Raw genomic sequence first — 132,157 nt, 5'->3', positions numbered from 1 at the left:
CCGAGGCAGAAAGGTCCATAAAAGTCCACAAAAAACGTGTCAATATTCCTCCATACTGCTCGTCCAATGTATTCCAAGTGTCCTGAGTGGGTAGCATCCAGAATTTACTCGAAACGAAGTCATTTAGAATGTTTTTAGAGCATAAACAGTAGTGTATAGGATTTCCTAAAAGCGCGCGCCTGCGAGTTCACGACTCTACGGAAACCGCGGCAGACCAAACCAGATGAAAGATGAAAGATGAAACCCTTTGGAGGAGCTAACTCTCTCATTGCTGCATTAAAGAAAACAAGCTTTGAGTGGTCATTATACTTTCAACATACAACACCAACATTGGAATTTTAACACAATTTATTTTTCTATGTAATAAAAAAAAAAAGTAAAAAAAAAACAATCCACTGGATTTTGCCTCCAAGTTTGAAGATGTTTCGCTTCCCATCCAGGAAGCTTTTTCAATTAAATATGGCAGAGTTAGAGGCTTTTTAGAGTGGACCAACAAAGCCTTGTTTTGGCTTAGAAAATATGCAAATTGGATCGGTTCAATTAATTTTTGACATTTTGAATTGAAAAAGCTTCCTGGATTGGAAACGAAACGTCTTCAAACTTGAAAATAAAGTCCATGGGATTGTTCATTTTTAACTTTTTTGGAATGACTCTATCCTGGATGACTGAGAATCTTTACCATCATTTTTCTGTATAATGTTACTAAGCAGTTATTATTGTATTAGTCCTTACATCTAAATTTTTATTATTATTTATTTTCTTCTATTTTTGCATTTTTAAATGCAAATTTGCTGTATTGCTGTATTTTGCTGTATATAAGCTTTTAGAAAAAGTCCCAAACAGGAAATTCGACCTGATTTTGTTCAACTTGACAGAGGGGGATTCTGCAATACCGCAGTGAGACAGCAGGGGCGCTGCTGCAGGAAGCTGCATGATCAGATAGTGACAAATAAGGGTAAACAGCCTGGATGATATCATTACACCATTAACACGGCCACTCATGACCACACGTGTTAAGCCCCAAAATATTCCTATAGGTTCGCCTAAAATGATTCATCCATAAACTCAGATTTAAATAAATAAGAAGGTGATTCTTAAATTGTTTTTACCTGGGCAGCTCTATCCCACTTCGATGGAAATACGAGAATCAGTCCCTCAAAAATAAAAGATTATAATAATCTGAGAGATTGATAGAATTTAAGACGATCTGCTCCAGTTTTAAATGTGTGCAAATTACATAAAGGCTATTTATTTACATTTTTAGTATTATTCGATCAATGTTCTTTTCCAAATCTACTGCATATTTAAAAGTGACTTATGCACAGTTGTATTATACATACATGTGAAAATAATTTCAAATAACGAAAGCTTGGATAACAAAAACAAGCCCTGATAAATAAAGGCTGCCATAAGGGGCTGTATTATACTGCCATCTGTTGGTCAAAGTGGGTACTGAGCATCCAGACCTGCATGCAGGATGCATGAGTATAAAGCACATCCACAGTGAGGGCTGTTCATGAGGATAAGAAAAACAAGAAAAGGAGGAAATAATAAAAACGTCATCATCAGATTCTCTCCCTTGAGAATGTCTTTTTCTTTACAATTGATTAATTATATTCATAGCTGTTAAGAACCTTAAGATCTAAACTGTTTTGTTAAATTATATAATAATGACAAAGCAAAAAAGAATTTAAAAAATCTAAAAATCTTATTTCAGTTTTCCAAAAAGTTTTGGGCAAATAAGTGATAATAGCAATATTCATGCTAATGGGGGGAGCAGCAGCAATTCCTGAGGTTCTAAGTTTGAACCCCACTCCCACAGCCTGCCACTCTGGCTCTCTGAGCAAGTCCCTTAACCCCACACTGCTCCTCGGGCTCCGCACAATGGCAGCCCACTGCTTCCCAAGAGGAGGGGTCAAATGCAGAGAGAGAATTTCGTTTCTCTGTACTTGTGACAGTGGAATGACAATAAAAGCTGTGGAAAAAATAACACATTCATATACATAAATTGGAAGATATATCAGTTATAGTTATATAAAAAAGCTGCCATTTCTGTTTGAATAGCAAAATACCTCTTTAGATTATTGCACTTCTTACTGGAGGGGAATTACTATTAAGCAATACTATTATTGCCTAATGGTTAATACAACTATTCCTTATTTGTGCACATTAATTATGTTTTTGATAAACATCCTTTGGCTAAAATGCATCAGAACGCTGATAATATAAAGTGTGTCTCAGCCCCCCCCCTTCAGTGTCCACCATATTGGATCAGTCCATTTGCTGCACATGTTCAGAAAGGTCCAAACAGACAGCAGCAAACCATTTGAAAACAAACCATGCAAAGAGCAGTGTTGCCAACTTAGCGCTTTAGTCGCTATATTTAGCCACTTTTCAGACCCCTCTAGCACTTTGATTTCTAAAAAGCTCCTAGCGCCAAATCTAGAGACTTTTTTCTGCTACTGGAGACTTTGGAGACAACATCTTAAAGCAGCGAACTCTGCTCTCCAGAGCGAGTAGATTGGTAACCCCGCCTCCTGCTCTCCTCTATCTTGTCTGCTGTCATGATTCATGCAGCTATTATTTCATCCAAATGAAAAATGGAGAACAGATAAGCAGATCATGGCTTGTCTACAGTGAAAAGAAGGACTGGGTTATTTACTTTGGCCTTTTTGGAAACACAGGAAGGAGCAATCAGCTAAGTGAGCTTAGTGCTTGGCAACAATCTTTCATTCCTTTAGAGACAGCATGAAAAGTCAGCTGAGTACAAAACATAGAGAGGAAAACAAGAAGAAAAGGGACAAGAAGAGAGGGACACAACCTAGAACAGATAATGGATGTCTATTCTATTAACATTTCTCTATCTGGATAATGGGGCTGTTGTATGTCTTCTCAATTCAGAGGGGCCCCTGCCTGTTTTTTCCTAGGGCCCCGAATTTCCTAAATCTGAGATTTTGTTTTGATGAAACAGACATGGCTATGGCTTGATGCTAACATGTTTGTTATCTGTCAGAATTCTCAGATTAAAGTCAGAATTCTGACTTTTTTCCCATATTAAACTGAAATAAAAATTAAAAATCTGTTACCTTTTTTTTTCCCACTGGCCCTAATCCGTAATAAGTAAATTATTGATGAAACACTACCAAAAAAAATATTTTAAAAAGTGCTATAAGTATAAATATTCTTGGTGTCATAGATTTTATTGCTGTTTCCTTTTACTAAAAGCGGTTAAATGCATAATTTACCATCTTGAAAAAGATCTATGTTGAATAATGATCATGTTTTTTGCCAGACTCTTTTATTCTGCTTATTATCTTTCACCAGATTTACCTCTTTTTTATTTGTCCTCCATCCGTCCTCCTCCGGACTCAGAGCTGTTTTTGATCAGCTGCTCATCTCTTTGTCAAATCATAAAACTAATATTTATTCTTTTGGTAAAGACACTTTTTTTACCAATTCTAAAAATATTTTCACTCAACTAAAATCACTGAAATTTTCAAACGATTAGACAATAAGCTTTTGATTGTAGCCCATGGCTACAAGCCTTATGTACTTGGACATCGGCCACCTGTTTGGTTGCAATGTTTAATTGTACTGTCCCTGTCAAATAAACAAATAAATAAATTAAACCATTTTCTCTTTATAAAATGTACTGCATGATCTGCAATTAGCCTAACAGCTATCTTTGAAAATGGACCAGTAGGTTCTATTTAATCGCACTCTATGCAGATGATCTTTATTTGTTAAAGACTTAAAATACTAGAACATAAGGGAGAATTAAAAATACATTTATTGCTACATATTCATATCATCTCACGCCTGGACCTCAAATTGTACACATACTTTACATTTTATGGTGAGAATGTTTGAGATTATTTTGGCGTTTCTTTATAATCACGTTTCAAATAAAGACCAAGCATCGCCTCTTTAGTAACACTGTATTGCTCAGATCATTAAATGTAAGTACATCTATAAACTGCACAAAACAGTCTTCATGATTAAAATAACAATTAAAAGCACATTATTAAGTTCACAAATTGTATAAAAGATAACTTATAACTTAAAAAAAAAAGATAATTTTCAATTAAAAACTTAAACATGCACAGAGTTTGCTTGACGACATCCGAGGAGCGATAATTACAAGAAGATGGTGGATTATCTCCACCGTCGACGCAGGAAATAAGATTTTTGTTGCAGTGCATTGAAGAAACATTGATCACCTTTACAGACACGGTTTGATCCCCATGTTTGATTAAAAAGAACATTCCTTGAGATCTGTTCATTCACAGAATGTTCAAACCCCTGCAGTATTTACACACTCACTCCCACACACATAGAGCCCACAATAAAAAAAAACACAGAAATATGAGAAAGTCCGTCCACTGAGCTTTGTGATATATATTGAAACGCTGAAAATATAACCAGCAAACCTTTTTTTTTTCCCATTTTAAACAGCACATGAAGCTCTACGTTATCAGATCCGTCCGTTCTGATGTATTGCAACAGAAATATTACCAATCAATCTAAAAAAATATGTACAAAACATCTGCAGCTTACAATGCATTTGTCTGATACAAATCATATTTAGGCACAAAGTTATAAAAAATCCATTTGGGAAGAGAAGGAATGATTGTCCAATAGCATCACGCTTTCCGGTCTGGGAGCCTGAGCTGCTCCGGATGAATTTACTGGAAACACTGGACACCTGACAGGAGCTGCATCCTCCTGGATCTAGACATCAGAGACACAGAAGGGTTAAAAAAATAATTTAACAACATTTGAAAAAGTTGATTCACTACAGGCATTGGATCAAATATCGTTCAGACACAGTGTCTTGTAAAAACGTTCATTCTCTTTTAGCTCTTTCCACACAGCAGCCAACCTGATTGCATGTTACCAACATTTTGTTTGAATGAGCAACAGAAAGTAGTACATTTTTTAGGATGGATTTATAGCCTCTTAACACCCTCCTTGACTATTTTCCATACCCAAATGGAAAAGCAAATAGATGAGGAACTGTAAGCCCAAATTGCATGCGTGATTCATCATTTGAATGCTAACACCTTCTAGGTTCTGGAAATATAAATATAAAATTGGGTGAGTTAAACACAGCTAAGCTGCATAAGCTAAAAGTCGTTTTTTATTCTCGAAACTAATAGGTCTTGCTTCAACAGCAGTAATAAAGACAAGCTTGAGAATAGGTGTGTCTAATTGTATAAAATTTGTTCTACATCATGTCAGCCACAAATGCAGAAAATTTCATTTACAGCTCCAACAGTTCCAGAGCTGTGGGGCTTTGAACTTTTGGTGTCACCAGCGTCTCCAAATCTCTCCAGATGAGCCAGCTTGTTAACCTGACTCTGCCAGATGGATTTGCTCCGCATATCCATCTGGAAACCTTCCGTTGAAGTAATTTTGGGAAGGGGCGAAAATACTGTTTAGCTGATTGGCCTATGTTGGTGATAGACGGCAGAGATGGGAAGTAACGGAGTACAAATACTTCGTTACTGTACTCAAGTAGATTTTTCTGATATTTTTACTTTACTTTACTACTTATTTTTATGGCGACTTTTTACTTCTACTCCTTACATTTTTACACAAATATCTGTACTTTCTACTCCTTACATTTTAAAAAATTGTCTCGTTACTTTTGTTTTGAATCATTTCAATGGAGTTACCGTTATTATTTTTCACGTCATCAATACCAAATTCAATCTAATTGGATGGGAATCTACGTTGCATTTGACGCACCGCTACAAGATGAATCGACAGATTCGGCGGTATTCATTGGCGGCAAATCATTGCAGCTTGGTGGCGGTGGCGTTAGCATAGTAGCATGGACGACGAGATGATTGAAAATGAACACAACGGAGATCTAGTCCTATTGGCAGACATCCATTTAAAATGTAGGCAACGGCATGAAAAAAGTGGTTTCTACTTTTACTTTTATACTTTAAGTAAATTTACAAGCCTGTACTTTGTTACTTTTACTTGAGTAAAGAAGTTTAATCAGTACTTCCACTTTTACCAGAGTATTTTTCAACACAAGTATCTGTACTTTTACTCAAGTACCGAAAGTGAGTACTTTTGCCATCTCTGATAGACGGGCCAAATAAACCAATCAGATCAACGAAGCATATGACGTACTAACAGAGCGACGACGAAGAGGAGCCAATTGATAGATCAAACTCTTGCTGAAACCAGTCGGGAGAAGAGCGCTTCTCGTTGCGTCACACCTCAACCCGCCTCAAAGCCAACGCTGATTGGACGTTCGTTTGGTGAACGGCTCCAAATTTTCTTTAACGGAGAGTCTCCAGACTGATCTGCGAGTGAAACCTTGAAAGCTCGCGAGATCATGATGGTCTCACGAGGCTACTTCTGCATCTCAGTGAGCTGGAAGTTCTCACTGAAGGTAAGAGATACAGGTGGTTTAGTCGATGTTAGACATCATGAGCTCTATTGTGTGAGAAATGTGAGTTATACTCCTGTTGCTTGGCTCTGCTATTTAAAGTTGGAAAGTACAGGCAGCTGTTTTGGCAGAAAGTCTGTATTGGTCAGTTGGTTTAAGTTGATTCCATAAAAGTTAACAATCCACTGGACTTTGTTTCCAAGTTTGAAGACGTTTCTCTTCCCACACAGGAAGCTTTTTCATTTCAAAATGTCAGAAATAGCGTTGAGTTCCAGGCTTTATAGTATAGTAGTATATAGTAGCCCAACAAAGCCTTGTTTGGCTTAGAAAACATGCAAATTGTACCAAACGAACACGTCCAGTAATGGGGAGTCGTTGAGGTCTTTGTTAGCCAGCAATACCCAATACTGGCTTGTTTTTGTTTAGAAAACATGCAAATTGAAACGGACCCCCTTTGGAATGGGGATCATTTGGCTTCTTTGTTAGCCTGCAATGCCCCATACCTGTCTATGTCTCTGAAATAAAAAAAAGGGGGTGAGGGCTGGCGTTAAAGGGAATAGTTGGCCTGGCTGACCAGGCGAGGTCCTCTGTTCCCCTGTTTGTGAACAGAAGATCTCGCTTCTTCAGCGGCTGACTGATAATCTTCACCAGCATAGTTTAAGTTTAGTTTATCACCCAGTGTGAGTCTGAGATGTTTAAAGGCGTCCACCATTTTCACTTGTTTATAATAATATGCTGTGGAGTTAAGGAAAGTTAACAATTATATCCTTTGTTTTGCAGGCCATAAGATGAAGATGGTTGTTCTTGCGCCGCAGTAGGGGCTCTTTGAATGGGATGTGATCATACTGGTAAGCAGTGCAATAGCTGTGTCATTAGAGTAGTAGTAGAGGGAGACTCACTTGTGAACAGTAGGTACGTAAAGGGGGTTAGCATACAGCTTTGATTATGAGTACATATGTCAGTTTAGTGGGCAGAATTAAACAAGAAGTGATGTTTGCAGCTAAATATTTTTTGGCCAATATTCTTTTTTCTATGTCTGCTTCTGTCTCCTTGAAGACGAGCCTGGATCTGCTGGAGGTTTCTTCCTGTTCAAAGGGAGTTTTTCCTCTCTACTGTCGCTACAAGCATGCTTAGTGTGAGGGATTGCTGAAGAGTCAATGAGTCGATGCAATCAGCTGGTTTTCCTTAGATAGAAAACTTTGAATCAATCTGACTGGATGATCTGGTGAACTGGAAAGTGACCTGAGATGACATGTGGTGTGAATTGGTGCTACAGAAATAAACTGAATAGAACTGAATTGAATTGAGCTACATCTTTTTGAAAGACAGTTAAAAAATACTGGGGGAAAAAATACAATTTTTCTAGATGAATATATCATCCTGCTGACCAAGTATTTCAAGATACCCTTTTTTTTTAGAGTAATTTATGTCAATATACCCTTTGCATTTGAACTCTTTCGAACAGTCATTTGTTTTCTCATTTCCTTTTTGACCTCCAGTCGGCGGCTATTCTGGACTGATTTGTTTTACTGTCAATCTTCTGTCACTTCTGATTTGTTGTGGAAGAGCTCATAAACAGAGTTTCTTTGCCCTTGCTCATTCTTTCAAATGTCAAGATTCACACAACACCCAGCCAAACAGCCACTTTTCCTTCAACATATCACACCATGGTCACAGTTTGCACCATCAACTATCACACCTGTCTGGACATATTTTACAAAACTCATCAAACATTCATCAACTTAGGTTTTTTTATTTTTTAAACACATGGCAATAGATGCAATAATAAATAAGAATTTGTACCTAAATAGATAGATTCATAATACATGGAAAAGATTGGACTTAGACTTAGACTGTCATGATCTGGCCTGTTTGCTCTCCCTTAATTAGTCATTCCTTTCACCTGTCGTTTTTCCCTCCCTGCCTCATTATAATTTATTCCTCTCACCTGTTTCCTCCCTTTTTATATTCAGTTCAGCCTGAGCATTCAGTGCCAGATCATTAACTGTCTTTCTGTTAGTCTGTCTGTTCAGTTTATTTTCATGGTTCATGTCCTGGATCCTAGCAGCCAGTGGAAAGCGGGTTTTTGTGTCTGTCTCGTCTCCTGATCATCCACTGTTCCTCCTCCTGCTGAGTCCTCTGGGTTTTTGGCTCTATATGTGGGGAGGTTCAGTTTTTATCCAGTAAGCCTGGCTCCAGGGAGGAGACCAGTTTAAAGGTCCTGCATCAAGTTCTGGTTCCACGTCCTGTCTCGGCTACCATCTTCCACTGAGCCTGCTCTTCTGCACCTGATCCTGTCTGCTCCTGTGTGTGACCACCTGGTCACGCTTTTCCAGTCAGACTCTGAACCCTCCTGGGAGCCTGTGGATGCCTGGAAGTCTGGATCCTGCCACCTGTTTCTGTTCCTGTCTGTTCTGGATCCCTGACCAGGATCGGCTTCCAGCATGTCCTCTGGGACTGCAGCACTGGGGACATTCTTGGACTGGACTGTTAAACCAGGTAAGTGGCCAACTCAGATAATCATCTTCTGTCAGATGATCGTGGTCACTTACCTGTGTTTCTCCTGCAGAGTGTCTGTGATTGGGCGGTGCCCCGCTCCCCATCCTGCAGTGCCCGTGAGCAACAGCTCCACCTTAGTTTTTGTTAATTTAATAAACCTTTTTGAACTTTCCTACTTACTGTCTCTCCTTGAATACTGGGTCCATCTGTCCTCGGTTCATGACATAGACAGTGCCGTGCACAGATATTTTGGGGGACAGATGCACAAGCAAAAAAGAAAAAAAAAAGGGCACTTTGTGTGCTGCATAGCGCTCACTGTCCTAGCAGTGTTTATTATGGGCACAGCTTAAATATCCCATATGTAGCCTATTTCAAATTGATAGGTATATTGTGTGTGATAAATATCTATAAAGGGGTCATAGAATGCAAAACCTAGTTTTCATTGTCACAGATGAATAACGACAGTTCAGTGGGTGAAAGGGACGTACAGAGAAGTTCAAACTCCATCAACTCCTCCTTTCTCTGCAAACATCACAATTCTGAACTTCAAACGAAGCCCAGAGTTGACGTCAACTCAGGGATGTTGCCTTATTTGGTTCTGGCCTTTACTTTTGTCACGCCCCGGTGGGGGGGTTATGAAGTGTGGACTGCTGGGCCGCTGACTTGACCGGACCTCAGCCAGAGGAGGGGGGCCGCTGGCTCCCTGCCTCAGTCCACAGGGTTCCCCGACCCTGGTGGACTGCTGGTTCTGCTGCGCAGTAGTCGATCAAAATCCCGGATGATTTTGAAATTCCCCCCGGACATTTTATTAGGTATGAAAAGTAGAACATGTCCAGGAAAAAGAGGACGTCTGGTCCCCCTACCATATCAACAATCTGATGTTTCAGTGAGTGGGTGCTTGTTGCTATGATGCGTCTTTGCTCAGCAGCTTGGCTCGTTGTAAACCAACCAATCAGAGCACAGCTCATCTAAATATTCATGATCAAACCATAAAAGGAAGAAAAACCTGTGGTTTCATTCTAGGGCTTTTAACCAGGCTGCATTAGGGCTCATAGAACAGCTAATAGGCCATTTTCAGCGCAACCAATGTTACACACCCTATTAGAGACCTGAAGGACCAGATACCCTATAGAATCATTCTATCACCCTATTAGAGACCTGAAGGACCAGATACCCTATAGAATCATTCTATCACCCTATTAGAGACCTGAAGGACCAGATACCCTATAGAATCATTCTATCACCCTATTAGAGACCTGAAGGACCAGATACCCTATAGAATCATTCTATCACCCTATTAGAGACCTGAAGGACCAGATACCCTATAGAATCATTCTATCACCCTATTAGAGACCTGAAGGACCAGATACCCTATAGAATCATTCTATCGCCCTATTAGAGACCTGAAGGACCAGATACCCTATAGAATCATTCTATCACCCTATTGGAGACCTGAAGGACCAGATACCCTATAGAATCATTCTATCACCCTATTAGAGACCTGAAGGACCAGATACCCTATAGAATCATTCTATCACCCTATTAGAGACCTGAAGGACCAGATACCCTATAGAATCATTCTATCACCCTATTAGAGACCTGAAGGACCAGATACCCTATAGAATCATTCTATCACCCTATTAGAGACCTGAAGGACCAGATACCCTATAGAATCATTCTATCACCCTATTGGAGACCTGAAGGACCAGATACCCTATAGAATCATTCTATCACCCTATTAGAGACCTGAAGGACCAGATACCCTATAGAATCATTCTATCACCCTATTAGAGACCTGAAGGACCAGATACCCTATAGAATCATTCTATCACCCTATTAGAGACCTGAAGGACCAGATACCCTATAGAATCAATCTATCACCCTATTAGAGACCTGAAGGACCAGATACCCTATAGAATCATTCTATCACCCTATTAGAGACCTGAAGGACCAGATACCCTATAGAATCATTCTATCACCCTATTAGAGACCTGAAGGACCAGATACCCTATAGAATCATTCTATCACCCTATTAGAGACCTGAAGGACCAGATACCCTATAGAATCATTCTATCACCCTATTAGAGACCTGAAGGACCAGATACCCTATAGAATCATTCTATCACCCTATTAGAGACCTGAAGGACCAGATACCCTATAGAATCATTCTATCACCCCTTTAACAACGCTGGGCATTCTACAGCTTGGTTTCACCAAACTATTGGTAAAAACTGAACATAATATAATGAAACATTAGTGTCTATAAAATAATGAACCCTTTCACACCATTCAAAGTTTTGGTGGCAGGTGAAGAGAGACGGGGGTGTTGTCCTGCAAGCAGTTTTGGTAAAAGTCTTTAAATCCAGAAACGGGCCACACACTAAAGCTGCACAGTTAAAAAAGAAAGAAACCATCATTACGGTGTTTTGGTTCGGAGTGGAAAGGTCATGTGCTCCAGCACCACCTAGTGTCTATCTGTGCACGTCCCTGGACTTAGACAACTTTTATTGTCCTTTTGTTTAGTGTATAGGAAACAAAAGTTCATTTTATGCATTTTATCAGAACATTTCCATTTCTTAAAGTGCAGCAGTGATCAAATGTAAACAGCGTGGGAGAAAAAAACATGGTGCAAAAAAAGATTATATGGAAGTTCAGAGCATTAAATATATATGGTGCAATTATGCATGATTTAAAGATGTAAGAAGGAGAAATAAACAGAAAAAAAACATGTAACTAGAAAACAAATTACATATACAAAGGATAAAGAGATGCAAATGGGTTCATTTAACAGTGTGAAAATATATAATGATGCATTCATTGAAAAAAATCCTTATTAAACAGAGAAAAGAAATATTCATCTAATAGTGTGGGAAAAGTAGGTAAATATAACAATATAGCCTACAAACTTATTGTGTAAAGGAACAAAAATCTTTATGGTGAAGTTTCATGGTGACGTCTTTTAAGTTAAGATATTCAAAAATGTTGCTTCAGGGTAAAAAACCGCTTTGTCAGAAATAGCTTCTAACTTTATTTATTTATTTATTTTACCATAAATAGAACATTTCTACGGAAGAGGATTAGGAAAATTAGCTGAAAGTTAACTGATTTTTTAATTTTATTTCAGTTTAGTATAGGAAAAAAGTCAGAATTCTGACTTTAATCTCAGAATTCTGACTGAATTCTGACAATAAAAAAAGTCAGAATTCTGAGATTAAAGTCAGAATTCCAAATACATAATTGAAATAAAATTTTATAATCAGTAAAAAAAAATTTTTAGTGGCCCTAATCCTCATCCGTACATTTCTAGCCATATTTCTGCATTTTTTTTTCTACAGATGCAACTCCTCAGAAAAAGAGCAATAAAAGTCTATAGTTTTAAAAATATATTGGGCAAGATCTACTTGCTGGGTCTACATGTGTTTGTTGTGCAGAATGTTTTGAAAGTGACCAACATGAGCGACGTCTACTTCCTTTGACCAGACGCATCTTTAATAGGATCTTAGGCGTGACCTGAAGTCATAAGTTTTATCTGGAGTTGGTTAATGTGGGACGGCTGGGTCACTGTAGTGAATAAGTCGCTAATTCGGGCTCTCACGTGCGCCCATAGCCGCTCCAATCCTCTTACAACCCCCCCACTCCCCAAGCACTCGGGCAAGACTATGAGATCGGCTCCATGAGTCCAGGTCTTATCCTGAAGATACCTAGATCCTCTGCACAGAGTCACGCCAGCATGCATCAAACACCACAGTCAACCTATTTACCTCAGCAAACACTTAACATCAGTGCTGACTTAAACATGCATCCTTGTTATTGATTTTTTTTTTAAGTTTGAACATCTTTAAATAGAAAGACAACAAAGGGTCAGTGCACTAAATAAAAGGCTTACGACCTGATTTGTATGATTTAACTGAATTTTGCAGAGAATATTATCTTAGTAAAATACTCAAATGTTTATAAAAAGATTGCAGAAGATAAAGACAAAAGATAAAAACATAAATATGCTGCTACTAACAACTTACTAAGAAATTCATAAGTCAACATGAAACTACGCAGGATTTTTGGACTCATTCATTTTCTGTATTAGAACCTTTTATAGAACAAGTTGAGATTAGATTAGATTAGATGAGCTTTATTGATCTCACAGCGGAGAAATTCACATATTGGCATAGAAGTCAAAGAAGGTGCAAACAAGGAGGAAAAGGTGCATTACAGTTTTTCTCGATTGTTTACACACAAATATTGGTACTTGAAACACAATGACCACAAAATGTAACTCATGCACCAACCCCCTGAACCAATTCTGCTAAACTACAAGCACAATTCCTGCTTTACACTCAAATTGCAGTTCTAAAACACACTTTTTCCAAAACTCTACACACAATTGTCATGAAGAAAATCTTTTGTTTTCACAAGGAACACACTGTTATTCAAAACTCTAAAGTTAATTTCCCTACTATGCACACTGACTCCTCACATGGGCAAACACCTAACACACATGTTTCCACTCAGCAATCAGAGCTTTAGCATAGAAGGGCAACAGGTGAGCTCTTCTGTTTTGGAGCAATGGAGGCCAATGTTGTAAACAGAGGCAGAGCCAGAGGAGTGAGAGTAAGAGGAGGACGATGGGGAGGACGAGGACGAGGAAGGCCAAGGACAATCATTTCTGATGAGATCCGAGCAACTTTGGTTGACCATGTGGTCAACCATGGCCTAACAATGAGGGAGGCTGGGCAAAGAGTACAGCCAAATTTGAGCAGGTACACTGTAGCATCCATCATCCGGACTTTCCGCAATGAGAATAGGTAAGAAATCTACTCTCACTACAAAACTGCAGTACTGCATATCAATACAGTACTCAATGAGTACAGTAGTACAGTATTACCTGTGGACTGTTCTGTAGGACATTGTGTTTCGAGTATTTGGGAAATGTATTCCTACACAGTATTTACAGTATTGCACTCTTTGTATTGCAGAACTGAAAGATTACCAACAAGAGGTGGACGGGGCCGTCTTCTGTCTCCTGAACAGGAAACAGAGATCATGAACATGGTTCTTGAAAATAATGCCATTACCTTACGGCAAATACAAAGAAAAATAATAGAAAACAATGAGATATTTCAAAATATTGATAGGGTAAGTTTATCAACGCTGGACCGTGTCTTGCACAGAAATAAACTGAGGATGAAGCAGGTCTACAGGGTGCCATTTGAGCGCAATTCAGAAAGGCTCAAAGAATTGCGATATAACTATGTGCAAGTACGTCCTATACAGTACATTCCCACCTTTGATGCATACTGTCAACATTGTATAAATCATACATATTTCTTTCTATTATATTGTAATCATAATGATTGTGCTTCACAATAGAGACCGCTCCATGTCTACTTCTGATATTGTCATGTGTGTTTCAGAGAGTCCTTGAGCTGGAGGTGGATGCAGTGGAGCACCAGTTCTTCTTCATTGATGAGGTTGGATTCAACCTCACAAAAAGACGAAGGAGGGGAAGGAATATAATCGGCCAGCGTGCCATTGTTGAAGTCCCTGGCCAGCGCGGAGGGAACATCACAATGTGTGCAGCGATGACCGACCATGGCATCATCCATCACCATGCTACCCTTGGCCCCTACAACACTGCCCATCTGATCACATTCCTGGACACCCTACACAACACACTCATTCCACCAGATCAGATAGACGGCCCAGAGCAGCTCAGGTACGTTGTCATTTGGGACAACGTAAGCTTCCACCGGGCTGCTCTGGTTCATAACTGGTTCACTGACCACCCACGCTTTTCAGTTGTTTATCTCCCTCCATATTCTCCATTCCTCAATCCTATTGAGGAATTTTTTTCTGCCTGGAGATGGAAAGTGTACGACCTAAATTCAGAAACGCGTATACCCCTTTTCCAAGCTATGGAAGACGCATGTGGAGATATAGCAGTTGATGCTTTTCATGGCTGGATTCGCCATGCTAGGCGATATTTCCCCCGCTGCTTGGCCAGGGAAAACATTGCTTGTGATGTAGATGAGGTGCTGTGGCCAGACCGAAACAGAAGAGAGGATGCAGCATAGTTTATTTTGTTTTGTTTTTTTATTATTACAGTAACTGTATACAGTAAAATCTTCTGCACTGTATGTGCAACTTTGTGTCAGTTGGGATGTACACTGTGTACATTGTTTTGTGGGAGAAATAAAACATGTTTGTTACAGTATATTTGTGTGTTCTGAGTATAAAAACAATATTCTAAAATATTTTACAACGCACTTATGTATTTAATGTCTGTAGTAAGTGTAACACTGAACAAAAAGTCATTATGATGAATGGAGAATGGTGTTTTACACTGAGCACATCAGTGTTTAAATGCTTTTTTTAATTGTCTGTTCATATGATAGTTTGTGTGTGTCATCTGAACACAAAATGGCCTTTTGTGAAGAGATAAAACTGTTTTGAATGTAAAGTTTCATTTTGCAGGAGAATTGAAGGGTTTTGCCCATTGTGTGTGTGTTTGTTATTTGAGAATACGAGGCATGTTTTCAGAAAAGTGTGTAAACAATCCAGAAAAACTGTAAGAATAAACAATAAACAATATATATATATACAGTATATCCAGGTAAATAAGTTAATGTTTTGATCAATTGCATTCCCCTTACAAATGGAGTCCCCCCCCCTCAGTGAGGTCTAGAAGCACTAGATCTATATCCATCCATTCAGCAAAGATCCTGCTACATGACTGCACATCTTATTTTGGCATTAGATCAATTAGATGAGCCCTTGAATGATACATTACCTACTGGAAATTAAATTGAATAAAATCAAAGTTAAATCAAGAAAAAAGGTAAAAAGCTAACAGAAAAGTTAAAAATTAAAGGTAAAAAGTTTATAAGCCTAGTTAACAATTACATTTAGGTTTATAAGCTAAAAAATCTAAGTTTCAGTCACAGCATTAATGCCTCTAAGGTTATGTTGGACCAAAAAAATGTATTTCTTTCCCTCTCAGAGAGTTTTTCATGAATTTCTTATAGAAGCACTTTTGTTATTTTTCCTAATATATTCGGGCAAGTTGGCGTTTATTGTTAGTACATTGACATTCATTTTTACCATCAAAATAGCCATATTTTTTAATGTTACAAAGGTAATAAGGCCTTGTCCTGGATTCCAATAGCACTCTTGACTGAGTGATTTTATTTGTTATTCATCTTTTGTGCAGCTATCTAAAATACAACATTTACTCTTTGCTTATAAACTTATTTACAAAGCCTGATTTATTTTATTTTATTTTTTGGTTAGATTTTTTATCATCTTAGGATGCATTCACAGACCTTTCTGCTTCTATTGAGATTTTAAGTAACAGGCCAACAAAAAGTAGCTCCCTATATTGAAGAGATGGAAGGAAATACATACATGGATTTTCAATTCAATGCAGTTCTATTCAGTTTATTTCTATAGCTCCAATTCACATCATGTCATCTTAAGGCACTTTCCAGTTCACCAGATCATCCAGTCAGATTGATTTAAAGTTTTCTATCTAAGGAAAACCAGCTGATTGCATCGACTCTTTGACTCTTCAGCAATCCCTCACTCTAAGCATGCTTGTAGCGACAGTGGAGAGGAAAAACTCCCTTTGAACAGGAAGAAACCTCCAGCAGAACCAGGCTCGGTGTGAGCGGCCATCTGCTGAGGCCCACTGGGGTTCAAGGAGACAGAAGCAGACATAGAAAAAGAAGCATAGATACAAAAGGCAACTGTAAAAGGCGGCCCCGTCCAGGAAACACACAGGCATACAACCTGCAAGTCAGCTCCCATGTCAGAGGATGAAGAGAGCACATCCAGTTAGTCACAGTCAGAGAAACAGGACTACACTGAAAAACAGGCCAAGCTCCAACATCTAGAAACAAAGGTGTTGATGGCAGCAGCACAGCTGATATTTCTCTCCAGGATGGAGTCACAGCCAAACAGGAACAGACCAGATGAAGCTACTATGAGAAAAAGCAGAGAGAGCAGAACGTTAGAGATTGAACTAATAGATTCTGCAGAGTGGGAGAATAGAGATAGAATGAAGCAGAATGATGAAAAAGGGGTCCCTATGTCCTCCAGCAGTCTAAGCCTATAGCAGCAGAACTATAGAGATAGTTCAGGATAACCTGAGCCACTCCAACTAGAAGCTTTATCAAAAAGGGAATCATGACCAATTTTATAATAATGTGCAAGACTGTATATTGCAAAAAAAGTACCTGTAAATGTACAAAGGCTGTGGAGATTAACTGTGGATCACTTGTAATGATGTATTAAGTAGAGGAGCTGATTTTATTTATTTGAAATTCATGAAAAGCATGTTTTTGTAGGACTTTGTGTGTAGAAGTTCCAGTAAAACATGCTAAAGTTGTTTGCATCGACGCCGAATGTGGAAAAGATCATGTGGCATAAATACTTTAGCATATTTGGTAAGGATATGTGATATGGGAGTCCCTGGCTTTGACGTCACTCATCCAGCCTCTCCCAGACCAAGCTGTCGTTGCAGATATTATTCTATGCTTCTTTCCCCCTCCCCTCCCTTTTCTCTGCATCCCATGGCAGAGCGGATGGGAAACTGTGATGTCATCAACCTTGGCGCAGCGGGGCGGAGGAGCATGCAGACCCTCAGGGTGCCATGATTGGTGCCCATGTGTTAGTGCCCCGTAGATGGTGAAATAGATGGTGTGGTGCTGCCCGCCTGTGCTGCACCTGCGTCCCAGCATGCTGATTGATCAGTTTGGTCATGTGGAATGTCACCATCTGCTTCCCTGTCCCACTCACCCCTTCTTGTGTGAATGCCAATCACTGGCAGGAAGATAGTTATTTAAGCCATGTCAAATCAGGCGCATGACGATCAGCAGTGTGCCAGCAGCACTTGAAGTGGCAGCAGCGGATCAGGCGATAAAAATACCCAATTTTAAAAACAAAGATACTTTACTCTCCTAAAATTGTCTCAATTGAAAGACCTTATTTTAAAGATGTTTTTCCTATGTGTTCTATGTTTTGGTTTCTCTCCAGCGTCCTCCTCTCGGCCGCCCTTTTCCGACCTCCTCATAGCCAACGATGTATCAAGGGGCCATCGGGAGTGACATTCTTCATCGCACGATGTCAGAACCAATGACATTTCAACCACAGGAAAATAAAGATATGCAAAAAGGATCTCATTAACATTTGCATTACCTGTTTGAATAATCACATTTCTGACAAGACTGCAATTAGCTAAGATTGATGCAAAGTTCAGGGTCAGGGGACTGTATAAATTGGCTCCAGGATCAGATACGTTTGGTGTTATGAATGCTTAATGTGCCAGATAAGAAGACTGATCTCTGTCAGAGGAGAAGGTCACTCAGTAGCCACCAGTTGCCAGGGATTCATAGTGAAACAGCTCGTATATTTACTCACATCAGCCTTATAACCGTACGTTAAGTATAAAGAGAAGGGAAGAAAAAAGAAAACCTTCACAGGAAGACCTTAGAAGTGAACCAAAGGCTGCGGTGATGAAGAAGAGTAAGTGACCTCCTAACCCAGATAGAGCTGTTATGGATCGTCAGGATTAGACTGTGACTTTAAGGAAGCTGAGCAGACAGCAGCTCACCTGCAGACAGATTGAACCATGTGGATTTTGTCGCAGTCTAAACTTTCTAAATATATCCTTCTCTTTTTAAAAAGATTTAGGTTATTCTATTTTTTGACACAATTTGCCCTCATTCCTTTTGCACAATGCGTGTCCTCTGCAGTTTAAGTTCAGTTCATTTCATTCTAATTCTAAATCAACAACGAGTGAGAAACCAAAATGAAGTAGAACGAAATTTATTGGATTATTTTAAACTTTAAGAAATAAAAAAGTGAAGAGTGGGGCGAAGAAAATAAAATGGCCCCTTTACTTTTAATGCAGCAAACTCTCTCCAGAAGTTCAATGAGGTTCTCTGAATGATCCAATGTTGACCTAAATAACTGATCAGTAGAATTGGGAGGGATTTAACATTAGGCAATACTATACAGTTGCCTAGGGCCCCAAGTTCCTGGGGGCCCCATAAAACCCTGTTTACATGTATGGTTAATACAACTATTCCTTATTTGTGCACATTAATTATGATTTTGCTAAAAATAATTTCGCTAAAATGCCATCAGAACGCTGATAATATTAAGTGTGTCTCAGCCCCCCCCTTCAGTGTCCGCCATATTGGATCAGTCCATTTGCTGCACATGTTCAGAAAGGTCCAAACAGACAGCAGCAAACCATTTGAAAACAAACCATGCAAAGAGCAGTGTTGCCAACTTAGCGCTTTAGTCGCTATATTTAGCCACTTTTCAGACCCCTCTAGCACTTTGATTTCTAAAAAGCTCCTAGCGCCAAATCTAGAGACTTTTTTTCTGCTACTGGAGACTTTGGAGACAACATCTAAAAGCAGCGAACTCTGCTCTCCAGAGCGAGTAGATTGGTAACCCCGCCTCCTGCTCTCCTCTATCTTGTCTGCTGTCATGATTCATGCAGCTATTATTTCATCCAAATGAAAAATGGAGAACAGATAAGCAGATCATGGCTTGTCTACAGTGAAAAGAAGGACTGGGTTATTTACTTTGGCCTTTTTGGAAACACAGGAAGGAGCAATCAGCTAAGTGAGCTTAGTGCTTGGAAAAAATCTTTCATTCCTTTAGAGACAGCATGAAAAGTCAGCTGAGTACAAAACATAGAGAGGAAAACAAGAAGAAAAGGGACAAGAAGAGAGGGACACAACATAGAACAGATAATGGATGTCTATTCTATTAACATTTCTCTATCTGGATAATGGGGCTGTTTTATGTCTTCTCAATTCAGAGGGGCCCCTGCCTGTTTTTTCCTAGGGCCCCGAATTTCCTAAATCTGAGATTTTGTTTTGATCCATTGAAGTTAAATTTAGGATTGTAATTTGCTCCTCATATCCATCTGGAAACCTTCCATTGAAGTAATTTTGGGAAGGGGTGAAAATACTGGTTAGCTGATTGGCCTATGTTGGTGATAGACGGGCCAAATAAACCAATCAGATCAACGAAGCATATGACGTACTAACAGAGCGACGACGAAAACACAACCAAAAGCCAGGCTACTCTTGCTGAAACCAGTCGGGAGAAGAGCAAAAACATCTTTTCCTCTGAGAAAAGCCTCCAGAGCAGTGTTTTGCTCTTCTTTCAGTGAAGAAATACTCTGTAATTCCGATAAAACTTGCTCGATAGCCACGCTAACGCTAGTTTCATTGGCTGAAGCCGCCATGTTCTTTAGACTAAACTGTCGCGCTTCTCGTTGCGTCACACCTCAACCCGCCTCAAAGCCAACGCTGATTGGACGTTCGTTTGGTGATATAGTTAATACAACTATTCCTTATTTGTGCACATTAATTATGATTTTGCTAAAAATCTTTTGGCTAAAATGTCTAAAAGTCATTTTGGCTAAAAGTCTTTTGGCTAAAAGTCTGTTTAAAGCACACTATGAAGAACAAGGAAGACACCAAGCAGGTCCCAGACACTGTTGAGGAGAAGTTTAAAGCTGGATTTGGAGACAAAAAGATTTCTCAAGCTTTAAACATACCAAGGAGCTCCGAGTAAGCGATAATATTGAAATGGACAACTGCAAATCTATGGAGCTGATATTCTAAGCTTTCAGCTCTAACGAAGGAGAAGATGGATCAGAGATGCAGCCAAGAAGCCCATAATCCCTCTGGATGAGCTGCAGAGATCCATGGCTGAAGATGGAAACTCTGTCCATGGGACAACAATCAGTCGTATGCTGCACACATCTGGCCTTCATCGAAGGAAGACATTCCTGAAAGACATCCATAAAAAGTCTGGTTTAAAGTTTGCTACCAGTTTCCTGGGAGACACAGCACAGCAAACATGCGGAAGAAGCTGCTCTGGTCAGACGGAACCAAAATCCAACTTTTGGCCAAATATGCACAACGCTATGTTTGGTGTAACAACATCACAGCTTATTGTCAGACATGGTGGTGGCAGCATCATGGTTTGGGCCTGATTTTCTTTAGCAGGGACAGGGAAGACGGTTGAAATTGATGGGAAGATGAAAGAAGCCAAATACAGGAGCATTCTGGAAGAAAACCTTTTGGAGTCTGCAGAAGACCTGAGACTGGGACAGAGATTTATCTTCCAGTGAGACAATGATCCAAACCAGAAAGCAGCGTCTACAGAGGAACGGTTCACAGAGAAACACATCCAGGGTATAGAGTGGCCTAGTCAAAGTCCACACCTGAATCTAAATGAGAATCTGTGGAAAGAACTTAAAACTGCTGTTCATACGCTCTCCATCCAACCTCAGTTTCAGTCTCTGTGTGCAAAACCGATAGATACGGCCCGAGAGACCTCGCAGAAAAATGTGGCGCTACAAAGATGAAGGCCTAATAATTTCACTCATCCAATCTTTCAGTTTTTATTTTATTATAAAAAAGTTTAAAATATTCAATCATTTTACTTCCTCCATCATTGTGTTCCTTTTGTTAATTCTTCATAAAAAATTACAGTTTTGTATCTTTACTTTTGAAGCCTGAAATGTGGTGAAAGGTCGAAAATTTCCATCCATCCATCATCCATCCATCCATCCATCCATCCATCATCCATCCATCCATCCATCCATCCATCCATCCATCTATCATCCATCCATCCATCCATCCATCCATCCATCCATCTATCATCCATCCATCCATCCATCCATCCATCATCCATCCATCATCCATCCATCCATCCATCCATCCATCCATCTATCATCCATCCATCCATCCATCCATCCATCCATCCATCTATCATCCCTCCATCCATCCATCCATCCATCATCCATCTATCATCCATCCATCCATCTATCATCCATCCATCCATCCATCCATCCATCTATCATCCATCCATCCATCCATCCATCCATCCATCTATCATCCCTCCATCCATCCATCCATCATCCATCCATCCATCCATCCATCCATCCATCCATCCATCTATCATCCCTCCATCCATCCATCCATCCATCCATCCATCCATCTATCATCCATCCATCCATCCATCCATCTATCATCCCTCCATCCATCCATCCATCCATCCATCTATCATCCATCCATCCATCCATCCATCCATCCATCCATCCATCCATCCATCTATCATCCATCCATCCATCCATCATCCATCCATCCATCCATCTATCATCCATCCATCATCCATCCATCCATCCATCTATCATCCATCCATCCATCCATCATCCATCCATCCATCCATCCATCCATCTATCATCCCTCCATCCATCCATCCATCCATCTATCATCCATCCATCCATCCATCCATCCATCCATCATCCATCCATCCATCCATCCATCCATCTATCATCCATCCATCCATCCATCCATCCATCCATCCATCCATCTATCATCCATCCATCCATCCATCCATCATCCATCCATCCATCCATCCATCCATCATCCATCCATCCATCCATCCATCCATCCATCCATCCATCTATCATCCATCCATCCATCCATCCATCCATCCATCATCCATCCATCTAGCCATCCATCCATCCATCTATCATCCATCCATCCATCCATCCATCATCCATCCATCTAGCCATCCATCCATCCATCCATCCATCCATCTATCATCCATCCATCCATCCATCCATCATCCATCCATCTAGCCATCCATCCATCCATCCATCATCCATCCATCTAGCCATCCATCCATCCATCCATCCATCCATCTATCATCCATCCATCTAGCCATCCATCCATCCATCCATCCATCCATCCATCCATCTATCATCCATCCATCCATCCATCCATCCATCCATCCATCCATCCATCTATCATCCATCCATCCATCCATCCATCTATCATCCATCCATCCATCCATCCATCCATCCATCCATCCATCTATCATTCATCCATCCATCCATCCATCCATCCATCCATCTATCATCCATCCATCCATCCATCCATCCATCATCCATCCATCCATCCATCCATCCATCCATCCATCTATCATCCATCCATCCATCCATCCATCCATCCATCTATCATCCATCTATCATCCATCCATCCATCCATCCATCATCCATCCATCCATCCATCCATCCATCTATCATCCATCCATCCATCCATCCATCTATCATCCATCCATCCATCATCCATCCATCCATCCATCCATCTATCATCCATCCATCCATCCATCTATCATCCATCCATCCATCCATCTATCATCCATCCATCCATCCATCCATCCATCTATCATCCATCCATCCATCCATCTATCATCCATCCATCCATCCATCCATCCATCCATCATCCATCCATCCATCCATCCATCCATCCATCCATCCATCATCCATCCATCTATCCATCCATCCATCATCCATCCATCCATCCATCCATCTATCATCCATCCATCCATCCATCCATCTATCATCCATCCATCCATCCATCATCCATCCATCCATCCATCTATCATCCATCCATCCATCCATCCATCATCAATCCATCTATCCATCCATCCATCCATCATCCATCCATCCATCCATCCATCCATCTATCATCCATCCATCATCCATCCATCCATCTATCATCCATCCATCCATCCATCCATCATCCATCCATCCATCCATCCATCCATCCATCATCCATCATCCATCCATCCATCCATCCATCCATCCATCCATCTATCATCCATCCATCCATCCATCATCCATCCATCCATCCATCCATCCATCTATCATCCATCCATCCATCCATCATCCATCCGTCCATCCATCCATCCATCATCCATCCATCTATCCATCCATCCATCCATCCATCCATCTATCATCCATCCATCCATCCTCCACTATCATCCACCTCCATCCATCCCTCCATCCATCCTCCATCCATCCATCTATCACCATCCCTCCATCCATCCACCTTTCCCTCCTCCATCTATCATCCAAAACCCTCCCTCCATCCACCATCCATCCATCCATCCCCCATCACTATCCATCCACCATCCATCTATCATCCAAAACCCTCCCAAACCACATCCATCCATCCATCCATTTCCATCCATCCCTCATCCCCCTTTCCCTCTACATCCATCCTCCTCCTCCATCTATCCATCCATCCATCCACCCCCATTATCATCCATCCATCCATCCATCCATCCATCATCCCTCCATCCATCCCATCCCTCCATCTATCATCCATCCATCCACCATCCATCCATCTAACCCCTCCTCCACCATCCATCATCCATCCATCCATCCATCCATCTCCATCCCATCCATTCCATCCATTTTAAACCATTTATCCAAACCATCCAAACCATCCATCATCCCCTCCACCATCCTCCATCCTCCATCTTTACATCCCTCCCATCCATCCCCCCCCCCCCCCCCTATCATCCCTCCATCCCTCCTCCATTCCATCCATCTCCTCCATCCATCCATCCATCATCCTTCCTCCATCCATCCATCTCCATCCAACAATCATCCATCCATCCCATCCATCATCCCCCATCCATCCCTCCATCCCTTCCATCCATCCCTCCAACCATCCATCCTCCATCCATCCCCCCATCCATCCATCCCTCTTCCCTCCATCCTCCATCCCATCCATCTATCCCTCCCCATCCCCCCTCCCCCCAACATCCCCCCATCCATCCATCCATCCATCCATCCCCTTTACATCCCAACCATCCATCCCATCCATCATTCCCTCCATCCATCCCTAAATCCCTCCATCCCCCTTCCCCTTCCCTCCACTATCATCCAACCACCCAAAACCTCCATCCATCCATCCATCCATCCATCTACCTCCATCCATCCATCCATCATCATTCCCCATCCCCCCATCCCAAAACCTCCATCCATCCATCCACACCCCCAAACCCTCCATCTATCAACCCCAACCCCCATCCCCACCATCCAACAAAATCCCTCCATCCATCTCCTCCAACCTCCATCCATCCATCCATCCCATCCATCCATCCATCATTCCCATCCATCTTCCATCCCATCCACATCCATCATCCCTCCATCCATCCCCCCCCCCCTCCACCCCCCCTCCATCCATCCATCCATCCATCCATCCCTCCATCCATCCACCATCCCATCCATCCAACCATCCATCATCCCTCCATCCATCCATTCCCCTCATCCATCCATCCCTCCATCCATCATCCTCCACATCAACCCCCCATCCCATCCATCTATTCCCCTCCCCCTCCATACCCATCCCCACCATCCCTCCATCCAACTATCCCTCCCCTCCATCTATCCCCCATCCTCCCCTCCATCCCATCCATCCATCCCCCCATCCATCCATCTATCACCATCCAAACCATCCTTCCATCTATCCCCTCCATCCCCCCATTCAAAACACCACCCATCCATTTTCCCTCCATCCACTATCATCCATTTCCCTCCATCCTCCATCCATTCATCCATCCATCCAATCCATCATCCACCATCCCCCTCCATCCATTCATCCCCTATCCATCCATCATCCATCCATCCATCCCTCCATCCACCATCCTCCACCATTCCATCTTTATCCATCCCCCATCCTAAAACCATCCCTCCATCCCATCCATCCACCCCATCCACTATCCCTCATCCTCCATCCATTTTTATCCTCTATCATCCCATCCCTCCATCCCCCCTCCATTCCATCCATCCCCTCCATCCAAACCACCATCAACCCTTTCCATCCATCCATCCTATATCCTCCATCCACCCTCCTCCATCCATCCCCTATCCATCCCTCCATCCAACCATCCCTCCATTCCATCCATCTATCCCCAACCATCCTCCATCCCATCATCCATCCATTTTATCACCATCCCCCATCCATCCCCATCCACCCTCCATCCACCATCCCATCCATCCATCCATCCACTATCACCATCCATCCACCTCCCCCACCCATCCACCATCCATCCATCCCAATCATCCCTCCATCCATCCCTCCACCATTCCCCTCCTTCCTCCCCATCCATCCATCCATCCATCCACCATCCCCCCCTCCATCCATCCATCCATCATCCATCCATCCTCCATCATCCATCCTCCATCCATCCATCCCTCCACCATCCCCCATCCATCCCCCACCATCTATCATCCTCCCCTCCACCATCCATCATCCATCCATTTCCATCCATCCCCCATCCATCATCCTCCCCCTCCCTCCATCTATCATCCATCCCTCCATCCATCATTTCCCCTCCTCATCCATCCAATCCATCCATCATCCCTCCATCTATCACCCCCACCATCCCAACCATCCATCCAAACCCCATTCCTATCATCCATTTTAAATTTCCAAATCCATCCCTCATATCATCCATCCATTTCCCCATCCCCACCACCATCCATTTCCTCCTTCCATCCTATCCACCATTATTTATATATTTTTGGTTTAACCCATCCATCCTCCATATTTCCCTCCAACCCTCCCCATCCACCATCCTAAACCCCTCCATCCTTCCCATATCCCTCCATCCCAACCCTCCCCATCCCCATCCCATCATCCCCCTCCTCATCCCTCCCCCTTCCCCCTCCATCCATCATCCCATCCATCCATCCATCATCCCTCCACCATCCATCCTACACCCAACCCTCACCCCCATCCATCCCTCCATCTTAACCCTCCCCTCCCCTCCCCATCATCCATCCATCCATCCAATTCCCTTCCATCCCCCATTCCATCCATCCAACCATCATCCATCCTATCCATCCCATCCCCCATCATCCACCATACCATCCCCATTCCATCCCTACCATCCACCATCCATCATCCCCCTCATCCATCCATCCCACCATTTCCCCATCATCCATCCATCCCTCCCCTTATCCCTCCATCCTCCATTTCCTCCACCAACATCCCTCCATCCCTCCATCCACCTCCCCTCCCCTCCACCATCCACCACTATCATCCACCCATCCATCCATCCCCCATCATCATCCATTCCCCCTCCATCCATCCATCTATCCCCATCCCCCCCATTCCATCTATCATCCATCCATCCCTCCATCCATCCCTCCCTCCATCATTTCCCTCTCCCTCCACCCTCCCATCCATCCATCCCCTATCATCCATCCATCCATCCATCCCCCATCCCTCCATCCATCCCTCCAACCACCATCATCCACCATCCACATCCATCTCCCTCCATCCCATCCCTCCACCATCCATCCTCCATTCCCTCCTCACCCTCCATTTCCCTCCAACCACATCCATCCATCATCATCCACCTCATCCCTCCATCAATCCCATCATATCCATCCACCAAAACCCTCCATCCACCAACACCCCCATCCATCCATCCATCCATCATCATCCCCACCACCATCATCATCCCCATCCATCCCTTTCCCTCCATCCCTCCAAACCCCTCCATCCCTCCATCCACCATCCATCCATCATCCATATCCCTCCCATCCATCCATCCCACATCCCCACCCTCCATCTCCATCCATCCATCCACATCCCATCATCCATCCATCCATCCATTTACAACCCCAAAACCCTCCTCCATCATCCATCCATCATCCATCCATCCCTCCCTTCCATCCCTCCATCCATCATCCATCCAAACCATCTTTTCCCTCCATCCATCCATCCCCTCTATCATCCCCTCCATTCCATCCATCCATCATCCATTCCATCCATCCATTCCATCCCTCCATCCATCCAACCATCCATCCATCCATCCATCCATCCATCCATCCATCCTCCATCCAATCCACCATCATCCATCCCCTCCCCATCACTCAACCAAAGCCATTTCCTCCCCATCCCTCCACCATCCATATCTTATCCATATCCTTTTCCCAAACCCACCATCATCTCCATCCACCATCCAAAAATCCATCCCCTCCAACCCTTTCATATCCCATCCATTTTTTAAAAAATCCATTATCTATCATCTCCCAAACCCATCCCTTCCAATTTTTATCCCATATCCTCCACCACATCTCCATTCCTCCCTCCTCCAAAAAACCATCACCATCCAAACCTTATATAAAAATTCCCCCCAAACCATCCCCCAAAACCATCATTATCCACCCCTATATCCCCCATATCCATCCATTTTCCCCTCTTCTCCATATCCATATCCTTCCACCTCCACCTCCATCCACCATCCAACCCAACACCCCCCCCCCCCCCCTCTATTTCCACCATCCTTTATAATCATCCCCAAATCCTCCATTTTTACCACCCTCCATATTAAAACTTACCATCCATCCCATCCATCCCCCTTACAAAACCAATAAAATTCCCTTATATCCACCATATCATAAAAAAACCCTATATAAACCCCCCCAAAAATATATAATCCATCCATCCATCTATCATCCATCCATCCATCCATCCATCTATCATCCATCCATCATCCATCCATCCATCCATCCATCCATCCATCCATCCATCCATCCTCTCTGCACTATCAGTATCAGTATAAGTGGTTAATTGTGTATAATTTTAAGTCAGAATATATCCTATTTCATTGCTGCCATCTTATTATACAGAGAACAGTTAAGAAACATGTTCGGCTATTTGATATTTACCCAATAAAAATCCCTTTACACACAAAGCTGATTCTTGTCTTTACTGGCTGCATCTCTCACTTAAAAATGCTTCTAAAATGTTTGCAAAACAACATGACGCATAATTCATTAAAATATAAAATTTTACATTCTTTACATCAACTACACAGAAATGAACATTATTTTTGTTTGTCCCAGCACTAATATATTGCGCTCTGTATTTCCTGAAGGGTCAGTAGTGTGTTTGGAAAAAGACTCTGTTGCTGTCTCAGCAGGAATCCTTTGATTGGATTCTTGCGAGGTTATGTAAAACACAAAGCCGTGCCAGGACCGGGTGCCATACTGTAGCTCTGTGCATTGAGCCAACTCCCCCCCCCCCCCCCCCCCCCTTTACTCAGATAGGGGTCAACCATGAAGCATGTTTTAATAAAACTCACTCGCTCTCATTTTGTGAATGTCTCTTTTTCAGCTGTTTTTGGTCCCCCTTGTGCTTCAGTTGAATAATGGATGCTGGGTAGCAGGCAACTGATTTAACCTCATACAAAATACACTGCAAAAACGATCTAGAAATAAGTAAAAATGTCTTAAATTAAGTGTATTCACCCTTAATTTCAGTAGGTAAATGAGATATTTTGCCAATGGAATGATTAATTTTACTATTAAAATAAGATATTTAGATAATATGCACTTGAAATAAGACAATGCAATGGTGTTTTCTTATTTTAAGTGTAAATGTTCTTGTTCCATTGGCAAGATGTCTCTTTAAACTCCTCAATTCAAGAACAAATGCACTTATTTTAAGAAAAAATGACTTATCTAGATTTAGATTTTTTGCTGTGTAAACACACTGCAAAAAAATCTAATCTCAATAAGGGATTTTTATCTTAAAATAAGTGCATTTTTTTCTTCTTGAATTAATGGAACAAGAACATTTACATTTAAAACAGGAAAAAAAATCAATGATATTACCTTATTACAAGTGCATATTATCTAATTATCTTATTTTAAGAGTAAAAATACTAATTCTATTTGCAAATCATCTTAATTATCTGCTCAAATTAAGGGTAAATACACTTAATTTAAGACATTTTTACTCATTTTTAGATTGTTTTTGCAGTGAAACTCCTCATACATGATGTTGCAGACGATCAGCCAGACAGACCAAATGACCTCAGAACCAGGCACTGGTGGAGCTCGCCATGCCACACGTGCCTGCAAATTAAGACCTGGATCTATTTGTAAATGTAGGTCAGACAAGGCTGTAGTATCCAGTGTTTACTGGAAACCTCTACCTGTATAACAGGAGATTATCTCAGCGGCGTCATCACTGCTTGTTGGTCCAGAGGAGGGATTTCTAGCCCTAACAACTTTACATTTACACCAGATCGAATGAAAACAGGATGAAATACTGAGAAATAAATCTGCAATCATCATAATTGTTTTCTGCTTTTTGAGGGGTTATTCACTTAAACACAGATTTGAGAATTCCTTTATTGTTTTTAGTTTTATATGAATGTATGATTGCTTTTTTGCTTACAAAATCCTCCATCACCACATTGTGAAATGATACCCAATGTTCTCTTTATATAATCATTTTCTACATATAGAAAGAAAATGATGTGAAAGAGTCATCTTCTGGCCACCCCCTCAGCTGCCTGAAATGGTCCAGCCCTGATTTGCATAAGTTGTCTGCTGGTTGCTGCATGACCAGCAGGGGTGGGATAGAGGAAGGAGAGCATGTGAACTATACACCCCACACATGAGGAGAGAGTTGGACAGAGGAGCTGTGTGTGTGGAGAGCAGTGAGAAGTGTCCTTCTGATCCAAACAGAGTTATGTACTGTGCTCATCCTGCCACTGGGACAGGCAACAACTCATTGATGTACTGCTACAACATGAAGCCAGTGAGTATGTTTTCCTACAGATTAGGTTTTCTGCACGGTAATAAGGCAGAATAAACCTGGAAATGTCTTCTTAGCTTTTCTGTTTGTTTGTTTCTTGTGTTTTGCTACAACTTGTTTAAACAGTTCTGATTTGATCCTTTTGCCAGTTGAAATTTTCAGGAGAAATGTCAAAGATTTTGTGCTTTGAACAGGATATTTAATGCTGACTGGGGTTTGATTTGAGGTCAGATAGAGAAAGCTCTGTCTTTAAAATGAGTCATTGCTGTAATAAGATGGGAGCTCGGTTTGAAGCTGTTGCAGATGTTTCTTAATGCATGGAAGAAAAGAGTGAAATCATGACCATTGTTGAAATTTTTTTTTCTTTTAAACAGATCTTTAATCTAGTTTATATAAAAGATTTAATTTTCCTTTGATCTCTTAGCACCAGGCTTTGATTTATCCCCTAGAAATGCATTTTTTCAGGCTTTTCTGGGTGATTTTCTGACCTGCTAAATCCAGTTTTAATTTATATATATTTGTTTTGTGTTTTGTGTCACAACTTACTCAAATAGAAATAGTAGTTTTGACTCAGTTACCTAGGTTTACGCATTCAAACATGTTTCTCTAACCTTTTTTTATTTTTATCGATGTCTAAAAGATGTGTAGCATATTGTGTAAACTTCTGGTTTTGTTTTTTATATCTGCATTTTTATACATTTTGCTAGAAAAGAGGAAAGAAAATTCCCAGATCAGAGTAAATTCAAAGGAAAAACAGATTAAAATCCATTCTTCAAAATTCATTCTTACTACTTTTCTATTGTAGAAACAAACAAGCTTTGTTTGTTAAAATGCTTCAGTTAGACTTCCTGTTTGCTCTATGCTATCCAGCCAAGCCTGGCAGCAGAAAAACATCTTGACATGAAGCAGATTGCCTCTATTTCTATTTGATTTAACCCCACTACGTTGGAGCAGTCCCTGCACCGCTGCAGCCATTATCAAAGGCAGCTTTGATCTTGGAGAGACTAACCACATCCAGACATCGTGGATCACAGAGGCAGAAAATTGGTTGCATGTGGCCGGAGTTGGCCACGGTGGAGCGGGGCATGGGCCTTGAATAGCAAGTTGATCTTTCACTTATCTTACATCTTGACGCTCTGTGTGTGCGTGTTTACAACAGGAGCTGTTCTTTCTGAAGCATTATATACACACCCCTGACTTTTAATACTTTTAGCCTATAAGTTTGTTTAACATAGCATAGTTCTTCCAGAAAATATTGATTTGGAGTTTGCATCTAACTTGCAGCTTGAACTGCACAAAGAAAAAGTCTATTATCATTTGGGATTCAATGATGGATGGCTTCTAAATCAATGCTATGGTAAAACAGGGTGTCACAGCGTTGGCCCCTTTGCAGTGGGGGCCAGAGAGGGCGTGCTGGGGCGGGGGTGTGACCATTATTAACGGGTCGCCTGCTATGCTGATGGTAAGGAGGACAATTGGCTTTATCCTCTGCCATATGCTGCCCGTGGCGGCTCAGACGGGCCCAGTGTCGACAGGGGCTCTTCTGTTTGACCAAGCCCACAATCACCATGGGACTCTTGCCAGCCAGGGTCACGGCTCAGTGTGTGTGTGTGTGTGTGCATGGATTACTTAAATGTGCGAGCCTTGCACAAGCGTACTCAAGAGATTCGCTATTATCGGCCTGCTCTGCAGAACTTGTCGTCCGGGTAACTGACACCCCATTGATGCAAGGCAGGGAGGTTTATTTTCATTTCCTGGGGCACATCAAAGCAGTGGAGAGGAGTGCAGGTGCAGCCATAGCCTCTTGGTGGGTTTTGGCCAGGCGAGCATCTATCTGAGGGTTTTGCTGTATGTGTGTGGGAGCATATGAGCCGCTTGTTGTAATGTCTGATTTAATTAGAAATGGTATCTAACACTGGTTTGCCTTTGAAAATATCTCCATCCAATGAAAGGAAGGATGTTTGGTAAAGGAACCAGTTTGGTTGTTTTGTGTCTTTGTCACGAATCAATACAAGTGTTGTAATTGAACAGTTTTTTGGGAAACTGACTCCCAGCTGAAGCTGATTGTGATAAGCGCAGGGATTTCTGGTGGTGAATGGTTCCCAAATCCGGATGAGGAGGTGCATGGATCTGTATCTTTGGGATTATCACTACGGCTCTGAAGGAGCCTCTGCACTCTCTGTTGTTTTTGTACATGTTTCTTCAGATTTCTGCCACATAAAATGTTTGTGACCAGCTAATGCAGAGCAAGAAAAAAAAACAAAACAGACATTTGTTTGGCTTGGGGACAATGAGGAACCACAGTGAAGGAGAAAACATGGAACTATGGTGACGCTTCTCAGGAATGTCTGGTCCACCGAAATTTATCCAAAAGTTCAGCGAAGATTCCTCCAGGAGGGCAGAGATAATATAAAATATAAAACGACCCAGGCCTCCTGTGCCTTCCTTTTTTTTTGTGTGGAACATTTGTCATGAATTGGCAAAAAAAAAAAACTTAATTCTATTCAGTTTATTTCTATAGCTCCAATTCACATCATATCATCTCAGGTCACTTTCCAGTTCACCAGATCATCCAGTCAGATTGATTCAAAGTTTTCTATCTAAGGAAAACCAGCTGATTGCATCGACTCATTGACTCTTCAGCAATCCCTCACACTAAGCATGCTTGTAGCGACAGTGGGGAGGAAAAACTCCCTTTGAACAGGAAGAAACCTCCAGCAGAACCAGGCTCAGTGTGAGCGGCCATCTGCTGAGGCCCACTGGGGTTCAAGGAGACAGAAGCAGACATAGAAAAAGAAGCATAGATACAAAAGGCAACTGTCAACCAGCTCCACAGGCGGCCCCGTCCAGGAAACACACAGCCAGGTAGACGAGCTCCGAGCCAGCTCCCATGTCAGAGGATGAAGAGAGCACATCCAGTTAGTCACAGTCAGAGAAACAGGACTACACTGGAAAACAGGCCAAGCTCCAACATCTAGAAACAAAGGTGTTGATGGCAGCAGCACAGCTGATATTTCTCTCCAGGATGGAGTCACAGCCAAACAGGAACAGACCAGATGAAGCTACTATGAGAAAAAGCAGAGAGAGCAGAACGTTAGAGATTGAACTAACAGATTCTGCAGAGTGGGAGAATAGAGATAGAATGAAGCAGAATGATGAAAAAGGGGTCCCTATGTCCTCCAGCAGTCTAAGCCTATAGCAGCAGAACTATAGAGATAGCTCAGGTAGCTTAACTGTACTGAAACTTTCAAGTTTCAACAGTAAGAATTAGGCAGTGCAGAGATATTGTTTTTAGGTCTAAAACACAGCTGACCAAAAATAACATTTCAGGTAATCTGTTTGTGAGACTAAGCTGAAGTAAACATAGATTATGCAGCACAGATTAATGTTTTAAATCCTGCTCATTCAACTGATATTTAGGTTTAATTTAACCTTTGCTGCAAACGTCTAAATTAACAAACAACCAAACTGCTTTTTACACGCTAACTGGATTTAGCTTTAAAGCACAGCTAACTGCAAATGGAAATGTGGCCGTTTATGACTGGTTCTTATTTATATTCTTAGGTTTATGGGCAACCTCCCAGCTCTGACGGCCTCAACCACAACTCAACTTCCCACTCATCAGGCAAAGTCGCCAGCAATGTGTTTGCAAGCTCCTTTTTTGGTGAGTTTAAGGCCAGTAAAACAAATGGGTTAAGCTGTTTATCTTTTTGCTTTCTTTGTTTTTAATGTAAATCATTTCATGCATTTAAATTAACTTACCTTTAAAAAGCAAATAAAAAAAAGCTTTATTCTGAGTTGAAGCAATAACTGGTCAATGATACCCAGTTAACTGCTGTTCTAGATTACATTTTTCTAATCTCTCTAATGATCATTTATGAACATCTTTAGTTTATTTTATTTGTAGGTTTCAAGCATTATCTTAAATTAAAGGATTATAAATATATATTTCCTCTGATATGTGACTCGCTATACTACGGAAGAGGATTAGGGCCACTGGAAAAAAAAAAAAAAGTTAACAGATTTTTTTTATTTTGTTTCAGTATAGTATGGGAAAAAAGTCAGAATTCTGACTTTAATCTCAGAATCCTGACTTTTTTCTCAGAATTCTGAGATTAAAGTCAGAATTCTGAGCGCACCCTTTCCGAGGCTGTCGTTCTATGGGCTGGAAAGGTTGCTAGGCGACGATCCGATCCAATCTGAGAGAGAGCAAAAAAAAGGCCTACGGGTTTGCGAGCGTATCTGAGACTCGAGCAGAGCGCGGTTTGTGCGCGAAGAGAAGGAGGCAAGCGAGAGGAGAAAATATCTGTGCAAGAAGCATTAAATCTGAGAGAAGAAACAAAGATTTGAGAGAGAAGAGAAAATATTTGAGAGAGAGCGCATGTTTTGAGTGTGAGCATTATAAGTTTTGAGTGCAAGAAGATGAAATTCTTTTCTCAAATTGAAATTATGTGCTCTTGCATTATGGCAGGATAATTCTCCCATAAGTTATTGCTTGGATTTGAATCCAAGCATCCAATAAAAAGAAGGATCTTAAAGAAACTGATAATATTCTGATGATTAGCGTTATTTCCACAGTTGTGGCGCCCGAGACCGAGACCAAATGCCGTCAAGTCCAAGACCAGACCGAGACCATCAAAAAATGGTCTCGAGACCAAGACCGATCTCGAGTACTACAACACTGATTACATTAAATTACATACTATACAGAACTGGAAGACTATAAATCATAATTGATTAATAAAGTTATCTAAAGACCTGCTTGATAGGTGACGGATATAGTAATAGAGACTAAAATATATGTGACCAAATGTAATTTAATGGCAAATGCAACAACTGACGAAAACATGAAGTTTGTTGTATTATTCTTTATTAATGAATAAATTATTACAAATATATTTAAGTTTACTTTTATAAAGACCATAAATACAGATGTGGAAAGAGAAAAAAATGGTCAAACTTGATTTTTTTTAAGCTTTTCGATTGAGATGATAGAACCAGGCCTTTAGCATGACTTTTTTTTTTGCTCTGTGATTTTTATCTGGATGTTTCAGGTACTGCAGCTTTTCAGATGATAAAATCTGCGTCTTTATTTTAGAAGGGATGAGTAATTCTCCTGACATCTGGAGCGCTGTAAACGGGCTGAACCAGCATGGCTATGAAGGGGCCCTGGGGCCTTCTGTGGGCCACCAAACACAGCTGGGGAGCTACAGCTGCCTGCAGCCCACACGTGCAAACCTGGTGAGTTTGCTTTCACCAGCCCTGATATAAAAAGATAAAATAACTGCTGCTTTATTCATGTCCGTTTGCTGTCTGCTCAGGACTTCTCTCCTCAGTCGATGATATCGGCTGAAATGAACAGGGGTCTACCGCCGATGTCCACCTTTCACCGTAACAACGCAGTATCTCGCTCTCCCTCTGAGAACCCCTCAGAGAATACAGCAGGTGAGGATTCTGAAGCCATATCTTTTATACTGAAGTAAATTCTGCTTGTAAAGTTCCAATAAAGTTTTTTTCAGTCTCAGGAAGCCACCTAACTGTGTCAGGAGCGTCACAGACAGGGGATACCTTGGGAAAAGCTCTGGCCTCTGTAAGTATCCATCACCTTAGTCCCATTAGAGCCACTTCTTAGGTCAGGTCAGAGCATAAAACCAAAGCTAAGGGTCCCACTCTTATAATGCATAACTTCCTCTGGGGCAACAGAACAGCTCTACACATAAAATAGGGTTAGAGTTGTGTATCAGGGCGTTTTATTGGCTGCACTGCAGTAAAATCGCAGGAAGAGATGAGTTTAGTTCAGGTTACAGAGAAGCTCCAGGGGTTTTGGCAGCAGCTGTTAAAGCTTGCACAAAAATGACAAGTTGTGCTTTAAAAATAATGCACGCCCGGGTCCCTCTCTTGCTTTTAGATCTATTCCCCCGATCACACCAGCAGCAGCTTCCCCTCCAGCTCCTCCACACCAGTGAGGTCTCCGTCCCCGCTGCCAAACACAGCTGAATCTACAGGTAGAAAAGCAAGCGGATTATTTCGTTAAACTTTTCCCCTCAGGATGTCATCATAGCTCACCTCTGTGGTTTGCTTTCTTTTAGGAAACAATCTGTGGAGCCGCAGTTCAGTCCAGCCGCCGGTGTCTCCGCACTTTGAGTCCTCACTCATATCGATGGTAAACAACTGATCCACTGGATCCATTTTATTCCATTTAAAGACTCGTCTCTGTTAAATCGAGACAGAATGTGAACTAATATGAATACCATGCATTTAAATGAAGAGAAATGTGCAGAAACATGACAAAAAGTAACATAAAAAACATAAATTTTCAGACGGGATTATGTAGCAATTAAACCAGAGCAGGGAGCAATCTGGATTAGGGCTGAAACAATTACTCAGATTAATCGATTACTGAAATAATCGTCAACTAAATTAGTAATTAAATTAATCATTAACTGGAGTATAGAGACTAAAAAACATACCTTTAGCTGACAGAGTGACCCACATAGATCAGTAATTATACCAAAATTTTAAAATAATATGTAAACATTTTGCGTTTAAGATAAAAAAAAAATTATTATAATTTTTCTTTATGCTCTATTCAGAACTCGAGTGGAAAAGTTTTAGTTTCACTTTGTTTAATTTTGCTAAAAATAATCTTTAAGGAATCTTTTGCTATCCAATTATCTATTGATTAATTGAAAAAATGATTGACAGATTAATCCATTTGCAAAGTAACCGTTCGTCGCAGCCCTAACCTATGGAGGATAAAAAGGGCCATAATTAAATAAATAAATACAGCATTAAATAAATAATTAAATGTGTCAATAATTATTATTCATTAATTAAAACCACGTCACTAATATAAAGTGCCACAATTAAATAAATAAATACAGCGAAAAACAATTATTTAAATGTGTAATTCGTTAAATAAATAAGGAATTAAATATATAAATGTGTCATTAATTTAATAAAATACGTCTTCATTTTCTTAAAAAAAAAATATATATAATTATTTCAGTGTGCATTTAATTATTTCATGGTCCTGTGTCGCAGTGCATCGAAACCATTAAAAGAATCTGTCAAACTCACCCATCAAGGTTAGGGGGCGGTTATCTAACACCTGATTGGTCACCCTGCACATTAAGGCGAAGCAAATCGATTACAGAGACTCGATTCGCGTTAACCCCGCCCCCTAACTTTGATGGGTGAGTTTGACAGATTCTTTTAATGGTTTCGATGCACTGCGACACAGGACCATGAAATAATTAAATGCACACTGAAAATATTATATATATTTTTTTTTTAATAAAATTAAGACGTATTTTATTAAATTAATGACACATTTATATATTTAATTTCTTATTTATTTAATGAATTACACATTTAATTAATTGTTTATCGCTGTATTTATTTATTTAATTGTGGCACTTTATATTAGTGACGTGGTTTTAATTAATGAATAATAATTATTGACACATTTAATTATTTATTTAATGCTGTATTTATTTATTTAATTTTGGCACTTTTTATCCTCCATACTAATCTGGATGACTCTGTATTAATATACATAGAAATTATTATGAATCTGTTCAGTTTTTCTGGTCACTTTGTAAACAAAGTCAGGATTTATGCTTCAGGTTTGTTGTTCTTTCTCTTGTAGCTTCTGAATGATCCGGTTTTCTGAACATGATGTTTCATATCTTCACTTTAGCTCGATGCGAAATGTGATTTTCTTTAGCTCACTTTCAACACTGGGTTTCTCGTCGCCATTTTTAAACATTTGCCAGATTTGTGGAGTTAAAAACAAACAGTTGTCCTTTGAGTCTGTTCTTCCACTGGAGCTGTGGACATCTGCAGCTCCTCCAGAGTTACCATGGAACTTCTTGCTGCTTCTCTGATTCTTTCTCTCCTTGTCCAGCCTTACATTTTATGGCAGCTTGGTTGGTTTGTAGCTGTACTGTTTGACTTTAAAGTTGTTTATGAGGCATTTAAGAACAGATTGTTACCCAAACTATCTTTGACCTACAGCTTTCTGTCGCCTTCATTATGCTGTTTACTGACAAATTATCTTTAACCAACATCACTTCAAATTCTCCTTCATTTAAATAGAAAAAAAAAATAATTTTCTTCCTCTTAACATTCATGCAATACATTGTGATGTATTATTATGTGAATCCCATCAAGATGCAATAATGTTTGTTTGATTTTCAAATATACTAATTAAATATGAGCCTTATCTGCTGAACTAATTTCAATATTTCAATTGAAAGCACAGCAGGACACAGTCAGATTATATTTGAATTCAATCAGCATTTTTCTGTTGACCAGAAGTAATAGGAAGGTTTAGGATTTACTAAACCAGAGTCCAGACTAGCTGCATTGAAACATTTTTTAAATCTTCTAAAAAGAGGATGAAGAGAGCGAATCCAGTCGGTGAAGAGAAACAGGACTACACTGGAAAACAGGCCAAGCTCCAACATCTAGAAACCAAGGTGTTGATGGCAGCAGCACAGCTGATATTTCTCTCCAGGATGGAGTCACAGCCAAACAGGAACAGACCAGATGAAGCTACTATGAGAAAAAGCAGAGAGAGCAGAACGTGTGGGAGTGGGAGAATAGAGATAGAATGAAGCAGAATGATGGAAAAGGGGTCCCTATGTCCTCCAGCAGTCTAAGCCTATAGCAGCAGAACTATAGAGATAGCTCAGATATTGAAGTAAAGATATTCAAACAACAAATCTTACAAGCCTGTAAATAAATAGTTCTCAAAAGAAACAGAAAGTAAATAGTTTCCCAAAAATATTAAACAATTAATTTAATGTTTAAGCTGGAAATGTGTTAAACCAAAGATCTGGATGAAAGATTATGAATAAAGTGTCTGATAATTGTCTCCTGATGTTTTAGTCTCAGGTGGAGGACCGCCTGGACAGACTGGACGACGTTATCCACGTTCTGAGGAACCACGCCGTGGGCCCCACCTCCTGTCTGCCCGGTGACATCCATGGCTTGCTCAGCCAGTCCCACCAGAACCAGCCGGGCCCCATCGGCACGCTACCTCTGACCTGCCACACTCCGACTATGGTTAATAAACATTACTTTAAAGGATTAAGAAGTGTTAAAAGTTTTTTTTTTAGACTGTACACTGGAAAAACGATCTAGAAATAAGTAAAATTTTCTTAAATTAGGTGTATTCACTTTTAATTTCAGTAGGTAAATGAGATGATTTGCCAATGGAATGAGTATTTTTGCTCTTAGAATAAAATATTTAGATAAAATGCGCTTGAAATAAGACAATACAATTGTGTTTTCTTATTTTAAATGTAAATTGTCTTGTTCCATTTTTAAAATGTCCCATTTACCTTCTCAATTCAAGAACAAATGCACTTATTTTGAGAAAAAAAATTACTTATCTAGATTTAGATTTTTTCCAGTGTAATTCTGCATTGCCCCCTCCTTTTTAAACATGTCTGTTTTAGCAGACAGTGGGATTTTAGCCCAGCTAGAGTGGAAGCCCACCATGTACAGGGGAAGGGGGGTATTTAGCGTAATCCGTAGGGTGTATTAAATTCTCTCACTATCCTGGGGCATTTAAAGGGCATACAGTGGTTTAGTAAAGGGATTAAACTTGTCTGGAATTTAAATATTTGTGGAGCAGGAGATCTGCTCCTGGTTTCCTGGACTAAAACAGATCATTTAGGACTCGCAGTGTCTCACTCTTGAATTTATTACACATAAATGGAATTTTCACCAACCTTTTACCACAATTAAAACTGCAAAATGGCTGCAGTAAAATCTCCCCACAGTATGATGCTGCTACCACCATGTTTTACTGTGGAGGTTCTCATTTCAGACTAATGTTCAGGAATCAACTGCATACAGAGTTATTCATAGAGGCATAAAAGTTCATTTTTTGACTCTGATGACCTGAAGCTTGCAGCTTTAATGGCAGTGAATGTTATTTTACCAGATTTTAGGGGAATAGGCATGTAGTGGATATTCATTTGTAAAAGAAATCAAATTCATAAGCATGCACTACTTTGGCACCTCATGTAAAACTGCAACAGAATGCTCCATGTCTGCTCTTGTAATGTGACAAAATGTGAAAAAAGGTTAAAAGTTGTAAATATCCATGCAAAGCATTGAGTGTATCTTCAGATGTGCATTATTGTTTAGTAATAAGTTTAGCTTAATTCTTAACAGTTTAAAACACAAACGATAACCGGATCCACTGAACTGATCTTTGTCTCTGTGATTCTTTAAGGTGGAAGCCGTCTCCATGAACAACAATCATTCAGCCTTCCAGAGCAGAGCACAAAATGGCCATCCCTACCCTCCCAGGCAGAGGGCCGTGTTTATGCAAGGGACAGGAGGAGGTAGAGGAAATCCTCCCAGAAAATCAACCAAACGATTGACCTTTTAGCCCTTTTTTCAGATGATTCTATTTCATTATGCTTTGATATTGCACAGGTGGAGTCCAGAGTAACCTGGAGTTAAAGATGGAGAGCAGGGAAGGGGAGGAGATGATGCACAATGACCACGACCATGGCTCAAACAGCCCAAGATCAGATGATGAGAGCGAAAGCAAAACACATGGAGAAAACAGCACTCAAAACAGGTAACAGTGGATCATTAGAGCAGGAAAAAATACATTTAAAATACACACTTCAACAAAATCATTATCAAACATTCTTAAAAACACAGTGCTCTTATTTTATTATATCAGTATTACAACTGAATAGTTTTAAAGGATGTTTAAACCTTATGCTGTGGGAATCCAGCATTTCTAAACAACTTTTTCTCTGCAGATATTTACCTCAGTAGGAAACGTTTCCAACCTTTTGTAAAAATCTGTAAAAGTAGATCAGAATAATTAATCTTCTATTGATTTGGCTTATTAGTTTCACAGATCTAATCTTAGTTTAAGTAATATTAAGCAAGGAAACTCCCAAAAAGTAAAGCAATATCTAGTTTCCAGTTGCACCCTGCAGGTTTACCATTAGGCAGTACTAGGGAGGTGCCTAGGGCCCCAAATTCTTGGGGGGCCCATAAAACTGTTTACATGTATAGTTAAAGGAATAGTACACCCAAAACATGATTAGCCTTCATTTTCTACTCACCCCCATGCTGAACAACACTCTGGAGTACTTTTTTGATATCTCAAATGCATCTGGAGATCTGGGAGGCTTCTTGCTGTCTGCTGACATTCAAATAATGGAGGTCTATGGCGCCCGAGGCAGAAAGGTCCATAAAAGTCCACAAAAAACGTGTCAATATTCCTCCATACTGCTCGTCCAATGTATTCCAAGTGTCCTGAGTGGGTAGCGTCCAGGACACTTGTGGGTAGCGTCCAGAGTGGGTAGCGTCCAGAAAAAAAAAAAATCATAATAATTTACTCGAAACGAAGTCATTTAGAATGTTTTTAGAGCATAAACAGTAGTTTATAGGATTTCCTGAAAGCGCGTTCACGAGTCTACGGAAACCGCGGCAGACCAAACCAGATGAAAGTGCGCATTCAGCGTCTGCTCTGCCGATAATGCAAGCGTAGAAGAAGAAATGTGCTGTTTACCTGTGCAAAGAAAGAAACAACGAAAGAAAAATGTCTGAGGACTTCAGTGTTGAGGAAGAGCATGAGTTCTTTGCCGAGCTGAATGCGCACTTTCATCTGGTTTGGTCTGCCGCGGTTTCCGTAGACTCGTGAACGCGCTTTCAGGAAATCCTATAAACTACTGTTTATGCTCTAAAAACATTCTAAATGACTTCGTTTCGAGTAAATTATTATGATTTTTTTTTTTTTATCTTAGCTTTTTTCACCAGCATCTCAATAAATCAAGTGACCAGAAGAGGGCAGAGAAAACCTCAACATAACCTCTCCTCTCCTCTCCTCTCCTCTCCTCTCCTCTCCTCTCCTCTCCTCTCCTCTCCTCTCCTCTCCTCTCCTCTCCTCTCCTCTCCTCTCCTCTCCTCTCCTCTCCTCTCATTGGAAGCTTATTCAAAGTTTTTCTACATAAATCAGAAGCTCTTTCCGTAAAAATTAAAACAATATCCACTGGACTTGGTTTCCAAGATTTGAAGACATTTCGCCACCTCTCCAGGAAGCTTTCTCAATTCATTTGAATAGAGAAAGCTTCCTGGAGAGGTGGCGAAAATCAATTCTTGGAAGCCAAGTCCAGTGGATATTTTTTGAATTTTTACGGAATGACTATGATCTGGATGACTGAGAACCTTCATCAGCAAATCAGAAGCTCAAAACATTTTCTTTCTCCCACTGTTTCCTGCTGCAGCATCCATGAGGACGAAGACCTGAGCCCCGAGCAGAAGGCCGAACGCGAGCGAGAGAGGAGGATGGCCAACAACGCCAGAGAACGCCTGCGTGTGCGGGATATCAACGAGGCCTTCAAGGAGCTGGGCCACATGTGTCAGCTGCACCTGAAGAGTGAGAAGCCGCAGACCAAACTGCTGGTGCTGCACCAGGCGGTGGCAGTGATCCTGAGTCTGGAGCAGCAGGTCAGAGGTCAGTGCAGCAGAGCAACAGGAAGGTCCTGAAAGGGACGGATCTCATCGGAATTTTAATTAAAAAAAATTAGCCCAGAATTATTATGTATTATATGTTTAAAATGTAAAACTTCATTTGTTTATGTTTTTGAATGCAGGGGTTAAAACAATGATTTATTGTCTTTGGGGTAAAACATCATAATTTATGACACTTATACATCTTGATTATGCAGTTAGACATTAAAAGTGAAAAATTACTAATGTATACAAACAATTTAGGATTTATTAGGCTTTTTATTTTTGTATCTTTTTAAATTTGGTTTTAGTTTTTCAAGGCAACATTTCTATTCAAACTCTGAGTTTCTCCGTTCAGTGTTATGGTAACGGCTCAAATGTTGCATCTTGCAGAAAGAAACCTGAACCCCAAGGCTGCATGTCTACGGAGAAGAGAGGAAGAGAAGGCGTCCGGCATCATGTCGGATCCACAGTCTGTACATCTCGCTTTTCATCCAAGTCTGACAGACCCTTCAAACCCCATGGGTCACCTCTGAGCATCTCTTACAGACAACCTAAAGCCCACATAAAGTATTTCACTCATTTACATTAATGATCAGTTTCAGTCACTATACAAACTATAACAGTGGCTTGCATTAGTGTTTATATTCCTTGAACTTTTCCACAGTATTTTCAAGCCACTTTCACAGTTGGCGACGTATTTGATCTAAATTAACAATGCAAATAAAAATCAGAAATTGGCTTGCAGTTGCATTCAGCCTCCATTAGTCAACAGAATCCAACTTTTGCTGCAAAACTTCAGGCCTTTTGGGGAATTTCTCCATCCTACTGTAAAATAGTTCAGACTCAGATTACATGTGGGCATAGAAGAGTATCAGCGTAAAGGGAGATGAATATCCTCTGAAAACCCCCCCGATGGATGGCGACCATTTTTATAGCGTTCACAACTATTAAAAACTCGGAATGCATAAAAATTACAACAGCAACATTTTTTACCAATATAAACATGTTAGACATCGTTGGAAAGCTTAGATTCTCCACAATTCAACCACCAAGTACATTTTATGGACACAGCGAGCACCAAAGCACAATTAACACAGATTTAGCAGCATGTCAAAATGTAAACATGACAAAGCAGCCACAGCTACATACCTTCACTGGAAAAACGACCTAGAAATAAGTACAAACATTCTTAAATTAAGTGTATTTACCCTTAATTTGAATATTTGAATGAGGTGATTTGCCAATGGAATGAGTGTTTTTACTCTTAAAATAAGATATTTAGATAAGATGCACTTGAAAAAGGACAATGCAATTTTGTTTTCTTATTATAAAGGTAAATTGTCTTGTTCCATTGGCATAATGTCTGTTTTACCTCCTCAATCCAAGAACAAATGCACTTATTTTGAGGAAAAATGACTTATCTAGATTTAGATTTTTTCCAGTGTTTGAAGGCAACCAGAAGCTGTATTATCAGTTTTTACCAAAGTTTAATAAAGTTTTTACTCCCTTCATCCATAAAGTGTCACGATTTGGCTATGGTTAGTTGACCCAAAGACCCAGAGGCAGGGAGGCAGAGGTGAATCTCTTGTGGATTTAATAATGACTTAACAGAAACCAGAGGCAGGTTATCCAAAAAGAAAACAAAGTCCAAACAAACATGAAACCAGGAGTCCAAAAACCCAAAAATCAAAAACATGAAAACTAGTCTAAACGTACCAGAAACCATGGAGACATCAGGGGAATCACAATCATAAGGAGGAAGGCACAGAGAGAAGGAGTTGGAGCATGTTTAACGGTGTTTGACGAGGACCCAGCAAAGTGGAACGGAAGAAAGAAAATCCCCACATAAAGTCCAGTTTTTGAAATCGGAAAAGTTAGCTGGTCATTTTTTTAGCTTTCACTATTTATTATGTATTTTAGGTTTATAAATGTTTTCTTTTTTTGTTATATACACTGATTCTGAAACAAAAAGTTGAAAAAAAAATTGCTTTATAAATGTTTTGTGGTCATCAAAATGCTTCAGTGTGATTCTATGGGTCAAATAAAAGCATTTGGCACAATTTGGCACAAGCTGGTAGCCTGGTGAGACCATCCTGATCTCGCGAGCTTTCAAGGTTTCACTCGCAGATCAGTCTGGAGACTCTCCGTTAAAGAAAATTTGGAGCCGTTCACCAAACGAACGTCCAATCAGCGTTGGCTTTGAGGCGGGTTGAGGTGTGACGCAACGAGAAGCGCGACAGTTCAGTCTAAAGAACATGGCGGCTTCAGCCGATGAAACTAGCGTTAGCGTGGCTATCGAGCAAGTTTTATCGGAATTACAGAGTATTTCTTCACTGAAAGCAGAGCAAAACACTGCTCTGGAGGCTTTTCTCAGAGGAAAAGATGTTTTTGCTCTTCTCCCGACTGGTTTCAGCAAGAGTTTGATCTATCAATTGGCTCCTCTTCGTCGTCGCTCTGTTAGTACGTCATATGCTTCGTTGATCTGATTGGTTTATTTGGCCCGTCTATCAGAGATGGCAAAAGTACTCACTTTCGGTACTTGAGTAAAAGTACAGATACTTGTGTTGAAAAATACTCTGGTAAAAGTGGAAGTACTGATTAAACTTCTTTACTCAAGTAAAAGTAACAAAGTACAGGCTTGTAAATTTACTTAAAGTATAAAAGTAAAAGTAGAAACCACTTTTTTCATGCCGTTGCCTACATTTTAAATGGATGTCTGCCAATAGGACTAGATCTCCGTTGTGTTCATTTTCAATCATCTCGTCGTCCATGCTACTATGCTAACGCCACCGCCACCAAGCTGCAATGATTTGCCGCCAATGAATACCGCCGAATCTGTCGATTCATCTTGTAGCGGTGCGTCAAATGCAACGTAGATTCCCATCCAATTAGATTGAATTTGGTATTGATGACGTGAAAAATAATAACGGTAACTCCATTGAAATGATTCAAAACAAAAGTAACGAGACAATTTTTTAAAATGTAAGGAGTAGAAAGTACAGATATTTATGTAAAAATGTAAGGAGTAGAAGTAAAAAGTCTCCATAAAAATAAGTAGTAAAGTAAAGTAAAAATATCAGAAAAATCTACTTGAGTACAGTAACGAAGTATTTGTACTCCGTTACTTCCCATCTCTGCCGTCTATCACCAACATAGGCCAATCAGCTAAACAGTATTTTCGCCCCTTCCCAAAATTACTTCAACGGAAGGTTTCCAGATGGATATGCGGAGCAAATCCATCTGGCAGAGTCAGGTTAACAAGCTGGCTCATCTGGAGAGATTTGGAGACGCTGGTGACACCAAAAGTTCAAAGCCCCACAGCTCTGGAACTGTTGGAGCTGTAAATGAAATTTTCTGCATTTGTGGCTGACATGATGTAGAACAAATTTTATACAATTAGACACACCTATTCTCAAGCTTGTCTTTATTACTGCTGTTGAAGCAAGACCTATTAGTTTCGAGAATAAAAACGACTTTTAGCTTATGCAGCTTAGCTGTGTTTAACTCACCCAATTTTATATTTATATTTCCAGAACCTAGAAGGTGTTAGCATTCAAATGATGAATCACGCATGCAATTTGGGCTTACAGTTCCTCATCTATTTGCTTTTCCATTTGGGTATGGAAAATAGTCAAGGAGGGTGTTAAGAGGCTATAAATCCATCCTAAAAAATGTACTACTTTCTGTTGCTCATTCAAACAAAATGTTGGTAACATGCAATCAGGTTGGCTGCTGTGTGGAAAGAGCTAAAAGAGAATGAACGTTTTTACAAGACACTGTGTCTGAACGATATTTGATCCAATGCCTGTAGTGAATCAACTTTTTCAAATGTTGTTAAATTATTTTTTTAACCCTTCTGTGTCTCTGATGTCTAGATCCAGGAGGATGCAGCTCCTGTCAGGTGTCCAGTGTTTCCAGTAAATTCATCCGGAGCAGCTCAGGCTCCCAGACCGGAAAGCGTGATGCTATTGGACAATCATTCCTTCTCTTCCCAAATGGATTTTTTATAACTTTGTGCCTAAATATGATTTGTATCAGACAAATGCATTGTAAGCTGCAGATGTTTTGTACATATTTTTTTAGATTGATTGGTAATATTTCTGTTGCAATACATCAGAACGGACGGATCTGATAACGTAGAGCTTCATGTGCTGTTTAAAATGGGAAAAAAAAAAGGTTTGCTGGTTATATTTTCAGCGTTTCAATATATATCACAAAGCTCAGTGGACGGACTTTCTCATATTTCTGTGTTTTTTTTTATTGTGGGCTCTATGTGTGTGGGAGTGAGTGTGTAAATACTGCAGGGGTTTGAACATTCTGTGAATGAACAGATCTCAAGGAATGTTCTTTTTAATCAAACATGGGGATCAAACCGTGTCTGTAAAGGTGATCAATGTTTCTTCAATGCACTGCAACAAAAATCTTATTTCCTGCGTCGACGGTGGAGATAATCCACCATCTTCTTGTAATTATCGCTCCTCGGATGTCGTCAAGCAAACTCTGTGCATGTTTAAGTTTTTAATTGAAAATTATCTTTTTTTTTTAAGTTATAAGTTATCTTTTATACAATTTGTGAACTTAATAATGTGCTTTTAATTGTTATTTTAATCATGAAGACTGTTTTGTGCAGTTTATAGATGTACTTACATTTAATGATCTGAGCAATACAGTGTTACTAAAGAGGCGATGCTTGGTCTTTATTTGAAACGTGATTATAAAGAAACGCCAAAATAATCTCAAACATTCTCACCATAAAATGTAAAGTATGTGTACAATTTGAGGTCCAGGCGTGAGATGATATGAATATGTAGCAATAAATGTATTTTTAATTCTCCCTTATGTTCTAGTATTTTAAGTCTTTAACAAATAAAGATCATCTGCATAGAGTGCGATTAAATAGAACCTACTGGTCCATTTTCAAAGATAGCTGTTAGGCTAATTGCAGATCATGCAGTACATTTTATAAAGAGAAAATGGTTTAATTTATTTATTTGTTTATTTGACAGGGACAGTACAATTAAACATTGCAACCAAACAGGTGGCCGATGTCCAAGTACATAAGGCTTGTAGCCATGGGCTACAATCAAAAGCTTATTGTCTAATCGTTTGAAAATTTCAGTGATTTTAGTTGAGTGAAAATATTTTTAGAATTGGTAAAAAAAGTGTCTTTACCAAAAGAATAAATATTAGTTTTATGATTTGACAAAGAGATGAGCAGCTGATCAAAAACAGCTCTGAGTCCGGAGGAGGACGGATGGAGGACAAATAAAAAAGAGGTAAATCTGGTGAAAGATAATAAGCAGAATAAAAGAGTCTGGCAAAAAACATGATCATTATTCAACATAGATCTTTTTCAAGATGGTAAATTATGCATTTAACCGCTTTTAGTAAAAGGAAACAGCAATAAAATCTATGACACCAAGAATATTTATACTTATAGCACTTTTTAAAATATTTTTTTTGGTAGTGTTTCATCAATAATTTACTTATTACGGATTAGGGCCAGTGGGAAAAAAAAAGGTAACAGATTTTTAATTTTTATTTCAGTTTAATATGGGAAAAAAGTCAGAATTCTGACTTTAATCTGAGAATTCTGACAGATAACAAACATGTTAGCATCAAGCCATAGCCATGTCTGTTTTAGAGACTAGCTCTCTTGTTTTAATGACCTTCTGCTCCTCCATTAATGAGGGGACCCCTCGGGCACGTAAAAAGTTGCCTAATTCCGTCATTTTCCACCAATGTGTCACTGGCCACCTCAAACAGCTCACATCTTTGTCAGTGAAGCTGAGTGCTCCACATCTCTGCCTTCATGGTGCCCATCTACATTAAGATCCAAAATTCTGAGATTAAAGTCAGAATTCTGAGAAAAAAGTCAGAATTCTGAGAAAAAAAAGTCAAAAGTCTGAGATTAATGTCAGAATTCTGACTTTTCCCCATACTAAACTGAAATAAAATTTAAAAATCAGTTAACCTTTTTTTTCAGTGGCCCTAATCCTCTTCAGTAATAATTGTAGCTTTCTTGTATAGAATAACATTTGTAGCAAAGAGGTCCCTGAGACCAACTATTGGTTGGTTTTCCTGATATCCGCCACTTGGGTTATGTTTCACTGGTACATCCCGTGTGGGGCCTTATGGTCTTATGAAGGAACCTTCAGCACCTCATCTTCTGTTCCTCATTGTCTGAGACCATTACTTAGCAGATCGTCTGATGGAGCGTTGTCCTTGATGTACTGATGGATCTTGTATTTTTATATCCTGGATAGGGGCTCTCACTCTCACTAGTCCTCGGCCTCCTTCCTTTTGGCTAGTGTACAGCGTCAGGGTGCTTGATTTGGTGTGGTACCCTCCGTGCATGTATATATTCAATTCAATTCAGTTTATTTATATAGCGCCAAATTCACAACACATGTCATCTCAAGGCACTTTCCAGTTCACCAGATCATCCAGTCAGATTGATTCAAAGTTTTCTATCTAAGGAAAACCAGCTGACTGCATCGACTCATTGACTCTTCAGCAATCCCCCACACTAAGCATGCTTGTAGCGACAGTGGAGAGGAAAAACTCCCTTTGAACAGGAAGAAACCTCCAGCAGAACCAGGCTCAGTGTGAGCGGCCATCTGCTGAGGCCCACTGGGGTTCAAGGAGACAGAAGCAGAGACACAAAAAGCAGCTGTAAAAGGCGGCCTCGTCCAGGAAACACACAGCCAGGCAGATGAGCTCCAAGGCAGCTCCTATGTCAGAGGATGAAGAGAGCACATCCAGTTAGTCACGGTCAGAGAAACAGGACTACACTGGAAAACAGGCCAAGCTCCAACATCTATAAACAAGGGTGTTGATGGCAGCAGCACAGCTGATATTTCTCTCCAGGATGGAGTCACAGCCAAACAGGAACAGACCAGATGAAGCTACTATGAGAAAAAGCAGAGAGAGCAGAACGTTAGAGATATATAAAAAAAAAATATATGTATATATATATATGTCACTTAATGTATAGAGACATAAATAATTGCACATGCAGAATTTCAGCTAGATCAAACAACTGGAAGTGGACGGAGCATTACTTATTGAAAGATTTGTAACCGGAAAAATAGTGCTTCTTCACAAGGGGGGATTTACCATTTGGCAATAGTAGGTAGGGCCCCAAGTTCCTGGGGGCCCCATAAAACTCTGTTTACATGTAGGCTATAGTTAATACAACTATTCCTTATTTGTGCACATTAATTATGTTTTTGATAAAAATCCTTTGGCTAAAATGCATCAGAACGCTGATAATATTAAGTGTCTCAGCCCCCCCCTTCAGTGTCCACCATACTGGATCAGTCCATTTGCTGCACATGTTCAGAAAGGTCCAAACAGACAGCAGCAAACCATTTGAAATCAAACCATGCAAAGAGCAGTGTTGCCAACTTAGCGCTTTAGTCGCTATATTTAGCCACTTTTCAGACCCCTCTAGCACTTTGATTTCTAAAAAGCTCCTAGCGCCAAATCTAGAGACTTTTTTCTGCTACTGGAGACTTTGGAGACAACATCTAAAAGCAGCGAACTCTGCTCTCCAGAGCGAGTAGATTGGTAACCCCGCCTCCTGCTCTCCTCTATCTTGTCTGCTGTCATGATTCATGCAGCTATTATTTCATCCAAATGAAAAATGGAGAACAGATAAGCAGATCATGGCTTGTCTACAGTGAAAAGAAGGACTGGGTTATTTACTTTGGCCTTTTTGGAAACACAGGAAGGAGCAATCAGCTAAGTGAGCTTAGTGCTTGGAAAAAATCTTTCATTCCTTTAGAGACAGCATGAAAAGTCAGCTGAGTACAAAACATAGAGAGGAAAACAAGAAGAAAAGGGACAAGAAGAGAGGGACACAACCTAGAACAGATAATGGATGTCTATTCTATTAACATTTCTCTATCTGGATAATGGATCTGTTTGATGTGTTGTCTGAATTGAGTAACCTGACTCCTCCAGATGGATTTGCTCCGCATATCCATCTGGAAACCTTCCGTTGAAGTAATTTTGGGAAGGGGCGAAAATACTGGTTAGCTGATTGGCCAAGTTGGTGATAGACGGGCCAAATAAACCAATCAGATCAACGAAGCATATGACGTACTAAGAGAGCGACGACGAAGAGGAGCCAATTGATAGATCAAACTCTTGCTGAAACCAGTCGGGAGAAGAGCAAACACATCTTTTCCTCTGATAAAGCCTCCAGAGCAGTGTTTTGCTCTTCTTTCAGTGAAGAAATACTCTGTAATTCCCATAAAACTTGCTCGATAGCCACGCTAACGCTAGTTTCATCGGCTGCGTCACACCTCGCCTCAAAGCCAACGCTGATTGGACGTTCGTTTGGCGAACGGCTCCAAATTTTCTTCTTTTTTTTTTTTTTTACAGTGTCCTGTCTGGCGATGTGGCAATAAGAATAATTGTCTTGATGCCAAACAGAGCCCAACAGATTTTACTTTCACAAGTGTAGCAGTACAGCAATTACCATACCGCTCCACTTGTTTCATGCATATAAATTGCTTTATTATAATTATGCAGGGAGTTTTACAGTTTATATGGACACTGCAATGTAAATAGAGCAGAAAAACAGAAGAAGAAAAAGGAAAAAAGAAAAAAAAGAAAGAAGAGATAGAAAGGAGACTCCAAATTTTCTTCAACGGAGAGTCTCCAGACTGATTAGCTCGTGAAACCTTGAAAGGTCGCGAGATCAGGATGGTCTCAAGAGGCTACCTGTTTTTGCCTGGGGCCCCAAACTTCCTAAATCCGCCCCTGCTTCTTGAAAATAACATTAGCATAAAAAATGCAGTGGTTGTTTTTCATGGTTGTGCAGCAGAGAGTGAGAAATGCTGCGTGTTTCTGCGTGTTTTTCATCTTCATCTGCGCAGACAGGCTGCGGTCATAAGATGAGGAACAGGGCCGAGGGAGGGAGGGGGGAGCCTCTCTGAGCGGGACATCCAGTCCGGGCGGAGACTCAGCAGAGGAGAGCCGCTCCTCATACCGGACACAGACTCACACACGGTAAGTTTGACTGAACTGTCCGATCTTTAACCTTCCAGCCTTTATTACATTAAACTATAATCTGCTTCATGTTTTCCTCAGCGGTAAATAAAACAGATCGCACCGTTTTTACGCTCTTTGCATGTCAACATCTAACCCACTATGGAAGATATGTAAAATAAAATTCTTCCCAAAACTTATTTTTATAAGATATTTGCCTCTAAAATCTATTTTTTAAATCAAAATGTGTCATAAAGCTTTTTTAAAGATGTCTGCATTGATGCGGTTATTATAGATTACATGAATTTTCAGTTTATGGTGACAGTCTGGCTGTTTTCCAACTTACTGAGCTGTTGTTATGAGTAACATCATGTCATTAATTAATTAATTAATTATCTCTACTGGCTGTTTTTTTTCCTACATCTGCTCTGATCAGTCTGATACGGAAGAGGATTAGTGCCACTGAAAAAAAGATTCTGAGAAAAAAGGCAGAATTCTGTCTTTTTTTCTCAGAATTCTGACTTTAATCTCAGAAATCTGAGAAAAAAGTCAGAATTCTGTCTTTTTTCTCAGAATTCTGACTTTAATCTCAGAATTCTGACCTTTTCTCAGAATTCTAAGATTAAAGTCGGAATTCTGACTTTTTTCTCATGTTAAACTGAAATAAAATTTAAAAATCAGTTAACTTTTATTTTTTTCAGTGGCCCTAATCCTCTTCCGTAGTCTGAGCTGCTTAGATCCTAATAACTCTGACCCCTTCCCCCCCATTCCCATTATTTTCTGTCCTCTGATGCCTTTTTCTGAGTTAATAGCTTTATTTTGCATGATTTATTGTGTGTTTTAAATGTTATAGTAATTCTGCAAGAAAAAAAGCCCAAATTTTTTTTTAGATTAAATTGGAATCCCCTGAAAAGTTGGAGAAGATTCTCAGTCATTTAGCTCATAGTCATTCCATAGAAATTAAAAAAACAACCCACTGGACTTTATTTTAAAGTTTGAAGACGTTTCTCTTCCCATCCAGGAAGCTTTTTTAATAAAAAATGTCAGAAATAGTGTTGAGTTTTACTGTAAACTGTTTTTGTTTTCAAAATAAAAACCAGGCTTTGTTGGGCTGCTGTAGAAAACCTGGAAGTAAACAATATTCCTGAAATGTTGGATTAAAAATCTTCCTGGATGGAAAAGAAACGTCTTCAAACTTGGAAACCAAATCCAGTGGATTGTTTTTTATTTTCTTTTTTTGGAATCCCCTGATAAAACGTAAAAGAGACCCAGAAATTGGTATACATTTTTTCAGTGCATGTCTTTTCCTACAGTATAATAATCTGACCTAAATCCACCTGCTAATGGATCAAAATGTCTTCAGCCCCATGAATCTTTGACACAGAAAAGCATCTAGATTCCTGAAAGGCTTTTTAATTGAACTGTCGATTTGACAGTTCAATTAAAATCAACTCATAAAAGCAAAAGAAACCAGACAGTTCACATAATTTAGGCCTTTTATTTGTATTTTTTGGTGTAAAATAAGTTATTTGTGGAAAACTAATGAAGTACAGGGAAAAAAAAAAGTTACTAATCCTGACAACAGAAGATAAAGTTTGGCATTTAAAGTGATTTGTGAAGCTGAGCAGACAGTTTGCAGTCAAACATCGCCGATTGTTGACGGTGATCTAAGCTTTTCAGATGATTATTGTTATTCTCATCTCACCTTAGCAATCTCCTGATGTGAAATCAAGCCAAAAGAAAACGATGATGACATGTGACTCTGGTACAGACTGCACTGCTTTAAGAAGCAGGTTTGGATTACAGGCCAAGGTAGCAATCACCCGTTTAACTTTGAGACCAGGGATAAAGAGCTGCTCATACGGGAGGCAATGCACTCAAAGGTTTTACATCCAAATGGGATTTCTGCTTAAACTGCTGTAACATTTCTGCCAAATCCTGTTATGCGACATAATTGTAAAAAGTTTGAGTGCTTTGCCTTTATTGGGTTCTTTTTCATTTTGGTTTGATTTTTCTTGAATGTTACATCAGCTCCTCTGGGCTCTTTTCTGCTATCTTCAAGCTTTATTTCTCAGCTGATTTTCATTCAGGCTCGTTTTTCCTGTTTTATCATCCCCAGTAACCCTTATTGTGCCTTCAGATGAACATTTCACCACCTTTACACTCAACCCTGCTCTCCTTCCTCTTAGTTTAAGTCCCTGACAGCTAGGGATGTACGATATTGGGATTTTGGCCGATATCCGATATGCCGATATTTTAAAACTCATGTCGCCGATAACCGATATCGATACCGATGTTAAAGCTGGACAAAAATAAGTAGTCATTGAAAATAGCAGTTTTGTTATCCATTTCTGACACTTTGAAAAATAATATACTCAAATATATTTTCATATGCTGATATCAAATAGATTTTTAAAAACGCGGTATCGATCTATTTTACTTTCAAAATCTCGTGAAATTTCATCGTTCTGTTATAAACTCTCGTGATACTTTGCAAATTCTTGTGAGATTTTGTTAGTAAAATAGATCGATACCGCGTCAATATATCAACATATAAAAATATGGCAACATTTGGTGAATTTTCGGGGGATTTCGTAGCATAACGATGACATATAGCAATATTTCATTAGTAAAAGAGATTGATATGGTGTTTTTAAATGGCAATATATCAGCATATGAAGATATTGGGATATTTTAATGGATCAATATTTTTTCCCTCGTCTTTAGAAGTTTTTAAGTCTGTAAAAAAGAAGTTTTTGAGGAAGAAGAAGAAGTAGTATTTTATTTTTTTTTTAGACTTTAGAAACTCAGAAGCTGATCAAATATCGGGTTAAATATCGGTGGGGTGGCCGATGTCCGATATTCAGTTTTAAGGCTGATACCGATAGGGGGCCGATTATATCGTGCATCCCTACTGTCAGCATTAGCAATTTTTTTTTTTACTCAAGATATTTTTTATTGAGTTTTACATAAACAAAAAGCAGAGCACAGTTATAAGATGTTGCAAGGTAGGCTTATAGAAGTCAATTGAACAAGTTGCTCATACAAGTTTGTTAAAGTAAAGGAAATATAAGCTTCACAAATAGAGAAAGTAGCATGAACACTACGATAGAACAAGTCAAGTAGTGAAGCACAAAAATATAATACAATAAAACAAACAAAATAACCCCTTCCCCATCACCCAAACCGTTACTGCCAAAACTATATGATCACTCCACAACATTCAGGACCCGCCTAAGATGGAATCAGTGCAGTTTAGCATGTCTGAGCAATTAAAGAGCTGGAAATGCTTTCAAGAAATGGCCCCACAAATTTTCAAATGTATCAAGAGACTGTTTAAGTGAGTACCTGATCTTTTCGAGTTTTAGACAAGACATAATATCTTGCAGCCACTGTGAATGAGATGGTGGGGAGGCATCTTTCCATCTGAGTAAGATTGCACGACGTGCCAAAAGTAAAGCAAAGGCTATAGAATATTTTCTAGTAGCACATGAAATAGCTCCACCCTCAAGGACCCCAAATAGGGCAGCATTAGCATTTTAATGTATTTTAATAAACAGGTGTCTAGCTGAAAACAAAGTGGGGCTTAACTATGAATTACAAGGACAAGCATAAAGAATCTGATATTTTTACAAATAGAAATCTGAAAAATGTAGTTAGTGCTTCTTTTATCTGATTCTATCAGGTACATTTAAATAAAATCTGAAGCATCTAGCTTCTAAGGTTGTCTAATTTGTAAATATTGATCGTATATCAGGCCTCAGATGAGAAGAAGGCAGGTAAAAGAAAACAAAGCAGACAGGTTAGGGATAGGGATGCAGGATATAATCGGCCCCCTATCGGTATCGGCCTTAAAACTGAATATCGGACATCGGCCACCCCACCGATATTTAACCCGATATTTGATCAGCTTCTGAGTTTCTAAAGTCTAAAAAAATAAAATAATAATAATACTTCTTCTTCTTCCTCAAAAACGTCTTTTTTACAGACTTAAAAACTTCTAAAGACGAGGGAAAAAATATTGATCCATTGAAATATCCCAATATCTTCATATGCTGATATATTGCCATTTAAAAACACCATATCAATCTCTTTTACTAATGAAATATTGCTATATGTCATCGTTATGCTACGAAATCCCCCGAAAATTCACCAAATGTTGCCATATTTTTATATGTTGATATATTGACGCGGTATCGATCTATTTTACTAACAAAATCTCACAAGAATTTGCAAAATTTTGAAAGTAAAATAGATCGATACCGCGTTTTTAAAAATCTATTTGATATCAGCATATGAAAATACATTTGAGTATATTATTTTTCAAACTGTCAGAAATGGATAACAAAACTGCTATTTTCAATGACTACTTATTTTTGTCCAGCTTTAACATCGGTATCGATATCGGTTATCGGCTACATGAGTTTTAAAATATCGGCATATCGGATATCGGCCAAAATCCCAATATCGCGCATCACTAGTTAGGGAGGAACAAAATGAAGAAGTTTAAAGCAGTTGGGAAAGAAAACATGCTGAGCTTTAAATGTCAGCTGCAAACCTATAGAACCACCCGTGTGACTAAAGATCAGTAATCAGAGAAGGAGCCTGTAACTCTTGTAACTAACAACCTAAACACAGTAGAGGTTGCATCATGCTGAGGGATTATTTTTCAGGATAGAGGAGCTCTATAGAACTGATGAAATGATTGTTGGGGATTACAGGTGGAGCGTGAAAGAAAAGTTGTTGGATGCTGCATACGTCTGAAGATTTGGGTCGAGATTTTCCTTCTAACTGGAAAACAATCCTACACCTTATTTTTTCTGCAGGCTTTATGCATTTCAGCTTTATTTTATGTTTTTTTCTTTCTGCCTTTTGCTTTAAAGTACTGGATATATTTCCTGATCATTTTCCCTCCTGCCTGCTTCATGCTGCTTTTAGGTTTTTCCTTTTCAACGTTGTGCAGGACGAGGCTCTTTAAATGACACTATATTGTTCACAGCACAACGCCTCCTCTGTTGGAGTGTTTCTGCCTCATAGTGGTGCATTTGTGGGCAAACATTTTCCCAAAGCGTTATCCCATGAAGTGGATGACGACACCTCGGTGTCCCCGGCCAGTCGTAGTCGTCATACGGCCGGTTCATCTGGAGCTCTACAATAGTGTCCTTGGTTCGCACACAGAGGGTGGCTGTTTTCATTGCACAGCAATATCAGGGCTTCAGTCTTTCTGTTGGCCGGGTGCAGCTGGAGCAGATCTCCCAGCATGTCTGCTTCGGCGCACCGCGGGCCTCTGACACTACTCCACTGTTGTGTAAACAGCTTGCTTAGCTGTACCAGCCTGATGCATCAGTTTTCAAACCACTCTCCCATGCAATGCCAGCCTCTGCCTCACATGCACGCTTGTATTATCCCAACAGGTTATCTGTGAGTCCATCTGAGACAGCAGCAGGATGGAGTCCTACAGACTCAGCGGCTCTCCAGACGTCCAGATGCAGAGAGGCTATGTGCTACAGCACAGTCCTAGAGCCAGCAGCCAAGAGAACCTGTTTGGGGTGAGAGTTCAGGTGCAGGGCATCAAAGGTCAGCCTTATGTGGTTCTAAACACTGCTGGTCAGGAGAGCCACAAGGATGTATCTGTCATAACTCACCAGGCGGGTTACAAACCAGGCACAGTTAGGAGGTCTGTGGAGGAGCCACAGAGGAGGCCAAACTCCTCTGGGTGTCATTATCAGAGACACTCTGAGATCTTCAGGCCATATGAGCCGGAATACGATAACCATAACCCCCCCAGATCTGGCCACACCTCCCTGTCCACTGAGACGGCACAGACTGCCAAACCCAGGATCCCTCTGCCTGCCGAGGGCCCCACCGAAGACCCAGCTGAGTTCAACCACATGCCAGAAGGACACAGCGCCCCACTGTCCCCAAAGTCAGTGGACACCGACTCCATCATGTCTGTGGGCAGGCTAATCAGCCAGTTCAACAGCAGCCTGCAGAGGGGGAGAGGGCCGAGGAACAGAGTGGACCCAGAGGCCTGTCGACGGTCCCGCAGCGTGGAAAGCAGTCGAACCTTGAGTGCTTCCTCATCGCCTTTATCCAGCAGAGCTTCTTCCCTAAAGGGATCCAGAGGGGAAACCCCAGCTGGTATTTACCCCCCCGGATCCGCCAGGGCTCGGCTCCTTGGTGGAGAATCTGCTCGGGCAAACAGAGAGGAGAGCAAGATCAGCAAAGGACAACAAGGGACAGAGACCGTAACGCTGTCCAACAGGACAGAGAAACCAACTGTCTCCAGGCCAACGACAGAGCAAACATCTGATGAAAGAGACACACAGGTAAGGAGTTTGTCCAGGAACAGAATAGTTCTTTAAAAGTTAGTATTTATTGGCTGTATGTTCTCTAACCAGGTTACTCCTGATCTTCTGAAAGGACAGCAAGAGCTCTCAGCAGATCCACCAGAAGAAGCAACAAAGCAAATACTCTTCACTTGTCTGAAGAACGGGTGAGTGCAGCCAGGTTTCCATGAGTAGAACTGATCAGACGACATTTCATCTCGTTTTTTAGGTTCTTCAGTCGCTTTGACTACAGAGAAAGACGAGGTCGGATCAATGCTGTCTCATTTTATTACAACATGGAGGTTTTAGATGACAATAAAGTTTGTCTGAGTCTAAGAGAAACAAAGTAGAAACAGGGAAACTTACAGAACTCTGACGATGTAGCTATTGAAATATTTTACATTTTGTTACGTTACAATCTGCACAGCGCTTTAAAGGGACAAAGCCAACATGTTTTCAATCTAATTTCAACTCAGTTTATTTCTATAGCGCCAATTCACAACACATTAGTACGGAAGAGGATTAGGGCCACAAAAAAAAAAAAAAAAAGTTACTGATTTTTGAATTTTATTTCAGTTTAACAAAGGAAAAAAGTCAGAATTCTGAGAAAAAAGTCAGAATTCAGAGAAAAAAGTCAGAATTCTGAGATTAAAGTCAGAATTCTGACTTTTTTCTCAGAATTCAGACTTTTTTTATTGTCAGAATTCAGAGAAAAAAGTCAGAATTCTGAGATTAAAGTCAGAATTCTGACTTTTTTCTCAGAATTCTGACTTTTTTTATTGTCAGAATTCAGAGAAAAAAGTCAGAATTCTGAGAAAAAAGTCGGAATTCTGAGATTAAAGTCAGAATTATGAGAAAAAAGTCAGAATTCTGACTTTTTTCTCAGAATTCTGACTGAATTCTGAGAATAAAAAAAGTCAGAATTCTGAGAAAAAAGTCAGAATTCTGAAATTAAAGTCAGAATTCTGAGATTAAAGTCAGAATTCTGAGATTAAAGTCAGAATTCTGACTTTTTTTATTGTCAGAATTCAGTCAGAATTCTGAGAAAAAAATCAGAATTCCGAGAAAAAAGTCAGAATTCTGAAATTAAAGTCAGAATTCTGACTTTTTTCTCAGAATTCTGACTTTTTTTATTGTCAGAATTCAGTCAGAATTCTGAGAATTTTCCCATACTAAACTGAAATAAAATGTAAACATCAGTTAACTTTTTTTTTTTTTCCCACTGGCACTAATCCTCTTCCGTACTTTCCTGCCAGCTAGTTCACATGGAATATAAAGGTAGAGTATTTAAGGTGAAACAAGGCATAGCTTGCTAGTCCTGAGCGTCAGCTTTGTATTTGCTGTGGGAAATAAAGGAAGCTTGTATAGCTGGCCTGTCATTGTTTCTGGTAGGTTGTTGGTGGTGGTTTATCTTCAATCTGGAACAGAAATGAATAAAATGTCATGATAGATAAAAAGCATAACAGGAATTCTAAGTGTATAAGTAGCATATAGGTCTTTTTTTTTCCCTATTTTTTGCCTATTTCCTGTTTGGTTCCTTACCGGGTTGTTTGTCTGACCGCCATTGTGGAAAGCGACTAGGGTTGGGAATTGAAAAGATTTTCACGATTCCGATTCCCTTTTCGATTCTATGAAACGATTCGATTCTTTATCGATTCTTTTTTCGATTCCAATTTGGGGGAAAAAGGAGAACAAACAGTTTGATTATCAGAATCAACTTTGTTTACTTAACTATTGCACAATCTTACAAACTCAACAAGATCAAGATGTCCACAGGAAATGTGAAACTGGAGTAACATCTGTGTTTAAATGAAAAATAAATATACAAGAACAAACTTAATAACCAACCATGTCTAATAACAAATGATGGGATAATAACCTATTTTAAATAACAAAAAATACTAATTATAAAACAGTAGTAGGGAAAATTAACAGTTATTTTGCAGAAAGATGAGCATATCTGCTTTTTCTGGAAGGATGCAGGATCTTTCAGGGCTTATGGTGTCTCCAGCCGTGGAGAACACCCTCTCAGATGGGGTGGAGGAAGCCTGCACACAGAGGTAGTTTTCAGCCAGTCAGATAGCAAGGGCAGCACATCTTGCTTGTTCCACCACCACAGTGTGGCGCTATCCCCGCAGGGGATGGAGGGCAAGCTTTTATAGAGCTGGATTTCCTGATCTACCCTCTGGGCTAAGGAAAGACGGGGCTTTGATTCACAAAGTGACCGCAGCTCGTTGTCTTCTTCCTCGAATAGTTCTTCCAACTTGCGTAACTTGCGTAACTTACGTAACTTACGTAAAAAACGTGACGTAAGTCGTGCTCCCCAGAGCCGGCGCTCTAGGCTCTGGTGCTGCGGGAATCGAAAAAAGAATCGTTCAGTGAGCTGCCAAACGATGCCATGGAATCGGAAAATACGGAACCGGTTCTTAACAGGAACCGGTTTTCGATTCCCATCCCTAAAAGCGACTCGTGAAGTTGGACCAGCTAGAAGAGCGAGGTGCGCGAAAACGCTTGGACCCTTTTTCCACCTGGATCCCCGCTCTTTTTGGCCCTCACGTCCCTCCGTATCTAGACCCACAGCTAGTTCCTGATTGTCCCTCTTGCTATGTGGAGTGGAATAACAGCGCAGACCACGCTTCAATATTGGGCATAAATCAAAAATATCTGCGACAAGCTCACTGCGACACACTGCTGCAGGCCTTTAGCATGCTTTTAGTAACAGTGGAGAGGAAAAACTCCCTTTTAACAGGGTTCAAGGAGACAGAAGCAGAGATAGAAAAGGCAACTGTTAAAGGCGGCCCTGTCCAGGAAACGCACGGCCAGGCAGACGAGCTCCGAACCAGCTCCCATGTTTTCCACTATTATGCACTGTGTTGGTCTGTCACATAAAAACACATAAAAAAAGGACATTTTTCTAGTCTGTTAAAATAGCTTTGCAAGGAACTGTAGACGTGTTTGTTCAAATGCACTAAAATACACACAACACCACCTCTAAAGTACACTAGATGACAAGGTTAACCTTTTTGTTTTACGGGTAAAAAAAAAAAAAACTGGTGTGTGGGAGGATTTCACGGGAATTTAAGTCAAACTGGTTTTAGAGACGCCTGACTTTGTTTGGCCAACAGCACTAAGAAATTAGACTCTGGATGTTTTATGAAAATATTATCGTCAAGAAGAAATGACAGTCCCACAGTCTGGTGGAAGAAACCTTTATGTGATAGAAGGCAGAGGAAGAGGTGTCATGGTAGGGGCCTGCTTCTGGGCTGAAATCATTTCCTGCTGCTGGTGGAACAACAAGTTCATGAGAGTTCAGGTAATATTTATACAACAACCAAACCGGAAAACCAGAAAATGGCCCTGCGGGTCCATTTTCGTGGTTCAGTCAAATTCAGGTGCTGAACTATGTGGTCGATATTGCTCTGTTCTTCCTGGAGATATTCCAGAAGAAGAAGATTCTGTTGTAAGCCCGACAGCAGGGTGAGTAGCATGAGCAGCAACCATTCAACACAGGACGGCGCCATTGTTGTTGTGATACTGTGTCGCGCATGCGTGTTTAGATGCCATGCTATGACGCATGCGTGTAAGAAAAAAAAATGCGGTTAGAGCTTAAAGATGGAAACGCGAAAACGGCGTTTCAGAATCTTCCCACTCTGAAGGTGAACTATTTGAAAACAGACAAAGCCAGTGCTTGGTCCAGGGACATTTCTTTAGCCTAATGCCGAACTTCCTTCTGACTTCATTTTTAAACGCCTCCTAGAAACTAACAGCTAGTTTCTCCTTATTTTTTCAGTTTGCCAGCATGTAGAGCCGGTTTTGACCAAATAAATCATCCAGATATGATCAAGTTGAATTATCCAACATCAAAGGATTAATTAAATGTCATAAAAATCTCTCTAAGCCGAATGGATCCGCTCTCATCCAGTGTTCAGAGATAATAATTACTGCATGGATGCGTCACATTACAGGCTGACTCAGAGATTCACCACTTTCCTACAAAATAAATGTTATTTTTGGAAGCTTTCCAAACTCTGTTTTGCTAGTTTTTCTTTTTTCAAACTGACCTTTCAACTCGTATTCTAACAGGTATTTTATAGGAGTTTTGGAAAGTTTTTTTATGGCAGCGTTTAGTGATGAGTTAGAGTTTTTAGAGCTACGTTTCTGCAGGAATCTGACTGCTGTTCCAGCTGTGTGAACTCAGACTTCCAGTAGTCAGGAATTCAAAGCATGAACATGTTTTCACTGATAAAATAACTGCTTCGCCTGGAAGGTTCAGAAACATCCACCGATACTTTCCTCCTTTCCAATGTGGAAAATATGTTCAAGCAGAACTCCTTGCTTCTCTGAATCAGGCAGATGATCTTTTAAACAACTCTAAAATAAAAAGGTCTCTAATCCTGCTGGGTTTCAGAACCACAGGTGGAAAGAGTAATTGAGTAAAAGTATCATTACTTTGCCTAAATCCTACTCAGAGTAAAAAGTAAAATTACCAATCTCAAAATTTACTCAAGTAAAAGTACAAAATTACTTCATTTAAAATGTAATTTGAGTAAAAGTTACTTAGTTACTTTGAGTTATTTAATGCAAAAAAAGGATGAGTCATGAATGGAATTGAGCACAAGGTGTTTTAATCGATTTCAAGGTGTATTTCAGTGGAAATCCACACTGCAGAAGATCAGCTGGGCTCGTATACGTGAGTAAAAGTAAAAATTACATATTTCAAAAACTACTCAGAAAATTAAGAAAAGTACTCAATTACAGTAACTTGAGTAAATGTAATTTGTTACTTTCCACTAGGGATGCACGATATAATCGGCCCCCTATCGGTATCGGCCTTAAAACTGAATATCGGACATCGGCCACCCCACCGATATTTAATCCGATATTTGATCAGCTTCTGAGTTTCTAAAGTCTAAAATAAAAAATAAAAATACTACTTCTTCTTCTTCCTCAAAAACTTCTTTTTTACAGACTTAAAAACTTCTAAAGACGAGGGAAAAAATATTGATACATTAAAATATCACAATATCTTCATATGCTGATATATTGCCATTTAAAAACACCATATCAATCTCTTTTACTAATGAAATATTGCTATATGTCATCGTTATGCTACGAAATCCCCCGAAAATTCACGAAATTTTGCCATATTTTTATATGTTGGTATATTGACGCGGCATCGATCTATTTTACTAACAAAATCTCACAAGAATTTGCAAAATATCACGAGAGTTTGTAACAGAACGATGAAATTTCACGAGATTCTGAAAGTAAAATAGATCGATACCGCGTTTTTAAAAATCTATTTGATATCAGCATATGAAAATATATTTGAGTATATTGTTTTTCAAAGTGTCAGAAATGGATAACAAAACTGCTATTTTCAATGACTACTTATTTTTGTCCAGCTTTAACATCGGTATCGATATCGGTTATAGGCTACATGAGTTTTAAAATATCTGATATCGGCCAAAATCCCAATATCCTGCATCCCTACTTTCCACCCCTGTTCAGAACTATGCAACCTGTTGTTTCAGGACCACAGACGATGACCCCACAACCCAAAGGAAAGTCAAACTGCTGCTCGACAACATCAGAAAGCTCAAATGGAAAACTGTGGAGGGTGTGGAGGAGGAGGAGAAAGTGAGTTGTTTACTGATCTGCAGGATTTATGTCACTTTTCACGCTGTTTATTACATTTTTCTCTTTTTCGTTATTCTGTAGGCGTCTGCAGCGGGAATAAAGGTACTGCAGGAGAAACGGGCGACTCTGGAGAAACAAGTGTCTCATCTGAAGCAAAAACTAGACATTGAGATCAAGGTACAGCATCATTCGCCTTGGTAATGCGTTACTTTGGTTATATTTTCTTAAATGGGATCCTTATTAATGTGTTTGCAGAATGAAATGACTTTAGCCAAGGCATTTGAAAAAGCAAGGACTGAGAAGAAGAAACTTCAGGAGGAGTTGAACAAAAGTCAGACGGAGCTCCAGAAACTGAGAGGAAAACTGGGTGAAATTGAGAGAGACCTTCAGTCCACCAAACAGGAGTAAGGAGCTGAACTTCGACACTCACCAGTGGCGGTTCTAGACCAATAGGGGGCCAGGAGGGGGCCATCCTGTTTTTATGGGAGCACAAAAAAATAAAAAACAGGGAAAGGGATTCAAATAAGTGAAGTGACATTTCTATTCAATTAGGTTTAATTAAAATGTCCTATTAGGTCAATATCATATATATGTAAATATAAAATTACTGTTTTCTATAAAATCTGAATTAGAACTCAAGAAAAACTGATAAATTCAGCTGTAAAAAATTGAGCAATTTGTTTAAAAAAAAAAACATTTAGCAGATGAAAACTTGGATCCTATCTCAATACCACTGAAACCATCACCTTAATGTTTTTAAATAATCAGTAAAACTGAATTTGCAAAGAAAAAAAAAATGAATGTTTATGGTTTATATAATTAAACCAAATTGAAATGAACTGCTTTCAGAGTTAGATGCTAGAGTGAGCAGAGAGAGAGAGAGCGTTTATGTGGGGTTAGATGTAAAAGCAAAGTTTATCTTAAAGCTGCACAAAATATCTAAAATTTATCATTTAATGTATGGCTGAAAACAATTAATCAGAATAATCAATTATTGAAATAATCGTCAAGTAATTAAATAATCGATTCATAGTTAACTGGAGTATAGAGACTCTAAAATGAGTCTGCAGCTGACAGAGTGACCCACATTGAGCACACTGCAAAAAATATAAATCTAGATAAGTAATTTTTTCTTAAAACAAGTGCATTTGTTCTTGAATTGAGGAGGTAAAAGAGACATTTTGCCAATGGAACAAGACAATTTACATTTAAAATAAGAAAACACAATTGCATTGTCTTATTTCAAGTGCAAATTATCTAAATATCTTATTTAAAGAGTAAAATTACTCATTCAATTGGCAAACTATCTCATTTACCTGCTCAAATTAAGGGTGAATACACTTAATTTAAGAAATTTTTACTTATTTCTAGATTGTTTTTGGAGTGCAGCAATTATACCAAAACTGTAAAAAAATAAATAAATAAATATGTAAACATTTAGCATTTAAGATCAAAAAAATCTTTTTCGTCTGTCAATCTGTTCTATTCAGATACGGAAGAGAAAAAAAAAAAAGTTAACTGATTTTTAAATTTAATTTCAGTTTAACATGAGAAAAAGTCAGAATTCAGACATTTTTTCTCAAAATTCTGATTTTTTTCTCATATTATACTGAAATAAAATTAAAAAAAATTCAGTTAACATTCTTTTTAAGTGGCCCCAATCCTCTTCCGTAATTCAGAAGTCCTCAAGTGGAACAATTTTACTTTCACTGGGTTTAATTTAGCAAAAAGTCTGCTTTAAGGAAACTGATCTGATTATAAATCGAAAAAATATTCAACAGATTAATCGATTTGCAAAATAATTGTTAGTTGCAGCCCTAATAAATTGTATGGAAAAATATCGAATTATAAGCTGCCTAACTTTAAATTAACGTTAGATAATTCTGCTTGTAGGCGTTTTGTGCCTCTAATATAAAAGAGGCCTATTTAGGTTTTGTGCAGCTTAACAATGTTTTCTAACCATAAAGTGATGTTAGGTGGGCAAGACAAGAGACGACATGTTTAAAAGCCAAAACAGCAGTTTCACTATCTGACACCATGTTTTGAGAAGAAAGACATAAAAACAAAACATCATTTAGTTTTGCAATATTCACCAATATTGCTGCATATTAAATATTTCTTAATATTGTGTAGAGCTGATTTATTTAAGGATATTAAGATTTAGTAAGAAATGTGATTCATTCTCACCTTGTTACAGAAAATATAAGATCATGGTTCTTGATTTGAATAAAAAATAATAAGCATTATTATGGCATTTAGTATGTTCACAACAAATCATCTCAGGTCACTTTCCAGTTCAACAAGATCATCCAGTCAGATTGATTCAAAGTTTTCTATCTAAGGACTCTTCAGCAATCCCTCACACTAAGCATGCTTGTAGCGACAGTGGGGAGGAAAAACTCCCTTTGAACAGGAAGAAACCTCCAGCAGTTCAACGCTGGAAAAAAAAGGTTCTGCTGGAGGAAAAAATAATATCTGTCAGAAAAACTATAGTCTCTTTTATTTTTTTATTTAATTTTTTATATATATATTTAAAAAAAAATAAATACAAAAATTAATAAAATAAAATAAAAAAAATATATAAAAAGAAAAAAACAACTATGGTCTCAAGAAAAAAAAAACAACCTTTCCTTATGTTTTAAAGTTTTAAATGTTTGTTCTGCCTTTTTTAATAGGGTTGCTTTTACATTTTCATTGTTCCAAAACTGTGATTTGTGATTTATTCTCCTTTCATTCAGCCTCCCTCCCAAAGGGCTAACTCCCAGCCTGCGGTTATGAGCTGAACAGGCTGTGCTCGCAGGGCGTGGCTGTAGCTGGATCTGTGACCGTTTAAAGAAAATATCTCAGAGGAACATTCTTTGGGACGGTTTCATTTAACTTTTGACATGAGATGAAAATGAAATAGTTAAACGCAGTGTGGTCTTCCACCTGCTTTAGCTCCTGCTAATACTGTTTGGCCATTCAGAGTTACTGTGTGAGTCGGGAATACAGAGGACGTTTCCTTAAATGTGAATCCTTTTATTGATTTTAAGGTTTGCATTTTTTTTTCTGAGATGCTAAATACTGATCGTTGCTGTAGAAATCAGTCATTTCTCACAAAATTCAACATATTTTATTCACATTTTAGACTAATGATATTTAAATATTGTGACAGATATTCACATTTAAATCCCCTTAAACTTGAACTGTCTTCAGCAGTCTGTTCAGCCCATCATCTAAAATATATAAAGCATGTGGTGCTAAACAGGGCTGGATTTAGGAAATGTGGGGCCCTAGGCAAAGACAGGCAGGGGACCCTCTTAATTTAGAAGACAACCTATCAAACAGCCCCATTCTCCAGATAGAGAAATGTTAATAGAATAGACATCCATTATCTGTTCTAGGTTGTGTCCCTCTCTTCTTGTCCCTTTTCTTCTTGTTTTCCTCTCTATGTTTTGTACTCAGCTGACTTTTCATGCTGTCTCTAAAGGAATGAAAGATTTTTTCCAAGCACTAAGCTCACTTAGCTGATTGCTCCTTCCTGTGTTTCCAAAAAGGCCAAAGTAAATAACCCAGTCCTTCTTTTCACTGTAGACAAGCCATGATCTGCTTATCTGTTCTCCATTTTTCATTTGGATGAAATAATAGCTGCATGAATCATGACAGCAGACAAGATAGAGGAGAGCAGGAGGCGGGGTTACCAATCTACTCGCTCTGGAGAGCAGAGTTCGCTGCTTTTAGATGTTGTCTCCAAAGTCTCCAGTAGCAGAAAAAAGTCTCTAGATTTGGCGCTAGGAGCTTTTTAGAAATCAAAGTGCTAGAGGGGTCTGAAAAGTGGCTAAATATAGCGACTAAAGCGCTAAGTTGGCAACACTGCTCTTTGCATGGTTTGTTTTCAAATGGTTTGCTGCTGTCTGTTTGGACCTTTCTGAACATGTGCAGCAAATGGACTGATCCAATATCGTGGACACTGAAGGGGGGGGCTGAGACACACTTAATCAGAGATGGGAAGTAACGAAGTTTATGTCGAAGTTTATGTCGAAGTTTTTACTTAACTTTACTACTTATTTTTATGGCGACTTTTTACTTCTACTCCTTACATTTTTACACAAACATCTGTACTTTCTACTCCTTACATTTTAAAAAATTGGCTCGTTACTTTAGTTTTGAATCATTTCAATGGAGTTACCGTTATTATTTTTCACGTCATCAATACCAAATTCAATCTAATTGGATGGGAATCTACGTTGCATTTGACGCACCACTACAAGAAGAATCGACAGATTCGGCGGTATTCATTGGCGGCAAATCATTGCAGCTTGGTGGCGGTGGCGTTAGCATAGTAGCATGGACGACGAGATGATTGAAAATGAACACAACGGAGATCTAGTCCTATTGGCAGACATCCATTTAAAATGTAGGCAACGGCATGAAAAAAGTGGTTTCTACTTTTACTTTTATACTTTAAGTAGATTTACAAGCCTGTACTTTGTTACTTTTACTTGAGTAAAGAAGTTTAATCACTACTTCCACTTTTACCAGAGTATTTTTTAACACAAGTATCTGTACTTTTACTCAAGTACGGAAAGTGAGTACTTTTGCCATCTCTGCACTTAATATTATCAGCGTTCTGATGGCATTTTAGCCAAAGGGTTTTTATCATAAACTTAATTAATGTGCACAAATAAGGAATAGTTGTATTAACTATACATGGAAACAGAGTTTTATGGGGCCCCCAGGAACTTGGGGCCCTAGGCAACTGACTAGAATTGCCTTATGGTAAATCCCCCCTCGGTGCTAAATCGAAACTTGGACAATCGACATAAACTGGAAGATCTTATCAGAAGTGTCATTCATGGATAGTGACTCTGGGGGAGCGTCTCAAAGATGTGAAACAGATCACCGTTAAAATAAGACAGAAAGCAAACAGGAGAAAGAAAGTGCTGAGCTCAGAGGAAACCAAAGTTTAATGTTTTGGTGACCATAACTTTGAAGGCTCCCCCCTCCCACTATGAAACACAGCATTAGTAATTTCCCTCGCTGACCTTTAGATGCAGACGACCCTAAAGCTGCACAATAATCCAGGTGACATAAAGTTAACGATTTAGCCACCTGTCCCACAATATTTGTAGGGACATAAGAAAGACATTTCCAACACTCCATCTTCCTCACTAAGGTATCAATGTATTCTGCCCAGAACAACTTGTTCTCTCTCTATTTGCTGGGATCCACACTAAGAAAGCCTGGAATTTTTCAACATTGCTAATTTATGTCCCTCTTAAAAAGAAAGATACTCACTCTATCACAGCCTCAATCAGTTCAATTCAGACCAGTTTATTTCTATAGCACCATTCACAAAAAATGTCATCTCAAGGCACTTTACAGTTCAACCAGATCATACAGTCAGATTGATTCAAAGTTTTCTTCTTTTTTTTTTTAAGTTTCAAGTTTTTCTATTTAATTCCTAAACAGTTTTTTCTGACGTCATCCTTGTTGTTCAAATCTTCCTCCACGAGCTTCATGGGAGGTGACTTCTTCTTGCGCCTAGTGATGACACAAAAGACGAGCTCCGAGCCAGCTCCCATGTCAGAGGATGAAGAGAGCACATCCAGTTAGTCACAGTCAGAGAAACAGGACTACACTGGAAAACAGGCCAAGCTCCAACATCTAGAAACAAAGGTGTTGATGGCAGCAGCACAGCATTAGAGATTGAACTAACAGATTGTGCAGAGAGCGAGAATAGAGATAGAATGATGAAAAAGGGGTCCCTATGTCCTCCAGCAGTCTAAGCCTATAGCAGCAGAACTATAGAGATAGCTCAGGATAACCTGAGCCACTCTAACTAGAAGCTTTATCAAAAAGGAAAGTTTTAAGCCTAGCCTTAAAGTAGACAGGGTGTCTGCCTCACGGACTAAAACTGGTAGTTGGTTCCACAGGAGAGGAGCCTGATAACTAAAAGATCTGCCTCCCGTTCTACTTTTAGAAATTCTAGGAACCACTAGTAAACCTGCAGATTGAGAGCAAAGTGCTCTGTTAGGAACATAAGGAACAATCAGATCTCTGATATCAGATGGAGCTTGGCCATTTAAGGCTTTATATGTGAGAAGGAGGATTTTAAATTCTATTCTGGATTTAACAGGAAGCCAATGAAGAGAAGCCAGGATAGGAGAGATATGATCTCTCTTTTTCATTTTCATCAGAACTCTGGCTGCAGCATTTTGGATCAGCTGAAGGCTTCTAACTACAGTTTGTGGACTTCCTGATAGTAAAGAATTACAATAGTCCAGCCTTGAAGTAACAAATGCATGGATTAGTCTCTCAGCATCACCCCTGGACAGGAGATTTCTCATTTTTGTAATGTTCCTCAGATGAAAGAAGGAAATTCTAGAAACCTCTTTGATCTGGGATTTAAATGACAGGTCCTGATCAAAAATAACACCAAGATTTTTTACTTTATTCTAGGAACCACTAGTAAACCTGCAGATTGAGAGCGAAGTGCTTCGTTAGGTACATAAGGAACAATCAAGCGTCTTGATGACATCAAGTCCTTGATGGCTCTGAATTTTTTTTAAATAAGAAAAGACTGAAAAGATGTTTTATGGTGGAACATATCTGGGCTCTTTGGTTCAGTGCAACAAACCAGTCATCACTAACCGAAGGGGAAAAGGGACACCCAGATCAGGACAGTTGTTAAATCAAGTTTTTATCTGAGACAGCAGGCCAAAATAAAGTCAGTACTTTCAAGGCAACAGTTCAAAGGGAAATCCATGCCTTGGTTATCTGGATTATTGAATTGGCCTCTATGTGGGGGTTAGTGCCTCCTCCATCTCCATCTCCCGTCTCCAGATGGTTCAAAATGCTGCAGCACGCCTTTTAACCGACACATGCAACTATGAGCTCATCTCCCATATTTTAGCCTCACTCCACTGGCTGCCCATACATTTACAATTCATTTTAAAATTATTTTATTTGCTTTTAAATCCCTGAATAGTTTTGCCCCACTGTGCCTCTCTGAGCTTCTACGTCTTTATAGACCTACTGGCTCTCTCAGATCATCAGACAGGCCTCTTCTCTCAATGTATTTAAATCTCAACCTTTTATCTTTGGCTTTTAACATCTAGCAAGATAGTGAGCTTTATTTTATTTTATCCTTTTATTTCTTTCATCTTTTATCCAATTTTAATTCTTTGATTGTGTGAATGTAAATTTTACATGTTTGTGCTGTCTTTTTTTAAATCTGCAATGTTTTATCTGTTTTTCTGTCCAGCTCTTTGGTCAGCTGTGGTTGTTTTATAAATGCTTAAATAATAGAATTTGATTTGATTGGATTCTCCTGCAACGGCAGCATTATAGGCCGAGTAAAGTGACAAAAACGTTCAGAAAGTTTAAGCAGCTGTAGTATTTTTCAGGGATGCACAATATAATCGGCCCCCTATCGGTATCGGCCTTAAAACTGAATATCGGACATCGGCCACCCCACCGACATTTAACCCGATATTTGATCAGCTTCTGAGTTTCTAAAGTCTAAAAAAAAAAATCTCACAAGAATTTGCAAAATATCACGAGAGTTTGTAACAGAACGATGAAATTTCACGAGATTCTGAAAGTAAAATAGATCGATACCGCGTTTTTAAAAATCAATTTGATATCAGCATATGAAAATATATTTGAGTATATTATTTTTCAAAGTGTCAGAAATGGATAACAAAACTGCTATTTTCAATGACTACTTATTTTTCTCCAGCTTTAACATCGGTATCGATATCGGTTATCGGCTACATGAGTTTTAAAATATCGGATATCGGCCAAAATCCCAATATCGTGCATCCCTAACTCACACGGTGCATCATGTAAATGTTGGCTTGTAAGTCTTCTTGAAGCTTTGCTTTATTCAGTCGGAGAAATGCTGGTGTAACTTGTTTTCAGTGATTTGTTTAACGTTGCGGTTGAAACGGTCCAACTTGATGTGTTTGTGAAACTGTTGCACGGGGTAATATTTGCACCAATCTTCTGTGTGTGAATAAAATGGACTTTTATTATTCCACAGTTAAAATGAAATTTCATAAGCTACGTTATGCATATTTAAAACAAACTAAAAATCACTCACTGGTTATTTACTTTTGCTAATTAAGAATTCATGTAATCTATGGGGTTAAATAACCTGCATAAATCCGCTTCCTTTAAAATGCTTTAATACGTTTTTGATGCATTTTTTATGAAAATTAAAAACTAAATGGTCTTAATTTAAAGTTAAAAACTAGGGATGCACGATATTGGGATTTTGGCCGATATCCGATATGCCGATATTTTAAAGCTCATGTAGCCGATAACCGATATCGATACCGATGTTAAAGCTGGACAAAAATAAGTAGTCATTGACAATAGCAGTTTTGTTATCCATTTCTGACACTTTGAAAAATAATATACTCAAATATATTTTCATACGCTGATATCAAATTGATTTTTAAAAACGCGGTATCGATCTATTTTACTTTCAAAATTTCGTGAAATTTCATCGTTCTGTTACAAACTCTCATGATATTTTCCAAATTCTTGTGAGATTTTGTTAGTAAAATAGATCGATACCGCGTCAATATATCAACATATAAAAATATGGCAACATTTGGTGAATTTTCGGCGGATTTCGTAGCATAACGATGACATATAGCAATATTTCATTAGTAAAAGAGATTGATATGGTGTTTTTAAATGGCAATATATCAGCATATGAAGATATTGGGATATTTTAATGGATCAATATTTTTTCCCTCGTCTTTAGAAGTTTTTAAGTCTGTAAAAAAAAAGTTTTTGAGGAAAAAGAAGAAGTAGTATTTTTTTTTTTTTTTAGACTTTAAAAACTCAGAAGCTGATCAAATATCGGGTTGAATATCGGTGGGGTGGCCGATGTCCGATATTCAGTTTTAAGGCCGATACCGATAGGGGGCCCATTATATCGTGCATCCTTATTAAAAACAATCTATTTTCATAAATATATTTAATGATGCATTTCTCAAAACTATTACAATGTGCAATATTGTAAATGCTTTGTTTGGTTTCATTTCTTTTAAAGGTTTTTCACCTGTTTAATTCAATGATTATCTGTAAACAACACAAGAAGAAAAATAAAAAACAGTTTGGTCATTGAGTGGAATCCATTTTAATGTTCAGCTTAATACAACCCTTCAAGTGTGGGAATAGAACAGCAAAGTTGGAATCACTTGACAGTTTGTCATAAAACTCTGTTCTGTTTTTAGACTGAATCAGATGAAGATGGAAAGAGAAAGATCAAAGGCAGAGATGAAAGACCTGCAGCTACAGCTCTCTGAGATGCACGACGAGTTGGACCAAGCCAAGAAGTCAGAGGTGATAAATACAGAGAAAGAATTGCTCCTTCAGGTCAGAAAAAACACAACAAAAGGAGCCAGTCTTTGGGAAGGTTTCTCCCCTGACATTATGTATGATGGATGTGTATCAGGATGTGGCACAGCTGCGTGCAGATTTTCAGGAGATGCTACAAGCCAAGGAGGAGCAGGAGGAGGTGCTGCACCACAGGGAAAGGGAGCTCAGTGCCCTGAAGGGGGCTCTGAAAGAGGAGGTGGAGACTCATGATAAATACATCTCTGCTTTGAAAGAAGAATACGAGCTGGAGCTGGAAAAGCTGCTTGGTGACTTGCAGCAGGCAAAGGAGGTAAAGTTACATATTTTTCCACTTTTTTTATACATCTGTAATAAGATTTATTCTGACTCTGCTTTTCATTCCTAAGAGCAATGCTTACCTGGGTCAGGAGAAGGCTCAGGTGGAGGAGGAGAGAGGGGCAGCTAAGGTGCAGATGAAGGAACTGATCCAGGAAAGAGATCATCTGAAGGGAAAGGTCCGAGAACTCAGCAACAAGGTGGATCAACTGAATCAGGCCATCCAGGAGTTTAAAACCGCCGAGAAAATGATGGAGCAGAGAACAAAGCAGCTGGAGGTGAGAGGGTGGAACAACCTGAAACATAGATGAGCATCATTTGCTTTTTAATCACGTTTTCTGTTTCCTCCCTCAGAGGGAAAAGAACCAGGTGGAGGAAATGTTTGAGGATGTGAGGAGGAGCGAGGAGGAGCTGTGTCAGTCCAACCAGTCTCTGCTTTCCCGCTTGGAGGATGTGCAGGTAATAAGATAAAAAAAGCAGTCAGGACACAGATCCTGTAAAAGTATTCACACCCCCTTTTGCCTTTTTTGAGAAGAAAATTAAACTAAAACCCATTTATTTTCTTAAGACTGCAAAAATAAACATAAAATGGAAAATAAACCAAAGATCAACAAAACAGAGTTACTGATAACTGAAAACTAAAAACCCCCAAAAACGGGGAGAACCACAACATACGTATCTTCTCTGATGTCCTTGGCAAGGACAACAACTGACAGGTCAGGGAGAAAGGTGAGGAGAAACTTAAAGCAAAGGTTATGAACCAATCTCCCAAGTACTGATGGGAAAAAATAAATATTCCGGAATGGATGCATCTCTACAAAGACCTGGAAGTCCACTTTAACCCTTAAAGCAGACTGGTGCAGCTGCAGAAAGTCATGAGAAGTCCCATTTCCTTCTAGACATGCATGGATACGGTTAACACATCTCAAATGTTTCCCTTAAATTAGACCAAATTTTAACTTGGCTAATAACAGAAAATTTACTCTGGACGTGTAAATCACTGTTGGGAAACACTTAACTATCATTGCAGGTAAAGTTAATTTATATTTCACCTTTCCCAGTTAAAAATAAAAATTTGCTTCATAAAGAATAAAAGATGAAAGCATGACTGACATAAAGCATGAATATAAAAACAATATAAACAATGAAAATATATGAACATTTAATAAACAGTAAGGAAAAGTATGAATGAGAGGATTTTAAGCTGAGAGAGGATTCAGAAGACAGAGAGTTTTTCAGTTTTTAATCTATTGGCAAATATATAGAAAACAGTAGATATCGCAGCTGGAAGTTCTTTATCATTTCGTAGCATAATATCTATCACCTACTGTAAAGAATATTTTTATAAGTTTGTGTTAACATTTTTTTTTTCATGTATCAATCATGTAAGGTATTTTTATTTTTTTTATTTAGTTTTATCATTTGAAATACCAGAATATGCACATAACTCACTTTCTGATTACAGATGTCAATAGCTGCTCATTACTACATCAGTAGCGTTTTTACAAAATAGAGTTTAACTTTATGTTTATTACACTGGCAAAAGTACAGAGCAATGAAATGAACTCTCTGCATTTAACCTATCCTCTTTGGGAGGAGTGGGCTGCCATTGTGTGGCGCCCGGGGAGCAGTGTGGGGTTAGTCTTTGCTCAGGGAGCCAGAGTGAAAAGTGGAACCTTTTATTGGTGAGGAGAACTCTGTTAAAGTAATCCTGAAGTTGGTCAGAGATGGCAGGGTAGTGAGGAAATACTGTTATTTCTTCCCATTCAATGCCATATGTCAGCACGAGGTCCAGAGTATGAAGATGAGAATGTGTGGGACTATTCACATTTTGAACAAAGCCAATAGCGTCTAAGATAGCATCAAAGGCTGCTCTTAAGCTATCGCCTTCAATGTCAGCATGGATGATAAAATAGAATATAATTACACTGTCACAGGTACAGAGCACAGAAATTAACTCTCTGCATTTAACCCATCTCCTTGGGGAGCAGTGGGCTGCCATTGCCATATTGAAAGGGCTGCGGCACCCGGGGAGCAGTATGGGGTTAAGGTTCTTGCTCAGGGACCCAGAGTGGGAGTCTTTGGGAGTGGGGCTAAAACTCAGAACCTCTGGGATCCGAGCTCTATGCCCTAACCACTAGGCCACCACTCACCGTCCTTTACCAAGTACTTAAGTAAAGTTTACGGATGCTCTATCCACCTTTACTTTGGACTGTGAGATTTACGATACTTGACTCAAACAGCGATAAAGGAAGGAGCTTGAATATGTTGGGCTTCAAAATGGGCTTTACTGTAAAGCTTGCAAGGCAAGGCAAGGCAAGGCAAGGCAAATTTATTTGTATAGCACAATTCAGTACAAAGACAATGCAAAGTGCTTTACTAGATTGAAATACAGGAAGATAAAACAGAATCAAAGCAAGTAGGGAAAAAAATAAATAAATAAATAAATAAATAAATATAAAAAAAATGCAGAAACAAAAAAAAATAATTAAAAAACAGTTGGATTAAAGAAAATATGTTTTAGTTGAACTGTTTAACTAGAACAGTGGAAGGCGATCCTAAACAAATGTGTTTTTAGTCTTGATTTAAAGGAACTCAGGCTTTCCGCACTTTTACAGTTTTCTGGAAGTTTGTTCCAGATAAGTGGAGCATAGGAACTAAATGCTGCTTCTCCATGTTTAGTTCTGGTTCTAGGTATGCAGAGCAGGCTGGAGCCAGAGGACCAAAGACATTCAAACAGAAGTGATGTGATCAGTTGAGATTCCTCACTTGAGCAGGAGCAGCGGTTGTTTAACAGCTTTTTGTATCTGGGGGGCTAAAATAAAAATGCACTTACAGATCAAAACTTTTTATTTGAGTAAAATTTATATTTTATTTTTCTTGTCTCTGTTTCAGTCGGTCAAATAAAATCCCCATGAAATACTCTTTTATTATGAGTACATACCTGACCTATATAGATATGTTAAAGGGATATCAGGATATCAGCTATTATATCAGTAATTTCTAGACATGAAAACGATTCTATAAACATAAACTTATCTTTGCTTTTAAGAGTAAGCTGACTAAACTAAACCACGAACACAAGGACTTAAAGGAAAAGCTTAAAGAAGAGAGGAAACAAGTGGAAGAGCTGTGGAAAACCAAAGCAGAGCTGGAGGACGAGAGGAGGATGCAGGACAGGTCTATGGAACAACTGCAGAGAAAGGTGAGAGGGAAGGAGGGGATCTTTGTGGGATATGGGATTTTTTTTCTTTTTTTTTTTTCTAAAATTTATTTTATTTCGAACAGACAGTAAAGCCTAACTGGGGACAGACATTGAGAATTAGCCTTAGCTAAAATGTTGTAGTGTGTGACATGATGCATGAAACATACTTGTCCCTATCAAATAAACGAATAAATAAATAAATAAAAACAATCAAGAAAGAAAAAAAATTGAATGAAACAAACTTAAGAAGGAAAATATAAAACAAATTATTTTGCCCATGTGACATGCAAATTTTATATTTTCTGTTCGAAAAGGAGCAGGTAGAAGATACATCTTATAAGTCCCGCCCCTTTCCTACTTGTCAATCTATCATCAATTAACTATCAAAACATCAAAAAACAAAAAAAAAACACTTGTTTCCATTCCAAGTGATGTTTAGCCATGTACAATTATTTTAAGTACTATTTATGTCATCAATTACATTATAGACTATTAAACAGGCATCTTATATAGCGTATTTTGAAATGAGCTCGGTTTTAATCAGTTTTTTAAATTGGTTTGCATTTATAATTTTTTTAAACTCGTCATTCAATCCATTCCAGACATTTACTCCACACACAGATAAACAAAAAACTCTTCCTGGTTGTTCTAAAGTGTTGTTTTTTAAAGTATCCTTCACCTCTTAGATCATAACCCCCCTCTTTGTCACCAAACATTTCCTGTATATTGTGTGGAAGTTTTTGATTTCAACATTTATAAGTATGCAGCGGAAATGAGCGATGCGCTTATGGTTGTCTTTTAATCCCCCGTGTCCAAATATTGAAAGATTTATCAGAGCTGTGTTCTTATCTGCCTGTTTAGATGAACACCATCATGGAGGAGTGCGAGGCGTCAACAGATGTGCTTCAGAACCAGGTGGACGAGGCCAGAGAGAGGAGTCAGAGGGAGCTGACTGAGCTGCGCCGGCAGTTACAGGAAAAGGGAGCAGAGCTGGAGAAATCTAGACAGGCAGCCAAAAAACTGCAGGAAGAGGTGTGGCACTCATTGTCCAGGATCCAGGAAAAATGTCTGTGTCAGCAGTATGCTGAGTCACAGGCAGGGGGAGATTCAAGCTATCATGTTTCTGGTTTTGATTAGGAAAAAAAAAACCCTGAGACAAACAGATAACTGCTTTTCTTTAACTTGTGTGTTGACCACCGGTCTGTTCTCCAAGCAGCTGCTTCCTCTGGAGGAGGATCTACGACGGTGCCGCAGGGAGCAGCAGGAGGCCCAGCTGAGAGGCCGGCAGCTGGAGCAGCGGGTGGAGGAGCTGGAGGAGAAAAATGCAGCTGTGCTGGAGGAGAGGGAGCGGCAGCTTAAACTCATGGAGGTAGAATGAAGAATGTTATGGTGGAAAAAAAACGACAGAAACGTGCCCAAAAATATGTCAACAAAAACAAAACAAGAAAACACAGATTATTTATTTAAAAAGTGTTAAATGAGGTTATAGTTTAAACACAGTGCATTGCTTTACAGTTTTATTATTGCATCTTCTGCACAATTATTTAATAAATATGTAGAAATAACAGTATATTTTCCATCTGTTTTATATTTACAAAACATTTCTGAACATCTATGATTTAATTTGAATGGCCTTAAGAACAGTTAATCCCACACGGCACCTGCACACTGATTCCCTGCCCTCTGAAAAACAATGAAAACCAAGTCAGAGAAAATGTTCGCCTTTTATTTATTGTAATTTTTTACTGTAAGCAAAATAAAAATCCAAACACTCATTAATGTAGTTTTACAAAGTTTATCAACCCCCCCGTATTTCTTTAAAAAAAAAAACATCAGCACTGCAAAAATTTCAAAGTCGATGTTAGTAATTTTTGCTTAAAATAAGTGCATGTTTTCTTTAATTGAGGAAGTAAAAGAGACACTTTGCCAATGGAATAAGTCTATTTACATTTAAAATAAGAAAATCAACCGTACACTGGAAAAATGATCTAGAAATAAGTAAAAATTTCTTAAAATAAGTGTATTTACCCTTAATTTGAGTAGGAAAATGAGATAGTTTTCCAATGGAATGAGTAGTTTTACTCTTAAAATAAGACAATTAGATAATGTGCACTTGAAAAAAGACAATGCAATCGTTTTTTCTCTTTTTTTTTAACTCTTTATTTTGTCTTTTACAAGAAGAAAAAACAAAGAACAAGCTGGGGGGCGCGTACATTACCATATTTTCCAAAGTTTCTTTTTTTTTTTTTTTCTTATGGTTGGGTTTTGACCTTGAACATAGACTTCTGCCATTTTTTCTCAAAGTCTCCTTCTTTAAAGGAATAGTACACCCAAAACATGATTAGCCTTCATTTTCTACTCACCCCCATGCTGAACAACACTCTGGAGTACTTTTTTGATATCTCAAATGCATCTGGAGATCTGGGAGGCTTCTTGCTGTCTGCTGACATTCAAGTAATGGAGGTCTATGGCGCCCGAGACAGAAAGGTCCATAAAAGTCCACAAAAAACGTGTCAATATTCCTCCATACTGCTCGTCCAATGTATTCCAAGTGTCCTGAGTGGGTAGTGTCCATAATTTACTGGATACTAAGTCATTTAGAATGTTTTTAGAGCATAAAAGTAGTGTATAGGATTTCCTGAAAGCGCGTTCACGAGTCTACGGAAACCGCGGCAGACCAAACCAGACGAAAGTGCGCATTCAGCTCAGCAAAGAACTCATGCTCTTCCTCAACACTGATTTCCTCAGACATTTTTCTTTCGTTGTTTTTTTCTTTGCACAGGTAAACAGCACATTTCTTCTTCTACGCTTGCATTATCGGCAGAGCAGACGCTGAATGCACACTTTCATCTGGTTTGGTCTGCCGCGGTTTCCGTAGACTCATGAACGCGCTTTCAGGAAATCCTATACACTACTGTTTAGGCTCTAAAAACATTCTAAATGACTTCGTTTCCAGTAAATTATGGACGCTACCCACTCAGGACACTTGGAATACATTGGACGAGCAGTATGGAGGAATATTGACACGTTTTTGTGGACTTTTATGGACCTTTCTGCCTCGGGCGCCATGGACCTCCATTATTTGAATGTCAGCAGACAGCAAGAAGCCTCCCAGATCTCCAGATGCATTTGAGATATCAAAAAAGTACTCCAGAGTGTTGTTCAGCATGGGGGTGAGTAGAAAATGAAGGCTAATCATGTTTTGGGTGTACTATTCCTTTAAGTCTCAGACGAAAAGTCAATTTTTCCATGGCGTATAGTTCGTCTACAATATTCAGCCATTGTCCACGCCCAGGTGGGTCACTTTCCAACCAATTCCTTGTCAATGCCTTTTTGGCAGCAATCAGTCATATTTTGCTGAGGTAAATGTCTTTTTTTCCAATGACTTCATACGACATAAGTCCTAGGTATACAAAGCTCGGATCTCGGGGTATAGATAAGCATAACATTTCCTCTACTGTCTGAATGACGCTGTTCCAGAATAACTGCAGTTTAATGCATGACCAAAAGATATGGGAGTGATTGGGATCTACATGTCCACACCCTCTCCAACACTTCTGACTAAGTTGTTTAGATTTTATATGTGGGGTTATAAACAGGGGCGGATCCAGGATTTTTCAAAGGGGGGTGCGCACCTAAGGGTCATGGGGTCACGGGTCACAGGTCAAGACAATGTGAGGCTAAAAGACCAAAGAATACCATCTTCACTCTTTCACACTACCCTAATTATTCATCCAAGGGTTTTTAATTGATAATTTTAATGGATGAACATAAGTAGAATTAGCATGATTACATTATTGTAATTAAAAAAGGATCTCTCAGTTTTTAAAGCATGCACAAGGTTAAAAGGTAGTTTGAACAAAAAAATGATCTTATCAACAATTAATCAAACAAGGAGTTTCTTTATTTCCAGAAATGATATTTACACAGAACATGAAAAAAAAAAAAAAAAAGGACTTGGGTTCAAGTATGGTTCAAGTAAGACAAAGGAGTTTTGAATATATTTTAACAAGATAAACTGTTGAAAAAAAAAAAAAAAGTTAAACCAAACAAAGAATATTGTTCTCTACTACAAACTTTATGATGATGATAATGGGTTAACAAATGTCAACCTTCTGGGATGCTTCCAGGCAAATATGTCTATGATTTTGTTGATGTCTAACTGAATGTCCTTGTGCAAATACAAAAGTAGCAAAGCCACAAACCTTTCCTGTCTCAATGTTGACCTCAGCAAAGTTTTCACTGCCTTAAGACCCGAGTTAGCACTTTCCACAGAAGCACTGGTAACAGGTATGACTGACAGAAAGTGAAGAATCATATAAATGTTTGGGTAGAACTTCATATTTGTTATCTTTAGAATTTCCAGCCAGAATGCGGTGACGTAAAAAACGCGCCCTCGCGTAAAATACGGGTTGGAACTGCGCGTTATTGTACGGACGATTATTGGTCCAATTGGCTTGCCATATACCAAAGGGGGGATGCGCGCGCCCCCCGCGCCTGATAAAAAAACGAATGAGATTTTTCCATCCACATTCTCGCCATCTTCTTGAGCTGGTTGAAGATGTTTTCCACATGGAGGACCACTCACTCCCAGTTAATGTAATGTTGAATTCTCGTTCCCACTTTTTTTTATTATACAACTTTATTATTTAACTTTATTATATTATATTATTTATACTTTAACTTTATTATATAACTTTATTATTATACAACTTTGATACAATTTTTGAGGGAGTTCCGTTTTTTCTCATTTTAAGTGTAAATTGTCTCGTTCCATTGGCAAAATGTCTCTTTTATCTCCTCAATCCAAGAACAAACGCACTTATTTTAAGAAAAATTACTTTTCTGGAGTTATATTTTTTAGTGTAGTCTTTTATTTCAAGTGTTATTATCTATGTTTAAGAATAAAAATGCTCCTTCCATTGGCAGATCACCTTATTTAATCAAATTAAGGGTAAATCTACTCATGATAAGAGTCCTGTACTCCATTTTTTTTAGATTGTTTCTGCCGGGTGGAAAACGGCGTCATTTACTGTTTGTTCTGCTGATGACAAAACATTTCACGTGAGTTTGCTGAGGGTTGACACTGCTGTTGATCAACTGAAGAGGTTCATGTTTACTGTGAAAAGTTATCCGACCTGCTCCGGGTGTTTTCAGAGATCCTCCTTCTTCCCACAGCCGCTCTCCTTCCTCAAACACTCAAAGCTCTGAGAGAGAAAAAAAAAAGTCTAAAAATGGTGAAATATTTAAATACTGCTCCTTGAAATGACCTCTTATGTTTCAGTACCAAGGTCCTGCGTGCTTTTATCCATGCTCATCGCCTTAATGTGAAAGGATTGTCCATTAAAACCCTTTTTATGATGTTTGTCTCCTTTAGGAGCGAATCAGGCGGCTAGAGGAAGACCTTAACGATGAGCGCAGCAGTTCTGATCGCCTGATGGAGCGTTTAGACAAAACCAAAGAACAGGCAGGTTTTTCCTTTACTGCATTTTATTAAAACACAGTAAACATGTTCATAAACTTCGACATTTACTTTAAGTGTTGTGATTTTTGCCTGTGTGCCGTTTAAAGTTCCAGCCCCACATCTGTTTTCATTAGAAACGGATGCAGCTCTCAGGTTTCACTCCTAAAACAATGGGAACTGCTGATTTGTGTGAGCGGTGCGACTGTTTTCTCCGACCTGGTTGGAGCTCATTGTGACAGACCTGATCCAAACTTTATGGGGTTTTTTTTTTTTTTTTTGGAAGAGATCCACATCTTGGGTCTGTCTGTAGAGTAGGCCATGCTGTTTTTGGAACAAAGTGCTGCAAACTAATTGAGACAAAACTCTATTTTGGGTGGCGAGTAAAGCAAGAAAACAGCTAACTAGTGTGAGCAGCTATTCACGCTCCCCTCACTGGGCCTCTGGATGGATTCAGCGATGAGAGTCTGATGCTCCTGCTGAAACCAGATAACTTTTCTACGGTGACTCCTGTCTTTTAATAACATGCAGCCATGTTTTTCTCTCAGTAATGATTGCGGTCATCAGTCTTTGCCTCCTTAATTGGTATTACGCTGTGCAAAACTATCCACACATTCTAAACATTTTATCATCATAGTTGCACTATTTTGTCTGATTTTTTTCAATTATTTTATTGGGAATCTGAAGGAAATATAAGAACATGATGTGATAAATATTTTTCTTAGACTTAGATAACTGTTATTCTCATTTTCTATAAACAAAGTGTATACAAAACAAACTTTAGTTTTACACAGCTTTCAGACGGCTGTCCAGTGGCGCAGAAAAAAGGTTCTGGGTTCAATTCCCGGCCTTGGGTCTTTCTGCATGGAGTTTGCATGTTCTCCTTGAGCATGCTTGGGTTTTTCTCCGGGTACTCTGGCTTCCTCCAACAGTCCGGAAACATGACTGTTAATTTAATTAGCTTCTCTACGTTCTCCTTAGGTTTTCAGTTTTTTCAGTTTTCATTGTATTTCTATATTGCCAAATTCACACCACATGTCATCTCAAGGCACTTTACAGTTCACCAGATCATCCAGTCAGATTGATTCAAAGTTTTCTATCTAAGGAAAACCAGTTGATTGCATCGACTCATTGACTCTTCAGCAATCCCTCACACTAAGCATGCTTGTAGCGACAGTGGAGAGGAAAAACTCCCTTTGAACAGGAAGAAACCTCCAGCAGAACCAGGCTCAGTGTGAGCGGCCATCTGCTGAGGCCCACTGGGGTTCAAGGAGACAGAAGCAGACATAGAAAAAGAAGCATAGATACAAAAGGCAACTGTCAACCAGCTCCACAGGCGGCCCCGTCCAGGAAACACACAGCCAGGCAGACGAGCTCCGAGCCAGCTCCCATGTCAGAGGATGAAGAGAGCACATCCAGTTAGTCACAGTCAGAGAAACAGAACTACACTTAAAAACAGGACGATCTCAAACATCTACAAACAAAGATTATTGATGGCAGCAGCACAGCAGATATTTCTCTCCAGGATGGAGTCACAGCCAAACAGGAACAGACCAGATGAAGCTACTATGAGAAAAAGCAGAGAGAGCAGAACGTTAGAGATTGAACTAACAGATTCTGCAGAGTGGGAGAATAGAGATAGAATGAAGCAGAATGATGAAAAAGGGGTCCCTATGTCCTCCAGCAGTCTAAGCCTATAGCAGCAGAACTATAGAGATAGCTCAGGATAACCTGAGCCACTCTAACTAGAAGCTTTATCAAAAAGGAAAGTTTTAAGCCTAGCCTTAAAAGTAGACAGGGTGTCTGCCTCACGGACTAAAACTGGTAGTTGGTTCCACAGGAGAGGAGCCTGAGAACTAAAAGATCTGCCTCCCATTCTACTTTTAGAAATTCTAGGAACCATTAGTAAACCTGCAGATTGAGAGTGAAGTGCTCTGTTAGGAACATAAAGAGCATGAATGGTTTGGTTTGTCCTGTTTGTCTCAGTGTTTCCCTGCGATGGACTGGGGACCTGTCCAGGATGGACCCCAACTCTCACCCTTAATCAGCTGGAGATAGACACCAGCCCTCCTCATTGAATGTAAACACTGTGGAGGAAAAAAGGAATTGATGTGTGGTGCAAAAGGAATTGATGTGGAAGTTTAGAGAAGTGCAAAAAGAAAAACAAATATATATAGTTCAAAAGGAAGTAGAAAATATTGTTGAGTTCTATTTGGTTGGATTTTATCAGTGTGATGCAGAGTCTCCATTTGGGACTTGATTTAGAGGTTTTTTTCAACATTCATCAGTGTGATGGCGGTGGGGAAGAAGCTGCTGCAGAACCTGCTGGTCCTGCATTGAATGCTGTGAAGCCTCTTCCCAGAGAGAACAGTCCATGGTGAGGGGGGTGGGGGGTCATTGATGATGTCACGGGCTCGGGACCCGCAGCGCTGGGATGAAATGTCTTTAATGGAGGGAAGAGGAGCCCCCATGAGCCTCTCTGCTGTTCTCACCTTCTTCCAGTCTGAGAAGCTGCAGCCTCCACACCACACTATTTAATTTTAAATGGTGACATGTATGTCTAGTCAGCCGTCTTTTCTCTGACCCCACTGTGTCAAATAGAGTCAGTTTCAAGTCTGTCAGAACCAGAATTTTGAATTATCAGAAGTGATCTTTAAACCACAATTAAACATTTTTATGTGGTGAGATGAAGACTGACTCCTCAAACCACCCGCCATGGAAACAATCCCTATGCTGGAGCGCAGTGGTAGCAGCATTATGCTGTGGGAATACCTGTTGGAGGCTGATGGAGACAAGAGGTTCACACAGCTGTGCTAAAGCAAATTCAAGTGTAGGATTGACCCAAACGTAAAGGGGTATGATGCAGGGCTCTAGCCTGGTGAGACCATCCTGATCTCGCGAGCTTTCAAGGTTTCACTCGCTAATCAGTCTGGAGACTCTCCGTTAAAGAAAATTTGGAGCCGTTCACCAAACGAACGTCCAATCAGCGTTGGCTTTGAGGCGGGTTGAGGTGTGACGCAACGAGAAGCGCGACAGTTCAGTCTAAAGAACATGGCGGCTTCAGCCGATGAAACTAGCGTTAGCGTGGCTATCGAGCAAGTTTTATCGGAATTACAGAGTATTTCTTCACTGAAAGAAGAGCAAAGCACTGCTCTGGAGGCTTTTCTCAGAGGAAAAGATGTTTTTGCTCTTCTCCCGACTGGTTTCGGCAAGAGTTTGATCTATCAATTGGCTCCTCTTCATATTCGCTCTCTTAGTACGTCATATGCTTCGTTGATCTGATTGGTTTATTTGGCCCGTCTATCACCAACATAGGCCAATCAGCTAACCAGTATTTTCGCCCCTTCCCAAAATTACTTCAACGGAAGGTTTCCAGATGGATATGCGGAGCAAATCCATCTGGCGGAGTCAGGTTAGCAGGGCTCTGCATCCGAAAGCTTAAAGTAATGTTTCTTTTTGTTTGTTTGTGACAGATGGATCAGATGAGGAACGAACTGTTGCAGGAACGAGCAGCCAGGCAGGATGTGGAGTGTGACAAGATGAGCCTGGAGAGACAAGTAATCAGCCAAGCCGCCACACAGTGGAAAATTTATTTAGAACTTCAAATTAAATGCTTAACCATTCTGCGTGCAGTGACTTTATGCAGAGTGTAACTTAAAGTAGGGTAAGAACTCCTTGGAAAAAAACAATATGACCATTAAAGTAAAAAAAAATACAGGGTGGGGGGGATTCTGAGTGTGAGCAGACTTCTCCTTTAAACACCAGTCAGCATTCCCAGCCTTTAGTTTAAAACTGAAACCATAGCTTTGGTTTCACCAGTCTGCTACATTGGGGTTAACCAATTGTGCATCAGCCATAACTTCATTTTGTGTTGGCGATGACGTCAGGGCAGGAAGACATTATTTCCTGTGGGAGGGGTTTGGAGGAGGGATGGTTAATCTGAACTCTCTTTCCTTTAGCTGTAGCTTTAGCCGTGCTGTTTAAAAGTACTGTAATATGTGGCCTAAAGCTGAATTAGATTTTAGAGGGACCATAATTTAAGTCAGTATAGGTGCGTTTGATCAGTTGCCTGTAAAAACTTCCATTTTTTATTGTTTAATCGCTAAATTACTTTAACCCAAAAGTTATATCACAATGCAGACACTGAAGCTTAAGGTGGTTACTTAAAGATTTAATAACAAAAAGGTAACAGAAGCAAAAATCCAAAAACCATAAATCCACAAAAAATAGAGAAAAAAAACAGGAAAAATCGCCTGAAGGAGATGAAATAACAACAAACCAGCAACAGTGACTGAGCAGGAGGTGCATAGATGGGAGAGAGAAACAAAGAGCAGGCTAATCAGCAGATTGGAAGCAGATGTAATGATCTTGGTTCTGTTGGTTTTTCTCTAAGTTTTCAGTTTCAAGTTCATCCAGGTTTTTCCTTGTTTTCTAGCTTTATTGGTGTGTCTGGATTCATTTAAGTTTCCTAGGTTTTTCTTTGTCTGTCCTCTGTTGCCCCCTTGTGTTTTCTTTTCCCTTGGCTTCCTCATCAGCTCTAGTCACATCTGCTCCTTATCAGCTCGTTTGTCCTTCCTTTGTACAGTCAGACATAAATACACTCCCTCTGTGCTGGTTCCTCGTCTTACTTTGTCTCACCCTGGCTCCTTGATGGTTTTCTCCTGATGTCTCCATGGTTCGGGTTTGTGTTTTATTTTTAGGTTGGATATTTTGGATTCTTGTTTTTGCTGCCTGATCTTTAATTAAATATTTAAAGAACTCACCCCAGGCAGGGCCTGTCAGCCTCTGCATTTGGGTCCTCACAAAAACCTCCAAACAAATCGTGACAGAAAAACACAAGGGGGCAACAGAGGACAGACGAAGAAAAACCTAAGAAACTTAAATGAATCTAGAAGACAAGGAAAAACCTGGATGAACTTGAAACTGAAAACTTAGAGAAAAACCAACAGAACCAAGATCATTACAGCAGATGTGAACAGAAGAGTCTAGAAAAGAGCAAGGGAAAAGAAAATCAGTACAAGAGGGCAGACAAGTAATACCTAAGAACTCAAAAACATCCAGAAAACACCACAAAACAGGAATTAAACCAATAAAACTAGAAAACAAGAAAAAAGGATCAAAGTGAAACTAAAAACTCAAAAAGAAAACTTAAAGGCACACTATGCAACATTTTTCAGTTAATTAACGTGTTCCATATCGTTTTGGATGATTAAATGAGTCATTTCAGGTTGAACAAAGGTATTCTCGGCCGCCCTGGTGGTCTGTGGGGGAAATACCGCACTTGCAATTGCAGGAGCACCGACCCGCACCCACAGGCTCAGAAGTCTCGTGAGAGTCAGTCTTGCTTTACGGCGAGAACTGCTACACCCCCCAGTTAAAAGCATTCTCGTTGCTAGCACAGTGGCAATCCTTGTGCAGTTATGCTACGTTCCCGCAGCAAAAGCAGCAAAATCGTGTCTGCTGCTTCATTTTTGCTGCTTGTACCAGTTAGTTCTGACGCGCGGCTGAAGCAGCTTTGCTGCTCTGGCTGCGCGGTGCAAAAGTGTGTCTGACGCGCATTGGGCGGAGCTTCACTATCCTTTCTCTGCCTTGCAGCTATATTTGCTGTGATCATTTGGAATAAAGTAGTTTTAATATGTGTTTAAATGAGAAAATACACCTGAAAACGTAATCAGTGCCGTCAGTTCATTCAGATTATTATCCTGCCTTCAATATTTTTTCTGTCGGAGCCGCTCAGACCCCCACATACCAGCGGTGCGCCGACAGAAGGGATTCCTTCATCAGCAGCCTCTGGCCGGGTCGCCTCCTCGCAGTTCACCGCGGCGGCTGGTAGGTGTTTTTCATCTAAATAATCTAAACTGCATATTCTGCCGGCAGATTTCTGCATTTTAAGTTAATTTAGGCGTCAATAAACTGTTTAAGAGGAGTGATCATAGCCTCTGATCATCAGCGCTGTGTCTCTCTCCCTGCTTCAGCTGCTCAGACGCGCTGGGCCTGCTGCTCCTTTGCTGCGACTTGACGCGCGTCAACCATTGACTTTGCATGTAAACTCGCTGCTTCTGTCGCGCCAGCTGCGGTGTGAACGTAGCGTTAGTCAATCGTTGCGTTCGCCTGTCTGCTAAGCTCAAAACAACCGCGCCTGGCTTGACGGAGAAACCAGGAGAACAGCTGTGCATATTTACGACAGTGCACTTTTACTTTCGCCCTCTGGGGGGAGCCTCGCTGGAAAATCAACACCGGTTGCAAAGTATACATTTAAACAGAACCAGACAATTAGTCCAAAAGTTTGAAGGACTAAATTTTTTTCAGAGGGAAACCGTATTTAGTTTTTTCTAGACTTGGCAGGAAACAGTCATATTTATTTTCCATAAAATAATTTACTATCAACACAACACATTTACTATTGTTATTAAACCACAAAAAAAAAAAAAAACCCACAAGATTTTGGCGCGTAACAGTAACTAAAAGCTTCTTAAATCTTTCACTACAATAGATATAGTCTAAAGGGGTCTCCACATAGCAATAGATCGATAGATAGCGGCTACAAATGAGCAACATCTAGGCTTCCGTATCCTTTTTTCTATATGTTCTGCTCCTTGAAACGGACAGCAATACTTTGGTTTGCATCTAAAGTTTTGAAGAAAAAAAAAATATAATAATGACTTGCTGGTTACTTAGTTTCTTTTGCAAATTTGCTGTTAAGTTATCTTTAGGTCGCGCGGTTGGAGCAACGATTTCCTACTTTAATAGATAAAGTCAGTAAAAATCAACCTAACGAGTGACAAAAATGCTTTAAACACACAATCAGAGCAGGATAACATACACTCACCGGCCACTTTATTAGGTACCCCATGCTAGTAACGGGTTGGACCCCCTTTTGCCTTCAGAACTGCCTCAATTCTTGGTGGCATAGATTCAACAAGGTGCTGGAAGCATTCCTCAGGGAGTTTGGTCCATATTGACATGATGGCGTCACACAGTTGCCGCAGATTTGTCGGCTGCACATCCATGATGCGAATCTCCCGTTCCACCACATCCCAAAGATGCTCTATTGGATTGAGATCTGGTGACTGTGGAGGCCATTTGAGTACAGTGAACTCATTGTCATGTTCAAGAAACCAGTCTGAGATGATTCCAGCTTTATGACATGGCGCATTATCCTGCTGAAAGTAGCCATCAGAAGTTGGGTACATTGTGGTCATAAAGGGATGGACATGGTCAGCAACACTACTCAGGTAGGCTGTGGCGTTGCAACGATGCTCAATTGGTACCAAGGGGCCCAAAGAGTGCCAAGAAAATATTCCCCACACCATGACACCACCACCACCAGCCTGAACCGTTGATACAAGGCAGGATGGATCCATGCTTTCATGTTGTAGACGCCAAATTCTGACCCTACCATCCGAATGTCGCAGCAGAAATCGAGACTCATCAGACCAGGCAACGTTTTTCCAATCTTCTATTGTCCAATTTCCATGAGCTTGTGCAAATTGTAGCCTCAGTTTCCTGTTCTTAGCTGAAAGGAGTGGCACCCGATGTGGTCTTCTGCTGCTGTAGCCCATCTGCCTCAAAGTTCGACGTACTGTGCGTTCAGAGATGCTCTTCTGCCCACCTTGGTTGTAACGGGTGGTTATTTGAGTCACTGTTGCCCTTCTATCAGCTCCAACCAGTCTGGCCATTGTCCTCTGACCTCTGGCATCAACAAGGCATTTCCGCCCACAGAACTGCCGCTCACTGGATGTTTTTTCTTTTTCGGACCATTCTCTGTAAACCCTAGAGATGGTTGTGCGTGAAAATCCCAGTAGATCAGCAGTTTCTGAAATACTCAGACCAGCCCTTCTGGCACCAACAATCATGCCACGTTCAAAGTCACTCAAATCACCTTTCTTCCCCATACTGATGCTCGCTTTGAACTGCAGGAGATTGTCTTGACCATGTCTACATGCCTAAATGCACTGAGTTGCCGCCATGTGATTGGCTGCTTAGAAATTAAGTGTTAACGAGCAGTTGGACAGGTGTACCTAATAAAGTGGCCGAGTGTATATCTAAATAATAAATCAACTTTAGTTAATCAAGTCCCAGTATTTTCCCCAGTCACTTCCAGATCTGATAAATAACAGACCTGCACAGTCTGGAAATCAGTTTGATATTAACCTGCTGAGTGTCACGTCTTGGTTGTGGTTTAGAGGACCCAAATGCAGAGGCAGAGGTGATTTCTTGGTGGGCAAAATCCAAAAATACAACTTAAAATGTAACACAGACCAGAATCACGGAGACATCAAGGGAAACGCGCACAAAAAGGTGAGAGGACAACGGCGACGACAGGACCAGCAACAACAGAGGAACCAACAAAGAGTGAGAGCAGAGGGAGAGCATCTATAGCTGACAGAGACAAAGGCAGGGCTAACGAGCTGACAGGGAGCAGGTGTGAGAGGAGACAACGAGGGAGCCAAGGGGGAAGGAAAACACACAAGAGGACAACAGAAAAACATGAGAACATAAATCTAGAAATTACAACAAAACTGGAATTAAACCAATAAAACTAGAAAACAAAGAGCAAAGTAAAGAACAACAGAACCAAGACCATGACACTGAGAACATCAAGTAGGTTCTAACACACATGATGCTCCAATCTAAAAATAAATACTGGAGAATGTCAGGCCTTTGTCTATGCCAGGTGTCACACGCTGGACGTCAGGCATGTTAAACCAGGTTCTCGGCTTAAGAGGAAATTACTATTCCAGCCCTGATTTTAGTAAAGTTCACAGAGCATTTCAGGACAAGTTTACAATTACTAAACGGTGGATTCAAGTTAGTGTGTCTATAACATCAGACGATAGAATCCTCTGATCATGTAGAATTTATCTTAGCATTGGGAAGCTGCACTGGTTATAATAATGATGTAATAAGATTGAAACAATATTCATTTATGTAAACCAAGAGGTTTTTTTTTAAACTCTTGGTTTACAAACTCAAAATTACAGTTGATGTTTAATTAATAAAAAAAAACTATAATAATCATAACTGATTCTTGAAATAATGCAGGTTGTCTTTCGTTCTTCCCTCTTAACCCTATAATGCCAAATGTATCATATTTGATACATACGGATTCTGAAATGTTTTGCATCTGACACCTTTTGCATAATTTAATGGTAAAAACTTTGCTCAAAATCCTATTGTACACAATCAGATATACCTGATAACAGCCAGTAGAAGACTACACAAAAAATAATCTTGACTTATCACATAGTAATAAATTATTAATATCAAAAATGTATTTCTGTTTATCCTTTTTACATATTTTGCTAAAATGGCAAATAAGGACTTCAAACCAAAAAAAATGGAATTTTCTGTTTTGTTTTATTCTTGGATTGGGCTTTAAAGGGTTAATAAGGAAAGACCCTAATTATTGTATTGTCGTTATTTTCAGAATAAAGATCTAAAGAGCCGAGTGACTCATCTGGAAGGATCCCAGAGAACAAACCAGGATTCCCTCGTCTCCAAACTTAACAGCCGAATCCAGGAGCTGGAGGAGAGACTGCAGGTAGAGGAGAGGTGAGCAAATTCTGCACTAACAACTTTTCTTCCAGCAAAACACATTTCTTAGGCAAACATAAGTATGCTGGGTAGGTAGAGGGGACCAAAACACCTCGCCTGTTCAGCCAGGCCAACAATTCCCTCTAACAAACCCACTTTCAGAGACATAGCACTCCAAAAAATTTTAATCTAAACAAGTCATTTTTTATTGAATTGAGGAGGAAAGTGACAATTTACATTTAAATAAGTAAAAAAAAAAACAATTGCATTGTCTTATTTCAAGTGCATATATATTTTTATTATCTTATTTTAAGAGTGAAAATACTCATCCCATTGGAAAAGTATCTCATTTACCAGCTCAAATTAAGGGTAAATACACATAACTTAAGAAATTTTTTTTTCCAGTGAGACCAGTACACTGCAAAAAAATGTTAATCTCATTAAGTCATTTTTTACTAAAATAAGTGCATTTTTTTCTTGAATTGAGAAGGTAAGTGAGACGTTTTGCCAATGAAACGAGACAATTTACACTTAAGATAAGAAAAAAGAACTGCGTTGTCTTATTTGAAGTGCATATTATCTAATTAACTTATTCTAAGAGTAAAAATACTCATTCCATTGGCAAACTATCTTATTTTCCTGCTCAAATCAAGAGTAAATTCATTTAATTTAAGGCATTTTCTCTTATCTCTAGATCATTTTTGCAGTGTATCAGGCATTGCAGGCTAAGAACTCAAACGACCCCCATTCCTAAGGGACGGACCCATTCGTTTGTTTCAATTTGCATGTTTTCTAAACCAAAACAAGGCTTTTTTTTTGGTCCACTCTATAAAGCCTCAAACTCAGCGCTATTTCTGACATTTTGAATGGAAAAAACTTCCTGGATGGGAAGCGAAACATCTTCAAACTTGGGGAAAAAGTCCAGTGGATTGTATTTTTAACTTTTTTTGTATGCTAGGTATTAAAGGAATAGTACACCCAAAACATGATTAGCCTTCATTTTCTACTCCCCCCCATGCTGAACAACACTCTGGAGTACTTTTTTGATATCTAAAATGCATCTGGAGATCTGGGAGGCTTCTTGCTGTCTGCTGACATTCAAATAATGGAGGTCTATGGCGCCCGAGGCAGAAAGGTCCATAAAAGTCCACAAAAAACGTGTCAATATTCCTCCATACTGCTCGTCCAATGTATTCCAAGTGTCCTGAGTTGGTAGCATCCAGAATTTACTCGAAACGAAGTCATTTAGAATGTTTTTAGAGCATAAACAGTAGTGTATAGGATTTCCTGAAAGCGCGTTCACGAGTCTACGGAAACCGCGGCAGACCAAACCAGATGAAAGTGCGCATTCAGCGTCTGCTCTGCCAATAATGCCGGCGTAGAAGAAGAAATGTGCTGTTTACCTGTGCAAAGAAAGAAACAACGAAAGAAAAATGTCTGAGGACTTCAATTCAATTCAGTTTATTTATATAGCGCCAAATTCACAACACATGTCATCTCAAGGCACTTTCCAGTTCACCAGATCATCCAGTCAGATTGATTCAAAGTTTTCTATCTAAGGAAAACCAGCTGATTGCATCGACTCATAGACTCTTCAGCAATCCCTCACACTAAGCATGCTTGTAGCGACAGTGGAGAGGAAAAACTCCCTTTGAACAGGAAGAAACCTCCAGCAGAACCAGGCTCAGTGTGAGCGGCCATCTGCTGAGGCCCACTGGGGTTCAAGGAGACAGTGTTGAGGAAGAGCATGAGTTCTTTGCCGAGCTGAATGCGCACTTTCATCTGGTTTGGTCTGCCGCGGTTTCCGTAGACTCATGAACGCGCTTTTAGGAAATCCTATACACTACTGTTTAGGCTCTAAAAACATTCATAATGACTTTGTTTTGAGTAAATTCTGGATGCTACCCACTCAGGACACTTGGAATACATTGGACGAGCAGTATGGAGGAATATTGACACATTTTTTGTGGACTTTTATGGACCTTTCTGTCTCGGGCGCCATAGACCTCCATTATTTGAATGTCAGCAGACAGCAAGAAGCCTCCCAGATCTCCAGATGCATTTGAGATATCAAAAAAGTACTCCAGAGTGTTGTTCAGCATGGGGGTGAGTAGAAAATGAAGGCTAATCATGTTTTGGGTGTACTATTCCTTTAATTTATCAGTGTGTAGCTCAATGGGCAATCGCTCTGAGAGGTACATTGCATACATTACAAACTCAAACTTCAAGGGAAGCAACTCTTTGTTAGGAAGAAAATGATTGGTGGCCTTAAATCAATTTTCCAAAAGAAAAATCTAAACTTTGTTGACATGCGGCTGAGCCTCATTTCCTGTGATACCCTAAAAAAAAACTGAAGCTCTTGGAAAGCCTCAGACGAGTTTTTAGAGTATGGAGAGATATTTGTGCCATCGGTTTGAGCGCGCAGGAACCAATCCGAGCGCGCAGTGAGACAACACGCGCGCGCGCAAAACCGGTCTGGCGCGCGCTCAACTCTGAAAAACCCTCTCAACACACTGTTCTCGCGCTCAGTTTCATCTCTGCGCGTGCTCGAATCTGTCTCTGCTCACGCTTGCTCTCCTGCTCTCTCTCCGCGCTCAACACCAGCTGTGCGCTCGGCTGTTTCTCCGCTCGCTCGACTCTCTGCGCTCGCAACTTCAGCAATGTATGTAAATGAACCATACCATCAGCCAATCACACTCAGCTTCTTTTCATCCAATGAAAGCATTCCTTCCTTCTTCTTCTTTTCTATCATGGCGGTTCGCAAGCAACTTCAAGGTGTATACCGCCACCTACTGTTCATGAGTGTGTAGCAACATTGTTTTACATCTATTAAATTCTATTTTTTAATTTTGCATTCTGAAGATAACTAAATAATGCTTTCCTTAATCTATAAACATCCTTTATATTTCCTTTATTTCCCAATAATCCTTTAAGACTCCATTCTTGGCCTGTCATTTCAACTACTCTTCTCAATTTTTCCCTTTCAGGTTCATATGTTTTACAGTTCATTAATATGTAAGCATTTGTTCCAAATACTACATCCGGTTAGATGAAAAAAAATACATAAATAAATAAAAACACAATCAGGAAAATCAAACTACTCTTACAGTTATTTTGTCAACATTCCTAAGATAGTACTATAAAATATCTTGAATTATCTCAAATAAACTTCAGTTAAACAGTTATTAGATCATTGCCTCATCCATCTCTTTTACCTGCTATTGACATGGATTTAAATTTGCTGTTTTAAAAGAAAAATAAGGAGGATATTTCAGGTTCAAGTATGGTTCAACAGTATATAGATAATGTTTTGGATCATATTGGCCTTACTCTTAGCTTTTGTGGCGGGTGTTTCTTCTTTTTGTTGTTTTTTATGGAGGTTGGCAAACAACAATTACCGCCACCAACTGAAAAATCCTGTTTATCAAATTATTCTTTTTAATATATATAATAAAGAATAACCTCTTATTTAGAGTCCATCTGTAAAAGGTCTTCTAAATAATAATTGTTCAATTTCAGATCAGGTCTGCTGTCTGAATAATTGCGTTTAAATTAATATAACAGTCGCTGATCTAAAATCAGAGCAAACTAAACTTCTTAATGGAACGATTTCTTCAATCCATTGTAAGGCCAATATGATCCAAAACATTTCTCCTTTGTAGGCTGAATTCCATCACTGATTCTTTTACCCGATTTAAAAATAAATTATGAAACTAAAACAAAACACCATTCCTAATATTGGAATATTTTGAAGCATCCATAAAAAATTTAGCATATCCATAATATTTTTTATCTATATATTGTTGAACCATACTTGAACCTGAAATATCCTCCTTATTTTTCTTTTAAAACAGCAAATTTAAATCCATGTCAATAGCAGGTAAAAGAGATGGATGAGGCAATGATCTAATAACTGTTTTACTGAAGTTTATTTGAGATAATTCAAGATATTTTATAGTACTATCTTAGGAATGTTGACAAAATAACTGTAAGAGTTGTTTGATTTTCCTGATTGTGTTTTTATTTATTTATGTATTTTTTTTCATCTAACCGGATGTAGTATTTGGAACGAATGCTTACATATTAATGAACTGTAAAACATATGAACCTGAAAGGGAAAAATTGAGAAGAGTAGTTGAAATGACAGGCCAAGAATGGAGTCTTAAAGGATTATTGGGAAATAAAGGAAATATAAAGGATGTTTATAGATTAAGGAAAGCATTATTTAGTTATCTTCAGAATGCAAAATAAAAAAATAGAATTTAATAGCTGTAAAACAATGTTGCTACACACTCATGAACAGTAGGTGGCGGTATGCACCTTAAAGTTGCTTGCGATCCGCCATGATAGAAAAGAAGAAGAAGGAAGGAATGCTTTCATTGGATGAAAAGAAGCTGGGTGTGATTGGCTGATGGTATGGTTCATTTACATACATTGCTGAAGTTGCGAGCGCAGAGAGTCGAGCGAGCGGAGAAACAGCCGAGCGCACAGCTGGTGTTGAGCGCGGAGAGAGAGCAGGTCGAGCGAGCGTGAGCAGAGACGGATTCGAGCACGCGCAGAGATGAAACTGAGCGCGAGAACAGTGTGTTGAGAGGGTTTTTCAGAGTTGAGCGCGCGCCAGACCGGTTTTGCGCGCGCGCGTGTTGTCTCACTGCACGCTCGGATTGGTTCCTGCGCGCTCAAACCGATGGCACAAATATCTCTCCATATTAGAGAACCATAATTATCAAACAGCATCATGTAGACCAGAGTAAACAGATGACAGAGAAAGCTATTAGGTTAGATAAGAAATGTTCAATACTTAAAACAGCCTGAAAGTGTAGAAAACGGTTTGGCCAACTATAGTTCTGCAAACAGATCCTAGTCCTGCTCTCCACTAGTCTAACATCTATGGAGGCTTTTTGCTTAGAAGAAAGCCATTTCCAAAAGGGAGCTGATCAGTGTGCCGTTTAAAGGAAAAGTCCAGTTAATAAGGAATAATCAATGGATCATTATTTATACCTAAAACTAATAGCTTCGCTGTGATTTAATGAATTTAGCATTAATCAGTAAAAAGATAGAAATAATAATTTTCGTGGCGATCACTGAGTCTGGGAGCGGCCATTTTTGCCCAAATATAGTAGCCCCTCCCTCCTGCCATCTTCCAGCAGTGACGTCACGGTGCGGTAAGCCTAGCGCCATTCTCCCCGCTTTCCAAGCTAAATCAATGGGAACTACTAGACACATCTGCAATCAACAACAATTATTGAAGATTTCCAGAGGACTTCACCATTGAAATTCACCAGAGCTATAGTGAAACTGACAATGCCCACGTGCATGGCAGCTGGATGCTGGAATACATCGGGTAAAAGTGAAAAAAAAAGAGTTATTCCACCTTTCTGATTCCTGATCCTCCACGGACGGGTTGGTCGTTGGATCGCCAACTTGAAGAGGGAGGATTTGCCATCGAACTTCTGGCCAGAGAAAAAACCCGTAATATGTAGCCAACATTTGGAAGAAGAATGTTTTCAAGATGACTTGGATAATAGCGCGTTGTGACAAACACCAGATACAGCACTGGGACTTGATCAACAGCCGATACCGCACCGTGACGTCACTAACCAGTAGGTGGCAGTAGTGTTCTTTGACAAACATGGATGCCTCCAGTAAAGCACATTCACATGAAAATTACTCTGAATTAAAAACACTGATCATTTTTTGAACAGGATGGAATCATTTCAAGTACTTTCAGAAGTTTGAATTCTGAATATGACCAGACTTCTCCTTTGAAGTCAAGGTGCTGTTGTCTCTGTTTAGCCTGTGTATTTTTTTCCATGGTGTCCCACTAGTATCACTCATCGGTCGAGGGTTTGGTCACACATGGCTGCAGCGGCAATGTGACCCTTCTATGCATGTTTTCACCTCTCAGGGAAAACAACAGCCTGCAACAGGTGAACCGCAAACTGGAACGCAAAGTGAAGGAGATGAAAATACAGGCAGATGAGGAACACATCAACCTGCAGAGCCAGATGGACCAGGTAGCAAAATCTAAACCTTTTAAGAAGGTGGAAAAAGTAAAAATAAATGGTTTATTTAGAATGTCTCTCGGTTTAATCTGGCAGCTAACTCAAAGGTTAAAGACAGCGAAGAGGCAGATGGACGAGGCGGAGGAAGAGATAGAGCGTTTGGAGCACAGTAAAAAGAAGCTGCAGAGAGACGTGGATGAGCAGATGGAGGCCAACGAGCAGCTTCACAGCCAGCTCAATACTCTACGAAACGAGATGAGGTGACTGTTTCTCCCTTTAATACACCAGACATTTCACTCACTTCACTCACAATCACTCTTCTAACCCATTCTAGAGCGGCTCAGGTTATCCTGAGCTATCTCTATAGTTCTGCTGCTATTGGCTTAGACTGCTGGAGGACATAGGGACCCCTTTTTCAACATTCTGCTTCATTCTATCTCTATTCTCCCACTCTGCAGAATCTGTTAGTTCAATCTCTAACGTTCTGCTCTCTCTGCTTTTTCTCATAGTAGCTTCATCTGGTCTGTTCCTGTTTGGCTGTGACTCCATCCTGGAGAGAAATATCAGCTGTGCTGCTGCCATCAACACCTTTGTTTCTAGATGTTGGAGCTTGGCCTGTTTTCCAGTGTAGTCCTGTTTCTCTGACTGTGACTAACTGGATGTGCTCTCTTCATCCTCTGACATGGGAGCTGGCTCGGAGCTCGTCTGCCTGGCTGTGTGTTTACTGGACAGGGCCGCCTGTGGAGCTGGTTGACAGTTGCCTTTTGTATCTATGCTTCTTTTTCTATGTCTGCTTCTGTCTCCTTGAACCCCAGTGGGCCTCAGCAGATGGCCGCTCACACTGAGCCTGGTTCTGCTGGAGGTTTCTTCCTGTTCAAAGGGAGTTTTTCCTCTCCACTGTCGCTACAGGCATGCTTAGTGTGAGGGATTGCTGAAGAGTCAATGAGTCGATGCAATCAGCTGGTTTTCCTTAGACAGAAAACTTTGAATAAATTTGACTGGATGATCTGGTTGAATTATAAAGTGACCTGAGATGACATGATGTGAATTGGTGCTATAGAAAGAAACTGAACTGAAACTGAATTAATTTTATGTTTTTGTGTCATCACCAGGCGCAAGAAGAAGTCACCTCCCATGAAGCTTGTAGAGGAAGATTTGAACGACATGGACGACTTTGGTTCTGACTGATGGACTTGTTTTGGAAAAGAGTTCAGGACTTTATGAAGAAACATTTCTACTGTGAAGAAAATCTAAACACTACTTAATACAGTTAACAGCTCAGGTGTGAATGATCATTTTCTAACTTGATCTACAGCTATAAGAACTTTGTCAGTGCTGACCTCTTGTGGTAATATTTATAACAGCATTTACTGCATTACATTTATGCTTCTGTTTCTATCAGTGTATTAAGATGGTGATAACCTAAAAAGAAGAAAATAACAATAAAAACATGTTTTTTGTTATTGACCCATTTGTTTGTAGCTTTAGAAATGGTCAACTAAAATAAATGTAAATGCTTTATGTTTGTGCAGGTAGTTGGTTGTCAATGTAGTTGTTTTTCTTTTTGGGGGGTGGGGTCAAACAGCAATCATTTGTGATATTTTGATATGAAAAGGTGTTCACTGTCCTCAGATTATTATTGAGAATTATGTTTTTTTTTTTTTTTCAAACTAGTTGTTTTAAGCAGAGCTGGATTTAGGAAATTTGGGGCCCTAGGCAAAGACAGGCAGGGGCCCCTCTGAATGGAGAAGACAACACATAAACAGCCCCATTCTCCAGATGTAGAAATGTTAATAGAATAGACATCCATTATCTGTTCTAGCTTGTGTCCCTCTCTTCTTGTCCCTTTTCTTCTTGTTTTCCTCTCTATGTTTTGTACTCAGCTGACTTTTCATGCTGTCTCTAAAGGAATGAAAGATTTTTTCCAAGCACTAAGCTCACTTAGCTGATTGCTCCTTCCTGTGTTTCCAAAAAGGCCAAAGTAAATAACCCAGTCCTTCTTTTCACTGTAGACAAGCCATGATCTGCTTATCTGTTCTCCATTTTTCATTTGGATGAAATAATAGCTGCATGAATCATGACAGCAGACAAGATAGAGGAGAGCAGGAGGCGGGGTTACCAATCTACTCGCTCTGGAGAGCAGAGTTCGCTGCTTTTAGATGTTGTCTCCAAAGTCTCCAGTAGCAGAAAAAAGTCTCTAGATTTGGCGCTAGGAGCTTTTTAGAAATCAAAGTGCTAGAGGGGTCTGAAAAGTGGCTAAATATAGCGACTAAAGCGCTAAGTTGGCAACACTGCTCTTTGCATGGTTTGTTTTCAAATGGTTTGCTGCTGTCTGTTTGGACCTTTCTGAACATGTGCAGCAAATGGACTGATCCAATATGGTGGACACTGAAGGGGGGGCTGAGACACACTTAATATTATCAGCGTTCTGATGGCATTTTTTGCTAAAGGATTTTTATCAAAAACATAATTAATGAGCACAAATTAGGAATAGTTGTATTAACCATACCTGGAACCAGAGTTTTATGGGGCCCCCAGGGACTTGGGGCCCTAGGCAACTGCCCAGTATTGCCTAATGGTAAATCCCCCCTGGATGCAAGCAATGTTTTCAGGACCATCCGTCACACCTGCACCTGAAGTGCAAATGATTGCCGAACCAGATGCAGCCGTCTGGGAGGAGGTGTGCGTCATTACCGACCATTGCCTGCATCTCCATAAGGTGGCAATCCAAGCTATGGGCAGATCTATTGGACTAATGGCTTTGCAGGAGACAGCCAGGTGGCTGAATCTCACCACCCTGGCGACTAAGGAGAAGGAGTACCTCCTGGAAACACCCATATCACCTCAAGGGTAACCTCCATGCAAAAGAGGTGGGAGGAGAAGAGGGATGAAGAAGCTCTAAAGCTGTGCCTGTGCCTTGGTCTGCAAACGTACGTCAGGATGCCATAACTGCGGAAGACCAAAGCAACACTGCAAGGTGCACAGAAAACACATGCCCCCAAGGCTCACTGGCAGAAAAAGGCCCTTGCACTGACCAGCCACCCCCCACCTCCACACCGGTGGTGAGGAGAAGGAAGCGATTGGCCTAACAGCGTCCTGGGCGGGAGGAAGCGAGCAGGGGTCGCCCTCCTCTGTGGCTCCTTTCCTGAGCCTGTTCAGAGAGCGCACCACAGCATGTGAGCGAGAGAATGTTCCAGCCTGCTCACCACGCCAAAAAGTCGAAACCCTGAACATTTTTCACAAGCACTTCTTCTCATTCAAAAGAAATAAATGTTTCCAGATTGTCGCATCCAGGTCGAGAACCAAGGGCACAGTCAAAAATGTTGAAAAACAAACATTATTTCACTCGGGGAGCCGGTACCTTCTTTTTCGAAAGAAATTAGACCTCCCCAAGGTGAAACCCAAGGCCCCCCCCCCTTTAACGACCGACCCCTAGAATCATAGACTGGCTTCAGAAATCACAGGCTAACGATGGAACCAAACGACCCATTCATCGGTTACCATTTGCATGTTTCCAAGCGATACAAGGCTTTCTATATAAGACTCAAACTCACTGCGGATCCAGACATTTGAATTGAGAAAGCTTCCTAGAGAGGAAGCAAAATGTCTTCAAACCTTGGAAACCAAGTCCAGTGGATATTTTTTTAATTTTTACGGAATTATCTGACAGAATATTGGTTTACTTGCATGACCCTGACCAGCTTCCTTAGCCTTGCTAAAGAGAAGCCTTCCCGCAGCATCATACCACCACAGTTGTGTTTTGATCCGGGCTGCTGTTTGTAGGATGATTTCTATCAATACTTCTCTGACACAGAGAATCTGGCATGAAGGTCAAAATAAGTTACATCTCAGACTCATCTAACCAAAGGCCTGTGGTAACAGCAGAGGAGACTTCATTCTACCTTTTTTTCCACAGTTTTAACCATCTTCTAACTCTTCCATGAGGGCCAGATCTTTGCAATACAATATTAAATATTGTTGACAGGTCTGTTAGTAAAAGTGGACTTTACTAAATTCTCAGAAGCTCAGTTGATCAGCGCTTAAAATCTCATATTTTATCCAACTGTTTTTCGGTCAGTTAGATAAAATGTCAAGAAATGTCTTTGCCTTTTTTCTAGTATTGCACCGATACCAGTATCTGGCAGGGCCCCGATCCAGCTCTAAAATGGTGGTATCGGTATCGGCGAGTACCAACCAATAGGGCACTGATAGCATTTTGAGAGCCTAAAGTTTCTTCAACTATTGTCGCCCATTCCAGGAAGGCAATAAAAAGTTCTACTGGATTCACTTTGTTTTAGTCTTTTTCCTGCTTCACAAAGGTAGGCAGCAGCTTGACATGAAGCCAAGATGGTGATTATTTTACATCCAAGTAGGATGCAGTTCTTCATATATACACATACATATCAATTTCAAACAGATGGTATCAGTATCGTTGCGAGAGGTCCTGGGTTCAAATCCCGGACAAGCACCCATAAATATGTTACGACCACCCAGGCCACAACATATTTGAGGACAAGAGACAAAAATGAGGTTCCAAAGAATTATTTTATTCTTAATCTCTGGAACTTCTTTTTAGATCAGGTGTTTAGTTATTCTGCAAAGAGACAAACAAAAAAGAGAGTCACATTATTTCCCCCAGTTCCCCATGTCCAAAAAAAAACTCTAAGAAAGAAAAAAGTAAAAAAAACACCCAAGTATGAACAGAAAGTTGGACATGGTGAGCCGATCCAAAGAAACAAAACGTTACAGCAGAGCGCCAACCCTATACAGGGCCGTCGAAGCCTCTGCTAGTAACAAACTAATGGTTAAAACTCTAATAAAAATAAAAAAAGAGCGAAAACAGGACAACCGGTCCCACTTGGTCAAAGTTACAAAAATTCAGCAAAAAACAAAGGCTAACGAACAAAAATACCGCATGGCAGGTTAGGGAGGTCAGCGGCGGCCTACAAAGACAGGAGACATGCGCATCGCGTCTGGACGCCCTCTCTGTTACGGTGGATCGCTCAGAAGGCTGGAAGTGAGAGAGAGAGAGAGAGAGACTAACAGGTGGAAACCCAGCCTACTTATAGGCCGACCAATATCCCACAAATTAACGTAATCGAAAAAGAAAAAAGAATTATCAAGACTCTAAAAAAAAAGTGATTCAACTAAGGTCTATGCAACATTAGAAGGAAAAATAAATAAATAAATAATTTATGTGCCCGACGCACATAACAGTATGGTATCAGTATCGGCATCTACTGCACAGCCAGGTATCGGGTATTGGGGCCAAAAAAATGGCATTGGCGCAACACTACTTTTTTCATTGTAACAGAAAAGAAATGAAGCGGGGAGGATGGTTCCAGTAGATCAATAGTTGGTGCTGAATGGCTGCAGAGGCGGAGATCGGACTCTATTTGGCTCCAGTTGGTTCCTAAACGCCTGTATTTCCAACACCTCTTAGAAAGTGCAGCACAACAGAAACATGAGGCAGCGCTGCGCGCTCAAACATGGAATATTCAAGGAATTCCTGGCAGAATTCCTGGGGACTTTTGTCTTGGTAGTAAGTGGAAGTTTTTTTTTTTCTTCTTTTTTGCTTCTATTCTTTAGAGTTGTTTGATAATCCCAAGAGAAACTAATTTGTTTAAGAGCTTTATCTATTTTGCTTTGTGTTTGCTAGTTGTTTGGCTGCGGCTCAGTTGCTCAGACTGTCCTGAGTCGAAACACGCTGGGGGAGCCTCTTACCGTCCATATCGGCTTCTCTGTGGGCCTCATGATGGCAGTGTACGTGGCTGGTGGGATTTCAGGTAAATGGGACAAAGCTTTGCCTCTGCTGTGTTTCACATGCTGCTTACTGCCAGTCGCATTATTATTATTAAAGGTCAGTTAACGACAAACTGTTAATCCAGCTAAAATATCAAACATATTATTTTTTCCCATATAATCTTCTGTTTAATGCTTCTAATACTTTGGCAGGTTTTAAAAACAATCATAGGTTTTAGATTAGAACTACAGAGATTAAATAGAATAATCCAGCTTCTCTGTGTTTTATCTTAAAACCTGTGACTCAGGAGGCTTGGAAGCTCCTAATAATTAAACTTTATAGGTTTCTGTTCAGTCATGTGTCATCTGAAAGGCTCCAGTGTCAGCGCGTCAGACGTGCCGCCTCTCTGCCCAGATTCAATGGATGTGCTCGGACCATTGATTTATCAGTACTATAGAGCAGAGCCTCTCTGGGGTCGTCCATAACCCTGGGCAGTAAATGTCCTGCAAACACCATTGATCAGAGGCCTCTCTCTGTGACAGAAACTCGGTCCAACAGAGGATGCTGGACTCAGCAGCTGAGAAGGAAACCAGAAACACAAAAAAACTGCTACCTCATTTAGAATATAGAATGTATTCATGCAGGAACGGTTAAAGAAGTAAGGGTTAAATTTTACTTATCATCTGTATGTTATGCATAGAAAAGCAAATAACAAATAGAAAATCTTCAGCTCACTTTTACACATCCAACTCTGTTTGGAAGCATAAAGCTGTTCTATGATGCCTCTGAAGTTCAATAGATGATATACGTGGAAAAAAACAGCATAACAAAGATCAAGGATGGCGGCAGGGGATAGAGCTGTGGAAAAGGTTAAAACTACGGTGGCCCTGAAGTGCAAACTGCAACTTCAAATCTAAAAGCGCAACTACATTAAGGAATTCGCAACTACATAAAGCAAAGCGCAACTACATTAAGGAATTCGCAACTACATAAAGCAAAGCGCAACTACATTAAGGAAATCGCAACTACATAAAGCAAAGCGCGACTACATTAAGGAAATCGCAACTACATAAAGCAAAGCGCGACTACATTAAGGAAAATCGCAACTACATAAAGCAAAGCGAAACTACATTAAGGAATTCACAACTACATAAAGCAAAGCGCAACTACATTAAGGAAATCGCAACTACATAAAGCAAAGCGCGACTACATTAAGGAAATTGCAACTACATAAAGCAAAGCGCGACTACATTAAGGAAAATCGCAACTACATAAAGCAAAGCGAAACTACATTAAGGAAATCGCAACTACATAAAACCCAGCACAACTACATTAAGGAAATCGCAACTACATAAAGCAAAGCGCAACTACATTAAGGAAATCGCAACTACATAAAGCAAAGCGCAACTACATTAAGGAAATTGCAACTACATAAACCAAAGCGCAACTACATTAAGGAAATCGCAACTACATAAAGCAAAACGCAACTACATTAAGGAAATCGCAACTACATAAAGCAAAGCGCAACTACATTAATGAAATCGCAACTACATAAAGCAAAGCGCAACTACATTAAGGAAATCGCAACTACATTAAGGAAATCGCAACTACATAAAGCAAAGCGCAACTACAGTAAGGAAATCGCAACTACATAAAGCAAAGCGCAACTACATTAATGAAATCGCAACTACATAAAGCAAAGCGCAACTACATTAAGGAAATCGCAACTACATAAAGCAAAGCGCAACTACAGTAAGGAAATCGCAACTACATAAAGCAAAGCGCAACTACAGTAAGGAAATCGCAACTACATAAAGCAAAGCGCAACTACAGTAAGGAAATCGCAACTACATAAAGCAAAGCGCAACTACATTAATGAAATCGCAACTACATAAAGCAAAGCGCAACTACATTAAGGAAATCGCAACTACATTAAGGAAATCGCAACTACATAAAGCAAAGCGCAACTACAGTAAGGAAATCGCAACTACATAAAGCAAAGTGCAACTACATTAAGGAAATCGCAACTACATAAAGCAAAGCACAACTACATTAAGGAAATCGCAACTACATAAAGCAAAGCTCAACTACATTAAGGAAATCGCAACTACATAAAGCAAAGCGCAACTGCATTAAGGAAATCGCAGCTACATAAAGCAAAGCGCAACTACATGAAGGAAATCGAAACTACATAAAGCAAAGCGCAACTACATTAAGGAAATCGCAACTACATAAAGCAAAGCGTGACTACATTAAGGAAATCGCAACTACATAAAGCAAAGCGCAACTACATTAAGGAAATCGCAACTACATAAAGCAAAGCGCAACTACATTAAGGAAATCGCAACTACATAAAGCAAAGCGCAACTACATTAAGGAAATCGCAACTACATAAAGCAAAGCGCAACTACATTAAGGAAATCGCAACTACATAAAGCAAAGCACAACTACATTAAGGAAATCGCAACTACATAAAGCAAAGCACAACTACATTAAGGAAATCGCAACTACATAAAGCAAAGCACAACTACATTAAGGAAATCGCAACTACATAAAGCAAAGCGCAACTACATTAAGGAAAACACAATTACATTAACCTACCGGAAAAGGTAGGTACCAGTGGGAAACATGAGACATCGCTGATTGGACGACGGGGCCGTTTGACCCTTGAACCGGAAGTCATTCTGCCTGCTGCCGCTTTTGAAAACATGGATATTGTCGCCGCCCCAAACATAGCTGCCGTTATCCAGGAATATTTTGAATCAGGACATACGTACGAGGTGATACTGGATATGCTCAAGACTAATCACGAAATTTCAGTTAGTTTGCGTACACTGAAGACACACTTAAAAGAAGCTGGACTGTTCAGACGACGCAACTTCCGGTTCAAGGGTCAAACGGCGCCGTCGTCCAATCAGCGATGTCTCATGTTTCCCACTGGTACCTACCTTTTCCGGTAGGTTAATGTAGTTGCGCTTTGCTTTATGTAGTTGTGCTTTTCTTAATGTAGTTGCGCTTTGCTTTATGTAGTTGTGCTTTTCTTAATGTAGTTGCGCTTTGCTTTATGTAGTTTTGTTTTTCTTGATGTAGTTGCGCTTTTAGATTTGTAGTTGCAGTTTGCACTTCAGGGCCACCGTACAAAACAGACTAAGGCAAGGCATTAGACCACCTGTACTGCTGTTAAACATGGTGGCGGGAGACAATGCTGTGGAAAGGCTTTCACTTTAATGAATAGAAGGAGATGATGTGAAAGCAGAGGTTTACCTTCCAGCCAGATGACAACAAACATTCAACTAGAACTACAATTTTAGTGTTTTAAACACTATTATAACTATATGTTGAAATGTTCCAGTCAAAGGCTGGACCGAAATCCAACTTTTACACGATTCAAACTTCTATGTTCGCAGAGCAGCTGCATTAAATCTATCATTCTATTCAAATGAAGCATTGATATAAATCTGAAAAGGTTTAACTTAAAGGCAAAATAAAGGGCTCCAGGCTGACACTGTCTGTAGCAATGCTGCCTGGCTGCAAGACGGTTGTAGGTTCAAATCCTGGCTTAGAGTTTTCATGCTCTCCCTGGGTTATTTCCAGGTACTCTGGCTCCCTCCATCAGTCCAATTACATCTGTTAGACCAATTGGTGACTCTAAATTGCCCTTAGATGTGTGCATGGCTTTGTGATGGACTTGCAGTCATCAGACTGCTGGAGATAGAGACGAGCCGCTGTGACCCCGACACAGGCAGCTGGACAAAGATGGACGGTAGCAACAATGCTATGCATCGTTTTTCAATTTTTTACCGTATGAAAGATGGTTTAAAGCGCTTTGTCCTCAAAGCTTCCCATTTCTGCACTACATGAAAACCAAACATAAAAGTGAGGTTTACAGGGTGGAAATAATTCAGCAAGAAACTTTTTAACAGCCAAAACAGTCGTAGTTTATTTCTTATGCTTAGGCGAGTTTTAAAGCACTTATTATCTTATATAATCCTTCTCTGATGGGCTGCCAGTTCTTTTAGGAAACTTTATAATTCCTTTCAATGTGACTTTAAATGCATGAATACTGTAGAAAAAATACTGACTATTTATTTTCTGTCCAAATTTACCCTTCGTCCCCAGTAGAAATCTGTTACCTCTATAATAATTTTAAATCTAAAACTATTTGAGCCATTCCGACTGATTTCTCACCATCGCTAAAAAGAAATGGTTCATTTCGATCCTCCCGCTGACCTCCAGGGACCTCGATGCCAGAAGTCCTCACTCCCTTAAACTTCTAAACTGGGGCATTGAGGCTGGAAGACTGCTTTCTCCAGGTGGTTCCTGACCCTTCTGACAATCGCTGACCTTGGAAAAAATCTGTCGTAGGAGAATTCCGATGAAAACTCCAAATTGAAGTGGGAAAAAAGTATTTAACTATTTACTCCAGTTGAATAAATGGAGATCGATAGATTTCACTCAGTCGGCACTTTATTTTTATCTTTGCAAAAAGAGAAATAGTTCCTCATAAGGCCCTTATTGCACAGTAGAGACTGACATTTTTTGGGGAATCCCACGGGTCACGGGATTCCCGTGGGATGGGAGTCAGTATTAGTAACGATTGGGACGGTACAGGATTAAAGCTACAGTGTGTAATAATTACAGGGATATACAGTCAGAAATGTAATATAGTATACATAACTATGTTATTTATCATCATCTACGAGCTCAGCCTCTTAACCTTAATATTTGCGTTGCCTTAGAATTCGTTATTTATAATTACATAGGAGCGGGTCTCGCATCCATGGAGGCAGACATCTTTACGCTACGGCAGCTCAGAGCCAACAAACTAGCGATTGCGAGATCGCCCATTACGCTCGAAACGGGTATATTTATTATCTTAAGTCTACATGAAATCTATACCCTACACAGACTAATGAAATACTATCTGTAAAATTATCTATGTAAACAAACCTCATCACTTGAGAAGGTAGGTGATGCGGACGTCGTGGAAGACATTTTGTCCCGTAACGCTCGCCGTACTGTTGGGGGGGAGAAGCGGTGGGGGGAGATGTTCATGTTGCTGCGGTCTGCAGTCTGGACGTTAGATGTCGCTGAAAATTACACACTGTAGCTTTAAACATTAACGGGAGCAGACGGGAGCGGGAGCAAACAAATAGTAACTAAAAAAAACTAGGATCGATGCCAAAAAATAACATAAAATAGAAAGAAAAAAAATCCAGTACTGGCGCCACCATTTTGTAGTTTTTTTCCTTGAAGCCTACACTATAATGCGAGTCAAAAAAACTACACAACCCAAAAACCAACAGTGCTTCTGCTCTGAGTTTTTCACCCGCGCTAAAAAAACAAAACAAGAATGGGAGTGGTGAAGGAGCAGGAGTCATTCTGAATGGGAGCGGGAGTAATTTCACCAGGAGTGGGACGGGACGCTATTTTTTTCTGTGGGAGTGGGACGGGACAGGAGTGAAAATCCACTCCCGTGTCAGTCTCTATTGCACAGTAATCAGCCCTGTTCTGATCTGGCCAGCGTTCGTTCACCCTTACTTACAATAATGGACAGTTGTCAGAGTGAAAACATATTACGGACACTTGTAATGAATAAACCTTGAGGAAGATTCTGGTTTGTCATTGGAATAAGGATGTCTTGTCTACAAACTCTCCTCACGCAGGGGAATTGTGTGAAAACTTTTATAGTGAGTAAATAGCATAAATTAATTATGAAATAATAGAAAAACTCAATTTTCCGATCACATTTTTAAAATTTACCCTCCTACTCTGAGTCCACCTTGTGAGATTAATGGTTGGTGTTGAATTTCTAATCAGTGAGCATTATTCTGTCTTCTGCTCTCAGACAGACATAATAAATGGTAACCTGCTCCCCTTCTGCTGCTTCCTGTAAATGTGACAGCTTCTCTAATAATGGAGAGGATATTAAGTCAGCCCCCACCTCGCCACTGCACCCCTCTGTCACTCTGTGTTGGTTCTGTGTCCCAGGAGGCCATGTGAACCCTGCTGTGTCTCTGGCTATGGTGATTCTGGGCAAACTGAAGATCTGGAAGTTTCCCTTCTATGTCATGGCTCAGTTCCTTGGTGCTTTTGCAGGAGCTGCAGCAGTCTTTGGATTGTATTATGGTCAGTGGTCTGCATGCCTCTCTCTCTATAAGATCCAAACAGATATTTTTTACACAGTGAAATATCTTTGTCTGTCATCACAGATGCTTTCATGGACTTCACAAGTGGTATTCTGTCAGTGACAGGAATCAATGCCACAGGCCACATTTTCGCCTCCTACCCAGCCAGACACCTGTCGGTCCTCGGAGGCTTCATTGATCAGGTGAGTTCTGGCTGCTCTGACCCCTGAAAACGTTCACATCTGCTTTCCAGCTCCAATTCCACCATTTTACCCAGCAAAGTCTGGCAAATACAGTTAATGCAACATTGATTGTCCCATATAGTCTGAGAACACCCCCTCTTTCTGCTCGGTTTGGGTCTAATGACCCATTTCCTGGGATTCACTGGATCAACTTCGCCCCATTTTCAGCCGGTTCAGCTGAGCAGCACACTTAAAGCTAATGACAGCAGAATATAACATAAAGCATGTGTGTTTTTAAACGCTTCTATGTCCCATCACAAGCAACATCTATACTCCTAACTACCCTCTAAAATAAAAGGATCCAGGCAACGGATGGATGGATAATATTCACCTGGGAAATTATCTAAATTATTATAACTGGCCACAACTTATCATGAGGATATGGAGCAAATGGCTTTGGTAGGATGAGTTATGACACGTTGGGTGCATTAATAATACGTAGTCTGACATTTCTGCCATGGTTCTTTAAATAAAACAGAAACATGCTCAGATGGCCTGAATGTGGTAACTTAACTTAACCCCCCCCAACATTTAGTGATGCTCATTTTACAGAAAAAAGTGTCAACTTAATCTCACAGTGAATATTCTAGAACGATTCTACCTTTGTGCTCATTTATTAACTGGTTTAAAAAAAAAACATTATTAGACTTCACTTTCTGTGAAGTCTAATAATGTTTATAAAATCAATGTAACAGAAGCTCTTTGTCACAATTTTAATTTAAGCGGGGGTCGGTAAAATCGCCAAACATTTCTTTTAACATAAAACATACAAAACTGATCTATTCCATAGGTAATATACACTCACCGGCCACTTTATTAGGTACACCTGTCCAACTGCTCGTTAACACTTAATTTCTAAGCAGCCAATCACATGGCGGCAACTCAGTGCATTTAGGCATGTAGACATGGTCAAAACAATCTCCTGCAGTTCAAACCGAGCATCAGTATGGGGAAGAAAGGTGATTTGAGTGACTTTGAACGTGGCATGATTGTTGGTGCCAGAAGGGCTGGTCTGAGTATTTCAGAAACTGCTGATCTACTGGGATTTTCACTCACAACCATCTCTAGGGTTTACAGAGAATGGTCCGAAAAAGAAAAAACATCCAGTGAGCGGCAGTTCTGTGGGCGGAAATGCCTTGTTGATGCCAGAGGTCAGAGGAGAATGGCCAGACTGGTTGGAGCTGATAGAAGGGCAACAGTGACTCAAATAACCACCCGTTACAACCAAGGTGGGCAGAAGAGCATCTCTGAACGCACAGTACGTCCAACTTTGAGGCAGATGGGCTACAGCAGCAGAAGACCACACCGGGTGCCACTCCTTTCAGCTAAAAACAGGAAACTGAGGCTACAATTTGCACAAGCTCATGGAAATTGGACAATAGAAGATTGGAAAAACGTTGCCTGGTCTGATGAGTCTCGATTTCTGCTGCGACATTCGGATGGTAGGGTCAGAATTTGGCGTCTACAACATGAAAGCATTGATCCATCCTGCCTTGTATCAACGGTTCAGGCTGGTAGTGGTGGTGTCATGGTTTGGGGGAATATTTTCTTGGCACTCTTTGGGCCCCTTGGTACCAATTGAGCATCGTTGCAACGCCACAGCCTACCTGAGTATTGTTGCTGACCATGTCCATCCCTTTATGACCACAATGTACCCAACTTCTGATGGCTACTTTCAGCAGGATAATGCGCCATGTCATAAAGCTGGAATCATCTCAGACTGGTTTCTTGAACATGACAATGAGTTCACTGTACTCAAATGGCCTCCACAGTCACCAGATCTCAATCCAATAGAGCATCTTTGGGATGTGGTGGAACGGGAGATTCGCATCATGGATGTGCAGCCGACAAATCTGCGGCAACTGTGTGATGCCATCATGTCAATATGGACCAAACTCCCTGAGGAATGCTTCCAGCACCTTGTTGACCCTATGCCACCAAGAATTGAGGGAGTTCTGAAAGCAAAAGGGGGTCCAACCCGTTACTAGCATGGGGTACCTAATAAAGTGGCCGGTGAGTGTATATGTTGGTGCAGGGTAAATGATTTCCAGAAACTTTCAATTTCACTGTGCATTCACTACAATTCTAAACTGCTCAGGACATCGATGATAACAGCTAAAAAAACAAACTTGCGGAAAAATAAGAAATTTCCTCGTGTTATTGACTGTAGGTGTGATTCTGGTATATTTTTGATTAAAACGCGGCTGTAACGCATGGTAAATGGAGAAGCCATGAATGTCCTTTAAGTAAAGATAGTGTCACGGTCTTTGTTCTGCTAAGTTTTCTTTTGAGTATTCAGTTTTACTGTGCTCCATGGTTTCTGGTTTTATTAGTTTAATTCCTTTTTTGTTGTGTTTTCTGGATATGTTTGAGTTTTTAGGTTTTTTTCTTTGTTGCCCTCTGTTGCCCTCTTGTGTTGGTCTCCTTTTCCCTAGCTCCTTTCTAGAATCCTCTGTTCACACCTGCTCCCAATCAGCTCGTTAGTCCTGCCTTTGTTCAGCCTACCATAAATACTCTCCCTGTTCCTCAGTGCTGGTTCCTCATCTTTCCCTGATGTCTCCAAGGTTCTGGTTTGTTTTACATTTTTTAGTTGGATTATTGGATTCCTGCCTCAGTTACCTTTGAACACTCAATTAAATCTTCAAGAAACTCACCTCTGCCTCCCTGCCTCTGCATTTTGGGTCCTCAAAACCTCAGCCTAACCTTGACAGATAGTGTTACTTCATGATGCTACTGGTTTAAATGTTTAGTGTAAAAATAATCATGCTTACCTTAATACAATTGAGAAAAAAATAGATAAGCAGATAAGAAAAAGCAACTGGCCTAAATATTTTTCTATATCTAATATTGAATCAATCACAGAAGCAGTTGATGAAGGGAGTCTGATCTGATCTCCAGTAGCAGATTAGTATCTTCATTAAGGTGTTTCTTAATGGTGCTTGGTATAATCACCCCTAATAAACCGTAATTAGTTTGTACTTTTCACACAGAATAAACTGAAATTGTGCTTAAATTATATTAAATCACAGATATATGCTAACATCAGCACCAATCACCTTAAAAGTCATTTTCCTAACAATAAAATAAGATTTAACTTTAAGATACATATGAATTAAAACGCTATTATAGAGCGATGCATCAATAAGGTGACCTGTCAGACATTTTGTTTTTACCTTTTTTACCCAGTTTTGGGATGAATTCAAAATGTTTAAGATCAAGAAACAAACGCTGATGATTAGAGTTCACTGCAAAGCAGCAGAGTTATAAAGATAAATAGATTAAACCAGATGTTAACATTAACTGCATAAAATGACACAACCTCCAGAGACTTAATCTGACTAAAGCTTTTCAGAAACATGTTTATTACAATAGAATAGAATAGAACAGAATAGATTGGAATAAAATAGAAAATGAATAGAATAAAAAGGGAAAATCCCTTTATCGTCCCACAATGGCGAAATTCTGGAGTTTCCAGCAGCAAAAACGGTCACACACTGGAAAAATGATCTACAAATAAGAAATAATTTCTTAAACTAAGTGTATTTAACCTTAATTTGAGTAGGCAAATGAGTATTTTCACTCTTAGAATAAGATAAATAGATAATATGCACTCGAAATAAGACAATGCGATTGTGTTTTCTTATTTTAAATGCAAATTGTCTCACTTTCCATCTCAATTCAAGAAAAAAATGCGCTTATTTTAAGAAAAAATTACTTAGGTAGGTAATTTTTTGCAGTGCACAAATGTGAATCTTAGAAAAATGTATAAGAATAACATAATAGTGAAGAATTTAAAGATAAACTATCAAATACTGAACTGTAAAGTGTTTTAACAATATAAAACTGGAGAATAAATGACCAATATGCAGCTATGGACATTTTTACAGTAATGGATATTTGAAAATAGCAGCAACATCAGAGATGTGCAGAATGACAGCAGCAGGTTATTTAACTGACTAAGGTAGAAACTGTGCAAAATCAGCATGAATGGAAGAACTGATTGAGGTTGTTGGGATCAGTGGTGGTTCTAGAGTTTTCCAGCTGCTGGGAGGACTTCAATTTCAAAATCTTTTAATGCCTTTAAACGATCTTTGAAAGCGTTGGTTTGTGAGGTTCTCATAAGTTATTTTGCAGCATTTAATTTCTTTTAAGGCACCAAGCAGAGGCAGTCAAACAGGTTAGCACTAAAAATACTACAATTTAAAAATTCACACAGGGACAAAGACATTTGTTTTTAGAGATGTGTCCTGTGTCCTATTATTAAAACTTAAACTGAAATATTTGTCCATGAAGATTATATTTGGCCAAATGTTAAACACGGGGAGGGCTGCATTGTTTTATGGGGGGGTTGTTCTGCAGGAGGAAGTGGGGCTTTTTACAATACAGCTGGTTTTGCTGGTAAATTAATATGAGGCAACATCAAACCGAACAATCAAAAGCAGCTAAATGATACTAGCAGTTATGCTGGTGAAGATTCTCAGTCCTCCAGGTCACACACTGCAAAAAAATGTTAATCTCATTAAGTAATTTTTTACTAAAATAAGTACATTTTTTTTCTTGAATTGAGGGGGTAAGTGAGACATTTTGCCAATGAAACGAGACAATTTACACTTAAAATAAGAAAAAAGAACTGCATTGCCTTATTTGAAGTGCATATTATCTAATTAACTTATTCTAAGAGTAAAAATACTCATTCCATTGGCAAACTATCTTATTTTCCTGCTCAAATCAAGAGTAAATTCATTTAATTTAAGGCATTTTCACTAATTTCTAGATCATTTTTCCAGTGCAGTCATTACAGTAGCGAGCCAACTCAGTCACAGCAGTTCAGTCAGAAGGGGGCGCAGTTCCTCTTGTGAGAAGCTTGAAGGACACAAAATGCATCCTAGGTGACTCAAACACTTAAAACAACAAGAGCAACAACAAAACTAAGGAAATGTATGCAAACTTCTAAGTTTAAAGAACTATTAGAATATTCTCTAAAATAAAATGAGTGTCATTGTTCTGGCATTTTGCAAATATAGATATTATTGATAACTCTATAGAGAAGTTTTTTTAGTTTTTGTTGATGGTATATGAGTTATTGCGATCAATATGGAGAAAAAATGGGCACCCGCAAACAACAGCTAAGACCCATTTTTATCGAACCCCAAAATTCTGTTACCATGCATCTGTTTTTAAAGCTACAGTGTGTAATAATTACAGGGATATACAGTCAGAAATGTAATATATTATACATAACTATGTTATTTATCATCATCTACGAGCTCAGCCTCTTAACCTTAATATTTGCGTTGCCTTAGAATTCGTTATTTATAATTACATAGGAGCGGGTCTCGCAGCCATGGAGGCAGACATCTTTGCGCTACGGCAGCGCAGAGCCAACAAACTAGCGATTGCGAGATCGCCAAAACGTCACAACGATGTAGAAAAAATAACGCGTATATTTATTATCTTAAGTCTACATGAAATCTATACCCTACACAGACTAATGAAATACTATCTGTAAAATTATCTATGTAAACAAACCTCATCACTTGAGAAGGTAGGTGATGCGGACGTCGTGGAAGACATTTTGTCCCGTAACGCTCGCCGTACTGTTGGGTGAGAGAAGCGGTGGGGGGGAGATGTTCACGTTGCTGCAGTCTGCCCGCTAGATGTCGCTAAAAGTTACACACTGTAGCTTTTAAGTGTTTAGGATACATTAAAAAAATAAAGAAATGTAAGAGGATATCTAAGTGAGATACTGCCTCCACTGTCTAAATCTAGCTTTCCATTGCTGTACAGCGGCTTGTAAAAGTATTCATACCAACGTGGTTTTCACATTACAATCCATCCATCCATCCATCCATCCATCCATTTTCCTCCAGGGGTTTTGAGGGATGCTGGTGCCTATTTCCAGCTCTTAATTGGCAAGAAGTGGGGTCCACCTTGGACAGGTCACCAGGGCAGCCCAGAGACAAACAGGACACACACCATTCACACCGTAGGAGAATTCAGAGAAGCCAATTAACCTAATAGTCGTGGTTTTGGACTGTGGGAGGAAGCCGGAGTACCCAGAGAGAACCCACTCATGCACAGGGAGAACGAACATGTTAACTCCATGCAGAAAGACCGCGGGCCGGGAATCGAACCCAGAACCTTCTTGCAATATATAACTGTAAAGTGCTACACTTAGTTTGGATTGCCCTCGGGGGTGCAACAGTAGGGTGTTTGCTTTTCTCACATTACAATCATAAACATAGATATATTTTATTGGAATCTTATGCGAAAGAAAGAAAGTGGAAAATGATTGTGAAGTAAAAAGTAAATGATAAATACTTTTGCTTCTTTCAAATGAAAAATGGGAATGAGTATTCAGCCCCCTGTGATGATACTTTGTAGACCCCCCTGTGGCTGTAATTCCAGGTATTAGTCTTTTAGGGTACCTGAGTGGAGTTGGCCCCCCCACCTTCTTCAAATCAGACAAAATTAGTGTCAAACGTTTGTGCAGCAAACATTTTCGTTTGTGCTGCTATCATTTTAAAGCAGGGGTCATCAACAGGGGATCCGCGACCCCTAGGGGGTCCGTGGAGGTACTGCATGGGGGTCGCGAAAGTTTTTGTTGATTAGACAGTGAACAAATAAGAACGAACAAAAAGAGAATAAAAGTTAAGTTAAAAAAAGCAAACTCAACGGTTGTAACAGCTTTCCCACCCCTATTGCTGCTCTGCCAATCACGAGGCCGTATGTGACACGCTGGCTCTGCCAGGTTCCCTGTGATTGGCCGAGAGCCCATTCTTATACAATTTTATACAATATATATAATTAGGGGGTCCCCGCCCCATCTCGCCATCAGTTTGGGGGTCCTTGGACTGGAAAACGTTGAATACCCATGATTTCTCTTCTTTCATATGTTTAGTTATGCTATTTATCCAGTAAAAAATGTTTTTACTCAGTTTGTTTCACCTGCAATGCTGAGAAACTGTCTGAGTGAGGGGTGGTTGTAGAAAAAACATACTTACTCCCAACACAAGACAAATTCTCTCCCAAGGTTTATTAAAGTATGTGTAATTTGTTTGACTCTGACAACCTTCACAGTTTTTTCCTTCACCGTAAGTAAAGGAGAAAAACTCCGCCCAGTCAGAACGGGGCTGATTACTGCGCCGTATGATGAACTGTTCTCTCTTTGCAAAGATATGAAAATAAAGTGCTGACTGAGTGAAATCCATCGATCTCCGTTTATTTAACTCGGGTGAATACTTTTTCCCCACTACAGGACCAATCAGTAACCATGTCTGTTCCAGCTCATATCATCATTAGAATTTCTTTAAGTATTAAGTCTTCAGTACGGGGGCCAGGAGATGATCTACAGCGTCACAGAGCAGCTATATTAGCGCTGACATTAGGTTACACACAGATGGACTGTATTTAGTCAATTATCAGGGAACTTCTGAAGGCACTTGGTTCCAGTCAGTGAAATGGCGGCTGAATACTTTTGCATTCTTCACTCAACAGCTTTTTATTTAAAAAACAAATGTATTAAATTGTTGACAATTTGCTTTCTACTTCACATTTGTGTACCACTTTGTGTTGGTCTCATACAGGATACTCCAATAGAAATAGATCTACGTATATTTGTAGTTGCAATGTGAAAAAACGTCAAAACATTCCCACCTTATTCGACTGCGTGCCGAAATCAAAGCTAAAGGTGGTCCAACAAAGTGTTAGTAAGTGACATTTTTTTTTAGGGATGCACGATATTGGGATTTTGGCCGATATCCGATATTTTAAAACTCATGTAGCCGATAACCGATATCGATACCGATGTTAAAGCTGGACAAAAATAAGTAGTCATTGAAAATAGCAGTTTTGTTATCCATTTCTGACACTTTGAAAAATAATATACTCAAATATATTTTCATATGCTGATATCAAACAGATTTTTAAAAACGCGGTATCGATCTATTTTACTTTCAAAATCTCGTGAAATTTCATCGTTCTGTTACAAACTCTCGCGATATTTTTCAAATTCTTCTGAGATTTTGTTAGTAAAATAGATCGATACCGCGTCAATATATCAACATATAAAAATATGGCAACATTTGGTGAATTTTCGGGGGATTTCGTAGCATAACGATGACATATAGCAATATTTCATTAGTAAAGAGATTGATATGGTGTTTTTAAATGGCAATATATCAGCATATGAAGATATTGGGATATTTTAATGGATCAATATTTTTTCCCTCGTCTTTAGAAGTTTTTAAGTCTGTAAAAAAGACGTTTTTAAGGAAGAAGAAGAAGTAGTATTTTTTTTTTTTTAGACTTTAGAAACTCAGAAGCTGATCAAATATCGGGTTAAATATCGGTGGGGTGGCCGATGTCCGATATTCAGTTTTAGGGCCGATACCGATAGGGGGCCGATTATATCGTGCATCCCTATTTTTTTTTGGCCAGGCAGTGTATAACTGTTATAGTAATTTCTAAGCCTTAAATTAACATCCAGATCTATATCTTACTAGCAGCCATTCAAAATGACCCTTCCCAGTCAAACGCCAACCAGATGGCAGCCCATTTCCCTGCAGCTGCCAGCAAAATCCTCTCCAACTTCCAGCCTCTGGCCTTCTCCTGGGCGTGGATATGTTTTTACTCTGACTCCACCTGAATTACAGGCTCTGCCTTTGAGATGATTGTTGGGTTTATTCAATGACGATTATAAAATTAATGTGTTTATGAAACATTTGTGCGAGGGGATGCTCCACTACTGTGTCATGATCCAGTCAGGAGACCATCCTGCCTTGCCATTCTGATGGAGCATTCTGTCTTCATGAACTGATCAATTGTTCTGTCAGAACAATACTCTGTTTGTAACCATGCGTCATGTTCTGTTAATAAAACGCTCTGCGGAGGAGGTCCAGTGGGAGACAGTGGGTTTGAGTCTGGGGTTCAACTGTCTCTCCTTTCTGCAGAAATTGTATCCATAATTGTGTATTTCGGTTCTTCTTTTTTCAAAAAACCTACATGTTATGAACCCGACAATGATGCTTCTCTTTATATCTTAATTTCCACAAATCATGACAGAAAGAATGTTTTAGTACAAAGATTTAAAAATGAATTATAGGGGACCAGCCAAGGACCCATCAAGAAAAATGGGGACATTTTAAATGGCTACTACTGTACACCTATAGAATATATATCCTATACCTAAATATATATTTAAAGGTTAAATCTTAATTTTAAAGTAAGTCCTAAAGAGCTGATGTTGCCCTGCAGGTTGTTGGGACAGGCATGCTGGTTCTCTGTATTCTGGCCATCATTGATGGCGGAAACATTGGAGCTCCCAAAGGCGTGGAGCCGCTCGCCATCGGCCTGATCATCATGGCCATCGGTGTGTCCATGGGGCTCAACTGTGGCTACCCGCTGAACCCTGCCAGAGACCTGGGACCACGTCTGTTCACGGCGGCAGCAGGATGGGGGATGGAGGTCTTCAGGTAGCTACAAAAATAAGGCAAAATATATTTCATACAGTATAAACCAGCATTACTGCTTCACTGCAAAAAATGGAAATCTAGATATGTAATTTTTTCTTAAACTAAGTGCATTTGTTCTTGAATTGAGGAGGTAAGTGAGATGCTTTGCCAAAGGAACAAGACAATTTACATTTAAAATAAGAAAAATCAACCGCATTGTCTTATTTCAAGTGGATATTATCTAATAATCTTATTATAAGAGTAAAAATACTCATTCCATTGGCAAATCATCCCATTCACCTACTAAAATGAAGGGTAAATACGCTTGAATTAAGACATTTTTACTTATTTCTAGACCATTTTTTCAGTGTTACTGCTTCACTGGAAATCTAGATAAGTAATTTTTTCTTAAAAAAAGTGCATTTGTTCTTGGATTGAGGAGGTAAAACAGACATTTTTCCAATGGAACAAGACAATTTACACTTAAAATAAGAAAACACAATTACATTGTCTTATTTGAAGAGCATTTTATCTAATTATCTTAGATAATTAGTAAAAATACTCATTCCATTGGCAAACTAACTTATTTACCAGCTCAAATTAAGGATAAATAATAGTGTTGCGCTGATGCTATTTTTCGGCCCCGATACCTGGCTGTGCAGTATTGGCCGATACCATCTGTTTTAAATTGATATGTGTGTATATATGAAGAACTGCATCCTACTTGGATGTAAAATAATCACCATCATGGCTTCATGTCAAGCTGCTGCCTTCCTTTGTGAAGCAGGAAACAGACTAAAACAAAGTGAATCCAGTAGAACTTTTTATTGCCTAACTGGAATGGGTGACAATAGTTGAAGAAACATTTGGCTCTGAAAATCGATGCCCTATTGGTACCCAGAGATGGGAAGTAACGAAGTAGATTTTTCTCAAATGTTTTTACTTTACTTTACTAATTATTTTTATGGCGACTTTTTACTTCTACTCCTTACATTTTTACACAAATATCTGTACTTTCTACTCCTTACATTTTAAAAAATTGTCTCGTTACTTTAGTCATCAATACCAAATTCAATCTAATTGGATGGGAATCTACGTTGCATTTGACGCACCGCTACAAGATGAATCGACAGATTCGGCGGTATTCATTGGCGGCAAATCATTGCAGCTTGGTGGCGGTGGCGTTAGCATAGCAGCATGGACGACGAGATGATTGAAAATGAACACAACGGAGATCTAGTCCTATTGACAGACATCCATTTAAAATGTAGGCAACGGCATGAAACAAGTGGTTTCTACTTTTACTTTTATACTTTAAGTAAATTTACAAGCCTGTACTTTGTTACTTTTACTTGAGTAAAGAAGTTTAATCAGTACTTCCACTTTTACCAGAGTATTTTTTAACACAAGTATCTGTACTTTTACTCAAGTACGGAAAGTGAGTACTTTTGCCACCTCTGGTGGTACCTGAGTGAAGTTGCCCCCCCCCCCCACCTTCTTCAAATCAGACAAAATTAGTGTCAAACGTTTGTGCTGCAAAATATTTCGTTTTTGCCGCCATCGTTTTAAAGATATAAAGAAATATTTCTAGAGGTCATCAAAGGGCAGCCCCCCCACCTTCTTCAAAATAGACGAAATGGGTGTCAATTAACTCGGCTCCGTTTGTGCAGCAAAAATTTTTGTTTGTGCCGCTTTGGCTTTGAAGATATTAATGAAAATGTAAAGGTCAAAAAGTCAACCAGCCCCCCCACTTTCTTCAAATTAGACAAAATTAGTGTCAAACGTTTGCGCTCCGTTTGTGCAGCAAAAAAAGATGTTAACTGACCTTTAATGGCTTCTACAAAATATTATTAAAATCATTGAAATGATACACTGGAAAAAATTTTAATCTAGATAAGTCATTTTTACTTAAAATAAGTGCATTTGTTCTTGGATTGATGAGGTAAAAGAGAAATTTTGCCAATGGAATGAGACAATTTACACTTAAAATAAGAAAACTCAATTGCATTGTCCTTTTTCAAGTGCATATTATGTAATTATCTTAATTTAAGAGTTAAAATATTCAGTCCATTGGCAAACTACCTCATTTACCTGCTCAAATTAAGGGCAAATACACCTAATTTAAGAAATTTTTACTTATTTCCAGATCGTTTTTCCAGTGTAGCAGTACAAATGAAAATTTCTGCCATACAAAAATATAACATTTTAGAATTAAATTTAAATCTAAAATATTTTAAGTAAATATATTAAAATTTTAAAAATGCATCTTTCAAAATATATACTTTTTCGTACTGCTATCATTTTAATGATATTAATAATTGTTTGTAGAAGCCATCAAAGGTCAGTGAACATTTGTTCATTCTGAAACTATGAATTTCATATAAATTATAAGTTGCTAACCTATGATTATATAATTTTAAACTGTAAAAAAATGAAAGCGGCACAAATGAAAATTTTTCTTGCACAAACGTTTGACACCAATTTTGTCTGATTTGAAGAAGGTGGGGGGGCCAACTTCACTCAGGTCCTATTGGTTGGTACTCGCCGATACCGATACCACCGTTTTAGTGCTGGATCGGGGGGCCCGTCCGATACTGGTATCGGTGCGACACTAGTAAATACACTTAATTTAAGAAATTTTTACTTATTTCTAGTTCGTTTTTCCAGTGTTCCTCACCCTTTACACTGCAAAAACGATCTGGAAACGAGTAAAAATTTCTTAAAATTTGTGTATTTAGTAGGGATGCACGATATAATCGGCCCCCTATCGGTATCGGCCTTAAAACTGAATATCGGACATCGGCCACCCCACCGATATTTAACCCGATATTTGATCAGCTTCTGAGTTTCTAAAGTCTAAAAACAAAACAAAAAGTTCTTCCTCAAAAACTTCTTTTTTACAGACTTAAAAACTTCTAAAGACGAGGGAAAAAATATTGATCCATTGAAATATCCCAATATCTTCATATGCTGATATATTGCCATTTAAAAACACCATATCAATCTCTTTTACTAATGAAATATTGCTATATGTCATCGTTATGCTACGAAATCCCCCGAAAATTCACCAAATGTTGCCATATTTTTATATGTTGATTTATTGACGCGGTATCGATCTATTTTACTAACAAAATCTCACAAGAATTTGCAAAATATCACGAGAGTTTGTAACAGAACGATGAAATTTCACGAGATTTTGAAAGTAAAATAGATCGATACCGCGTTTTTAAAAATCTATTTGATATCAGCATATGAAAATATATTTGAGTATATTATTTTTCAAAGTGTCAGAAATGGATAACAAAACTGCTATTTTCAATGACTACTTATTTTTGTCCAGCTTTAACATCGGTATCGATATCGGTTATCGGCTACATGAGTTTTAAAATATCGGATATCGGCCAAAATCCCAATATCATGCATCCCTAGTATTTAGCATAATTCAAGCAACTAAATAATAAGATTTGCCAATGGAATGAGTATTTTTACTCTTAAAATAAGATAATTAGATAATATCCACTTGGAATAAGACAACACAATTGTTTTTTCTTATTTTAGATGTAAATTGCCTTATTCCATTGGCAAAGTGTATCACTTAACTGCTCAATTCAAGAAAGAAATGCCCTTTTTTTAAAGAAAAATAAACTTACTTAGGTTTCAATTTTTTGCAGTGTAAAAGCCAGTTTCTTCATTCAGATTTCCATGAATGTGGTTTATTTCGTTATATAATGTCACATGAACTCACCCGTCTGAAGAGATTTCAAGCCATCGACTCTTCTGCCTCTTTTCTGCTTTTATGGCTGCCAGTACTGGAGGCTACTGGTGGTGGATCCCAGTGGCAGGGCCCATGGTGGGAGGAGTGGTGGCCGCCGTCCTCTACTTCCTGCTCATCGAGCTTCACCACCCCCATGAAGAGGGGGAGGCGGCTCTTGAGGTGGAGGAAGAGGAGGAGGAGGACGACGAAGAGGACGAGGACAGCAGTCTAAAGGACAAATATGAGATGATCACCATGAGTTAGAAACGTGATCATTAGTGCACCGTTTTCCACCTGTGAAGACGTTTCTACAGTCAGTGTCTTCTCCTTATTTGACGTTCATGCGGTGCAGAGAATTTATTCAAGGTCAACTCTGACCCGACGTGAAGCTCCACAAGTGAAATAAAGCTGAAGCTGGTTTGAATCAGAAAGACACACAGACTCCTTATAAATCCTGTCTTTTTGTAAATGACCATCATGTATGTTTAATTTTATCCATTAATAAAATAAGGTAGTCTTTTACTGACCTTCCCTTTAGTTTTGATCCCATAACCATCAATTATTTAATAATTTGTTTATATTTGAATTTTTCTTCTATATTATGACAAACTTTTTTTGCATCCTCTCCTGGATTTTAATTTTTTTGCATTTATTTTACTACTGAGCATTATAAGTCTGAATTAAAGTTTACACAAATAACAAGTTCTCCTGAGAGATTTTTGATTCAATTTCATTTCAGTTCAGTTTATTTCTATAGCTCCAATTCACATCATGTCATCTCAGCACTGCAAAAAATAGAAATCTCAATAAGTTATTTTTTCTTAAAATAAGTGCGTTTTTCCTTGATTTGAGGAGGTAAGTAAGACACTTTGCCAATGGAACAAGACAATTTCCTTTTAAAATAAGAAAAAACTATTTTATCGTCTTATTTCAAGTAAATATTATCTAACTATCTTATTTTAAGAGTGAAAATACTCATTCCATTGGCAGATCATCTTATTTACCTGCTCAAATTAGGGCTAAATATACTTAATTTAAGCCATTTTTTTACTTATTTCTGGATTGTTTTTGCAGTGAGGTCACTTTCCAGTTCACCAGATCATCCAGTCAGATTGATTCAAAGTTTTCTATCTAAGGAAAACCAGCTGATTGCATCGACTCATTGACTCTTCAGCAATCCCTCACACTAAGCATGCTTGTAGCGACAGTGGAGAGGAAAAACTCCCTTTGAACAGGAAGAAACCTCCAGCAGAACCAGGCTCAGTGTGAGCGGCCATCTGCTGAGGCCCACTGGGGTTCAAGGAGACAGAAGCAGACATAGAAAAAGAAGCATAGATACAAAAGGCAACTGTCAACCAGCTCCACAGGCGGCCCCGTCCAGGAAACACACAGCCAGGCAGACGAGCTCCGAGCCAGCTCCCATGTCAGAGGATGAAGAGAGCACATCCAGTTAGTCACAGTCAGAGAAACAGGACTACACTGGAAAACAGGCCAAGCTCCAACATCTAGAAACAAAGGTGTTGATGGCAGCAGCACAGCTGATATTTCTCTCCAGGATGGAGTCACAGCCAAACAGGAACAGACCAGATGAAGCTACTATGAGAAAAAGCAGAGAGAGCAGAACGTTAGAGATTGAACTAACAGATTCTGCAGAGTGGGAGAATAGAGATAGAATGAAGCAGAATGATGAAATAGAGATCCCCTTTTTCATCATTCTGCTTCTTATTTATCTCACAATGGATTTAACCCATCCCCTTGGGGAGCAGTGGGCTGCCAACATGGGGCATCCGGGGAGAAAAGGGTCTTGCTCAGAGAGCCAGTCTGTGTGATTGGGGCACAAACTCTATGCCCTAACCACTTGGCCGCCACTCCTCCGAGTCGAGTAAAGTTTCAGATTCACTAAAGAATATTTAGTTATGTTTAGTTTTTTTGTTTATGTACAGAAATGTGTCTTTCTTTTTAGCTCCATGACTGGTTATGTGTTTTATTTTTAGATCATTTGTTCTATAGGTTGAAACATCAATGCCTTTCCCTCCTGGGAGTCTTTGCTTATGTACCAGCAGCTGAACTATAGCAGGTCAGATTCTGCAGGAATGCGTTTGCACGTGCAGCACAGAGCGGTCGATTATTGATCATCAATGCTGATCTTCTGTCACCGCCTGCAACATCGCTGGGAATCGGCAAACAAAACTACAGTTTCAGTCCAATATTTCCTAGAAGAGAAAAGCATTGATGGATTTGATCCTATGCAGGAAAGAATTCATCGAAACCTGTGTTGATTTTTTTGGTTTGGTTTTTTTTCTGGCAGCACATCATCATCAATATAAAAAACAGTAATAACACTCATCTGCAACCACAATCCTGCCTTTATGTCGACGACACTGCCCTTTATTAAAGGCACACTATGCAACATTTTTCAGTTAATTAATGTGTTCCATAACGTTTTGGATGATTAAATGAGTCATTTCAGGTTGAACAAAGGTATTCTCGGCCGCCCTGGTGGTCTGTGGGGGAAATACCGCACTCGCAACTGCAGGAGCACCGACCCGCACCCACAGGCTCAGAAGTCTCGTGAGAGTCGGTCTTGCTTTACGGCGAGAACTGCTACACGCCCCCAGTTAAAAGCATTCTCGTTGCTAGCACAGTGGCGATCTTTGTGCAGTTATGCTACGTTCACGCAGCAAAAGCAGCAAAATCGTGTCTGCTGCTTCATTTTTGCTGCTTGAACCAGTTAGTTCTGACGCTCTGGCTGTGCGGTGCAAAAGTGTGTCTGACGCGCGTTGGGCGGAGCTTCACTATCCTTTCTCTGCCTTGCAGCTATATTTGCTGTGATCATTTGGAATAAAGTAGTTTTAATATGTGTTTAAGTGAGAAAATACACCTGAAAACGTAATCAGTGCCGTCAGTTCATTCAGATTATTATCCTGCCTTCAATATTTTTTCTGTCGGAGCCGCTCAGACCCCCACATACCAGCGGTGCGCCGACAGAAGGAATCCCTTCATCAGCAGCCTCTGGCCGGGTCGCCTCCTCGCGGTTCACCACGGCAGCTGGTAGGTGTTTTTCATCTAAATAATCCAAACTGCACATTCTGCCGGCAGATTTCTGCATTTTAAGTTAATTTAAGCGTCAATAAACTGTTTAAGAGGAGTGATCATCAGCGCTGTGTCTCTCTCCCTGCGTCAGATGCTAAGCCCGACGCCCGACGCGCTGCTTCAGCTGCTCAGACGTGCTGCGCCTGCTGCTCAAAACGTGCCGCGGGACCTTTTGCTGCGCCTTGATGCGCGTCAACCATTGACTTTGCATGTAAACTCGCTGCTTCTGTCGCGCCAGCTGCGGTGTGAACGCAGCATTAGTCATTCGCTGCTAAGCTCAAAACAACCGCGCCTGGCTTGACGGAGAAACCAGGAGAACAGCTGAGCATATTTACGACAGTGCACTTTTACTTTCGCCCTCTGGGGGGAGCCTCGCTGGAAAATCAACACCCGTTGCAAAGTATACCTTTAAGATGGTCTAACTTTTGTCATAAGTTAAGGAATATCATAAAATATATCATATCATAAAAAAAAAAAACAGGGTCATCAGCTGATGATTAACCTTTCCTTCAGTGTGATCTGCATACTAAGCCTTTCGTAAAGATTTAAAGGAAAAGTCTGATGAGCAAGGAATAATCAATGGATCATTATATGTAAAACTAATACGCTCGCAGTGATTTAATGAATTTAGTGTTAATCAGTAAAAAAATAATCATTTTCGTTGCGATCACTGAGTCTGGGAGCGGCCATTTTTGCCCAAATCTAGTAGCCCCTCCCTCCTGCAATCTTCCAGCAGTGACGTCACGGTGCGGTAAGCCTAGCGCCATTCTCCCCGCTTTCCAAGCTAAATCAATGGGAACTACTAGACACATCTGCAATCAACAACAATTATTGAAGATTTCCAGAGGACTTCACCATTGAAATTCACCAGAGCTATAGTGAAACTGACAATGCCCACGTGCATGGCAGCTGGATGCTGGAATACATCGGGTAAAAGTGAAAAAAAAGAGTTATTCCACCTTTCTGATTCCTGATCCTCCACGGACGGGTTGGTCGTTGGATCGCCAACTTGAAGAGGGAGGATTTAACATCGAACTTCTGGCCAGAGAAAAAACCCGTAATATGTAGCCAACATTTGGAAGAAGAATGTTTTCAAGATGACTTGGATAATAGCGCGTTGTGACAAACACCAGATACAGCACTGGGACTTGATCAACAGCCGATACCACACCGTGACAATGTCACTAACCAGTAGGTGGCAGTAGTATTGTTTGACAAACATGGATGCCTCCAATAAAGCACATTCACATGAAAATTACTCTGAATTAAAAACACTGATCATTTATTGAACAGGATGGAATCATTTCATATTTAAAGAACTTTCAGAAGTTTTAATTAATTAATGTTAGATTTTTTTTTCCCCTCTTGGAGATCTTAAAGTTTCTATAAATAATCGGGTAACTATAAGGAGTTCGTAAACTATTTGTATCTGCTCTATTTTATATTGATGTTATTTTAAAACCTTTTAGCGTGTACATTTTTACACACCCAGCGTCTCCTTGACAACAGGATGTTGATCTAAACTGACTGAAGATGGATAAATAAATAAATAATTAAAAAAGACAAAAAGAAATGTTTCTAGATTAGCCTTTAAATATATATTTAAATTTAGGATATATTCTAGATTCTATAGGTCTGGATGTTATTTTAATGCTTAGAAATTACTGTGAAAGTTATATATAGGCTGTATAAGATAAAAAAAACAAACAAACAAATATCAATATAATTTATACATATTTTGTCACATTTCAAGAAAAAATATAGATCTATTTCTATTGGAGTATACTGTGTGAGACCAACACAAAGTGGTACATAGATGTGAAGTAGAAAGCAAATTGTAAACGATTTAAGACATTTTCATAAAATAAAAAGCTGCGAAGTGAAGTGTGCAAAAGTATTAATATTCTATAAGGAGTTAGTAAACTATTTGTATCCACTATATATTATTGCTGTTATTTTAAAACCTTTTAGCGTTTACATTTTTACAGACCTGTTTCTCCTTGAAAACAGGATGTTGAACTAAACTGAGTGAAGATGGATAAATACATTGATTATTTAAAAAAGAGAAAGAAATGTAACTCACTAATCATTGATAATATGTAAATAAACAGCTAAATACAAAAAAAAAAACAGTTTAAATATTTCTTTATAAAATTGATTACATGAATGGAAACTGCAAAGATCAACATCTGCTAGATTTAACCCTTTAAAGTCCGATCCAAGAATAAAACAAAACAGAAAATTACATTTTTTGGTTTGAATTCCTTATTTGGCCTTTTAACAAAATATGTAAAAAGAAAAAACAGAAATACATTTTTTATATTAATAATTTATCACTATGCGTTAAGTCAAGATAATTTTTTTGTGTATCCTTCTGCCCTCTGTTATCAGGTATATCTGATTGTGTACAACAGGATTTGTAGCAAGGTTTTTACCATTAAATTATGCAAAAGGTGTCAGACGCAAAACATTTCAGAAACCGTATGTATCAAATATGATACATTTGGCATTATAGGGTTAATAAAATCTAACAGATTTCTGCTAGAGGTTTCTTCCTGTTAAAAGGGAGTTTTTCCTCTCCACTGTCGCTACAAGCATGCTTAGTGTGAGGGATTGCTGAAGAGTCAATGAGTCGATGCAATCAGCTGGTTTTCCTTAGATAGAAAACTTTGAATCAATCTGACTGGATGATCTGGTGAACTGGAAAGTGACCTGAGATGACATGATGTGAATTGGAGCTATAGAAATAAACTGAATTGAAATTGAATGACAGCAGCTGAAAACAGATCTAAAGGCCTCTTTTTACCCCATCCACCAAAATAAAAAAAAATCTAGCAGGCTAAAGTGATGTGATAACAGCAATAAACACAATAACTAATCTGTAAGGAAAGTATAAGAAGGGGGGGGGGGGGGTGATGGTGCTGAGAGTTTCTGGGTTTACAGTTATACTCTTTTGCTTTTTAGCACCAAAAGAAACTAATAGATATTGTGAAAAGCCATGAGCGATTATTAAGGAACTAATTTAAAACCTTTCCTACTATGATGTATACTGGTGAAGATTCTCAGTCCTCCAAGTCATAGGCAATCCAAAAAAAGTGAAAAAAAACAAACAAAACAATTCACTGGACTTTGTTTCCAAGTTTGAAGATGTTTCCCATCCAAGGAGATGAAATGGACATGCATTTAAGTTTTTAGGAAATACTATGATGTATTAACTGTGTTGCTTCCAGATGACACATTTAAAGCTGTCAGGCATTAATCTGCACAGACTGAAAATTAATAGTTTGACAAATCAGATTTTCACAGTGTGAGCCTCGTGGCAAGATTCAAAGAGCCGTTGGAAAAAGGACGGCAGCCATTTTAACCCTATAATGCCAAATGTATCATATCTGATACATACGGTTTCTGAAATGTTTTGCATCTGACACCTTTTGCATAATTTATTAGTAAAAAAATTTGCTCAAAATCCTATTGTACACAATCAGATATACCTGATAACAGAGGGCGGAAGACTACACAGAAAATAATCATGACTTATCGCATAGTAATAAATTATCAAAAATGTATTTGTGTTTTTTCTTTTTACATATTTTGTTAAAAGGCTAAATAAGAGGTCTGGGAGAGGATTTAGAGAGAGGGTGTAGGAATTTGACCAGATATTACCATGATTGGAAAAATGCTCTCTAAGTTGGGGATAATTTAAACTAACAGGTAAAATACCTGGAATGACCAACCAAAGAAGCCGCCCCTAAAAAGGCTTTATCTCCAAAACATGTTTGCCTTCATACTGTTAGGATAATCATCATTGATTACGTGCGAGATCATCCATCCATCCATTTTCTGTCATGCTTATCTGTGCTGGGGGGGGCTGGTGTCTATCTCCAGGTGAGAGGCGGGGTCCACCCTGGACAGGTCTCCAGTCCATCGCAGGGCAACACAGAGACACGCAACCAATCACACACACACTGACAACCAAGGAGGATTTACTGAAGCCAATTAACCTAACAGGAATTTTTTAGGACTGTGGGAGGAAGCAGGAGTACCCGGAGAGAACCCACGCATGCACAGGGAGAACATGCAAACAAGCCAATGTTTGAGTTCATTACACTCTCATTATCTGCATCTTGCGTGTCAGAAGTTGTTTTTCTCAGTAGTTTATCTAATTAGGACAGTTTTAATCGTCATTCTTTACGTGGCAAAGATTTAGGAACGGAATGAGAGCGGCGTCCATCAGATAAGAACAAAGTGTAATATTTTGATAAGTCTGTAGCCATGGATGTCTCCTCATCTGCTAACGTGTGATGATGTAATGATGCGACAGACTGGAGATGTATAAAATGCCTCTATAGCGGAGAATCAGGGTCACTTCCTGTGAAGTGAGCCCAGTTGGTAAGTAGCTGCCTTCTGTAACTCAAAGCAACTTCTCTGATCTGAGTAAGATTACAATTTGTATCAAAATCAGTTGGTTATTCAATACATAGAAGTTATGAAGTTTTATTTAAAGAGTTTGTTCCAAGTGAGGAAAAAGAACCGGAGAGAGAAAATTTCAAGGTGGAAACAGATTTTTCCATTAACAGAAAAAAAGCACATCCTTTAAATCAAAGAACACAGAATTGACTTTGAAAGGAGGTAAGTTGGGCAACCTTTCCTCAAATTAAAACCATTATCTTCTAAATAAAAAAAATAAAAATAAAAGGTGAATAAATGAATAAAATGTATATAAACTTAGTATTGACCTTAGTGAGTGCAGACACATTGCAGACAGTAAACACAGGTCTATTTTTTATTTTGAATGAATCTTTTAATTAATGCATTTCAAGTACTCCAAAAAATTACATCTCTTTGCACAATACAATTTCAAATTTTATTTATTTTTTTTTTAGTAAAAATGTTCAAAGTGAACAAAAATTTCGAATACTGTATAAAACACAGTGAACATTAAAATCAGACGGTTTTTACGCTTTAATCGTGTGTTCTTACGGCCTACGTCACCTACAACATTTCAACTCAATTGGGACATTTTTTTCAGTGCACGTTTATCTAAAAACTGTTTTTTTTTTTTTTTAAACCAAGACTACGAAATTAAAAAGGAAAATAAAATTTACAGGCATTTTTTTTTAGACTTCTGCTCGTCTACCCAAACCATGCCACAGGAAAAGAGAAAAAATAAAAAATAAGAATGAGAATCAACATGAGTCGTTAAAGTATAAGCAAATTCGAGTTCTACTTTAGCACAAAGAAGAACATAAATAACTTAGGAGAGGAAACTTTGTCACATATGAACATTTTTAACTAGTTACTCTGAATTATGAAAAAAAAAAAAAATACATGTATCAAAAATGTAGTTTTCATTTCTCAAATTAAATGCAAATTTATTTTCCAGGTACTGTACAAGTTTACAGGTAAATTCTGCAGGCCTGACGGGTGAGATGTTGGCGCTAGAGATGAGATTGAGGAGAAGAAAAAAAAAAAGCTAAATTTTTGTACAGAGATGAGGAGTGGGAGCAACTTTCAAACTATCGGATTTCTCTGCCTGGTTGCAGGAGGCGTGTCCTTACATCGAGCCTTCCCCTGCAGAGCTGTGTGATTAGGATAACCAGCGTTGCATCAGTCCTCATTAGTGTTGCATGCATTTCAAACTTAAAGTCAAAGCACATGTGGGACGTGTCATCTAAAACCTGTGCTGCTTGTGCTCCACCTTTGCGTCTTCCTTGCAGAAGCGTAACGTTTAGTGTCATTATAGGGGACATTTTGCCTCTAGAAAGAAAATAAGTGCATGCATGTAGAGAAGGATTGCTTATTTTACTCTCTAATATTCCACCGCTTTTGCTCAAAACTCTGATTTCAGCCTCGAAAAGAAGAAACTCGCTTGCAAACCTTCACCCTCCTGCAAATATCTTCTGCTGCTGGTTGAATTCCTGCTTCTCTTTCACCTCCTTTAAAGTGATGAAAGCTGCAGTTTTAGGCGTTTCTCTGGTTGCACATTTGATTTTCTTTCTGTAGCCCTGGCTGACAATAAAATGCCACCAATGAAA

The 132,157-nt window shown here is 39.5% G+C and overlaps 3 protein-coding genes across 7 annotated transcripts; all 3 read left to right on the top strand.

Moving 5' to 3' along the window:
• The first annotated feature begins 30,180 nt into the window (after positions 1–30,180).
• On the top strand, positions 30,181–47,546 carry LOC119775049 (transcription factor 12-like). 3 transcript variants are annotated; one of them, XM_038272915.1, is made up of 13 exons: positions 30,181–30,363; positions 33,925–34,024; positions 35,462–35,601; positions 35,682–35,805; positions 35,880–35,950; positions 36,269–36,365; positions 36,450–36,523; positions 39,256–39,432; positions 40,613–40,724; positions 40,819–40,966; positions 42,633–42,862; positions 43,252–43,428; positions 46,737–47,546. In XM_038272915.1, the coding sequence occupies exons 1-12, from the start codon at positions 30,220–30,222 to the stop codon at positions 43,392–43,394; spliced, it is 1,560 nt and encodes a 519-aa protein (XP_038128843.1). In that variant the 5' UTR covers positions 30,181–30,219; the 3' UTR covers positions 43,395–43,428; positions 46,737–47,546. The 3 variants fall into 3 exon arrangements, with proteins under 3 accessions (XP_038128843.1, XP_038128844.1, XP_038128842.1); XM_038272916.1 differs by having other exon boundaries at positions 35,459–35,601; positions 43,252–43,330; XM_038272914.1 differs by having other exon boundaries at positions 30,182–30,363; positions 35,459–35,601.
• Positions 47,547–51,803: 4,257 nt separating this feature from the next.
• On the top strand, positions 51,804–99,169 carry LOC119775047 (cingulin-like protein 1). 3 transcript variants are annotated; one of them, XM_038272912.1, is made up of 19 exons: positions 51,804–51,882; positions 57,276–58,190; positions 58,290–58,357; positions 63,725–63,830; positions 63,912–64,007; positions 64,086–64,234; positions 73,064–73,205; positions 73,285–73,497; positions 73,574–73,780; positions 73,857–73,961; positions 76,555–76,707; positions 77,569–77,739; positions 77,924–78,076; positions 82,085–82,174; positions 85,642–85,725; positions 91,599–91,723; positions 97,614–97,722; positions 97,807–97,970; positions 98,823–99,169. In XM_038272912.1, the coding sequence occupies exons 2-19, from the start codon at positions 57,309–57,311 to the stop codon at positions 98,896–98,898; spliced, it is 3,093 nt and encodes a 1,030-aa protein (XP_038128840.1). In that variant the 5' UTR covers positions 51,804–51,882; positions 57,276–57,308; the 3' UTR covers positions 98,899–99,169. The 3 variants fall into 3 exon arrangements, with proteins under 3 accessions (XP_038128840.1, XP_038128838.1, XP_038128839.1); XM_038272910.1 differs by having other exon boundaries at positions 58,263–58,357; XM_038272911.1 differs by lacking the exon at positions 51,804–51,882 and adding an exon at positions 53,572–53,673 and having other exon boundaries at positions 58,263–58,357.
• A 3,922-nt stretch (positions 99,170–103,091) lies between these two features.
• Positions 103,092–123,728, top strand: LOC119775048 (aquaporin-9-like). Its single transcript, XM_038272913.1, has 6 exons — positions 103,092–103,252; positions 103,370–103,496; positions 109,445–109,582; positions 109,666–109,784; positions 119,079–119,296; positions 123,083–123,728. The coding sequence occupies exons 1-6, from the start codon at positions 103,175–103,177 to the stop codon at positions 123,291–123,293; spliced, it is 891 nt and encodes a 296-aa protein (XP_038128841.1). The 5' UTR covers positions 103,092–103,174; the 3' UTR covers positions 123,294–123,728.
• Positions 123,729–132,157: the final 8,429 nt, after the last annotated feature.

The sequence above is a fragment of the Cyprinodon tularosa genome, unplaced genomic scaffold (assembly GCF_016077235.1).
Source record: "Cyprinodon tularosa strain WSP-4 unplaced genomic scaffold, ASM1607723v1 ctg847, whole genome shotgun sequence".
Classification (NCBI taxonomy): domain Eukaryota; kingdom Metazoa; phylum Chordata; class Actinopteri; order Cyprinodontiformes; family Cyprinodontidae; genus Cyprinodon; species Cyprinodon tularosa.
The sequence above is the reverse complement of the archived record's forward strand: the minus strand, read 5'-3'. Positions and strand labels throughout refer to the sequence as shown.

Coding starts and splice junctions, on each gene's coding strand:
- LOC119775049 (XM_038272914.1), top strand. CDS start 30,220: ATGAGGAGAGAGTTGGACAGAGGAGCTGTGTGTGTGGAGAGCAGTGAG. Junction 39,433..40,612: donor CCTGCCACACTCCGACTATG/GTTAATAAACAT, acceptor TGATTCTTTAAG/GTGGAAGCCGTCTCCATGAA. Junction 42,863..43,251: donor TCTGGAGCAGCAGGTCAGAG/GTCAGTGCAGCA, acceptor TGCATCTTGCAG/AAAGAAACCTGAACCCCAAG.
- LOC119775047 (XM_038272910.1), top strand. CDS start 57,309: ATGGAGTCCTACAGACTCAGCGGCTCTCCAGACGTCCAGATGCAGAGA. Junction 85,726..91,598: donor AGATGAGCCTGGAGAGACAA/GTAATCAGCCAA, acceptor CGTTATTTTCAG/AATAAAGATCTAAAGAGCCG. Junction 91,724..97,613: donor AGACTGCAGGTAGAGGAGAG/GTGAGCAAATTC, acceptor TTCACCTCTCAG/GGAAAACAACAGCCTGCAAC.
- LOC119775048 (XM_038272913.1), top strand. CDS start 103,175: ATGAGGCAGCGCTGCGCGCTCAAACATGGAATATTCAAGGAATTCCTG. Junction 103,253..103,369: donor TGGGGACTTTTGTCTTGGTA/GTAAGTGGAAGT, acceptor TGTGTTTGCTAG/TTGTTTGGCTGCGGCTCAGT. Junction 119,297..123,082: donor TGGGGGATGGAGGTCTTCAG/GTAGCTACAAAA, acceptor TATGGCTGCCAG/TACTGGAGGCTACTGGTGGT.